Here is a 138,692-nt window from a genome sequence, read left to right as displayed (position 1 = left end):
TGGCAATGTCTAGACCTTGATTAAAGAGCGCGTCTAGAATCTCACTTTGCCACATGCCGAAGTGACCGGTACCATCAAATGTCTCCACATTTAATTTTGTATTCGTCATAACATTTCTCGCCATAATAGATAATGACGAGCTTGTTGATGCTTAGGGCTTCCGCAACAATTGGTATCAGAGCTCGAGGTTTCTTAGTAGCTCCTAAATGTAGAGTAACAATAGCCCAAGAAATTGTTGCGGAAGCCCTACCAAAGTTAAGGTATAACGAGTAAATTATTGTACCTAAAATTGCAAAATGGTAATTCCCAGGAAATATTTGGTGAGGCACACTGGCCTGCTTAAGTACCAATTTCCTAGACAGAATCACCTATATATGCACTTAATTGCACAATAACTCACTACAAATATACCTACAAATATAGCTACTAAATAGACAATAAAATAGAACACCAGAATTTAACGAGGTTCGGCTAATTTGCCTACGTCCTCGGACACTACCGACAATTTAATATTTCACTAGAAGAAATATTACAAAGAGAGAGAAGAAAGCAAGTTATTGGCTCTTGCTTGGTGTACTTGAATTGGTTTGTTTGAGAGCTATTTATAGTTCTCAAACAACCTCTCAAATGTAAAATTTAATATTTCACTAGAAGAAATATTACAAAGAGAGAGAAGAAAGCAAGTTATTGGCTCTTGCTTGGTGTACTTGAATTGGTTTGTTTGAGAGCTATTTATAGTTCTCAAACAACCTCTCAAATGTTAAACTTAACCGATGTGGGATTTAGAAACTTAGGCCAAAGAATTCAAAGTCCTCAATTTTGGCTTGAAAAAGTCATCAATTGAGGCTTGGCTTTGAATTCAACACTAATGTCATTCGATTATTAGGGATTCTGTTGTACCACATGTGGTACCATTATTATAAGCTATGGTGCGTTTTTTAATCTGAAATTATTTTGTACTTTATAGCTTCTTTTGGAACCCAAAACCAGTATGGAATGATTCATCCAATAAAACAGGCAATCTTCTTTTGACATTATTAATAGGCCACATTCTAGACGTCTTGATATCAAGTTAGCAAAGTTATTTCCTTTTTACATAGCCCAAAAAAGTCAAGAAAATAGTAGTACAACAATGGCTCAACTTCGTAAGCTTGAGCTCCAAACAGAAATAAAATCATCTCCTGAGAGGGCATTTTGATGTTTGCCAGAACAAAACCAGCCGCATGCCCAAGATTGGACGAGGGGCCTGGACGGTTGTCAGAGAGACAACCGTCCAAGGCAGTTCACGGCCTGGATGAGGTCTCAAAAATTTGTGCGGCTCAAATCACGTCTTGTAACTCGATTTTCACGCCGTGTGGAACCCACAAAAATATTGTTCTATTGTTACTCGCTGTTGTTCTATTGTTACATCTTGTACAGATGATGTTACACCATGTACAAATAGTGTTACACTTTTCGGAGCGGTTGTTCTGACAACCGCTCCAGCCCCGCGTCCCCCAAGATTAGTCCTGACAAACTGCAAAGCATTCAAGTGCTCGAAGGACCGAAGGTGATGGAAACAGTGTTGGCTCTGTCAGATTTTGGAGTTGTGTCATGGGTAAGTACTATTATTATTAACTAAATCACCTTGCCTTGCCATAGTATTGCCTTTTTTTTTAATTTTATTTTTCACTCAGTTGATCTAAACTGGTTGTATGAAATATGTGTTTATTGCGATATTCAAATATTTTTTTTTTAGGATAATCACTCTTTCTAAATATCTTTTTTTTTTTTTAATTCGAGTGGCCACTCTAATTTTGTAAGAAGAAGGAAACTTTCTGGGGGTAAAAAAAACCTTCCTCCAATTACAATTGTTGCATTTCATAAATTTAGAAACAAAAACTGAGAACATTAACAAAGAGGCTAAAAATGACATAAAGCGAGGAATCTTAGTGAATTTTTCGGCAAACAAATATATGATTGATCAGTTCCTCATATTCTCCAAGTGCTTGGATTTTTTGATATACAAATTTCTGGATACAATTTCTCCAAGTGTGCTTTAATATACCACAGTTTTTGATAGATGCAATACAACAACCACCGCAATTAAGAACAATTTAATGCCTTGTATGTTTAGACAAGCGTTAGGATTTCAACCATACAATTGTTAGTTCAGCTATTGAAGGTGGTCTGTACATTGGCAGAAGTTAAAACATCATGTGTATTCATATGGCCAGAAAATGACTACTGGTATTATACAACAACTGTGGTATTTCTTCCAATACTGGCAACTGGCAAGCAGACACTTCTAATGTCTTTGGTGAAGAAAGTAATTACTGAGTAACTAATCTTTAGGGAAAAAATTGAAAAAAAAAAAAAAGGATACATATGGTAGCATTTGGGAATACTGTGTTCAAATTTGAGAAAAGTTTTGGGAGCAACTATTTGTACCTGAAATTAATGTCCTGGACTTTTACTTATTAAGTAACTCACTAAATTCTTAGACAATGAAAATTCCAAGTCATTTCAGAAGAGACAATGAAAAACATTATCTCTTCTCGTGAAATGACTCAAGCCCTTGACTTCCAAAAAAAAAATGGGGGTCTTTTCATCTATTTTCGTCGTAAGAGAAGATGCCCCTAAAAATTTGATGATAACAGTTCACTGAAAAATATGAGGATGAATAATTGACTGTAGGATGAACACAGTTTTATTATCTTGTAATAATTTCCCTTAACAAATTAAACTCTTTATTCACTTATTTTTATTTTGTGGATTGATTCAAGCTTATGTATCTTTGTTTTAATTCCACCATTTTGATATCTACATTTTTTTCCAATTAAAATTAGACCTATCTTTTGCTAAAACAGGCACTCCTGTGATTGCAAAAGATAAGATTGATGCTATTGACATGGAAAACAAAACGATCATAATTGAGCTCATAGAGGTGAAGTCACAATCAATTCAAGAGTTTCAAAGCAACACGTGACCCAAGTCTCCAAGATGATAGAAACATTGTGAAATGGACTCTAGAGTACGAGAAAGCAGATGATGATGTCCCAACCCCCGCATTCTCATCTTGATTTTTTGATAAGTTTCTCTAGAGACGTGGATGCATACCTTCTCAGATCACACAAAAAGGACTAAGTTCAACAGCATTGATTTTAAGGATTAACTTTTATGTTCTACTAGTGTAGTTATTTTTTATACTAACAGTTTCGAATGAATATCACATGTGTATAATTTGAATTTTAAATCTGAATTCATGTTTTGTGGCAGTAATCTAAATTTGTTACTGTAAAAAAAAATTATACGCTGATTGTATATTAAAAAAGTTATCCATGATTTTAATTGTGTGTTATTTTAGCAAGGTTCTTTTTTTTTTTTGAGGAAAGAAAACTTTCATTGATGCATATCACTTTTAGTAGCTTTTGCAATGGGGGAGTGGAAAATTATCACACCATACAACTCTAATTTTTTTTTTTAAATTTTAGAGAAATAGAAGATTGCAAGAGTAGTCTGTTGTTGATAAACATAACCTGCGATCGACGTTTATATATACTAGAAAAAGTTAAATTTTACTATCAAGAAGATTAGATAATAATTGGAGTTAATCTTATATACATTAATAGTGTATACACTATCATGATTTGATGCATGACACATATGCAAATTTGAATTTGAAAATTCAAACTTAAATTATATGTCATGCATCTAATAGTGAAAGTTTATATATTGTCAGTATATAGAAGATATATTCTTAATCTTACATATATAACAAAAAGGACTTTGATTTCTCCTTTGGGAAGTTTTTCGTCCATTTCCTAAAGGGTCTTTTTAGTACTTTGGCATGCCATGTAAATCATTCATGGAGCTTGGGATACAACACCTAAATTGGGGTTTGTTAGTTTAGGTTACTGATTTATCCTTTTCCAACTCATTGCACATGGACTTTGGTTTTGGACTATTTCCGATCAAATTTGTGTGGGTGTTTGGTTGCACTTCCTACTCTTTTTTTTTTTTTTTTCTCATAACATAAAAAGGTCCGAGAAATTCGTACTTACCTAGATCGTCGGCTAACAACTACTGAGAAATAGTAGTACATAGTACCAACCCTGCAGAACAAAATTTGTTTTCTGAATCATGAAAAATTTATTCCCATTCTTTAATCATGGAAACGATATTATTATTGTTTCCATTCAAAACAATTTATAGAACCGAATTGATAAAAAGATCTAAGTATGTAAACCAGTTAATTAACCTTTATAAATGCCGACTTAAGTTAAGAAATTTAAACACTTGTTGTTAACCTTTACAGTTGCTTTTTGGCGCAGGAGGTACCTAAGAAATTTTGCTAAACCTTTTAATTAGCAATATTGCGAAGAACTGGACAAATAGATATTCCTAGACTTGGGAGCTCATTATCAGCAGATTAAGGCCTCATTCAGATGGTGGATGGATTGGCATTGATGAAGAAGGAGGTCCGATGAGGTAAACAGCTCGATTGATGTTACTCCAGCTTTTTCTTGACCAAAGCTTTATGATGGATGAGGTGAAGTGGCCAGCGGAACTGTGATTGATGAACTTTGGAGCAAAGGGTCATGAGGTTGTGTGGCATAATTAGTATGCAGTGAGAAAATTGTACCAAGGTTTGATTTTATCTCATGGTTGGTCTTTAAAAGGAGACTTGTGAGCTGTGACTAAAGATTGATTAATGGAATGGGGCCTATTTGCTGAAAAAAAAAAGGTGTGATCAAATAATGAAGCCAATAGATCACATTTTCTTCTTTTTTTTGTTTTTGTTTTTTGAGTGCTTTCATTTTGCAAATATGTGAAGACAGGTCTAAAGATAGAATTTGGTCTGTAAAGAAGTGTACGGTACAACGAGTTTTCTTCAATTACTAAATGACACTTTATCTTCCCCTTAACTTGAATCTGCGATAAGTTACCTCCTATTATTATTATATCAAAGATAATTAACCTAATCTTATTAAAAGTTGTTGCCGATGACATAAAATTTTCTCTTGACCATCAAAAAGAAGAATATAGCAAGACAAATTTAAGAGCGGTAAGCGCATTCAAATTTAAGCATCTAAAATTGAAAATATGGGGTATGATGGTATTACTACATAAATCTAAAACATAATTGACAGGGATTGAAGGTATTAATTAGCCCAGCTATCACAAATGTATGGGAACTGATCCTATATAAATGTTGGTCCAATGGTTAAGGTCCATATACATTAGCATTTGCATTCTACTAGATCAAGGTGAGGTACTCGGTGGTTTTGAGACTACCTAGGGCTGGAAACAACTATGGCTGACACAGCAGAAAAGTTGGAGGCTGAGATAAATATCAAGTCTGATCCTGATGAATTCTTCCATAGCTTTGGTGGTAAAGCACACCAGCTTCCAAATCTTTGCTCTGAGAAATTGCATGCTATTGATCTTCATGAAGGTGATTGGAAGACTGAGGGCTCTGTCAAGCATTGGACTTATGTAACTGGTAAGCAACAAAGGCCAACCCTGTACTCGATCTTGAAGTTTCAATTGTTATGATTTTGTAACACACACACACACACACATATATGTATGTATGTATATGTGTATATAATATTATTGCTCAAATTTTAGGGTGTCATCCTTGCGAAGGGACATTTTTTTTTTTAATTTGTATAAATCATTTTCTAGGAAAATCATTAATACATATGCATCGTTCGGCGTATTGCTTTGTTTGTCTTTAGTGATTGACAAATAATTTTAGTACTGGAGAAGATCCAAAAAGTGCTTTTGACTTTGCTGGATTATTTGTTTAATTTCTACTTTGGTGAAAATTCACACAGATGGGAAAGTTGAAACTGTGAAAGAGAGATTTAAAGTGGACGAGGAGAACAGGATAGTAACTCTGGAAGCAATTGAAGGAGACATTAAGGAACAGTACAAGAGCTACAAGGCTGAGTTGCAGGTTATTTCAAAAGGTGTCTCAAACTTTGCCCACTGGAGCATTGAGTATGAGACCATCAAGGAGAATGATCCTGCTCCAACTAAGTACCTTCACTGGCTAATTCATGCTGCAAAAGATGTGGATGCTTCACTTCTCAAAGCACGAAAATAAATATATCTATATATACCATATGATACTTCTATGGGTAATATATACCATATGATTGCCATCCTGTCAAGGCTTGGTTGTACTTCATATGAGTGTTAACCGTTGTACGTTTGCTGATAAAAAAAAATAAAACGAAGGTTTCGTGTGGCTTTTTATCTGTCTTAGTTTTTTTTTTTTTTGGGCTCACTGTTTGACCCCTAATGAACCTTCAAATTTCAAGGATCTCTCTAAGTTCTCTCTCTTTAAACACCTCTTTTTTTATTGTTTCTTAGGATCTCTAAATTGTATAAGCAATCTTTTGATACCAAACACGTTAATTGGTTACGTACACAAAGGAACATGAGCAATTGCTCTATTTGGCTCACAATTTCATCGTGTAATTTAATAAAATTTTGCTTTATCTCCTGCGATTTATTGTAGAAATTTGGGCAAATTATGATTTTATCCCTACTCAGTTATCATAACTTCTCGGTTATGATATCTTGACTTCCTGCTAAATGTCCCCAGATAGGGGAACTAGACGATCAGAAAGACAATACTGGGGTGAAGTATCTCCACACCGTTAGTTATAACTGTACTCTATAATGCATATATGGGAACAATAAATGTACAAATGTACGTAATGAGTGTACAAAATTTAACGAGTAAGTCTTAGATACACTAACAGTGTATACACTATCACCGTTAGATTCATGACATGTATGTAAAAGTTAAATTTTAAATTTAAATTTTGCATAGTTGCTATTCATCCGACGCTGACAATGTATAAATAACAAGTGTATTAATCCAAATTTAAATAACAAGTGTAAAGCTACAATGATTTCTTAACTAATTTTTCGAGTTGCATATCAAAAGTTAATTTCACTTCTTCTTAATGATACTCAATTTGTATATCTGCCCATTATATATTTTGACCACAGCATAGATTTACCAGAAGATTACAGAAAAAAAGAGTGTATTCGTGATAAAATATATATGTAAAATTCAATGTATAAAGTTTTAAAGTGCAAACTGAAAATCTATCAAAACATTACCTATGCAAAGTCAAAATTGTCCTCTAGGTTACGCTAGTGTTCTGCGTCCGTATTTCTTTGGATCGTTGAGGATTTCATTTCGAGGCAAAATGATCATTTCAATTTTTATTACACTATATTTTAATTTAGTTACATCATATCTAAATTTTTGTTGTACCATCTTTCAACTCAATTAAACTAAGGTAAACTTGTCTGAAATGGAATTTGTGAGGCACTCTATCTGTTGATAGTTGGCATGTGGCCCTAAATATATAACTTCACAAAATAAAGAAAACTTGTCTGACTAATTATCATGGATATAAACCTTGTTGGACTTCAATTTATTGCACAGCAATTTTGATTTCTGCTTTCTTTGGATAATATTAGATCATAACGAAGTAAATCCCGCATCATTATATCACATTGCAATTCTCTTTTGGAGATGGGAGTGCATCATTTGCCGATCTAACTAATAATCAAGTGTGAAAATATTGGCTAAACCCTGCAGCATATCATTTGCCTGAAAAGATATTGCAACATGTGGATTTATGTCATTGATGGCACGTATATTTTTCAGCCAAGACAATGGAGAACCACACATTTCTAAATTGTGGGCGCCATTACGAATTCATGAAGCATCTACAAATCAGGTGGTAAAGAAATTGAATTGCATAATACATTGGATTATTGGTCAAGGTTCTTGCTGATCAGTAGCATAATTTGTGAGCATTAGATCTAGAAACAACTATGGCTAACACAGCAGAAAAGTTGGAAGCTGAGATAAAGATCAAGTCGGATCCTGATGAGTTCTTTCATAGCTTTGGTGGTAAAGCACACCGGCTTCCAAATTTGTGCTCTGAGAAAGTGCACGGCATTGATGTTCATGAAGGTGATTGGAAGACTGATGGCTCTGTCAAGCTATGAACTTATGCAGTAGGTAAATAACAAATTAAGGCAACTCTTTACTTGATGTTTTGAAGGTTCAATTACTATGGTTTTGCAATATATACTTTTTTAAGTCCATATTATTATTTTTCAATTTTGTCGTATCATCCATGAGAATTAAGGGACATTTTTTCTTTTATTTTGTATTGATTACTTCCTAGGACATCATGAATACATAAGCATCATTGGACATACTTTTTGTCTTTATTGATTGAAGATTAATTTTAGCATTGGAGAAGAACAAGTGCCTCTAATTGAGCTGGATTGCTTTGTTTAATTTCTATTCTGATGGAAATTCAAATAGATGGGAAAGTTGAAACTATTAAAGAGAGGCTTACAAGATCATCACTTCTCAAGCGATTGAAGGACACATTAAGGAACAATACAAGAACTACAAGGCTAAGTTACAGGTTATTCGAAAAGGTGACTCGAGCATTGCCAAATGGAGTATTGAGTATGAGAACATTAACGAGAATGACCCTGCTCCAACTTAGTATCTCTAATGGCCAATTCATGTTGGAAAAGATGTGGATGGTTCACTTCTCAAAGCACGAAAATAAGTTTATATATGAAAATTCTTTTTACATATGAAATATTTATCTCTATAGCTATCTTGACTTGGATACCATATACGTTTTAAAAAAACAATGAATGCAATAGAATAGAAGTGAGCTTAGTGAAGCTTTTAAGAATAAGCTCTCGAGTTAATGCTTGGTTGTAATTTTTATGTGTGTTAGTAATTCTACACAAAATGATCAAAAACAACTATTAATAACAATAAACAACTATTTACTCGAAAGCGGATCACTAAATTTGAAAAGCAAACTATTAATAACAAACACGCAGATTGATTATGTAACAAAAGTACACGAAAAACACTTAATTTAGATCACAATTTCACAAGAAAAAACTTAGTTTAGATCAAAATTTCGCCATGTAGTTTAGTAAAATGTTGCTTTTTCGTCCTGAGATGTATGATAGAGATATGGTGTGGTGGACTTTAATATGGAACATGGCAAATTAAGATGATATCCCTAGACTCTCCCTAATCAGTTATCATATCTTGACTTCCTGCCAATTGTCCCCAAAGAGGTGAACAAAACAAGCAGAAATCTCCACAACTATTGTTAGTCAAAATGTACTCTAAAACTTGCGCGTTGGAATAACAAATGTGTACAGGTACGTAAAAAGTAGATGAATATAAATAACTGGTGTAAAGCAATATTGGCTTCTTAGCTACATTATTTGGAGTTGCATACCAAAAGTTAATTTCCTCTCTTTTCAACGATACTCAATTTGTATATTTTCCCATTTTATATCTGGATTAAACCATAGAGTTACCAAAAGATTACAAAAATATTTGTGGTAAAACGTAATGTAGTTTAACGACGGTAATTTTACTTTTTAAGAGAAAAATATATGTAATTTCCAATATGATAAAGTATTTAAATTAAAATTTTCAAGTGCAAACTGAAAATCTATTAAAACATTGTGGACGCAAAGTGGAAATTATCCTCTCTATGGTTGAATTTAATTGGCATGATGCCCTAGACGCACAGCTTAGCAAAATAAAGAAAACTTGCCCGAGGAATTGTCAATTGGAATGTACAGCAACTTTGATTTCTGCTTTCAATGGATAAGGGATTAGACAGCAAAGTAAATCCCATATGATCAATAGTATTTCACAGTGCAATTCGCTGTTGGAGATAGGATTGCATCACTTGCCGATATAACTAATAGTTTTGTGTGACAATATTGGCTAAACCTGGCAATATATCATTTGCCTGAAAAGACATTGCAACATGCATCTATGTTCATTGATGGCACGTGTGTTTTGCAGAAAAGAAAGAGAGAACCACACATTTCTAACTTGTGGGAGCCAACCAATTCATGAAGCATCTATAAATCAGGTGTGACTGAATTGCATAATACATAGTATTATCAAGGTTATTAGTAGTTTTTTTTTTTTAATCAATTCTTGAAACTTTCTCCTATGGCTAATAATTTAGTAGGTAAGTTGGAGGCTGAATTCGAGCTGAAGTCTGATGCTGATGAGTTCTTCCATAGCTTTGGCGCTAAAGCACACCAACTCCCAGATCTTGCGAATGAGAAAGTTAACAGGATTGAAGTGCACGAAGGTGACTGGAAAACTGAGGGCTCTATCAAGCTGTGGACTTATGTCATAGGTAAAGCCACCATTCCACTTGTGTCTTGATGTCCATTTACCCCTTTCATTTTTATGAGTTTTTTTGTGCCCTTGCTTGTGAAGTAGTTGGCATACTTGGTCAATTGTTTAATTTTTACATAAGAAAATTAGAAAGACATCAATTATAAGGAGTGTATATTGTAATTTAATTTGGTGTTATGAAGCATGAAACGTTCCTAATTCATATTTTTTTTTCCATTAGAATTTTCATTTTGCATTGATTTTTTCCCAAAATGTGGCAAATAGAGCCTGATAGCTACTGATGAATCTACTTGTGATGAAAATATAGATGGCAAAGTTGAGGTCTTCAAAGACAGGCTCAAAATTGATGAGGAGAACAAGACCATTACTTCTGAGGCAATAGATGGAGATTGCATGAAGCACTACAAGAACTATATAATAACGTTACAAGTTATCTCCAGAGGTGACTCCAGCTTTGCCAAATACACCATTGACTATGAAAAACTGAACGAGAATGAGCCTAGTCCAACTAATTATCTGGACTGGCTACTTCATATGGGGAAGGATGTGGACGCTTCACTTATCAAGGCCTAATATATATGCTTGTAATGGAGCATATAGATTTCTGCAGCAGTAAAAGGAATTAGTACAATAAAATTGCAATTCTCGGAAAAGCAAAACAAAAAATAAAGAATGTAATCGAATTAGATGCATATCTTTGTGCTACATGGATCAATTCATTAGTAAGATCTTTATCCCTGTGTATGCCAATTGGTCCTAGGTCTTCAATATATGTTGCATATGTATGATGCCAATTATTAGCAGCTGCCATTTTGAAGTTGTTTCTTTGTACTAGAGGTGGCAATTTGTCCCAAGTCCCAATGGGTTACCCATGCCCATTGAGACTTTGGGCGGGATGGATATTGGAATTTGATATTGGGTTTAAAATGGGACAAATCCCAATTGTACCCATTAATTGATGGGAAATTTTGGAAAATGCTTGGGTACCCATTGGACTCAAATAGTAAGGGCTCCGTTTGGATTAACTATTTTTGAGGGGTGTTTTTGAAATATTTTATTGTATTAGTGTAAATGAAAAATTTTTACTATAAATTTTTTTTGAAATATTTGATATACTAATATGGATGGGATGTTTTTTTGAGTTATTGTATATTACTGTAACATTGTATTTGAAAAACTTATTTTTTGAAAAAATAACCAATCCAAACGGAGTCTTAGATTCAAAAATTATCTTTAACAATTTTTATAGTCATGATTGTATATCTATCTTTTCCTTTATTTGTTTATCCAATTTTTGGTGATAATCTTGAGTATAAAGCCACTTGCATGTTTATTTAATAAAACTAAAAGAAATTTAATAAATAAAAAATATTAAAATTATATAAAAAATAAATTAAAGGAAAAAAATATGTAGAAAATAGATTTGGGTATTGGACGGGATCAATCTAAACCCATCCCAAAGTGATCCCGCCCAACTTAGTCCCAAAACATATATGGGTAAGGTTGGGCCCAAACCCATATGATTCGGTTCCATTTTAAACCCAAGCAAATCCCGCCCATCCCGCCCATTTTGCCACCTCTACTTTGTACTATAGCATAGGCCTGTCAACGGGTCGGGTCTAGACCCAGATTCGGACCGGATCCGTGAAATTATTGCGGGTATGGGTAGGGATTTAATTCCGTTTTTCGGATCCGGATCCGTTTTGTCAAACAAAAAACGGGTCGGATACGGAATATAGTATTCCGGCCCGTATTAGACCCGGATTCGGATATAAATGAATTAATAATTTAAAAAATATATATTTATCAATATAATTTGATTAGGATGATGTATTTGAATAAAGTCAATTTGATTTCTTTTTTTATTTGGTTTTTTCTTTGCATCAGTTAGAAATTAGTTTACGAATATATTTTTTTCTCATTTTTATTAGAAATTATAAATTTTGCTAAATTTGTTCGGGTAGACCCGACCCGGATCCGGGACCCGCCGGATCCGGATCCGGAACATAGAATAAAAGACCCGTCGGGTAAACGGGTCGGATCCGGGTCCGGTATAGTAATTCGGATAATCACTTTAATGCTATAGCTAGTTCTCACTTGTATTTTGAACTTTCATGATAGTCACTTTATGCCACCTTAAAGTTGTCAAGCATCGACTTTGCAACAATTGAGGTTTCCATTCTGAAATTTTCAACATGGAAATGGCCGAAGAGTTGCTTTCATGGTGTTGTTCAGCAAATCCATCGTGTTGTTGAGCATCCAACAAAGAAAGGAAAAGAAGTAAAAAGTAAAAAAAATAGACGACTTTCTATTGCGCTTCACCATTCATGAAGTGGATGAATGTACAGTTTCTTGGTTTGAAGGGCCAAATTTTTTTTTTATTTCCATTCTTGCAACAATACGAGTGACTACCTTAAAAAAAAAAGTTGTCAACATACTCTGAATTCCTTTTCCAATCATCCAAAAAACATTGTAGAACTTGGGAAAAAAAAATTGTCTACTACCAAGTGAACCGATGCTACGACATTTTTTACCCCTCTAATAAAATTATCAAGCTAATTACGCAAGTAGTAAATACTATCATCTGAAAGTTTTCTCCAATTGAGATCTTAAGCACAAAATGTGGACTTCATCTACGTAATAATCTTAAAGCTACTGCAACATGAAAATTGATTCTATAAACGTTGGTTCAGCCAGTTGAGTTGATACAACATTTACTAGGAAAAAATGCATAGTTGTTTTTCAGTATTACTTCAACCAATTATGGCTAGTCCAAATCTGGCTGGAAAATTTAGAAGCTGAGATAAAGGTCAAGCCTGATCCTGATGAATTCTTCCATAGCTTTGGTGGTAAAGCACACCAACCTCCAAATCTTTGCTCCGACAAAGAACATGGTGTTAATCTTCACGAAGGCGATTGAAAAACTGAGGGCTCCGTCAAGCATTGGACTTATGCAATAGGTAACAAAAACTAACTCAATACTAAAATTGTAAGATTGATTAATTGCTATTTTGATTACATAAATTCTCCTTTTTATTTACTCCAGACCAGTGTTGCATATTAAGGTACGTAAGATGACATATGCATCACAACTTATTCTTTCTGTCACCAATTTTGTAAAATACCATATACTAATGCAGTAATTGAAGTGTAATTTTTCTTTTTGTACCAAAAAAGAAGTATAATTTTCTTTGTTTCATGTGCCTAGGATTTGGAGTAACATTTGCTGAACTAAACAGCAACGACAAAGATAAAACAGATTATGATCCTGACAAATTGAGTAACTACGAATATTGACTTATACACTAGTACGTCCGCAAATATGTTACTTCAAGTTTGTTTAGAAACATTGATCAAATAAAATATCAAATGCACAAATATGTTCCATCAAGTTACGTATACCAAACATGTTGCATCACGTTTCAACAAATAATCAAATGTAGCTAAAACTGTGAGTTTGTATAGAATGTGAATGTAAGGAAATCTCATTTAGTTAAAATTGAATTTTTTTTTTATGAAAGTGACTTTCAGAGAATCAAATTCAGTTAAAATTAAGAGTTTGTAGTGAATGTCACATTTATAAAATCACATTTAGTTAAAATTAACATCTTGTACTAAATATGATTTACAAGAAATCAAATTTAGTTCAATTTGAGATTTTGTATTAATTGTGGCTTTGAAAAATCAAATTTAGTTAAACATAAAAGTTTGTATTGAATGTCAATTTTAAAATATCAAATTCAATTACAATTAGGAGTACACACTAAGGTCCTATTTGATAAAATTGAATCTGAATTCTGAAACTGAATATTGAAACAATTAATTTGCTAAATTTTAAGTGCTGAAAAGAAATATATGAATGTCTGAATCTTAATACTGAATCTATCTATAATGTTTGATAAATATCTAAAACTGAATGTTTAATAAGCTAAACTATACAATTTTGTCTTACTATCTTTTTTTAAAAAAAAACTGTGATTTAATTAACTTGAAATTGTTAGGTATGAAAAAGACAATAATTATTTTTGAATGAAATTGGTAGGTATAACAAAGAAAATGATTATTTTTAATTAGCTTAATTTGTTCCCAACATTCCTTTTTTTTTTTTTTTAAACTACTTCCACTATAATTATTAGGACATGCTTTAATAAGTATAATTCTATGAATTGCCTGAATATTTTTGGATATTTCTAATTAACCCTACTAGAATTCTCTGGTTTCATACCTACATTGCACATAGATGCCTACTTAAAAATATTTTTCTTTGTCTTGAGAAATTTAGCCAAGCTGTAGTTGTAAGTTGGCAAACATCTGTCTGTAATTACTGCAATTTGGAAGTTTAAGAGATTAATTCATCGTGTTACTTAATATTAGAAAAAGGAGATCAATGTAGAAACTGCAGTAAAAGAAAAATTGTGTATATTGATTGTCTATACGAGTTGAAGGGTAAAACTATTTCCCATTTTCATCAAGCTGCAATAGGAAAAAGATTATAGTACATAACACATTCATGTAGGCTATTTATTTGATGGTATTCGGGCAGATTTGGGGGACAGTTTCACTTTCTTTTCGGTCGCATTAAATGGTAGAATGAGCTGATAAGATCAAAGTATAAAAAAGACATGAAGCATGAAGCATGTGTAGAAAAAAGACTGTTATCGTGTCAAATAATTAGTGCCTGGGGTGTCGGTGGTTGCGATATATAGCAAAGTTGCTTTCCAGAAGTAATTGATACTGCATTAAAAGAGGTCAGGCAAGAAATAAATTTACAAATATTTCTGGTGTCAGAACAGTCAGGTTAGATAGCAAAGCAAAAAAAACAAAAGAAGAAGAAGATTAGATGGCAAAGCAAAGCACGATGTGCACGTTTTGCTAAGATAACATTATACTTCTATATATCTTCCATCCAGATGGATCGTTGTATCCCAATATAAGATAACTGAGTTGGCGAGCAGGGCCATAAGGTCCCATCTCTTCTGGTTCCCCCCACCCACCCTGAGTTCTTTGTTGTCCAAATTAGATCGTCGTTCTTCCTGCAGGGATGAAGTTCAAATTGGGTAATAGGTCAATGCCGATAAAAGAGCCATTATTGGTGGCACGTAAAAGACTTGATATGGGTTGAAAAAATTAGTGGCTAACAAATACTATATGATTGATTTGCTGGCAAATGAATCAAGACTACAAGTTTTTGTCTAATAATTTAGTAGTTTTATTTAGAATCAGGTCTTTAGTAGTTATGTACGTAATTTAGGAATTTATACTTTATTTAGTAATTTTTTGCGTAAGTGATTTCTTACACAATAAGTCTAGTAGGTTATATATAAAACATTAGTTAATAAATCTTGTTAAGAGTATCTATAAGAGTCAAGAGAGTTTAAGAGAATTTATAAGATCTTAATTGCAGGTGTTGCCACTATTAGAAATCTTTAAAAATTTGAGTTCTACATATATATATATATATATATATATATATATATATATATATATATATATATATATATATATATGGTAATATAGCCCTTTACATTAGACAATGTTCATTATGCTGCGCAAAAGTTACAAGTGCATGGTTGTTGGCCACATCTTGTTGATAAAAATGAATTGGGTCATTGTATGAAATATCATAGCGTGTCATACCATTGCAGTAAAGTGTAAGATAAAAAAAAAAAAGTGTAATAAGTGAAGAGCCTTTAAGGGAAAATGCATAAATGGGCTGTCTATTAAACATTGTTAATTGATATATAACTTTGTATTTAGGAGGAGAAATGGTATGGTTTTCTTGAATTGGAAGGCATAGAGAATATATTAGAAATTTGGCAGTTTATAATTCAGTGAATATAAGAAATAAAATAATATATAATTTTATTAAATTTGTGCATTGGATATTAACAATGAAAGAAGAGACAAATGAATGTAAATTTGTATTTGTCACTGAATATTGATAGAACACAAATACACTTAAAAAAATGTGATTCCACGACGAATAATATTATTTTCATTTACGCAGATAATAGTGAATTGGAAAAAGAAAACTAATTAGTGAGGACATTTTATTGGACAATAGAGAAAACGGATTACATACTTGATACAATTTTTAAAATCAATGCCTAACTCTAGCAATGGTGACCATGAGTAATTGGGTAAAACCATGCAAAGGACTAAAATATGAAGTGGAGTAATTGCTAACTACGATGGTTTTGTTTTACACATTATTACATGTAAAATATGATTACGATGATAAATGTTAGTAGATGTGAAAGAGGAAAAAGCAAATAAACAAGTTGTTTAAACACAATACAATTACTTTAGTAATGCTGAATTTTTTTTGGGATAATTTCAGAAACCTCCCCTGAGGTTTCAAACAATTTCAGAGAGGTCTCCTTAAATTTTAAAAATTACACCCACCACCCTTGCTTTCACTATTTATGCTTCAAAATAGACCCAATGGCCTACATTTTCCTTCATATAGTCTTCTTCCAAGCAAGACTATCAAAAGCCAAGAAATCCTCTCTACCAAAAATTTTTAAAAAATAAAATAAAAAGAATTTTGATGATTGCTTTTTCTTGGCAACACCATCGGAAAAGCCAAGCAAACATCCCAAGCTGAATCAAAAGCAATTCCAACAATTGTAGGCACGCAAAATATCGCAATCCAATGTACTTTCGGCAGCCTAGGCTAATTCTTACTCTCTATCCAGCCCCAACACTTTCTCTACAAGGTAAATACACCCGCCTCTTATTATTAAACTGATAAAATTAAATCGATACTCCATCAAATTTTACCAGAAATAAAAAGCCTCAAATTTTATCTAAAACCAACACTCCATCAACAACCAATCCCACATGTCAAATCCCTTTACTCTTCCTCCCTTTGCAGCCTTTTGTTTTCTTTCAACAACCCATTTTAGGAAACCAAAGATCCATTTCTCAAACTCTTGGGCTCCATTTGGATTAGCTGCCGTTGGGAGTGTTTTTAAAAAATTTGACTGTAGCAAAGTTTTTAGAGTATATTTTGAAACATTTTTAGAATATATTTTGGAATATTTAAGAGTAGTAGAGTTTTTAGAATATATTTTGGGATATTTTTTAAACATTAAAAAAAATTTAAGACTACTTTTTAGAGTACCTTTTAGAGTACTTTTTAAAATTTTTTATAGTATTGGAAAAACTAATTTTTGAAAAACTCAAATGATTGATCTTTGGCATCACCAAGTTTTATCCCCCATAATCAACTAAAATTGGATAAAGAACATAGATACAAAAAAAAAATCAAACCCACTACACCCTGAATAGGAAAAAAAAAAAGGAGGAAGGGATGAGTCTAATCAAATCAAGTTTGCAAAGAGAAGGGAATTGATGTAGAAAAAGTAAATAAAAAAAAAGGAGAAGTCAAGTAGGAAAAAGAAGGGGGACAAGCACGGGCAAGAGTTGATGGGCAATACTTAGTGTCCTAAAGTAGAACAGGAAAGTTGGGTAGACGAGAATTGGAGAGGGCCGATGGGAAGTTGGGCAAAGGAGGATGTGGGAAAAAAAGCAAGGTAAGGGGCATCCAAGAGAGAGAATCAATTGTTGCTGTGTTTGTTTTTGGTTTGGATATTCAAATTTTTTCCAACAAAAAATGTCTTTAAGTATTCTATGAGGGGTAGTAGAGTACTTTTGCACTGATAGGGGAGGTATGTGTAATTTTAAATTATTGATGGGGGCTTCATGAAATTGTCAAAAATCTCAAGGGAGGTTTCTGAAATTATCCCTTTTTTATATATAGAAAAGATCATTTCATTCAAATAAATCTGCACTAATAGCAGAAAATATATCAAACAAACATGACACAGATATATATATATTTATATATCTGAAATCAATAGATATAACAGATCTAAGAAAATAATACAAATAAAGATAACATTAAACTTCCATATATCTTCCATCCAGATGGATCGCTGTATCCCAATATATTAGTGCACGTTGGCTGACAATCAGATTTGATTAAAATTGATTCAAGTTCAAAGAGAAATTTGGATCTGAAAATAATGGAGAAATTACAGATCTGAGAAACTAGATTCTAGATCTACAAAATTTCAAATTTAGTAAAGATAAAAACCTGAAAAACTCTCACAAGGAAAAACCCAGAAGAGAATAAAACTCCCACTAAAATAATTTAGGAGAGAAGAAACTCTTACTAGGAAATCTTAAGAGAGAAGAATCTCTCATTATGAAATCTTAGGAGATAATTTATTCAAATGAGAGAAACTAGAAATTATAAAGAGTACTTCCTCCCATGAAAAGGATCAGATTTGATTTCTTTCTGATGGGAGAGATGAAGGAGATTTTGATTAAAAGAGTTTTTAGTCAGAAGGGAGAGAAAAAAGTTTAAAAGAGAAGTGTTTCAAACTCACCAAGTATAAACCTGCGGAATCGGTTTTACATTTTTCTAGTGATGCTGAAATTAAGAATTACTAGTCTCAGACAATAGATAAAAGCATGGTTTAAATCTAATAATTGTGATTGGTAGTTTGTATTCGTTGTGGGTAGTTTGTACCCGACTCTAGACATCATTTGGAAGGTCATTTTTTCAAAAAAAAAAATCACATTTTTTCCGTAAATAAATTTTCTAATCATTTTTCTGCATACATCCAATCACTATAATAATACATTTTTGGGTTAATCACATTTTATCCCCTTAAAGAATACCCCATTTCTCAGTTTACCCCCTAACCTTTAATTTTGCTCACTTAACCCCCTTTAGGACTAAATTGCCCTTGCATTATTTTGACTTTTCATTTACCTTGTTTTCCTTTCTTTTATTTCTTTTTCTCTTTCTTTTTTATTTAGGGTTAATCACATTTTATCCCCTTAAAGAATATCCCATTTCTCAGTTTACCCCCTAACCTTTAATTTTGCTCACTTAACCCCCTTTAGGACAAAATTGCCCTTGCATTATTTTGACTTTTCATTTACCTTGTTTTCCTTTCTTTTATTTCTTTTTCTCTTTCTTCTTTATTTAATTCTTCCTCTTTCCCACAAAAATCTTCACCTTAATGATTGAAATTAAAAAAGAGGAATTACAGAGATCTATCTTCTTCTTAAATGATCAAAAAAATATTCAAACCACTTTCCTAAAATACAATTTTTTTTAGCCTTTCAATTCTTTTAATTTTGGATTTTCCTCTTTCCTTTCTAGTTTCTCATTTTATTCTCAAGAAAATATCATAAGATGAAATTGTTTTCCTTTCTTTTATTTCTTTTTCTCTTTCTTCTCTCTATCATCCTTCCCAATAGAAAATTCGATTTTCACGAATGTTTTTGTTTTGAGTTTGTAATTGCATATTTCTGGGCGAAAGTTTAAAAGACATAAAAAACTAATTTTGATTTTTTGTATGATGCCACGTGTCACAAATTTCAATTGATAATTATTAATCAGGTCACAATTTCATCTTAAGATATTTTATTGGGAATAAAATGAGAAACTAGAAAGGAAAGAGGAAAACCCAAAATTAAAAGAATTGAAAGGCTAAAAAAAATTGTATTTTAGAAAAGTGATTTGAATTTTTTTTTAATCATTGAAGGAAAAGATAGATCTCTGCAATTCCTCTTTTTTAATTTCAATCATTAAGGTGAAGATTTTTGTGGAAAAGAGAAAGAATTAAATAAAAATGAAAGAGAAAAAGAAATAAAAGAAAAGAAAACAAGGTAAATGAAAAGTCAAAATAATGCAAGGGCAATTTTGTCCTAAAAGGGGTTAAGTGAGCAAAATTAAAGGTTAGGAGGTAAACTGAAAAATAGGGTATTGTTTAAGGGGATAAAATGTGATTAACCCTACATTTTTATGCAGAAACTCCAAAACCAGCAATCCACCACGACCTAAACGAGAGGTTAGACAGCATGTTACGTTTACCTTTTACTCTTCTGACACGTACAAACAGCCCACGGTAGTATGGTCAAAAGGTTGCTGTCCTATCATAGGCGAAGATGAGTCTATGGTGTGAATAGTTGACACAGTCCTCTATTGGCGCTGTCTTGAGTGTCACAAACAAAACAAATGGACACGAGGGTCGCTGTCCCATCTCGTTTAATTAGTGGTGGGGTTGGGAGGGCCCAGGACCAGGCCCATGGATACACATACAACACGTTCTAGTGTAGTGTAGAGAGATAAGGCCGCAACGGAAGGCCAATTTTTATGCTCCTGTCCTGTCCTTGTAATTTGTGGTGGGGAAGGTGAAGGCCCATGGATGTACTGCACAACGCGCTCTAGTGTAAAGTGGTTGGGTCCAGAGTCCAAACCGAATTTTGATGCTCCTGAGTCATCTTTTGGTTCCTATTGGTCCTACCTACCTTAGAAATATCAGTGCGAACCTCCCTTAGGTATGTGACACCACGACGGACGGTTCCTATTGTCATGGGCCAAGAAAGTTATTAGTCAGTAATTAATCTGTAGGAGAAAAAGCAGACATATATATATATATATATATGACAGCTTTTAACAAGACTGAGAAAAATTTTGGAGCCATACATTTTTACTGCAAAGTAAACTTTGATGGCTTAAAGTCATCATTGTCTATCCTGAAATCACTCAAGTGGTTGCCTTTACACGCCAAAAAAAAAAAACAATCAGTCATTTCATTAGTTTTCTTGGCAAGGACAAGATACCCATAAAACTAAGTAATGATATAGTTTACCGAGAAGGTAAAAACTTGAATAGGCTTGGTTTTGTGGTACAAATTTTTACACCATCAATTCTTCAAATGGTGAGATTGTATGACAAAATTTGAATCACAGAATCTACATAGATCTCTAGTCTATCCAAATATAAGAAATTATACTGGCCTGTCATGTACTCCAAATGATTAATGATCAGACTCTATCTGGGATGAACATATAGTTTTATGGCCTTGAAAATTACTATGTGAGTTTAACAAATTAATCTCTTTATTCTTTTTTTTTTAAAAATTTTGTTGATGGATTCCAGCTTATACATGCTTGTTTTAATTCCACCATTTTGATATTTACTTTTATTTTTCAATTAAATTTAGACCTGTGTTTTCGTAAAAGCCACTCTCCAGGCAACTGCCCAAGGTGATGTGAACATGGTGAAATGGACGCTATACTAGAAAGCAAATGTAGATGTCCCAACTAGGGCTGCAAACGAATCGAGCCGCTCGCGCGCCGCTCGCGAGCGGCTCGATTCAAGCTCGAGTCGAGCTCGCTATTAATCGAGCTCGAGCTCAGAATATTAAGCTCGTTAGCTCGCGAGCCGGCTCGCAAGCTTGGGTATATATATATATTTTTATTTTTATTTAATAATAAAATTACGTATATTATATATATATATTTTTTTATTTTTTATTTTCATAGTAAAATTACGTATATATCCTTAATATTTTATTATTTATTAAGAAAAAAATATTATTTTATTTATTTTTTTAAAAATAAAATAATTATTTTTTATTTTTTTTCGAGCTCGAGCTCGAGCTCGAAATTTGCCGGCTCGTCGAGCTCGAGCTCGAGCTTGATAAAATTTAGTCGAGACTCGGCTCGATTAGTTCAAAGCTCGACTCGGCTCGACTCGTTTGCAGCCCTAGTCCCAACCCCACATTCTCATCTTGATTTTCAATATACTGTACTTATTTTGTTAAGTAATAATTGAGTGAAAGTAATTTATTGTCAGCTAACTTCATATTTCAATTTAGAGATAAGTTCAGATGACTCCACAGAAGGTTTAGAGATAAGTTTTGCTAAAGTAGTAGTGTTTTTGTTCTGGTTGGTTACGTGACGGAGTAGCATAGGGTCAGTTGATTTGACTTTGACAAGAAGGGTTAGAGTAGGGATACCTTTATGGTGGGAACCTGCCTATGGTAGGAATGGTGGCAGGGAGCGACACGTGTTGGGGGCAAAACGGTCCAAACGGAGACGTTAAAGTGATGGTGAGCGCGTGGAGAGGAAATGAAGCAGACAGCGTGCGGAATGAAGCAAACAAAGCACACAGAGTTCCGTACTATCGTCCTGGGTTGGGACAGGATGTCTTATTGCAGGTTAGAAGGAGAGGCATTTATTGTATTTGCAAATGTACCCATTACCGCAGCAAAAATGCTGCAAATGCCTTGGACAAAAAATGTGCGTAAAGAAGGTTCAGAAATTTGAAGAAAGAAAGAATGATTAGCGCACAGCAGTTATGAAAAAAAACTTATGCGAAGCAGTTTTTTTTTGTTATTTGAAATAACAGAAAAGTGTTGTATTCATGATTAAAATTGAGTACGTTACTTAGTGTGGAGTTTTAATATACTTGGATAAATACTCGATCGTATGTGAATAAATTAGTTTTTTTACACAAAAAATTTATGCATATATAAATTTTTTGTGTAAAAGTTTTATAGGAAAGTAACCGAAGAATTTTGTCCGCGCCGCAGAAAAAATGGACAAGTCAAAAAACTTGGTCTGAAAGGGAAAGATACAGGTTAATAGCATTATTGTTTAAAGTTCTGAACAAAGAGATATATTTATGGTGATTAAATGGCGGTACTTTGACATTTAGTAAAGGAAAATCATAGAAAGCAGTCCATTTACGGAAAAAAGGTGTCGGTAATAAAAATACCAGCTCTCAACGGCTTTGTTATCAGACCTCCAAAGAATCAGCAAAGTCCCAATAGTTGAGATACTAATTTTTTGCAATTTATGCGGAATTAAATTGTTTGTTGCAATGTAAACATATTAATGAAAATTAGTGATTGGAAAGCACTTAAGTCAAAAGGATTTGTGTAAAAGGGAAAGGAAATGCCGAAATGTACAGGGCTTGTATTTCACGATCGAAGGACTAGAGTGCTGTTTTTGAAAAGTACCCAGAAAAGTATGTAAGCCAAGCGGAACCGAATGTTTGTTAATTAAAATACCAAACCTTTGATTGTGTTTGAAATGTTATCCATTGGCATGGTAAAGTACCAAGTTTGCATGAAACACCTCATCTCTAAAACCGCTTTTGGACGTTTAAAAAATGTAAATGGTGGATTAAGCAAAATAAATCGGTTTTACAATAAAACACTTGCTCTTTATGGCTTTCCCACATTATAGGAACAAAGTACCCAATTTTTGCATAAAAAAAAGTAGGTTTTGGATAAAATGAAAAAAAAAAAACCCGTTTGCAATAACACAGCAGCTATTGACGGCTTTTTTCCGTAATACGAACAAAGTACCCGTATTTGCATAAACCGCTTTATTTAGGAAATTAAATGAAATAATTCCATTTTGTCGTAAAACACCATCTCTTTATGGCTTTGCACTAGTATAAGAACAGAGTACGCTTTGTTTGCATAACGGCTGGTTATTTATCCGGAAAAAAAAACCAGCCTGTTTTTCAATAAAACAGTAGCTGTTGATGGCTTTCGTCCGTTAATGGAACACAGTGTCCGTGTTTCGACATACCATATTGTTTTTGGGATAAAAATATAATAAATCCATTTTGTCGTAAAACACTAGCTTTTTATGGCTTATCCAGCATTATAAGAATAGAGTAGCCTTTTAATTTTTTTTGCATAACACAATTTATTTATCGGATAAAAACAAAATTAACACCGGTGTTCAGTCGAACACTAGCTTTTTACGACTTTGCTCCATTATAAGAACAGAGAACCCCGTTTTCCATTTGAAAATGTATGTGGCAGAGAAAGTAAAATAAACCGATTTCGAATAAAACAGTAACTGTTTATAGCTTATAAGAACTGAGTACCCGTTGTAGGGGTGGAAAATTTTGTTTACGGGAACAAAATTTTAATCAGGTTTGCAATAAAACACCCTGTATTTACGGCATTCGTGCAATAAATTTTGTGAATTGTAGTAAGTATATTTAAATTTCTAAATTTGAATTATGTATTTTAATATGTATATTTGAATTATATTTTAATATATTTCAATTTGTATACTTCAATGATGTATTTGAATAGGTATATTTCAATTATGTATATTATATATATTATATCAATGTGAATATATTTAGTTCAATTATGTATAATATTATATATATTATATGAATTGAAATAAATAATATATATTTATAGAAATACATTTATTTATATATAAATTAATAAATATATTTACTAAAATTTGTTTCATAATATATATTAATATGTATATTATGCATAAATTAAATTCAATATTAATGTGTATTATATATTTTATACATTTGTAATATTATATATTTATACATACAGATTACAAATTTTTTATTTTATTTGTAGTATATTTTTATATATTTATAATATATTTGCATAAATATTAGATAATATAATATATAATATATTACACATTTATATAAATGTACATTTATACATAATGTATAAATATTTATGTATATTTATAATAGACATTTATATTATGTATAATATCTAATATAATACATTTATACATTTACATTAATATACAAAATATTAATTTTACCTTTATACATAATATTAATGCATGTATACATTTATATTAATTATATTAATACATTTGTACATAATATTAATATATATTTATAATATATTAATTTATACATTTTTATAATATTGATTTATAATTTATATGTTTTTAATAATATACACTTATACATGTAAATGTACATTTATATTATGTATTATATACATTTATACATTTATATTAATATACATAATATTAATATACATTTATACATAATATTAACACGTATATACATTTATATACTCTGTTCTTGTAATAGATAAAAGCCATAAAAAGCTGCTGTTTTATGGGAAAATGGGTACTCTGTTCTTGTAATACATAAAAGTCATAAAGAGCTGGTGTTTTATTGGATGACAGATTTTTTTATTCCGATACATTATTTTGTTTGTGGCAAAAGAGTTGTTCAAGAACTGCTATTTCACCAAAAATATTATTTTACGAAACCATTGGATAACAGTTCAAATACTTTCCCAAATTTGGTATTTTAAATAATGAATACTGTGATTTGAAATACCAAGTCTGTGAATGTGTTTCAACTGTTATTCATTGATATCGTAAAGTATCATTTTTTCATCAAATTTCATCTCTTTAAAACCCATTATTCCGAATACAACTTCTTTAACCCGATTAAATTTTAATGTACTTGTTTTCGAATACAACCCCACCTCTTTATGGCTTTATCTATTACAACAACATACTATCCATTTTCCTATAAACAAATTTATTAATTGGATGAAATAGAAATAAAACCGTTTTCCAATAATACACTGGGTATTTCAAAGAAATACCCATTTATTGGAAAATGGGTATAGTTTTATTTTATGTCATCAATAAATTTGTTTATGGAAAAAATAGGTGTTAAGGTGCTGGTATTTCGTGGGATAACGATGCTTTAGCATATCAATGGATATCAGTTAAAACACATTCACATATTGGGTATTTTAAATAATCAAAATTGGTTCCATTTTAATTACATGTTTTTTACGGTGTTTTTCACAAACATCACTGCAGTATTTTGAACGTCAAATACAGGTACATTACATATCTGCTATTCTTTCCCCTAACACACCAATCAAATTGACTTTTGTGCTTTGTCTTACACATTTTTCATTTTTTTTTTGTCGAAACTCAAAAAGAATTTTAAAACTTATATAAACCGAATAAATTACCACATTAATTATTGCCACTTTCCTCATACATCGGACGCCTGATAACAAAGCGGTGAAGAGTTGGCATTTTTATTAATGAAAACTTTGCCTTCAAATTTATGACTTTGCTTCATTATATGATTAAAGTATCCTGCTTTTTGGTATTGCCCACCAATTCATGTTTTGTGACGGTGAATTCAAAATTTTTTAACATCGTTTTTCATTAATCAGTCTTTTTTCCGTACTGTCTTCAAATTTAATGAAAAATTTAGTTCCACGGTGTTTGGGAGCAAATTCTAAACTACATGTGCATAATCATAAATATTTTTGTAATTGCTTAGTATATTTATGTCATGGGTATTTGTTGTTGGTATGTTATTATTAATTTTATTACAAAACTATAGTTTCACAATTTTTAAAAATGTATTAAAGCAGTGGGGAAACACTGCACATTAAACGCAGCAATTGGAGGGGAAAAAGGCCTGCATCCGCATACGTCTTGTTTTGTTTATCTGCACGGGTGTTACCACTGCAAGATAACAGAGCGTCAACTCCTCATTTTACAAATACACCTGTTACGGGTCTGCCTACGTTACGATTGCTCAAAGGTTTCCTACCATAAAGGTAGTGTTTGGAGCCGTTGTCTCGAAACTACACCCTCCGTCCCACATTTACTGTTCAAATTTGTTTTTCGCACGGTCTAAGAAAAAGCAGTTAATTTTGTTCGAACAATCAATTTAAGTAACTTTTTTCCTAAAATACCATCACATTAATTACATTACAACTTTATGGAAACTTCAATTAATGGTAAAAAAAGAATCAACTCTCATTATATAAAGTGGGTATATAGTAACAACAACTTATATTTAATAAGGCTATTTTACGAAAATTTAAATACAACTAAATTTTTCAATTCAATTGAAAAATGTACTAGAATTTGGGACAGACGCAAGAGCAAAATTGGACTATCAAAGTACGATGGAGGGAGTAGTACGGATACCTCTCCTCTGCTTTTCCTTCTTCCAAGTTATTATCCCGCTCGCATGCGCGGTTTACATTTATTATTTGTTCAAACTTCGGTTCGTTCTTTACGCATAATTTTTTGCCCAGGGCCTTGGCAGCATTTTCCCCTTGCTAACGGGTAGATTTGCAAATGTATAAATGAGCAGTGGTTCTGAGTTGCAATTACACTGCCCCGGCCCACCAAACTGCGTTGGAAAACGCAAACGGCTGTACGAACCTCTGCTGTTAACTTGCAGCAGCGGACAACATGTTAACGTTGCATCTCCACGCGCGATTCCACGGCTAAACGTCTCCGTCTGCAATCCATCCACCTGCAACACGTGTCGGCCTCTGGAGGCCTTCCTACCATAGGCACGGTCAACCCGTTCTCACCATAAAGGTATCCGTTAGAGTAGTAGTCGGTTTGTGATAAAAAATGTATGTAGGATCCATTGAATTTGAAAACATGAATTGGTAGAACAAGTCAAGGTGGATTGAATTGGTTTGTTTTTGACGTGGTGGTGGACCAAGGAATGGGGAAAACTAGATTCCTCAAAAGCAACATGTCTAGCTATATACGTTCGGTTATCTTGAATATCAACATAGTACTAACTAAAAAGGACTGTAGCCCAAAAACATAAGGGGTAGAACGAAGGTTCATTTTATTTTTAGGGAAAAATGCACTTTTCATCCTCATTGTTTGAGGTGTTGGGCAATTTTGTCCCTAAAATTTCAGTCAAAACACATTTTATCATTATAATTTTATAATTTTGACCAATTTCATTCTTAACGTTTCATGTAAACACATTCCATCCTCATAAGTTCATAAATTTGACTAATTAAGGATAATTGATGAATTGACAAGCAATTTGAATGGAATATCATCACTTGACCATAGCATGCATGTTAGTAAAATTCAGAAAATATTGGATCAACAAAAAATCTCAAAAATTATTTTTTAATTCACTTTCTTATTTAAAAAAAACTAAGAAATTTTCAACCACCATTATTCTCTTTTTAATCACAAATTGAACAAAAAGATTGGGAAAAAATCCACTTTTCGTCCTTGAACTTTAAGATAGGAACACATTTCATCCTCAAAATTTTAGACATACCACATTTAGTATATGAATTAATTATTTTGGACCACATTTCGTCCAAAAACTGTAAAATATTCAATTTGGATGGAGAAGGCTGACGTGACTATTAATTTTGACTGAGAAATTGATTTTACTTAACGGTCACGTGCCAAACACATGACTTTTTTCCTCCAAATTAAGTAATTTACTGTTTTTGGACTAAAAGTGGCAAAAAATAATTAATTCATATACTAAATGCAGTGTGTCTAAAAGTTTGGAGACGAAATGTATCTCTAACTCAAAGTGGAAGGACGAAAAGTGGATTTTTCTCAAAAGATTGAGAGGAAACGAAGTCATGGAGAAGAAATAACACCATTATAGCCAATTGGATAAATCTTTCAAACAATCCCACTGCAATCAATTGAAGAAAAATATTAACGTGAAAGAAAGAACTGTTTCGATAGCCATTTGTTTCTAAAATTTTGTTTCGTAGCATTATATACATGTTTTTCAAATTGTCTATCTATCATTTAATTTTTTTTTTATTTCACATATATTATATCACAAATTTAAAAGTAATAATCTTTTATCCGAACACACTCATTGTTATTTATATAATTTAATCAATAACCGAATTAAGTATTAATACAATTATCAATGGGAAATGCTAGTTATGTAATGATACTTGGTCCAAATTGGTTAACAATTATTCAATTGTCCTCAATTGGTTAATTTTATGAAACTATGAGGATAAAATGTGTTTACATGAAACTTTAGGGATGAAATTGATCAAAATTATAGAACTATAAGGATGAAACGTGTTTTGATTAAAACTTTAGGGACAGGCTTCGTCTTTATTGTGACTGACTTGACTTCAGCTTGTGGGAGCGTATCCACTAATAGTGTATCTTCTATTGATAGTCATCAAAGGCTGCCAGCCCAACTAATTAATTTTTATCTAATAGCCAGCATATATATGATTATCTCTTTGTGTGTGTGTGTGATAATTGAGTGAAAGTAATTCATTGTAGCCAACTTCAAATTTCAACTATGTATTGCTTAATGAGTGATGCATTGAAATTTCAACTTCAAATTGAAATCACGAGTGACGCATTGCTTAATTAATTGAGATCATTTTACACTTTTTAGTAACAAAATTGTTGCATAAACTTTTCAGTGAATGCAGAATTTTAGATCCTTCTTATATTAGAGAGAACATATTTTGGTTCACTCCAAGGGTTTGGAATGATAAAGTTGTTTTAGGATAAAAATTAAGAGCTTTTCTTTATATTTCAATAAATTTTTATTTTACAACTTTTCTACGATGAATAACTCCTTAGAGTTCCCCGCAAGCGTACTTTATGATACTTCAATTGTTTGTATAGGCAAAATACGCGATATAGCTTGCGCATTTGGTTCAAATAAACATATGTTTTTTTTTTAAATTTTAGAGAAATAGAAGAATAAAAGAGTAGTATGTTGATAAACACAACCTGCATTCGATGTTTATATATACTAGAAAAAGTAAAGTTTTTACTATCAAGAAGATTAGCTAACAATTATATCCTTAATAATAACAGACAAAGCACTTCCTACTGTTTTTTTTTTCTTTTTCATTTTAACATGAAAAGGGCCGAGAAATCTGTACTTAGAATATTGGGTGAACAACTACTGAGATAGAAATAAACCAACAGACATTTGGGCTATTGGTCACTACCATATTCTTTAAGATTTGGTGGGGTAGGAGGTCAAGAGTTCAAATTTTACCTTTTACTACTTGCTACTGTATGTGATTTGCCACTTTAAATTGCTTAAATTCATACGGATGTGTAGTGCATCCATTTGGTCTGACAGTGGTTCAATCCCTGTCAGTCAATTGGGCCCTCCAACTTGAGAAAAGAAATTTAAAACCTTGTTGTCTATTTGTCGGAAAAAGAGATACTTCATAGATAGAAAAAAAAAAAGAAAAAGAACTAAATTTGGGGGTTATAGATGCTTTTTGGTGCTGGAGGACAACATTGTAGCTAAGCAATTTTGCTAAACTATAATTAGCAATATTGCGAAGAAATGGTCAAATATTAATTTCTAGAGTGGGGAGCGCATTATGAGCAAAGTAATGTAATGTCTCATTCAGATGGTGGATGGATTGGCATTTATGAAGAAGGAGGTCCGATGAGGTAAACAGCTCGATTGATGTTACTCCAGCTTTTTTCTTGACTAAAGTTTTACATGAAGGATGAGGCGAAATGGCCAATGGGTACCTACTGCTTTCATTGTTGTCGAAATTGTGTTTGATGAACTTCGAGCGATTGGTCATGAGATTGTACCAAGTCTTGCTTTTTGTCTCATGGTTGATCTGTAAAATAAGACCTGTGACTAAAGTTTGATTGATGAATTGGGGCCTATTTGCCGAAAAGAATAGGTGTGATCATAAAATTAAGCCACTAGATCACTTTTTTTTTTTTTTGAGGGCTTTCATTTCGCAAATATGTGGTGAAAGGACAGAATTTTGTCTATAATGAAGTATACGGTACAATGAGTTTTCGCCAATTACTATACGTCTACACTTATCTTCCTCTGAGCTTGAATCTGTGACATGTTACCTCCTATTCTTATATCAGAGATAATATATCTAATCCTATTAAAAGTTGTTCCAGATGATACAAAATTTTCTCGACTATCAAAAAGAGAAATGGCAAGACAAATTTAAGCGCATTCAAATTTGAGATGTCTAATTTTGAAAATATGGGGTATGATGGTATAACTGCATAAATTTAAAAGATAATTGACAGAGATTGAAGATAATAGTCCAACTACCACAGATGTACGGAAAATTGGAACTGGCCCTATATAAATGTTGGTCCGATGGTTAAGGTCCATACACGATAGCATTTGCATTCTACTAGATCAAGGTGAGCTGATCAGTGGTTTTGTGACTAGTAGAGCTAGAAGGAACTATGGCTAATACTGCAGAAACATTGGAGGCTGAGATAAGGATCAAGTTTGATCCTGATGAGTACTTCCACACCTTTGCTGGCAAAGCACACCAGCTTCCAAGTCTTTGCTCTGATAAAGTGCATGGCATTGATGTTCATGAAGGTGATTGGAAGACTACAGGCTCTGTCAAGCTATTGACTTATGCTATAGGTGAGTAACAAAGGCCAACCCTGCACTTGACGTATCTTTCGTCTTCATCGATTAAGAAACAATTTTAGTACTGGAAAAGATCCAAAAACTGCTTTTAACTTTGCTGGATTACTTTGTTTAATATCTACCTTGGTGAAAATTTATACAGATGGGAAAGTTGAAACTGTAAAAGAGAGGATTGGAGTGGATGAGGAGAACAGGACAATCACTTACGAAGTAATTGAAGGGCACATTTTGGAACAATACAAGACCTATAACGCTAAGTTCCAGGTTATCTCAAAAGGTGACTCAAACTTTGCCAAATGGGGTATTGAATATGAGAACATCAGTGAGAATGGGCGTCCTCCAATTCATTACCTCCAATGGCTAATTCATGCTGCAAAAGATGTGGATGCTTCACTTCTCAAAGCAGAAAATAAATAATACATCTATAAGTTAATATAAGAGAATCTTTAATGAACCCCATTGTCTGGGCTTAGTGAAGCCTCCAAAAATTTGCTCTCCTGTTAGTGCTTGATTGTAATTTGTATAAGTGTTAGCAATTCTACTCCTGCTAGTGATTGGTTGTAATTTGTATAAGTGTTAGCAATTCTACTCCTGCTAGTGATTGGTTGTAATTTGTATAAGTGTTAGCAATTCTACTCCTGCTAGTGATTGGTTGTAATTTGTATAAGTGTTTGTATAAGTGTTAGCAATTCTACTCCTGCTAGTGATTGGTTGTAATTTGTATAAGTGTTAGCAATTCTACTCCTGTTAGTGCTTGGTTGTAATTTGTATAAGTGTTAGCAATTCTACTCCTGCTAGTGATTGGTTGTAATTTGTACAAGTGTTTGTATAAGTGTTAGCAATTCTACTCCTGCTAGTGATTGGTTGTAATTTGTATAAGTGTTAGCAATTCTACTGCTGTTAGTGCTTGGTTGTAATTTGTATGTGTTAACGATTCTACGTGTAATGATGAAAAACAAAATGAATGTTTCGTGTGGCTTTATATCTATCTTAACTTTCTTTTTTTTTTTTTGGCTTGATGAAGATATAAATGCTTAGTGCACTGGTTCACGATAATGAACCTTCAAATTTTGTAAGGATCTCGTATGTTTTCTCTCTCTTTTTGTGTGTGTATATATATATGTGTATCTGTTTTCCTGCCGGGGAGACCTGAATAAAAGAGAAAGAGAAAGCCAGGAAGAATTGGAGAAAAATCACCATATTCCATGTTAAAGATCCTGAACTTTCATCTTTAAATCAATTCATGGTGAATACAGCAGCCCAACAACATCTTTATTAACTAGTTTAGTAAGCCTTTACTAAGTGATGTTTGATTACTTCATTTAACGACTTGCTTCCCATTGCAATTCCCAAATCGTTTTGCCTTTGAATAAACTTTTTTATGGAGCTCAACCTCCAAGTTTAGGATTAGTCAAAGAAGTGGTTGGAATGGTGACTTGGAAATTGAATTTTGTGTGGGCATACTGTTGACTTTATTAGTCTTTTCATCAAGGGTTAAATGCAAAAAACTCCCCATAAACTATATACCCAGTTGCAGTTTACCCCATAAATTATAATAATAGTCATTTTTCCCCCTTAAATGATATGTTTGGACAATATTACCCCTACTATCTTAAATCCTTTCTTTCTTTTTTTCTCTATTAGCTTTTTTCATTTTTTCATTTTTTTTTGTTTCTCCTTCTTTCGTGAAACTAGCCAATGCCTCTCTCCGATGTGAAAAGACTTACATAAAAAATTTTAATATTTTTTAAACTGCTTTTTTAATTTGTTTATTTGTTAAATTCATTCTTAATAATTTGTCATAAACTCTTTGTTATTACAAAATATATGTAGCTTATATTGTAAAGTGTATTAATCTAGTAATTCAACAATTTAAGTGCCAATAAACTAATTAAGAGTTCACAGTTACTCAACTACTTATAATAAAAGTAACATATTATATATCACATAAAAAAGAAAAGTTAGCAATTGTTATTTGTAGTGAAATAAAAAATAAGAATAAACAACAATAGTAGTTCATTTTTTTGGTTATTGATACTACTAATAATTGATTAATCAATTTCTCTATTTTGTTATTATATATTTGAAAAGTTCAATTTCATAAATGACATTGACTTCAACATTTGGAAAAAAAATCTTGTATTCCATAGATTTTTTTTTTATAAAATATTGACATATGAAATTAAGAAATAAACAAATTTTGACTAATCTAGTCTACTTATTTAAACAATGTTTAAAGAAAAAAAAGGAAGAATTTAAAAAGAAAATGATAGGGAAAAAAGAAAAATAACAATGCTTAAAATAAAAGGGGTAGATTTGTCCAAACATATCATTCAAGGAGGCAAAATGTCTATTATTATAGTTTAGGGGGTAAACTGCAACTAGGTATATAGTTTGTGGGGGGTATTTTGCATTTAACCCTTTCATCAATGCTAGTCTTTTTCAAACGCATGTTGTTTGCTTAATGTTGTCCATCTTTCTCCAGATAGGTTAATTCCATATTCCTAACTAAATTCATTGCAGCTCCTTTAAACGCAATTTTATTATTATTTTTTGAGTTAAATTCAGTTTGTCGTCTTCTCCTCAAGTGAAGACGTCAAGAAATTTGCTCCATTAATACCCAACTACATCTAATCCTGCGCATTTTGGCTATGGGAGCACTGATTATATGATTATGTCTGACATGTTTTCTCTGTTGTCTTTTTCGCCAAATAATGGTCTCTTGGTACAATTGGGATAAACGAGGGAATACAATTTTGTTTGGATGACTTGACTACAAAGATGTGACCAAGAAATTCTTAATTAACTCGAAGAACTAGTTCATAACTCTAGGTTTAGTGTTACTATCATCGCTATGATTATTAGGGTTTCTGTTTTTCCTCATGGGGTATCATTATCGCAGCATGCTTCCTATATATAACAGTGGTTCATTGCATAACATTTATCACTGCTGATTTAACTATCTTACTGGCATCGATCTCATGGAGCTGAAACTATTCTTTACAGTAGTCAATGCACCTTTTGAAAAACCGAGGTGCATTTCTAAAACTGAAAATGTTCTGTACTTTGTAGCTTCTGTTTTGAAATCTAAAAGCAGCAAGGAATGATCCGTGCAGTCCAAAAATTTGTTGCCAAAAAAAAAAAAAAAGCTTTAACACAAAGCACAGGAATCTATAATGTAACCATTTGTTTTGCATATTCGCATTAATAACTTATTAACGAAGCCTGTATTATCACATATCAAGCAAACAAATCTTTCTAACCCACTCGTCTTAGGTGATGGCATGAAATCTAGTTCTGGTTGCAGTTGGGTTTTCTTGGATTAATATGACATTTTATCTGCCCCTTAATTTTAATCTGGGACATGTTGCCTCACATCAAAGGACATAGATAATTAACCTAATCTTGGTAATAGTCTAACAACAGAAATTTTGTCTTGACTATGATGAAGAAGAATAGCAAGGCAAATTTCCTGACCTAATCCAAAAATAATGTAGCCAGGTTTTCTTTTTTTTTTTTTTTTTCTTTTTAAATTAAATTTCAAAACTTTGCTACTTAAGCCCAATTAGTATATTGAAATTTAAGCATAGGTATGAGCGGTATAACTACATAAACCTAAAACACAATTGATAAAAAGCAAAGATATTAGTACAAACCATCACAAATGTACGGAAAAATGGAACTGATCCTATATAAGCGGTGGTCCGATGGTTAAGGTACATATACGTTAGCATTTGCATTCTACTAGGTGAAGGTGAGCTGAAAATCAGTAGCTTTTTTACTAGTAGAGCTAGAAAAAACTATGGCTAATACAGCAGAAAAGTTGGAGGCTGAGATAAAGATCCAAGTCTGATCCTGATGAGTTCTTCAATAGCTTTGGTTGTAAAGCACACCAACTTCCAAATCTGGGTTCCGAGAAAGTCCATGGCATTGATGTTCATCAAGGTGATTGGAAGAATGCCGGCTCTGTCAGGCTATGTACTTAAGCATTAGGTGAATAACAAAGGCCAATCCTATACTCGATGTTGAAGGTTCAATTACTATGATTTTGCGATAGGAATGTATGCGAATCAAGCAACTCGGGTGCACATATGGAGCTGCTTGATCAATGGATCGTCTTGTTTTGACTTTGATCATGTTTGAATCAATTTCAAACATGTTCGATTGTTTTAATGAGTCGAGTGCAAGTAGGAATATAGTGTGCTATCGAGCGCTGGTGTAAATATTAAATAATTAAATTTATATGACTTAAAACACATAAGTGTTCAGAACTTATTGAGAAATTTCTACCCTTAACTTTTGTAGTACAGCTAGTTTCTTGGGCATTGCAGTCAATTTGATCCCGTTAAAAATTTTAAAAATAAAATTCCTAAAAGAACTAAACCCTAAGTCCACACTCTCAGACTCTCAAACTTCAGTCTCTATCATTCTCTGTCGAAAACCACTACTACCGACCCTTCTCCAAAAACCAAAATTTGAGTCTGCGACCAGAGTACTAGACCACCGCTTCTTCTCCCTTTCTTTTTTCGCTATTCTCTGTGATCATTATATGATTGAGTTATGCTTTTGAGACTATTCAGTTTGATTAGTGCTTACCGATTGAATATTTTGAAAAGAAAGGGAGCATAGTTTATCTATTCTTTTTTTTTTCTTTTTTTCTTGTCTCAATATACTTTTACTTAGATAATTTAGGATGTGAAACAATTTGGGCATATGGTCCTTTTCATAATAGGCACCCTTGAAGTTAGGCTGATTAGGTCATTTGAGGGCCATGACATCGTTTACCCAGAATGGTATGTGTTTAGCTGAATTTTTAGTGGTCTTATGGTATCTTTGAAATAGTAGTAGTTGATTAGAAGTCATTAACAAAGGATTTAGTGGCCAGCCATGAACATGGTTTAATTTTCCCGTCTTCCTTCCACAAGTGGAATTTGTATGATCTACAATAGCTTGAGTAAAGATACATCATGAATGGAACATTGTTGAAAGAATTATTAACCATCATTGTCAGTTATTTATTCTGGGAAACAAAGTGTACCTATAAATTCAATTGATTAGAGGCTTTCCTCTACATTTTTAGCCTCGAAAATTGAGTTGAACGACAAATTTTCTTCTGTGAGTTGAAGAGGAAGGATTGAAGTGCCTAAAGTCGGTTGGTTGATTCAGCCTATGAGAAAGGTTTTTAGGTGCTTATATAACTCCTTAGATTTTTTCATAACCCCATGAATGCCCTGCTCCATCAAGGATTATCAGCTCAGCATTCTCTCTCAAATGTCTGCACAAATAATGTCCATACACTTTCGCCATTGCAAATTTCAGGCACTCTTTCACTCCTTTATACTAATGTTTTCCTAAACGCACTGGAAGTTAATCAAATTGCAACATGCAAGAGGGAAAAGGGATCACACCCTTTTAATCTGTGAGCCAGTTCTATTGGAAAAGCCTGATTTTATCCCCGTCCCCCCCCCCCCCCCCCCCCCCCCCATTAGGATCAAAGTTGGCTGCAATAAAATTCCGAACCACCTCAAGGTTTAGAACTCCACAAAACGAGCGACATTCACTGATACCATGCCATAACTTTTCTAACCCATGCACTCTTTGATTTACGTATCATCATAGATGAACTAGCAAAATTCTTTTAATACAAGTAACTTGAATTTCGAATTGCATGTGTAATTACAATTATATGCTGTGTAGAAAAGATCAATCTAATTAGTGAATTTCGACGAATTTTGAAGGCAAAGATCAATAAATGTTTGGTGTGGCTTTATATCTATCTCAGTGTTTTGGCTTGAAGAAGACATAAATGCTAAGTGCATCGGTTCACCATAATGAACCTTCAAACTTCAAGGATCTCTCTAGTTTCCTCTCTTTAAATATCTCTTTTGGTTTCTTAATCAAAAGAGGATCTCTAAATTGCATAAGTAATCTTGTGATAACAAACACGTTAATTGATTTTCTAACGAAGGAACATGAGCAAAACTTCAGTTAGATCACAATTTCGTCATGTAATTTAATAAAATTTTGCTGTATCACACACACTTATTTATCATATCTTGACTTCTTGCTAAATGTCCCCAAAGAGGTGAACTAAACCAGCAGAAAGTACAACATTGGCGTGTAGTATCTCCACAATGTTAGTTACAATTGAACTCTACAATGTATGCATAGGAACAATAAATGTACGCACCTGCACAACAAATATATAAATTTAAATAACAATTTCACTTCTTAATTTTACTTCTTTTGCAAAAGTGAATTGCGCTTCTTCTTAGGAATACTCAAAGCCCATTATATATTTTGATTACAGATAGATTACAGAAAAAAAAGTGTATTCATAAAACTAAAAGACTTTAAAATAGAAGTTTAAAGTGCAAGCTGAAAATCTATCAAAACATTACCTATGCAAAATCGAAATTGTCCTTTAAGCTACGTACGCTAGTGTTTTGTGAGTCTACTTTTGGTCGATTCTTGGCATGTTGTCCTAAACATATAACTGTACAAAACAAATCAAACTTGTCCAAAAAATTATCATGGACTTCAATTGAAATGTAGAGCAATTTTGATTTCTGCTTTCTATGGATAAGGATTAGATAAAAATGTATAACCCGGCGCCCCTAAAAAAAGAAGTATACCCCACATCATTATTTCCCATTGAATTCCCCGTTGGAGACAGAAGTGGAGCATTTACCAATTTAACTAATAATCAAGTGTGACAGTATTGGCTAAACGCAGCAGTATATCATTTGCATGAGAAGATATTGCAACATGCGTTCATCTTCACGATTACACGCATATTTTGCAGCTAAAAGAAAAGAGAACCACACATTTGTAACTTGTGGGAGCCAACCAATTAATGAAGCATCTATAGATCAGGTAGTCAAGTGGCTGAGTTGCATAAAACATAGTATTGTTCAAGGTTATTAGTAGGGCTTTTCTTCTTCTTTTTTTTTTTTTCGGTTTGATCAATTAGTAGGAACTCTCTACTATGACTAGTAAATTAGTAGGTAAGTTGGAGGCTGAATTCAGGCTGATGTCTGATGCTGATGAGTTCTTCCTAGCTTTGGCGCTGAAGCACACCAACTCCCAGATCTTGTGAATGAGAAAGTTAACAGGATTGAAGTGCACGAAGGTGACTGGAAAACGAGTTTCTTTTTTTTTATTTTTTCCCTATCGCATTGGGCGCAGCAATCATCACGGCTTATGGTGGATTACGAGTTATTAATTAGGCTTAAGATTGTCGCAAAAGTTATTGTGCATTAAGATTTAATAATCCACACAATTTTCTGCCGGTTGAACTTTTTGCTTTTCAATTGCTTGCAGAATTTACCTGTAGAAACCAAAATAATTTTTGTAAGTTTGTAGTGATAAACATTAAGGCGCCTCTTCGATTTGGCCACTCTTCGGCAAGATAGAGAGTACAACCTTATTGCCATTAACTGGTCATGATGACCAAGATGTACACTGGGCTCTTATTTAATTAATGAGATCCAACAGCCTTGCAGGTTTGTCCTTTAGATTAATTAATGTATCCAACAATTAAATGGTAGTTGTTAGGAATACCTTTGTGGCTAGTACACAAAGCAATGAGTTGGCTGAAAATCCTTGATGAACGTACGTATGTACATACATACATACATACATATATATACATAAACACACACACACATATATATATATATATATATGCATGTGTGTGGTGTGGTGTGTGGTGTGGTGTATATATGTATACATATATATACATACACACATATATATACATATATATGTATGTATATATGTATGTATGTACATACATACACATATGCACATATATGTACATACATACATTTACACATGCGTGCACGCGCACACAAACACACACATATATCCCAATGACAATTTGTTGATACATACCTGCAAAAGTTGCAAAAATATGAGAAACCAAAAGGACAGATACTTTTTTTTTTTTTTTTCTTGGTAGGAGACAAAAATCAAGAAACATTAAAAAATGAATTTCAGGAAAAAAGCTCTTTTCCTAATTCATGACTGACAGGGTGTCGAAACCTGTGCAATAATAAAACCTGCTCAAACTAAAAGTAATTTCTGTAGATAGCGGTGAGTAGGGTCGAATCCACAGGGACTGGGAGTAATTGTTTCTTTTCAAATTCACAGTGACAAAGGGGAATGTTTTTGTGCAGAAGGTGACACTCAAAGAAATTCAAATAAAATCTAAGAAACTACTAAAAATTAAATAACAAATTACTAAAATCAAATGAGTGATAATTAAGGATCTAGCCAAGAAATAACTTCAGCAATGGTTCACCTAATTGATCATTGAAACAAAGGCAATTCCAATTATTTACTAATAAATAGGTTATAACTGCCAAACAAGCGATGACAGTTAACCCCTCCTTACTGTATCGGTGATTAAGGTACGTCCGTTAATCACTACTCTAATTAAAAAATAATCTTAGGTACGCCCGTAAGATTTAATTCCTCAATTGCCTTACGAATTAGAGGAGCCCTATTCTAACCAAATAACGCACTACCAGGGTTATTTCAGATTGGCCCGCACATCCCCCTAACACAAACCCAATCATGCCAGTTATCACTATTTTGAGACAATTAAACAATTACGGATTTAACGTCCCAATTGACAATAGATTATCAAATTAACTAATTATCCGGATCCAAGACAATCAATTAATTAAACAATCTTAAGTACTATAATCAGGAAATATGCGAATACCAATAAATAAAGAAAAGGATAAAATTAAAGCGATCTCACAATTTTAGTCGAATCAGAGCATCCGTTGTCCCTTGACTAGAATGAGAAAATTAGTTTATATTTGATGAACAAAACCCATACAAAATTGAAACAAGAGCTGCGGCCATCATGTGGCAGGAGGAATCCACTACAGGTCACAAGGAAAAATCAAACGAAAAAGCTACAAGGAAATGATTCAATGCTTCAATTGTTCCTGACATCCGAGAGAAGACAAAAACTACTAAGAAGCAAAGGAAGGAAAAGTCAACGCTAAAGCTCCAGAGTAGTGCTCCCCTCCTGCCATTTCCAATTCTAGTTCCTCTCTATTGCTCCTGCCTTGTGCGGCGGCTCCCCCTTGCGGAGAGGACGAAGCCTCTGGACGCTTCCCCAGGTTTGCTTTCTTTTCCCTTTTTTAGTTGCTGTCTTGGCTCAAAATTACCAAAAAGGTCTTGCATCTCCTTGTTCCAAGAATGCCTTTAATTGCCTGCTATTTGAATTCTTTCCCGATGACTGTCAAATTGGCCTTGATTGTGATATTTTTGTTCTACTCTCTGAAATAAATGTAAATTACGAAAAGTGAGTAGAATCTAATAATTAATTCACATCAAGTCAGGTAATAGGGAAAATTAATAATAAAATAAATGATAAAATTGCAACCTATCAATGACAACTAAAATAAAATGTCTTATTTATTTGTGCGCCTTGTCAAGAAAAAATAATACAGTACTAGGTAGGAAAGGGGCAATATTAGAACAATTTCTTAAGAATGAATATATATGAATTCCATTTCAATTATTCAAAAAATAAATAAATGGTAGAGTAAATCGAAATGAGACCTCATAGTGTAATAATATCTGTCAGGCCCTGATTCTTAGCTTGGCCTTCCATATATTTGTTAAATTTTCGTCAACTAAGCCCTCAAAACCTCTCTAAATTTTACTCTGCAAAATTATTAAACCACATTCTTATAAGTAAGTACTGCAAACAGTGGACTGACTTTTGAATCAAAGGTAACTGATAAAGCAAGCTATATATGAATCGATCAAATAAATCAACATATAACTAATTTGTTGAATTAGAGGAAACTAAGTTTTCCGAGCCATCACAATCGATGTCCACAAATAATTCAGGAGACAATCTTTCAGCAGAAATTTATGAATCGATCATACCAAAATTTGTACTCAACTTATTTCGTGCCCATGGACCGCAATTTTATTTGATATATTCACAATCTTTTATTTTTTATATTCCTTTCACGGGCTTTGGGCTTCCCTCGGTATCTTTTTGTATAATTTCTTGACAACAACTCTTATCATATGTTTCATGGCATTTTTATTGAGCTTAACATATTATCGTAATTAGCCTCCTCAATTGACTTTATCTCCTTATCCTTTCACTGGTTGCAAAGAAATTGACTCTATATTATTGCTTCTTATGTGAAGACGGTAGAATAATAAGATTTTTCTATTGAGTTTTATAAAGGCAACAGATAAGCACAAAGAAAAGAAGAAGAAGAAGAAGAGGACCTTCTACTAAACTTTTAAAATTACTATCATTTTTTTAGTGTAAGTGCGAGGTTTCGAATTCGGAATCTCTCACTTACACTCTTTCTTTCAATACTACCACTCATCTCTTGAATTGTAACACTTTCATTATAAAAGTTTTTACCCTTTTGCACAAAAAATAATGCCACGCCTACTTCTTATTTGTTGTACTTAGGTAAAACCATCACTTTACTGTATCTTAATGTTCATTTACTCCTTTAAGTTTTATGAATTTTTATTTTTTTTATGCGATCTAGCTTGTGAAGTAGTTAGCATACTCAGTCAATTATCTAATTTTCCTAACGAAATGAGAAAGACATCAAGGATAAGGAGTCTATATTGTAGTTTAGTTTGGCGTAACGAAGCATCAATAGTTTTTAATAATTGATACTTTTCTCCATTACATTTTCTTGTTAAATTCGTTTTTCCCAAAATGTGGCAAATTGAGCCTAATAGCTAGATAATATAGGAAACAACAAATTAAGAGTAAAACATTATTCAATGTTAAGAAAAGCCACTAATGAATTTCTTTGTGATGCAAATATAGATGGGAAAGTTGAGGTATACAAAGAGAGGCTCAAAATTGACGAGGAGAACAAGACCAATGCTGCTGAGGCAATAGATGGAGATTGTATGAAGCACTACAAGAACTATAAAGCAACGTTACAAGTTATCTCCAGAGGTGACTCCAGCTTTGCCAAATGTACCATTGACTATGAAAAACTGAACCAGAATGAGCCTAGTCCAACAAAAAAACCTGGACTGGCTAGTTCAAGGGTTAATATATATGCTTGTAGTGGAGCATATAGATTTCTGCTGCAGTAAAAAGATTTACAGCAATAAAATTCCAATTCTCTGAAAAGCAAAAGAAAAAGAAAAAGAATGTAATCGAATCAGATGGATCAACTGATTAGTAAGATCTTTATCCCTGTATATGGCAATTGGTCCTAGGTTTTCAATAAATATTGCATATATATGATGACAATTATTAGCAACCACCACTTTGAAGTTGTTACTCTGTATTATGGCATTAGTTCTCACTTTTTAAATTGAACATTCAATTTAGTCACTTTATGCCACCTTGAAGTTGTCTTTTTTTTGGCTTGTAAGTGGGAGGTCTTTAACCCTAAACCTCTTACTTACAATCTCTCTTAACTTATCATCTAATTCAACCCTCTCTCCAATGCCACAATGTAGTTGTCAACGTAACTATCTCAATTTGTACCAATTAGGTTCCCTTTTTAAACCGTGTAATTGGTTTTATTCATTGGCAGGTAATTACCTATATCAATTATCAAATACAGATAATGTATGAGATGATCATACTAGTCAATTGCCCAAAATTAGCAAACAATTAGATTGGTGCAGCTAAAAAGAAAATATTCAAATCCTTTTCTCTTGTCTTAGAAGTAGCCTTATTGATACATGAATGCAATGCCCTTCACTACTGTTTTGCAGTATTTTCAACATGATGATGGCTGAAGAGCTGCTTTCATCAAGATTTTGGCGTTTGCGACTTTTGCTGAGCGTATCCATCGTGTTGTTGAGTATCGAACAAAGAAAGAAAAATGAATAAACAAAAAAACATGACTTTCTGATGTGCTTCACCATTCATGAAGCGGACAAATGTACAATTTCTTGATTTGAAGGGCCAAAATAAATTTTTTTCATTTCCATTCTTGTAACAATACGCGTGAGTACCTATAAAAAAAGGAAAAAAAAAAAAACAATTTGTCAACATACTCTGATTTCCCTTTCCAATCATCCCAAAAACATTATAAAGTTTGGAAAAAAAATCTTTTTTTTGTCTACTTACCACGTGAATAAATGCTATGACATTTTTTACCTCTCTAATAAAACTATCAAGTTTGTTACTGCAAATAGAACATACTTTGTCATAAAAAAGTTTTGCATTCACTCAATTAACCATCTATGCTAAACAGTTTTGCACAAAATGTTGACTTAATCTACGTAATAATCTAAAAGCTACTGTGAAATGAAAATTTGATTCTATAAATCATGGTGCAGCCAGTTTAGTTGGTAGAACATTTACTAGGAAAAGGTGCATAGCGATTTTTCAGCATTACTACAACCAATTATGGCTAGTCCAATTCTAGCTGGAAAGTTAGAAGCTGAGATAAAGATTAAGTCTGATCCTGATGAGTTCTTCCACAGCTTTGGTGGTAAAGCGCACAAACTTCCAAATCTTTGCTCCGACAAAGTTCATGGTGTTAAAGTTCATCAAGGTGACTGGAAAACTAAGGGCTCTGTCAAGCTCTGGACTTATGCAATAGGTAGCAAAAACCAACTCTCTACTTTGTAAGATTGATAGTTACTAATTTGAGTTGCATGAATTATTTTTTTTTTAAAAGTTAGTGTAGAACAGTTTGATATTATGGTGATTTTCCTGGGAATTTCAAGATGATATGCATCATAACTTAATGTTTTTCTGCCACCAATTTGGTAGAATATCCCTATAATAATGGCATAATTTGATAAATATTTTACTGCCCAGATGGAAAAGTTGAGACTCTGAAAGAAAGGCTTACGGTGGATGAAGAGAACAAGACTGTCACTGCAGAAGCAGTTGGAGGACATATTTTGGAACAATTAAAGAGCTACAAGGCTACCTTACAAGTTATTCCAAAAAGTCAGTCCAACTATGCCAAATGGACAATTGAGTATGAGAATATCAATGAGAATGAGCCTGCTCCAACTAAGTACCTCCACTGGCTGATTCATGCTGGAAAAGACGTGGATGCTTCACTTGTCAAGGCATGAACATGCATAGTTATTTCGCTAGTTGAATAATAATAAGAGATAGAATGGTGTGAGTATGAAATAAAAGCTTGTTAAGGTTATGTATGTCATGTTATAAGCTTGGTGAGAGAGCTTTATTAAATTTGTTGTGGCTGTGATTGTGTGTTTGATATACTAATTACAATGAATATTTATAAATAAAATGATGGCTTGATGCCTAAAATGTTTTTGTGCTGTAATATTTGTGTATAATTTTCTTTCTTTCTTTCTTCAATGTGCCTTGGCTTTCGAGTAAGATTAGCTGAACTAAACAGAATCAGCAAACACAAAAAAAAAAAAAAAAAAAAAAAAAAAAGATTAAGATCCTGAAAATGGATTGACTAGCTAGGAATATTGACTTATAAATCAGTACGTCTCCAAATATATATGTTACTCAAGTCTGCTTTGAAACATTGATCAAATACCAAATGCACAAATATGTTACATATATCAAATGCGTTACTTCAAGTTTCGACAAATTAACAATCAAATTCAGCTAAGATTATGAGTTTGTACAGCATGTGACTACAAGGAAATCTCATTTACTTAAAATTAATAGTTTGTTTTGAAAGTGACTTTCGAAAAATCAAATTCAAATAAAATTAAGAGCTTATACCGAATGTCACTTTGAGTTAAAATTAGGATTTTATACTAAATATGATTTACGAGAAATTGAATTCAGTTAAATTTGAAATTTTGTATTAATTGCATGTTAAAAAATTCAAATTCAATATAAGACAAAAGTTTGTATTGAATGTCAATTTCAAAATATCACATTCAGTTATAATTAAGTGTTTGTACAAAATGTGATTTTTTTTTTTTTTTGCATTTGAAATATCAGATTCAATGATAATAATGCATTCATGTAGGACATTTGTTTGATGGTATTCACTCATATTAATAGAGTATAGTTACAATTTCTTTGGCCGTGGCATTCAATTGGAGGGTGGGCTGATAAAATTAAATTAGGGAGACCAATTTTTATGAACATTTGATTTCAAGCTCAATAATATAACTATGCCATGTAGTATATGAACCAAAAAAAAATGTAAATATGTCAGATTAATAGTGCATAGAGTCTGGGTGACCGCATTATACTACGAGCTGGCTTTCCAGAAATAATTGGTAGTGCATTAAAAGATGTCGTTTTTATTCTTTTCAGTTTATTCAAATCCGCACAAAATAAATTTACAAATAGCTCTACGTAACTCAAACTGCGTAATAGCTCAATGCCGATAAAAGATCTATTAATAGCGCTACGTAAAATAATGTTTCAATTTTGTGCTAACATTTGCTCAGCCAACACGATTTTGAATCTCTGACAATGTTCATTACGCTAACTAGCAAGATGTACAGATACATTAGAGGTCGGCTACATCTTGCAGCTAAAATTGTGTGTGATTGTACATCTTCTTGAATATGTCCCTTGTCTTCCTGATAATACCAATCATCATCAATGGTTTATCTTTAAATTAAGGTTTTAGATATTATAGTTTCCATGTTTTGAAAAGTCTTCAATCCTGGACCTCCTAAAATCGAGAGGGATGCATCACCAACCTTGATAAAGTTAAAATTCTTTTTGCGTGCAAATTTCGAAATTGTGACCTTTTAAAAGTGCCCAACTTGTATTTCTGCACAATCACGTTTCTTTCTTTGGTTTTTTTTTTTAATGGTATCCCTGACAATTGACTCTATATATCCCTGTAGTCTTTTCAATGATAGTATTTGCTTTGATCTGCCTTTCTTGGTTAATTAACAGAACTAAGAAGAGATGAGTTTAACTGGTAAGCTGGTTTCTCAAACCGAGATAAAGTTGAATGGAGATGTGTTTCATGAGATCTTAATTTAGAGACAAACCACATCATATATCCGATATGAGCCCTTCACTTGTTCAAGGTGTTGAATTGCATGATGGTGATTGGGGAAGTGTAGGAGCCATGCAAGTGTGGAAGTATACCCACGGTAAAAATTTGGATTTAATTTCGTCATTATTTCCATTGGTATTTTCTTCCAAAATTTACTGTATTTTATCTTTTTTTTAGTATCAGAAGTGAGGAAATGACTAGGCATGTTGTTATCTCCTTTAAAAGATATGGTCAATTTTTGGCGGAGCTAGGACCTATAGCCAGTGGGGGTAATATTATACACCTAAGATAATGTCATTATTATGTAAAGAGAAATTTAATTAAAGATAATATTTTTATTGTGACTTTTTTGTGTTGTGAAATTATTCAATTTATTTCTTATTCAAGTCCTTAACAATTTTGTGTTTTAATAGCTTTAAAACATCTGTATTATAGGAAGTATGTCTTAAAAATTGGTTGTTTAAGGAAGATAATGTGAGGAGAATGAAAATTTCTCATAATATAGGGAGACAATGTAGAGGAAAACGTGTACCTTTCACAATTGAGGAGGTGCTATTATGATAAAAATATAAATATTTTTAATAGTTTCAAAACTATTTTTTAAATTTTGTAAAGTTGAGGGGGAAAATTATCCCCCCTCAGCATAGTGTGGCTTCGCGACTGTAGCTAAGGCAAGGATTAGTACAGTTAGAAATATGTAGTTATTCTACCCATCCAAGAGACAAATTATGTTGTCAGATGCTTGTTTTTATCCCAATATTTATGGATTTGAACCTGACAGCAGTGAAAACTCTAAGAGCTCTTCTTCATTAATCTCTGAGCTGACTCTAGTGGTTATATTATGGTTACTTGTAATCATATGTTAAAAAAAAACACACACACAAACACGCAAACACGCAACCCGGGGTCTTGCTCTCTATGCTAATTGATTTATATGTGACTCTATACTCTTTCGATTCATTTACCGAATTGTTGTTTGTTTTACAGATGGAAAACAGAGATATGCAAAGGAGAGATAATTGTGGAGCTAGATGAGGAAAAGTAGTTGGCATAGTTTTAAGGTAATTGAAGGAGATGTGATGGAGTTATATAGTAAGACCTTCATCGCAACTGTTCATGTTGATACCTATGGTTATATAAGAAGTTAGTGACTTGGACTTTCGAGTACGAGAAATTAATTGAGAACATCCCAGATCCAAATACATTGATGGACAATTGCATAAATTTGACCAAAGATATTGAGATTTACCATCTCAAATAAAGGGATCATCTAGTCATCATATCGATCTGGCGTGAAATTAACAATGATTGGAAGGTCAATCTACAAAACCTATGCTGTGATGAGCCGAATCATACGACGATTGTATTATGTGTGTGGAGAACTGAAATGAATTTGATGCTTGCACGTATGAGTTTTTTAGTCTCTACTGGTTCTTCCTTCTATTACTTGTCTGGTTTCTGGTGGTGGTGCGACCTGGAGCTCGAGTTTGCATGGCTCTTTTAGTTAATGAACTCAAATTGCCCTAGAACCTATCAAACATATGTGAATTTTTTAACCATGATTGTTCATTCTGTATAAGCATCGAGCTTCAAAGTCCAGCGTTCCATTAATCGATAATTGTTTTAATGAGTAAAATCCTATAAAACTTTATTTCTTTCTCAAATTAGAGCTGAAAGATTAAATTTTTCTTTTTTCTTCTTTTTTGCAAATGATAACTGAAATGTATTGCCATTGCAAAAAGTAGTTACATAATTGGAGCAACAGCTCCTATGTCATCTTTGGCTAATCCAACTAATCAAAGGGCGGAAGGACGCCTTCCACAAAGTTTCACTAAGCACGTTGAAGCTAAATTTTGCCAACTTGTGAATTACACAATTACCTTCCCTTTTAATAAAGGGAAAGTTAATATTTACATAAACGCTTCCTAAGGGCGTGTTTAATAAAACTAAAATTTGAAAACTAATATCTGAATCCATTAAATTACTGAAATGCTAAATACTAAATCTGATATATTTAAGTGTATATCATATTAAGTGATAACTCAATAACTTATTACTTATTTTTTCAGAGCAAGTTTTACCCAAAAAATTTAGTGTCATTTAATTAATTCAAAAGTTCTATTTTTTGTTATTAAATGCATTTGAATATATTAAAATCTGAATTTATTAATTTTAAGTGCTGATTTGAGTTGTCAAATAGGGCCTAAGTTTTCTAATATCGTCAAGTATTATTCCAAGCGTTGCATCATCCACAATTACCTACTCAATATTCAAATCAAATTTGGCACTGTAAAAACTCATTTGAATTTAAGTAACCAACTAATCAATCCAAATATAAATAATTTTTTTCCTCAGAGAAGTTTCGACTTCAATTGGAATCTAACTCAATTAGTATAAAACTTAAAATTTACATGTGAAAATTCAAGATACTCAATCTCAGTATGATAAAAGCTTATTTGAGTTCGGTATGGCAAATAAACTAATCAATCAAATTTGAACATTAACATGTTGAGTTTAAGTAGACTCATGTAAACCCCTATTTCAAACCTAAAATGATATGTTCTTTCGAATTTCTTTTGTTAACGGCCATACCTCTATGGTCTTAAGATGCTTCATTTGTACTTTACTGCTTTTTCAGTATCCACGCAAGGAAGTTAAAAAATTTAAAAACAATCCCAGGTAAAGCCCATGAGAGTGAAGGATTTGGACTTTTTGGGAAGGTACATAATTTCAGGTACATACTGTAACGGCCAATCGAAAAACCAAAAGCCCATAGTGAAGTTTTTTTTTTTGGGTACTAATCCATTAGCTGAAGAGAAACTCGGTAAGCGAAACCTTTTTTTTTTTTTTTTTTTTTTTTTTTTTCAACTCTCAATTCCTCCATTACAATCGTGCATCTAAGTCAGACAATGTTAAAACAACATAAAATAAGTTAAAGGTGAAATCGATTCAATATTAAAAGATTGTAACCAAACATATTAGTAACTCATTTTGAATTTAACTTTATTTCATGTCTACGTTGGGAATGGTTTTTCTTATCTCGTGAAGAAAAAATAGAATTAGACCAAGATAATGAGAAGCAGAAGCACATCATAAATTAGGTTGTGGTGCATAATGCACTGGCGTAATGGAAACTTCGCCATATAGAACAATTAGTTCTTCCTCACAAAGCTCGTTACAAAAAGAAGTCAGGTTTTCGTGAAAAATATTTTCCTCTTATGTTTCATTTTTTGTAAGAATAAAGTTTAAATAATTTCGACTCCAATCATCATCAAAGATTAGGATATACTCTTGAAGCTATAGATCACTTACACTTACACTTACAGAGGCACTTAGATATTACTCACCAATTTGGCCCTTACATCAGACGTAGGGTCCAAATACCTTACGTACTATTATATGTTGTTCACGACTAGCTAACTGACCCTGCATTAACATACAATTCAAATGCACCATAGTAAAAAACAAAAATCCGACAGCTAAAAGTAGAAAACTTCAAATTCTTGTACTACATATTTCACGAGTAGTCTTGACTCCTAGATTGGAGTTTTTCTTTTACTGTATACTGTGTAGAAAATTTTTATCATGTTACGAAAATGACGGAAAAATTTACTATCAATCGACGGTCCTAGTAATCAATTGATAGGACTGTACTATCAATTCTTGAAATGTTGCTATCTATTGATGTTTCGGTAGCTGTAGCAATTACCAGTCATATCTAATCTTGCCTACGAGGACCAAATCTATACTTTTGTTTTTGTTTGATTTATCCTACCTGAATTAATAGTTCCAACCTTCTTTTTGTTTTTTGGGATAGTTCCTACAACGAATTGTATGCTTCAACAACAATGGGTTCGAAAGTCAGTCCAAAGTTACTGTTTGGAGATTTGACGAAGGCATTATTTGAAATAATTGTTATAGTACATTTTATGATATAATCATGACACAATTCGACAGTTCAATTAGGGATGTAATCGAGTGCCATACTCGACCTCGACTCGACATACAAGAAAGGTGCTCGAGCTCGAGCGAGTAGTATTATTGGAGCTCGAGCTCGACTCGCATGGGTTCGAGTCAATTCGAGTCTTATCGTGCTACAAAATTTCATTTTCTTGATAATTTTTTAGTGAAAAGACATTATTGCTCTTTTAAAATTTTTATTCGACTTGAAACATTTCGTAAATTCAATAACTCTTTTGGATATAAGAGTAATTTTATAATAATAATATATTAAAGAATTAAAATTAAAAAGCTCAATAAGGCTCGACTAGCTCTCGAGCGTTGCTTCTGAATACTCGAACTCGACTCGTTTGCTTTATAGAGGCGCTCGAATTAGACTCGAACTCGGTCAACCCGAGTTCAAGTCAAATTTTTGACCGAGCTGCTCGCGAGTCGATTCGATTACACCCCTAGGTTCAACTAGACAACTTGGTGAACTAGCTACCTAATCGGGCTAGGTAAGTAGTTAGATCAATTAAGAGAGGAGCACATTAACTAGTCAATGGTTTATCAATTCAATTCGTAAAATCTCAAAAAATTGGCGGTTCAACAACTTGTTAAATGATTATATTATTTTTAATAATCCAAATACATTATTTTATTATATAATACAACCATCGAGTCAATCAGTGAATCCTGGGTTGAACCAATATCCCATTGAACTAGTTACTGAATTGGGTTGATATTTGGGCTGAATTTAATAACAATGTATGTAAAGTTTGTGAGATAAAAGAAAAAATTCGAAAGATAAAAATAAAATGAAAAAATGTGCTTCTGATACAAGTATAAATTTTTTTTCAAGTAATAGCATATCCAAACATGAGTGAGTTGTTTTTTCTATTATGACTAGTGACAATAAAGGAAACCACCAATTGTGCCAAAAAAATACGCACCACAGGCTGTAACTAACCTCACAATTGCAAATTGTTTGATATCATAATAACATGGAGATAGATACATAGATAGCTAGAAAATACGTTCATTTAGCATTTATTTTTGTGGGTTCGTCTATTTAGTGCCTTAAGTGCAACAGATAAGAAGTTGGTGTGGCATTATTCTTTGTCCAAAAGGATAAAAACTTTTATTGTGAAAGTGTTACAATTCAAGAGATGAATGATAATTTCAAAGTTTAGTAGTAGACCAACTTCTCCTTTTTTTTTTTGTGCTTATCTAAATCTTATTATTTTACCGTCTTCAAGCACGAAGTAATAATATAGAGTCAATTTCTCTGCCGTCGCATCCAATGAAAGGATATGATGAATATTTATTTGATGTCAAGCTCAATAAAAATGCCATGATACGTGTGATAAGAGTTGTTGTCAAGAAAATATATATAAAAAAGGAAGCCCAAAGCCAGTAAAAGAGGGGAAAAAATGACATTGTGAATATATCAAATAAAATTGCGGGCCATGGATTTTTTTTTTTTTTTTTTTGTCTATAGGATTGTAAGTTATTTGAGATATATTGACTGTAGCACTTTTTGTGATGTGATGTATGTGAGATGAAAAGGTAATTGGGAAGGTAAAAAGGTGTATTGGAAATTGTAATGATGATGTAAGAAAATATATTTGGGGAAATAAAGGCCAATCCAAACAAACCAGAATTCGATTGTGATGGCTTGGAAAACTTTGTTTCCTCTAATTCAATAAATTAGTTATATGTTGATTTATTTGATCGATTCATAGCATTCTTTATCAGTTGCCTTTTGATTCAAAGGTCAGTCCACTGTTTGGAGTACTTACTCATAAGAATGTGGTTTAATAAGTTTGCAGAGTAAATTGAAGAGATAGATATTGAGAATCAGGGCCTGACCGATATTATTACACTATGAGGTCTCATTTCGATTTAGTCTAGCATTTTTTTTTGAATAATTGAATTGGAATTCATATATTCATTCTTAAGATCCTTGCCCTGCTGTGCCCATTAGCAGAAGTATTGATATATCATGAAATTTTTCCTTGTCTTGCCCCTCTCTTACCTAGTTTTATTTTTTCCTTGGACAAGCGGCACAAATACATAAGTCATTTTCTATCAGGTGTCATGCATTAGGAAAAGAGTTTTGTTCCTTGAAAGTCATTTTTTTAAATTTATTTATGTGTCTTGATTTTGGTCTCCTACACAAAATTTTTTTTTTTTTTTCCTTTTGGTTTCTCGCATTTTTTCAACTTGTGCAGGCATGTATCGACAAATTGTAATTGGGATATATATATATATATATATATATATATATATATATATTCATCACAGATTTTCAGCCAACCCATTGCCATCTATACTAGCCACAAATGTATGCCTGGCAACTACCGTTTAATTGTTTGGGTACATTAATTAATTTGAAGGACCGGCATATAATCGGTCTCATTGCCATGTTACTTTAGTTAGGTGGGGTTGTCCTAGTTTTCGTAGGGGTATACACGGATGGTAACTTTGTCTGATCGGTCTCATAGGCTGGAGGTAAGGTGTGGTCTCTCGTTATGTATTTTTTATCTTTCATAATAAAAGTTGGACTGGCATTCCACCCCGTGCACGGGGTTTGCCACAAAAAAAAAAAAAAAATACTGACATATAAAGCTGGTGGATCGTGTCATCAATTAAATAAGAGCCCATGTATTGTACATCTTGGTGATCATGACTAGTCAATGGCAATAAGGCTGTACTCTCTTATCTTGAAGATCATCTTTCCAAAGAGTGGCCAAATCATCGAGGCACCTTAATGTTTATCGCTACAAACTTATACAAATTATTTGTGGTTTGTGTATGTAAATTCTATAAGTAATTGGAAAGCAGAAAATTCAATTGACAGTAAATTGAGTGGATAATTATATCCTAATGCACAATAACTTCTACGAGAATATTATTATACTCATAAACAGTTTAAGACTAATTAATAACTCGTAATCCATCATATTCGAGGGGCGATTATGTTGTGGCCCAGAAAGATCTGAGGATGGTGGACACATTGTTACTTTATTTGTTTAACTATGAGTTTACTGATAATACATACGTATTAATGTACACACGTATTAATGGAATTCTGCATTTACAAGTTATGTAATTGTCAATCATGCATCTCTGAATATTTTGCACCCTTTGCTGAATATTACAAGGTTTAATATTCATTTTTGGCAAATCTTCTAACTTGTCTTTCTTCCTGTTGTCTCTAGATAAAGACTCATGACTGTTATAGATAAACAATAAGGTGTTGGGGAGAGTAAAGAAGTAATGCATCTCTGATTCACAAGCTCAACTCTATCATGGGAAGAATGAGCTCCAAACAAATTACTTCCACGGAATGATATTTTATATTTAAAATTTTTTTTTATCTAAGGAGGGGTGAGAATTAAGACGTGAGGGAGAGATGAGAGATCTTAATTCAAGATTTCTAATTTCTAGAGTTTCAATCTTAATCGTTAGACAAAAAGCCTTCTTGGCTTCTAAGTATTTTACGTATTTAACTTTTACTTAATTTATTGGACAAAATACACTTTACCCCCTTGTGGTTTAGTAAATTTTCACATAACCTCTTTATAGTTTCAAAAGTTATATATAACTCCCTTATAGTTTGGATTAAAGTATCAATGTAACGAAAATGATCATTTGTAACGGAACCCATAAAACTAAAATGGTTGAAGTGACTAAAATATGTAAACATAATATGCATGGCACTCTAACATTGTATGGTTTTATGTTTTACCATATGACTCCCTTATAATTTTCAAAATATATACATAATCCCCTCATAGTTAATAAATAATTTTTAACCTTACATAGGAATACTTTTGACATTTTAGTTGGCTCCATTGTGGTATGCAAATTCCGTCATCTTGATATTTTAATCCAAATTATGAGGGAGTTATGTATAGCTTTTGAAACCATATGGAGGTTATATAAAAAATCGATAAACCATAAGGGGGTAAAGTGTATTTTGCCCTAACTTATTTTTTTTGTAAGTGCTTTATTTGTTTCGATCACTTGTATTTTATTGTTCATAATTTCTTGAAGCCTGTATTATACATTAAAAAGTCCCTATGCTAGATTAACAATTTAAGTATGACCAAAGAATTATAGTAAGATTGCAGATCTATTTCTTCGAAACAAAAGTTACCTTGTTTGATCATAAAAATCGTTTACAAATTGAATGAGCGTCACCAAAGTTGAAAATAATTCATGAAAGTATACAAATGGCAATTTTAGTACCCATAGGCCATACCATATACACATTACCTAAATGAAGTACTTATGAAAGATATATTTGCTACAATTAAACATATGAACAGTATATCCTGTCCAAATTTAATAGGCTAGGATTTACTGCTCGCCTATGCAAAGCCTCTATACTTTATGGAAAATTCTTGAATGATCCACGATTTATGAGCTTATTTACAAACCATGTTGCCATGTAAGTAGTCACAATTGGTGATATGGATCTTTGATGGCTGCACTGCTAATCTAAGTATTTTCCATGCTCCATAGGCAGCTCTAAGACTTCCGAACTGGGGATGGCAAAAGGGCTTTTGCTCTCTTTTTTTTTCCCTCTTTAGAACTTTTTGTTCTCCCAAGCAAGAAGAAGCATCCTTTGTATGTTTTACTTGGATTAAAGGGAAAAATATACATCACCAACAGTACGGATTGCAAAACTTCTTGTATGGAATCAAATAACGCCCAGACTAATTCTATAACAATATCCTTATAAATTTTATATTCTAAAATAGTCAGAATATTTAATAAATGATAGTACATTGCACTACTGCATGATCTATGAAGTAAGATAGTGCGAAAGCGATATGCAAACAAAAGAAAAGAAAACAGCATTTTTCTCATTGATATAAATTCATGTTCAATTATTCATGCCTAAACCATTTTTAACCCCTTGCTTTCATCAGTCTTCGTTTCTTGGTTAATAGATCTCTGAAGAAATGAGTCTAACTGGTAAACAGGTTTTCCAAATCGAAATTAAGTCCAGTGGAGATGTGTTTCATGAGCTCTTCAAAAACAAACCACATGAAATGTCCTCCATAAGCCCTGATATCGTTCATGGTTGTGAGCTGCATCATGGTGATTGGGGAACAGTAGGATCTATCATCTTCTGGACATATACTCACGGTAAGTTTCTGATTCTTTCCATCGTTTTACTTATTACAATTTTAATACTTTTTTTTTTTGCTCTATAAGTTGCTTATGTATTCTTAAATACTCAACAAGTCTACGTTGCTTAAAGTTGCGCTGGCGAGACTTTGGCCGTTTAAAATTATGCCTTTCGGCTTCGAAATCCAATACATAACGTATCGGTTAATTAATTCCACTATTCACGTCTTTTCAGATGGACAAAAGAAGGTGGCGAAGGAGATAATTGAGTCTATAGATAAGGAAAAGAAGTCAGTCACATTTAAGGTGATTAAAGGAGACCTGTTGAAGTTGTACAAGAGCTTCACCTTTATTGTTCAGGTTGAAAATCATGGCCAAAACAACTTGGTTACATGGACCCTCCAGTACGAGAAATTGAATCAGAGCGTCCCTGATCCAACAACTATAGTAGACCTTGCCACCAAACTCACAAAGGATATTGAGACTCACCATCTCAAATGAAGGGCCTTTGATTTCCGAATCATGATCATATGAAGCATAAATTTGATTACAAGTTGCTATATTTGTAAGCATATGTTGTGAAGGATGTGAACTTGATGAAAAAGGTTGTGGTATATGTCCAATGTGGAAGACTTAAGTAATTGTGTGTTTGCTTGTTGTACTGTTTTGATATGTTAGTAATTCTGTAACCAATCTATCAGCTGTTATAAGAATCTTTGTGCAACATAAATAAAACGAGGGCTTTATAATTTATGCCTAAGTGTTGTTATGGTATTTTTACATGCATAAAACCGATTTCATTACTTACATAAAGTCCTCATCCTGGAGGTTTTAGCTATATATTGACATTTAACTCTTAATTTCCAACACCATGCTTTCTTCTTATTCATGGACAAAATTCACGAAAATGCAGGGATAGTAAAAGATGGAGTGCCTAGTGCTGTTGGCACGACTCGTGAAAATAATGGAGAATGCCGATCATGTGTTAAGATTGCACTGTACTATAAACATTAATGTGATTATTTTGTTATTCAGACAGTTACGGTTACATTGGTTCCAAATTATACACATGGAGTTAATTAAGTAAAATTACTTAATATACAAAATTAACCTACTTTGGAACTTATCTGGGTAAGACTAGTAGCTCAAATGTCAAATCATCTATTGTAGAAAAAAAATTATTAATATTAACCCAATACATCTATGAAAAGTCCAATAAGCCTTCTATTTTGTTATTCCTTTTCTTATTGTTCTTATATTATTATTTGTTTACTTTTTTCATAATGCAAGGTTTGTCTTTCCCTCTATTTTCCTTTGTTGGTTTTTTATATGTATCTTTTCATATCTCTGATTTCATTGCCCTAGATCTAAGTTGAATAAAAATAAGAAATGGAATAATACAGGGAGATTTTCACTTGTGTGCTTCAGTAGCATTCTAAATAGAAAAAAGAAAACTAAGGATTTATTTAACCTGTCTAATTTTGTTGCCTCTCTCTCAAATATAAATTTACTTGCTTTCGTGGGGAAGAGGGAAAAAAAAAAGAAAAAGAGAACAAAAAGCTTTTTTTTTAGCGCTGATGATATTTTACTCCAACTAGAATAAAGTACAACTTTTAAGGATAATTTATATCCCAAAAACAAAACAAAAAAAATAAAAGTGCAATTGCAATGCATGCCAAGAAAATAAGAGTACTTTAGTTGTAGTGCTCGTAATATTGGTTGATGGATTGGTAAATCATGCACCACCAAATGATAACCAATTTTGTTAAACTCGGACCCGATAGCGACTCAGCTAAACTATTTGGTCAGGGGTCAACTGGTTAGATCAATTGAACCGTTCTCAAAGATCTGCTGATATCAGCATGATGTTATAATTATTATATATTTTTATAAGTTTCAAAAATATTGAAATTAAGTTCTTGGTTATATTTGGCCAATCATGAAAAATGTTCCAAAAATATTACACATGCAATCAAATATACACCTAATAATTATATATAAAAATGTAAATTCATGGTTAAAATATGCCCATTCTCCAAAACTACTTGAAAAATCAAATTAAAACAAATTAATACAAGTTGGAATCACGATGCTAAATTAATGAGATCATAGGAATGAAAATATCTTGATTTAAAAATTATTTAAGAAAGTGAGTGATTTTGATATTTACACTAAATGGGTAACTTTTTTTATTCCTATTAATAAATGAAAATATTACAATTTAAGTAACTCAAATTATGTTTAGGGAAAAGAAAAAAGAAAAGTTTAAGAACTGGATCAACCAGTCGAATTGGGTCATTGGTTTAGTTGATTTTTTGCGATTTCAATAGGTTTTTTATCAAATCAGTTTTATACTACAAACCAATTTGAAAAAAAGACCAATTCACAGTCGGACCAATCGAACCGACAGATCCGGTCCGGATCTAACAACATTGATGATACCAAAAAAAAAAAATGTATTTCCACTTTATGGGTCCCAACGGGATCCTAATCATTGCCCAAGTATTACCATTATTTGTTGAGTATTTTTGGAGTTAACTCATTAATGGGGTTAACTCCAAAAATACCCCCATTGAATGGTAACTCATTAATTCGCGAGTAGGCTCGAGCTCGATTATATGTATTTTTTATTTTAATAGTAAAATTACATATAAATATCCCTAATATTTTATTATTTATTAAAATTTATTATTTTATTCATTTTTTAAAAATAAAATTATTTTTTATTTTTTAAGTTCGAGCTCGAGTTCGAACTCGAGTTTGAGTTTCGTAAAATTATGTTGAGCCTTGGCTCGATTAGGCCGAAACTTGATTCGGTTCGACTCGTTTGCACTCCTAATGATGTCTATGCAATATGTTATGAGAAGTAGATAAATGTAATGCACGAAAAACATTTTGTCAGTTACATTTTTCATTATTGAAATTTTTGCAACAAAACATTTACCGTGAATACCCTAGTTGAGGCTTTTTGGTCTTTACATAAGGCGCACAACCCAATCCATTAAAAAATTAGGGGATTTTTGGTAATTGGGTTTCAACACGAGTTTCAAATTCAATTATACCCATATATGATGTTTGTTTGAGGCTAATGGGAATGATAGGCCTCTTCTTTGGGTTTTGTGATTAATCGCCTTCACTAGGAAATCATCTTCATTACCCATCTTATTCTCCTTAAATATAAAAATTGGAAAACAAAATGCCATTTTAATTATTTATCTTTTTCTCTTTAAATGTAAAAATAAGAAAAAAATGCCATCGTTTCTACTGGTTCCAACAAATGGATAAAAAAAAAAGAAATAATATAAATTATAAATTATAAAATCCATTTTATAAATATACTATGGGTTTTCATCAAAATCTATTATCATTGATCACCCTATGATACAGATAATGACAGTAACTGTGAAATTCAAACCAAATGGCTCCTTAAGCCAATTCAAGCTTTAACTCAAACGAGACAAACACAGCTGGCCCTTAGTACACTATGACGTTTTGGCGTTTAAATAATGCAGACAACTCGACTATAAAAAGCCCTTCAGTCTTTAGCTTTCCCTCACCCCTCTTCCTTCAGTAGTCATATTTTCTTGGCTAAAAAAAGCTAGAAGAAATGAGTCTTACTGGTAAGCTCGTTAACCAAATCGAGATAAAATCCGATGGAGATGTGTTTCATGAAATTTTTAGGCACAGACCACACCATGTATCTACCATGAGCCCTACTCATATTCAAGGTTGTGAGCTGCATGATGGTAATTGGGGAACCGTCGGATCTGTCATCTTCTGGAATTATACTCACGGTATCTGAATTTCCTCCTGATTTCCCTTCTTTTCGTTGTCCCTTTCAAATATTTCCATCTTTTCTTGTTTATGATTCTGCATGCATGTATAATGCTTAGATCTATTTGAGCAAAGTTTTCAACTCACAAATGATCTTGGTGCCTGGTTCAAGTCCTTCTTCCCTCGTCATTTCTTAAATTTCATCATCACCTGCTAGAAAAAATTGAAAGATAAAATTGAAAGGCTCAAGTAAAGGTCAACTGTTAACAATCTTTGGTTGTGAGGCCGGCCACTAGGAAAATTTATTTTTCTTGGCCTTAATAATTACTGAATTTTGTTTTTTTATCTTTAGAGCTTCACACTCTTCTCATTCAATTCTTCAATTTTTTTAGATGGAAAAAAGAAAGTGGCCAAAGAGGTTATCCAGGCCATAGATGAGGCAAAGAGGTCAATCACATTCAAGGTGATTGAAGGAGATCTGCTGGAGTTATACAAGACCTTCATCATAACAGTTCATGTTGATACCCATGGCAAAAGCAACTTGGTTACATGGACCTTGGAGTATGAGAAAAAGAATCCCAATATCCCAGATCCAAATACTCTGATGGACTTTTGCCTTCATGTCACTAAGGATATTGAGACTCACCATCTCAAATGAAGGGGTGCTAAATTGTCATCATAGATGGCACGAACATGTGTGTTTGGAAGTTCCAAGATCTCCAGTTAGTGTATTGAATAAATGTAAGCTCGACGAAGGTTGTACCATGTGCAAACCTGAAATATATTGTGTGCTTGCTCCTATGAGTTATGATAATATCATATGTTAATGGTGTGGTCCAATAATCGATCGATGTAAATATTATCAGTTGTTTAATGAATTTCTACGTATTGAAAACTTTATGTCTCGATTCCTCTCTCAGAGGCCAGTTTAATACTGCAATCTTTTTTTGGTTGAACTCTTTTTCCTAGTGTAAAGATTTGGATTAGGACAACATTGAAGTGACCAGAAAGTCCAACTCGGGAGTTGGCGCATATTGGCTTGAGTTCCTCGATCTAATCAAGACGAAGCTGAATCAAATTACTTTGAACATCTTTATTGGGAGTGCACCAAAATCATTGAATCATAAATGTCTTATAGGAAGCTAAAGTTTGCACAAAAGTCCTGTAACTGATACAACACATGCTATCATGAATTGATGACACATGGCAAATGATTTCTATATTGAAGTTATGATGAGGCTATGTAGATGAATAAACGTGGTTCTTTTTTTTTTTTTTTACCTTAAACAGGGAAATTTTCATAGAACTTCTAGGAAACTAATATTTTTGATACCTCCATTTTACCTTCAAGATCAACTTATTTTAATTACTAGTTGGCTTAGTTTCTGTCAAATATTTGGCATTAGGGGAATCATAGAACTTAGCATATGCATCCTTAAGATTTATCATTTTTTTCTTTTCACACAAAAGAAGATATTATTATCCTTCATTCAGAACATGTAGATAGCTACAAGATAGTCATTCACAATTTGTCCTTTTATCCTGTACCAAAAAAGAAAAGAAAAGGCAATTAATACGATGAATAGCACATCATGTCTATTATCGCACTAACTAATTTTATGGTATTATTTTAGGCATACTCGTGAAATTGACCCACAAATGGTAGTTTTATTACATTTTACGAAGTTGTAAGGAAATTTTTATTGCTGTGTTTGAGGAGTTATATTTACTAGAAAGCAATGTAAAAGGATCACACACTGTCTCTGCTGTTAATTTCGTTGTAATTCTGCAGTGTGACAAAGAGACCAATATTTCTTCACGAGCTTGCCAAATAGTGAACCTTCCCTTTTTCATCAACTCCGTTGGTTCATCAAACTCCACAAGTTTCCCTATTATATTGTCAAGAAATTTTTAGCATAATGATTGTGCTCAAGAGACTAGTCCAGCATAAAGCACATGATAGAGAAATAGCAAGTTCTTTTCTAATCTAATTTATGTTATAAGCACCATGATTAAAATTTGGGATTAATTTTTATACACAATTAGTGTAAAAATTTTTTTTTTTTTTTTACACAAGCAGGTTTAGAAGAATGCCACATCATCACTATTCAAATTTTAAATTCACTTTTTGTCTATGTTTCACATATCTATACCTATTAATGTAAAAAAACTTTACACTGACGGTGTATAAAACACTAATTCTTAAAATTATACAATAACATAGTAAAAGTGCAATGATGTGACTGAGCTGCGGAATCTCTTTATCTCTGTGGTTTTAGATGGTACATTCTGCAGTATTTTCCTTTTTTATTGTTAGCTCAGTTTGTATGATTATCTATAGTGGATAAATTAAATTTAATTTCTATTAGAATTGTAGAAGAAAAGCAAAATTTGTCTCCTAGCGAAAACTTGAATTAAAAGTTTAACCAGTTGATGTTGCCAGTCTGAGAATATTAAATGCTTTGGTTACAACTAGCACAACTTTAGTGATGTGTTACATTACTAATTTGTCAATTTGATTTATCACTAAGAACCCTAGGGATTAAGACGCTACTAAATTGATTTGACAAAAAAAAAAAAAGAAAAGGAAACTGACGGTCTAATTGGATCCATATCCTCATAGACTAATCCAAATGCACGTCACGGATGAATTTGTATATGCAAGTAATTTTTAAACAAAAATTTGCAATAGCATCGTGATATGGTATATACACATAAAAAAAATCAAGATATGATATATACACATAAAAAAAAATCAAGTGATACATTATTTGTCTCCTGTCATATCAAATTGATTTGAATGGATATCTGTAAACTCAAATTAATTAAGCCATGAATCATGTGTAGAGTGGGTGTCAAAACTACCCCTCCAAGCAATGGAAATTAACATAACATGGTATGGACTATTTTCTTTCCATTTATTTGGTAGGGACCTCAATTAGCCTGCAGATTTATGTAAAATCCATTGAAAACCAACCAAAGAATGCATCCTTTTATTTTTTTTAAAAAAAATCTTTTGTAATTAATAATTTTTTTTATAATACAAAATTTAGATGAGTTTGACTTTGATTGCAACCACGGATCATGAATTACGATTAGGGATGACAATGGGGGCGGGTGACCGCGGGGGGTTAATAGGGAGGGGTTGGGGCGGGGGCGCCCGCTTAGAAACGGGGCGGGGGGCGGGGGAGTGTACCCCCGCTCCATCCCCCGTCCCGCCACCTGCTTTAAAAAAATAAATATATATAATTATATATATAATATATAATTTAATTAGTTACAAACTTATGATAATGATATTATTAGTTATATGTCTTATATAATGTCTATTAGTATATATAACATAATTGATATTATTAATTATACTAATAATTATATATGTGTACTAATACAAATTATTAATTGGTTATACTAAATCCCTAATTACACTTAATACAATAATATTTTTTTTTTAAAAAAGCACAAGCACAATAATGAATTAGTGATTGTATTTGTGCCAAAAGTGAAAATTTGACTACTTTAGTTATATTTATTTCATCATGTTGGATTGTATTCAAATATTTTTTGTTTGATTGTTTTTATAAGTTTCAATTGTAAAATTATAATGAATAATAATTTGATGATGTGTTAATATTTTAGTACTTGATTATTTGCTAAAACTTAACCATAATAAAATTATATAACAAATTTTTATTAGCCCTGCGGGTGGAAGCGGGGCGGGGCGGGGGGGAGTGGGGGGCGAGGGATGGGGCGGGGGTGGGGGGAGTTTATAGGTAGTGGGGCGGGGGATGGGGGAGGGGTCTCCCGCCCCAACCCCGCCCCGTTGCCATCCCTAATTACAACATGCCGTGAATAGTGATCAGAGCCAAGCCCACCTAATCTTTTGGACTTGAATTAAAAGTTTAACCAGTTGATGTTGCCAGTCTGAGAATATTAAATGCTTTGGTTACAACTAGCACAACTTTAGTGATGTGTTACATTACTAATTTGTCAATTTGATTTATCACTAAGAACCCTAGGGATTAAGACGCTACTAAATTGATTTGACAAAAAAAAAAAAAGAAAAGGAAACTGACGGTCTAATTGGATCCATATCCTCATAGACTAATCCAAATGCACGTCACGGATGAATTTGTATATGCAAGTAATTTTTAAACAAAAATTTGCAATAGCATCGTGATATGGTATATACACATAAAAAAAATCAAGATATGATATATACACATAAAAAAAAATCAAGTGATACATTATTTGTCTCCTGTCATATCAAATTGATTTGAATGGATATCTGTAAACTCAAATTAATTAAGCCATGAATCATGTGTAGAGTGGGTGTCAAAACTACCCCTCCAAGCCATGGAAATTAACATAACATGGTACGGACTATTTTCTTTCCATTTATTTGGTAGGGACCTCAATTAGCCTGCAGATTTACGTAAATCCATTGAAAACCAACCAAAGATTGCATCCTTTTATTTTTTTTAAAAAAATCTTTTTGTAATTAATGATTTTTTTGTAACAAAAAATTTAGATGAGTTTGGCTTCGATACAACCATGGATCACGGCATGCTGTGAGTAGTGAATAGAGCCAAGCACACCTAATCTTTTCGACGTAATGTTATCAAACTATCAACATCGATTTATGCGAACCGACAAAATCTCATACTGTGACCCAAGTAGGACTTGGAGGACATATCTCTAGGTTTAGATAGGGACAAGTATATTAGCAGAATGATAGGAAAATACACTGGTTTTGAAAATTGATACTCGCGCTTGTTATTTAACCTCTTGCACTCCAATTTACTCACTAAAAATATATTTAACCTCTTGAGCTCAACTTGATGATACATTTATTTTTAATAAAAAAACAGCATCATTTTATTAAATCTGCGTTAGTGACAGAAATTATATCAATTATACAGATCTAGAAAATCAATAACGTATAACATTGAAATTCTAAAAAAATTAAAAGATAAAATATTTTTAATCTTAAGATCATTCGTGTATGCTTCCAACTATACCGCATGCTTCCTTCTAAATCTGATAATGAATTGATTTAAATTCATATATTAAAGTGAGATTTGACATGGTAGATCTAAGAAATCTTAGATCTGACAACCAAATTTCAAAAAATTTATATCTAATATAAGAGGTAGACTAACCACAAAATCTCTCACTAAAAATTTTTAGAAGAGAAGAAACTCTAATCTTTAAGAGAGAAGAAACTGCCCCTAAATAACCTCTCCATAGGAGGGAATTTGATGTTACATGTTTGATTTCAAGACATTGAAGTCAATATTGATTTCAAGATATTGATCTTTCACCCACCGGTCCCTCGGATCCACATAAAACTAGATTTTTTCAAATAACACGAACTCCTATTAATTTTGTCCTGCTATAAATTTTTTTTTTTTGTTTTTGGTAAAGAAAAGTTCAGAAAGATGGTATGGTTACCTGGTTCCAAAATCACAGAAAACATTAAAGTCTTAAGAATGCTAAAACTTGGCGACCAATTAATTTTTGCCCAGGACACTCAGTTAGCTTGCAGATTTATGAAAAAATGCATTGAAAACCAACCAAAGTTGCATCTTTTTAATTGAAAAGAATATCTTCTGGGCTTAATGGTATCAATATTTGATTTCTTCTGGCCAAGAAAATCTCAGACGGTGACCCAACTAGGACCACCCCCAAAAAAAAAAAATCTTGACAACCTTTATTGCTTGACAAATCTCCAAACAGGGACACGTCTATTAGCAGCAAAAGTGGGATATACTCCAATATTTAACATAACACAAATTTTAAATGCCTATTCTATATTTATGTTCCATTTTCTGATGTAGCGCAATTGTATTGTAAAGCCAGTCAATACTTTATCGAAGCTTTTTTTAGTACCAAACTTTATCCTAACTCTTAGGGGACTTGTTTCTTTGCATCCATGAGTCAAGAATCAAAGGGGCCTCTATGAATTTATTAAATACATTAAATAATGTCCAGTGCACCTACTTTCATTAATTCCCCTATTTCAAGTAAGATATTGCTGTGATAAAGATTACGAATTACGATGTCCCAATTTAATACAGTCCACTACTCTGGCTATATCTTGTTTTTTCACAATAAAAATCACTTCTGAGAATATAATCCCCCAGACATGAATGACACATAGCTTGTTTGGCCCCCCGACTGAGTTGGACTTTTTTTTTTGGGTTAAAAGATTTGGGTATCTAATTCTACGGTTTGACTGACGAGTGTCTATTGGGCACTCGTTAAAAGAGGTACTAGATATTAGTTTTCTTTTAAAAAAAAAAGTATAACTAATTCTAAAAAAATGTTACAATTTAGGAGGTGTAATAAATGTTAATCTATATTTTCACATGATAATTTCAGTGTAATTTAGATGTTTTAATGAGTACCCAATTGAAACTCGTAAAAAAAATAAATACTTATTCCCAAATTATTTTCGTTCCATTAAAAAAAGAAAGCTGATAGACATAAAACAGGGTGATGTGAGGTGCAGTTGGTGGGTATTTGGTTATAATATATACACATAAAATGGTTAAGTGCTGGTGCGGTTGAACCAAAACAATCATCCAATTTACAATGATTGGACCGGATGAGCTCAATTTGATGTTCAATAGTTGATTTCAAAATTTTGAAGTCAAATGTCCCATATTGAGCGGAGCTAATTCGGATCGTGAATGGCACCACGCCGTCGGTCTTATGCCACTCACCAGTGGCCCGCATCCACATTAGACGATTTTTTAATTAGATTTTTTTTTTGGCAGCGAAAAGTTCGGGAAGAGGCGAAGGTTACCTAATTCTAAAACCAGAGAAAACATCGATGTCTTAAATAGGTAAGAGCCCATTTGGACAATTATTTTGAAAAGTTTTTGTAAAAAAAAAAATGCTACAACAATTTGATATATATGAAATTAAAATATGATTTATAATGTGTTCATGCAAGTTAACCAGATGGTCAGTAGCACAATTCAGTAGCCCAGAGGAAAGCAAAGACATAAAAAGAAGCTTGCTGAACTAGCTGGCTATCAAAACCAATTCTTGTGACTTGGGAGCATCTAATCTATCCTAGTCTGTTCTTGATGACCAATATTATGGTACCCAATTTTATGCTCATTCAGGAAAATAAACATGGAAAGAAATAACAAGCTCTACATTTTCAGTTTGTAATACCTGTGTGTGTCGAGAGATTAAATTATACAAATATTATCGTTACCGAAAAAAAAAAAAAAGACCTGTGTTTGTGTGTCGAGAGATAAGACAGTCAGTCCCGGTGGCTTATGCCATTGCTTCTCTTTTGCAAACGCTGTAGCATCTGCTGTGTTTCCCATGTATCACTCTCCAAATTAAGCAATTGTCGGCTCGAGATTTCTGTAGAAATCTTCGTTGCTTTCTGAAGCACCTGATTATATGAATATGCACTTTGGAAGCATTATACAAGGGATTTCGAAGGTGAATATGCACCTGATCATTTGTATGTTCCTTCTATAATTTTGTTTTGGATTCAGTCACTAACTAGAATTGGTAAAATAAGAGCTCCAGCATTTGACGGTCAGTCAAAGTATCCCACAAAATTCAAGCGCTTAGAAACAAAAGTTGCACAGTGCATCCTTACGAAGATCAATTTCTCTTGCATGAATTGTGTACTAGCTAAAGATAAAAAAAGAGGGAACAAAAAACAGAGAAAAAAGGTCATACTTTCACAGTTTCGCATACTTTTAAGCTCATGATACTCTATTTGGATAACAATTCAATTCAAGAAAAACTTTTGGATTTTTATATTCCTACATGGACAAGAATGCCCTCAATTCCGCCACTCATAAACAGTTGGAATTCACAAAAGGCTAACAATTTGCACTTTTGATACATCGAGAGCCAATTTTTTTTTTTTTATAATTGTTGAACGGCTAACACTTTATGAGGCTAAAATTTTGAGAGCCACTTGAACTTTTTTATCAAAAAATAATAATAATAAAGACAGAGATAGAGATAAACTTGAACTATATTTCACACAAAAATCGATACAAATGCTATTTACAGTAACTAATTCAAACTACTTGGATTTAGTAATAGCTCTTGCCAAATTGTTGAATCCCTTAGCAGGCCAACAGCCACTTAGGCTGTTGGTCATCACTAGTACTTTAAAGTCTTGGACCTCTCACTTTATCACTTAATTGTGGTTGTCACTTTCAAGTGACTTCCTCTGACTGAATTCTCCGTCGGTTAAACTCTCTCTTTCTTTAAAATAAGTTAAAATAAGTTATACAAATGCTATAGTTACAACAAAAAAGAAAATAACTCCCTTAGCAGGGCAGGTCGAACTGTTCTAGGACTCCTAAATATTCAGCCTTTTTCAACTTTTTTCAAGAAAAATGAGAAGAAATCAAAGACAAGACTTTTGGCACTTGGGGCGACTTGGCTGCTTCTGCTTCGTTAACCACAAGTTATCATCGCCGGCTTTCTTCTAGCAATCGTGATTCCGATCATCAAAGGCCTTTTCTCCTCTGCTGTTGGTAAGCTGTAGCTTCTTTCTCGCATGGATAGTTGTCAGTCCCCAGCTTTTTTGCTTTGTCCTGGATATTAGTATGTTCTTTTTCTTTTTTCCTTTTATATTTACTTATTGCAGTCCGGTTAAAGCCTTAAAGGTTTAAATCTAAACATCAAGGTGATTTCTTTGTTAATTTACCATTGATTACATCGGGTAGGATTGACAGAGGGAAAGATGGTTAATGATGAAGTTGTTTGTCTGCTGGAGGAGGTGGACGAGTTAACTACTATCCTACTCAAAATACTGTATATCAAGATATTGCAAGCCAAGTTATTTACTGAAAAAGTTGGTGAGGTCATCAGAGTATTGGAAATGGAAGGACCCCCAACTTTGCCGGACCAACTAGTAGAAGATATTGCACCTCTTGCACTGCCTGTAGGAGATAGGAGATTTTTCTCGGAGAACTAAGCTACTAATTACTTCACCGTTATATGATGAGTATAGGAAGAATATTCGTCACGGCTGGGAACGAATGCTATCAAGAGAAGCGCCAGAATTAGTAGAACAGATTGGTTTAAATGAGAATAAGCTGGAGAAATTTCTTGATGAATCTGACTTCTACAACTCCTGGGAAGATTTACGCCACAATTCAGCCTTACTACCTTGTCGTGAGGCGGTGAGGGATCTGCTTCAGTCTTGTCGAGAACTCAAAGACGCCATGAACTTTTTCCGTGAAGTGGGTACTGAGTCAGCTTTTCTCAGCCAACATCTAAAGTTCTTGCTGAGCTTTGCAGAGCTGTGCGGGCGTTCCAATGATTGGCGTTGTTGCCAATTTGTGAGAGGCATCATGGATGTTGCTGACAAAGCTCTTGAGGAGCTGGAATGTGCAGATAAATATGGTCTTAGATTAGAGATGCGGGAATTTAAATCAAATGTATATGCTTCAGCTAAGCTTGTAACGGAAAATTGTATCGAGAAGAAGGCCAAGAAATTTTTTGATGGGAAAAATGGGAAGCGATTGGTTTTGTTGGAGACTTTAGGAATGCTTCATTCCTTCACGGAAGAGATCGATACGACTCTTGGCAGGGAAGATCCTCAATCGCATAACGCTTCCTTTGGAAGAACTGGTTTTCCTTCACTGTCTATGATTCGCGACAAATTTGCTAGGGGAGATCTTCCTTCACTGCCTCTCACATATTATCTACGTGCTTTTCCTTTAGTTGAAGTAAGAAAAAGAAGAAGAGTTAAATAGTTTTCTAAAGAATGCAACTACGCAGATAGCAATGCATTGCAAAACATGATCAGCACAGCTTTGTACTGTCCAAGAGATTAATCTTCCCTGATTTTCAATTGTTGAAGCCTTGCTGGGCATTTAATTTACCAGCACATACCTATGTAGAGACTCATACACGTTAAAAGGAATGCATATTTTTATTATGCATTTTCCAGGAAAAAGAAAGCGGTGTGCGTTTAGAATGGGTACAAAAGTTAATTTACTGTCCTGATTTTAGTACTGATTTTAGGTACAAAAGTTAATTTACTGTCCTAATTTACAAAAGGAAAAACATACTGACCTTAAAGTACTTTCCAGATTCCTCATTTCAGTTTCACGGTTTTTTTTATTATTTTTTTCTTTTGGTAAAATAGTTTCAAGATACTTGCTGTAAAATGTCCTTGTGGTATATACTAATGCAAATGAAACACCTTGTTAAAATTTGTTTCTAAAGGAAAACAGAAATGCTTTTATGATGAACACTTAAGAATGCATATATTTATCTTAAAGAACTGCGCAATAAAGAATTTTCTCTTTGAAATAGAGGTCATGTTAGATTGAAATCCTCAAACTAGGCAACTAGTCCTGTGTATCTCTTTCATGCAGGTTTTGGTTCCCTAGGGTTGCACCAGATTTGCTAATAATATATGAGGATGTTAAAAATTTCGTGGTAATATGAACATGTAGTTAGGCAAGAATATGTGTTTTTCTTCAAGCCTTAGTGCCTTAGAAGCATTAGAAATTTCCAAACAGTTTTTTTTTTTTTTTTTTGGGGGGTTTAAAACTTCCATACAGGATTAGTCATATGACAAGAAATTCTGAGCTTATACTATAGTTCTTGGCCAAGTTTAGTCTCCGGATGCAAGCCCTGAAAGCGTGTCCATCTTGCAGGATCTTGATCTTCCAGGCCAAACCAAGTGCTTCCCATCTTGGAAGTGTGCAAGTCATTTTGATTAGCTAAAATTAAGAGTGGAGTACTTGAAGGTTAAAAATAGGAATGCCAGAATCATGGTCTTCTCTTTTTTTTTCCTTTTCTAATTTGAATTCTTTTGGACAAAACATGTAGTTTCTACTTCCCTTAGACAGCCCAGATAATATCTGCATCTGAATTGTGTGAACACGAAGGAAAATGAAATCAATTGGAGTACTTCCTCCACAAACTTTATCGTGATAAACGACCACTTCAAAGTGAAGCGTACAATTCTGGAGCAATCCCTTTCTAAAATTTTGGGGGAAAAAAATAGGACATATTGGTTTTTGATAAATAGCTTATCATATCTATTATCGCACTAACTTTCTGGTAGTATTTTAGGCATACTCGTGAAATTGACCCACAAATGGTAGTTTTATTGTATTTTACGAAGTTGTAAGGAAATTTTTGTTGCTGTGTTTGAGGAGTAGTATTGACTAGAAAGCCATGTGAAAGGATCACACACTGTCTCTGCTGTCAATTTCGTTGTAATTCTGCAGAGTGATAAAGAGACCAATATTCCTTCACGAGCTTGCCAAATAGTGAACCTGCTCTTTTTCATCAACTCGTTGGTTCATCATAAAACACAAGTTTCCTATTATGTTGTCAGGAAATTTTTAGCATAATGGTTATGCTCAAAAGAGTAGTTCAGCATAAAGCATGTGATAGAGAACTATGCAAGTGCTTTTCTAATCTAATTTATGTTACAAGCACTATGATTAAACTTAGGGATTAATTTTTAGGGACAACATCAGAAACTTCCCCTAAGGTTTTTCTTAATATCACCTAGCACTCCTAAGGTTTTAAAAATATCACTTACCTCCCTTACTTTTGTTATTTGTGTAACAAAATTTTTAAAAACCATAATCTACCCTTTCATTTGCTAAATAAAAATATTTTTAAATCACTTTGTTCACTTCAAGAAAACTATCACCTCAAAAACAATCTCTTGTAGTTCTACCACATCACAATGCTATACTCTATAAAAATATAAATTTAAAAATAAAAAATATATGGCTCTGTTGGGATTCTACTGTCTTAGAAATATTCGTTTTTATATTTGAAATCCACAATGACTTCAAAAACAACCTCAAAAATATATTTAAAAATGCACTAAAGTAAAATAAATTCTCACCCTCTTTCTCCTTTTTCACACACTATCATCACCGCTGGCCACCACCTTCGCCGGCAGTCACCATCCTCTTATTGAGAATGGGGGACCCTATGTCCATGTGATGAAAAAAAGGGCAGTGAGAGTGATTTAGCCGTGAAATTAAGGCGATTTGTTTTGTTTTTGAAAAGAAATACACTTGCATCAATTTATTATATATGCTTAAAACTGATTTCTTTTAATTTTCTATTTTTTCCCAACATCTTCTCAACCCTTATCCAAACCTTTAAACTGTACCAATCATTATAAAAATTAATTTAAAATAAGTAAATAAATCATACCCCACTTTATCACAATCACAGAAAGTAAAAGATAAACAAATTTTAGTTTATTATAATTTACAAATAAAATATTGCATAGTCATCCAAAAAATATGAGTAAGAGAGAATGATAGAGAAAATGAAAAAAGAAGAAAATGACTTTCGTTTGTTGTTTTTTCAATTTTTAAGCTCTATTTATTTGATATGTTGTGAATTATGTGCCCATGAGGGTTAATATAGTCTTTTTATAATTATTAGGGGAGGTAAATAATATTTTCAAAACCTCAAGGGTGTCAAGTGATATTAAGAGAAACCTTAAGGGAGGTTTCTGATATTATCCCTAATTTTTATACACAATTAGTGTAAAGTTTTTCTTTCTTTTTACACAAGTAGGTTTAGATGAATGCTACGGCATCACTATTCAAACTTTAAATTCACGTTTTGTCTATGTATCATATATCTATACCTATTAATGTAAAAAAACTTTACACTAATGGTGTATAAAACACTAATTCTTAAAATTATACAATAACATAGTAAAAGTGCAATGTTGTGACTGAGCTGCGGAATCTCTTTATCTCTTTGGTTTTAGATGGTACTTCCTGCAGTATTTTCCTTTTTTATTGTTAGCTCAGTTTGTATGATTATCTGTAGTGGATAAATTAAATTTAATTTCTATTTGAACTGTAGAAGAAAAGCAAAATATGTCTCCTAGCGAAAACTTGAATTAAAAGTTTAACCAGTTGATGTTGCCAGTCTGAGAATATTAAATGGTTCGGTTGCAACTTGCACAACTTTAGTGATGTGTTAGATTACTAATTTGTCAATTTGATTTATCACTAAGAACCCTAGGGATTAAGACGCTACTACATTGATTTGACAAAAAAAAAAAAAAAAGATTTGCACGCCACGGGTGAATTTGTATATGCAAGTAATTTTTAAACAAAAATTTGCAATAGCATCGTGATATGATATATACACATAAAAAAAATCAAGATATGATATATACACATAAAAAAAATCAAGTGATACATTATTTGTCTCCTGTCATATCAGATTGATTTGAGTGGATATTGTAAACTCAAATTAATTAAGCCATGAATCATGTGTAGAGTGGGTGTCAAACACCCCCCCCCCCAATGAAAATTAACATAACATGGTACGGACTATTTTCTTTCCATTTATTTGGTAGGGACCTCAATTAGCTTGCAGATTTACGTAAAATCCATTGAAAACCAACCAAAGATTGCATCCTTTTATTTTTAAAAAAAACTTTTATAATTAATGATTTTTTTGTTATAAAAAGTTTAGATGAGTTTGGCTTTGATCACAACCACGTATCACGGCATACCGTGAGTAGTGATCAGAGCCAAGCCCACCTAATTTTTTGGACTTAATGGTATCAAACTATCAACATCGATTTCTGCTAACCTGACCCAAGTAGGACTTGGTGGACATATCTCTAGGTTTAGACAGGGACAAGTCTATTAGTGGAAAGATAGGAAAATACTCTGATATTGGAAATTGATATTTGCACTTCTCATTTAACCTCTCAAATTATCAATGTCTATTTCTACTAGCCAAGAAAATCTCTGTCACCCAAGTAGGACTTGGTGGACATATCTCTAGGTTTAGATAGGGACAAGTTTATTAGTAGAATGATAGGAAAATACTCTGGTATTGGAAATTGATACTCGCACTTGTCATTTAACCTCTTACACTTCAATTTATTCACTAAAAATATATAGTCTCTAAACAATATTAGAAACTAATTTAAGAGTGCAGATATCACTTCTCCTAATATTTAACGTAACATAAGTTTTTAATGCCTCATCTATGTTCATGTTCCATTTTCTGACGTAGCGCGAGTGTAAAATACTAAAATATAGCCCATGAGTACATGCACTACCTCAAAAATAAAAGGCAAGGAACTGAAGGATACATGGCAATCAAGTTGGACATGGCTAAAGCCTATGATAGAGTGGAGTGGCATTTTTTGCAGGCAATGATGCAGAAGATGGGATTCTGTCCACAATGGATCAATTGGATTACTAGTTGTATGAAGTCTGTCACTTACTCTTTCAACTGCAATGGAGAAATCAAAGGCTTTGTTACACCAGGGAGAGGAATAAGGCAGGGAGATCCCTTGTCTCCCTACCTTTTCTTAATCCGTTCAGAAGGTTTCTCAAGCCTGTTGAGAAAAGCAGAAGGAAGAAATGAGATAAAAGGGCTGAGAATTAGTAGGCAAGGGCCTATCATTACTCATCTCTTCTTTGCAGATGACTCACTCATTTTCTGTAAAGCCAGTATTCATCAGGCCAATGAAATTATGAAGCTCCTCAAAACGTATGAAGAGGCATCAGGTCAGCTGATCAATTTAGATAAATCAGCTATATTTTTTAGCAAAAACATGAATCTGGAACAAAGGAAGGAAATATGCAGTGCTCTGGGTGGAATGGTAGAAATGACACAAGAGAAATATTTAGGTCTCCCAATGGTGATAACAAGAACAAAGGATCAGGTGTTTGGGTTCATCAGAGACAACATAAGAAGAAAGCTTCAGGATTGGAAAAATAAGTTACTAAGTACTGCAAGTAAGGAGGTAATGCTGAAGGTAGTCTCTATGGCAATGCCTACATATGCCATGTTCTGCTTTAACTGTCAAGGAAGCTGTGCAAAGACATTACTGCATCTATGGCTAACTACTGGTGGGGAGAGACATATGGGAAAAGCAAGATGCATTGGCTGTCATGGAAAAAAGTGGCACTGAAAAAATCTGAAGGTGGCTTAGGATTCAAGGATATAGAAGCATTTAATAAGGCTTTGTTGGGGAAGCAGATCTGGAGGGTTTTTGTAACAGCCCCACTTTCCCCTAAGGCGAACCAAAGGGGTTAGCGGACTGCCTGCCCAGCTCTCGCCAGGACTACGGGCAGTTACACGCGATCTAGAACGTTTCGGGAAAGTAAAAGCGCGTTCGGACAAGCCACAAGTATCAAATAATCAAAATAAAAAAAAACGAAAACGATGAATAGTGGCCTGGACAGCAAAATCCGGCCGGAACCTGGCCGGATTAGCGGCCGGATTCTTGGCCGGATACTGTCCAGTGAGCAAGTTCACGGATTCAAAATTTTCCAACGCAATCCGGCCGACAATCCGGCCAGTTTCTGGCCGGATTCCTGGCCGGATTCAATCCAGTGCCTTTCCGTCAAAAATTTTCCTTTTGCCGTTTGCAAGCCGAATCAATCCGAAAGTCAACCAAACATAAATACAATGAAATTCAACATTTACAACCACATTGGCATGTCAAAAGCTATTCCTCATGGATACACATGTTCGGTTTGTCAATCAAAAGGGTGAACCCAATACACATTAGGGTTTCATGCAAAGGGCTATTCAAAATAGACATATACATGGCTCAATTTGGCAACCAACAAGTATGATCCTTTCTTTCTCAAAATAGTCATTTTTCCTGTAAGGAAAACAAATGGAACGGAGTGAGCTAAAGCTCAGTGAGCAACTATCACATAATCAACAAAGATCACTTAACCTTAAACTTTCATTTCAAGTACGCAATTAAGAAATAAGACAAGTCGGTAAAAGGATACGGACGGCTCTCAAGAGCCCATTTCCACGCTTATATTCTTGATCCAATCTCATTGACTCTCCGTCAACGTTCATGAGTACCAACCGTAGAACCCACTTCACTCCCATTCCTTCCACCAAACATACCCCAACCGGGCCCGCACTCCAATCAGTAGCTTTTGGTAATACTCGAGTATACCGGAACCAAGAGTCTCATTACTACAAGATTCCTCAGTACAGTCCCCGTGGCATGTCAATTTTCACGACCAAACCCTCGCCGGCTCGATTCAATTGACTACCAACGGGGTTGAGCTCAGTAGTACAGTAAGGCCGTTGGATACTCCTCCAAACGACACCCAATCAGTTTTTCATGAAGTGAATTCAATATCTCATATAGCAAGTGCAGTATATCAGTAAAACGGTAATCAGTCATTAACGGTATCACAAGGGGTGAGGGCGGTCAAGTACACCCTCACCTCAATCCATTCCAATAGCCAAATAAGCCTTCAAGGCACCAAAATCACATATAACAAAGCCACATTGTAACATTCAAGTGAGTAGTATACTCACACTCAAGTAGGTGATGTGTCAAGCACCGTCGCTAAACGAACGTCGTGCACCACCGTCACTTCCTAGAACATGCAAACAAGTGCAATGAGACTCGATAACGAGTCATAAAGCAATGCCAATCACAATCCCAATAAGGTTTTCTATGCATATATAGGCATTATAGCAAACCAGAAAATTCAGCAATGCACTAACTTGTCCTTAACAAAAAAACAGTTTTCGTCCTCCTTATGCGGTAATGGCACAAAATGCGCTACGCTTATCGGATGAGGGTGCAAGACCCACCATCGAGAAGCTAAGAGACAGGGCTACAACAATGTAGAAGGCCACTCAGTCCAAATCCTAGTACAACTAGGTCAAAAATGCAGAAAACCAACCCAGAATCGTAATTGCAGGTTCCCAAATCACACAAAACTGTAATCAGTCTATCTCAGCCTACACAGGTCCAAATGCATTGATTCCAAAGGTATATGAAAGCTAAGACATCAAGCTACATTTCATCAGAAGACACCAACAACAAAATCCAAACCAATTCCAGTCAAAACAGGCAATTACTATCGCAGTTCGGACATTCTGTTCACCAAAAACAGCAACAGTAAAAATGGCATAACTCACTCTATACGACTCCAAATGCCCTGAAATTTTGCAGACACTTCATACTCATCAATACCTACAACTTTCATGTTTTGAGCAAAGTCCAATTCGGCCTCTATCTATGATCTAAAACCGGACAGAATTAGGGGTTTTGAAACCCTAACATTTCTCAATTCAATCCAAATCCAAAATTGATTGCATTTATCAACAATTCACACCTACTAGAGTCAAAGCCCCTTATTACCAACCATCAAAAACAACCACACCATCAAGAACATATGAAACCAGAAAATTCCTCAAAAAACAAAAAACTCAACCAATTCATTCCAAACCATGAAATAATCCACAATTTCTAACACAATAGCCACCATTAGGCATAAATTCAACATCATTAGATATAGGAGGGTGTTCATATACCACTTACCAAGTAATCAAGAGAGAGGAAGATGTTGGACACCTTAAGTCTTCAAACAAACTTCACTAAACTACTTACTAGCACCCAAGGGAGGAATTTTATGGAGTGAAATCTAGTTTAGGTATTTGTTTTTGGAAGATTGGACCAAATGGAAGCTTGAAAATTGATGAAGTTTCTTCCTTCTTTGAGCTTGAGAGGGCCGGCCAACAAGAGGTGAAAAATGGTGAATTTTAGTGATTTTTGAAGATATTAACCACTTAGTCAAAATAGTCAAAAAAAAGAATAGTAACTCTGAAGTCCTAACCAATATCATGGTGACATGTGGCACTCCAATAAATGCATTCCTATCCTTTCTTTTCTCTCTCACATCAATCATATCACACACTCTACTTATCTCTTATCACCCGATAAATTTTTCACAGTATCCGAAACTTAACCTTATTGGCCGAATTTTTCCGAACTTTTCGCACTAGCGGGGCCCACATCCATAATCTATCCGTAATTTTGCAAAAACTACCCAATGCTAGGAAAATCATCTAAAAACTATAATTACTCATAAAATCCACCAAGAAAATTTTCCTAAGCCAGAAAATGCAGAAAACAAGCAATTAAAGGGGAAAAACCCTAGGAAAATTCTTAGGGCAAAACGGGTTCTCACAGTTTTAACCAATCCAAATCTACTCATCAGTAGAGTACTGAGAGCTAAGTACTTCCCTAAGGACTCCATATTCAAGTGCAAACCTCAAAAAAATGTCTCTTGGATTTGGCAAAGTCTATTAGGAGCCAGAAGCTTAGTTGAAAAAGGTGTGATCAAGAGGATTGGCAATGGGAAAAGCACAAACATTTGGGAGTATAAATGGATTCCAGGATCATCTTCTGGTAAGCCTTCTACCCCAAGACCTCTTAACAGCTCACTAAAGATAGTACACGAGCTTATCATTCAGAAAAGATGGGACAGGAACACCATTTTTAGAGTTTTTAACCAAAGTGATGGAGAGAGGATTTTAAGCATCCCTATCAGTTCAATAGGTAGGGAGGATAGCTATTTTTGGCAACACAATGCAGGAGGTTGTTATTCTGTAAGTTCTGGATACAAACTTTTGATGGAAGAAAATAACAGTACTGAGAAGGCAAAATTAGGAAAAGCTGGTCCAAGCATAATGGAAGAAAGCCAACAACTGAAACAAATATGGAATACTCTTTGGAAGCTTAACATAAAACATAAGATTAAGCTGTTTATATGGAAGTGCATCAAAGGGGCATTGCCAGTCAGAGAAGCAATCTTCAGAAGGACAGGAATGGGAGATTCAATATGTAGAGCTTGTGGGGAGAGCCAGGAAATAGTGGAACATCTACTATTAAACTGCCCAAATACCTTGGATATATGGAAAGTGACCCCAATACAATGGGATGGAGCTAGAGATCAACAAGGAGACTTCAAACGATGGTGGAGCAAAATATCAGAGGCAAAGACAAGACTAGAAGGGGCACAGCATATTGGACTGACTGCAAATATTCTGCAAGTGTGGAAAGAAAGAAATAAGAAGGATTTTGAAAATCAAAACAGATGTCCACCGGTGAAGACAATGAACAAGGCTCAGAAGGAGTGGATGAAACAAGAGAAACAAGGAAAAACTAAGGACAGCATGAGCACAGGAGAAATAGCTGTCAACCAAACAGTACATCAGCAGGAGCATGAAGATGAGGGGATCATAATACTGGAAGTGAATACAACAAGCCAGCAAAGACAGCCTTCATTTGGAGTTGGAGCCATAGCTAGGACATACCAGCACACAAGGATTGTAGAATGGGCACTAAAGGAGAGAACACTCGGAACGAAGATCCTTGATGATGCGGTAGCAGTTAAACTGGTCTTAAGTAAAGCTATGGAGCAACATTGGGACAGGATCAAAATCCTTTTCCACAACAAAGAATTACTGAGACAGTTAAGGCATCAGAGCTCCTCAGAAAGCCGTTTAGCAACATTGGTTGATGATATTACTGAATTGCAGAAGATGTTTTGCATGTGCTCTTTTGAGCTGGTTAGTGAAGAAAATATGACAAATTGTAAAAGACTTAGTTTTTATGCCTTAGGCATTCTTGTGAATGAGGAATGGTACTTTCCTCAGTGCACTTGAGCACTAGTTGTAAAGCTTTTCGAGCCTTTGCTCACACATGTAAATTCCTTTTAGTGAATGAAAAAATCTTATCGTTTCATTAAAAAAAAAAAGAATGCTTTATCGAAGTTTTTTGCTTTTTTTTTTGGGTACCAAATTTAATCATAACTCTTGTGCCCTTATAAAGTTTACGAATTACAACATCTCAATTAAATGCAGTCCACTACTCTGCCCATCTTTTGATCTTCTGACAATTAAAATCATTTCTGCAAATATGAGTTATGAATTACAGATGGCTTCTTTGGCCCCTCGGACTAAATCGGATTCTTTTTTTCTTTCTTTTTTTCGTCGGTTAAAGGATATGGTTATTGAATCCTAACTTATCTTCATTCCATAAAAGAAAGTTGATGTGCGGAAAACGGGGTGCGGTGAGGTGCATTGGTGGGTGTTTGGTATTTATTGCTAAATTGTCTTTATTCTATAAATATTAAAAAAATAAAAATAGTGGAGGTGTTGGGCAGTTGACCAACAGCATCATCCTTTACATTATTTGGATTGTAAATTATTTGAAAAAATTTTGTGAAAAAGTACTGTAGCACTTTTTTGATATGATATATGTAAGATAAAAAGGTGATTAAAAAATATGCTGATGATGCAAGCAAATAAGTGTGTATAAATAAGGTGTAAATAAAGTGAAATAATTGACAATCCAAACACTCAAATCAATATTTACAATGATTGGACTGCATGAGCTCAACTTGATGACACATTTATGTTTAATAAAAAAACAGCATCATTTCATTAAATCTGCGTTAGTGACAGAAATTATATCAATTATACAAATCTAGAAAATCAATAACGTATAACATTGAAATTCTAAAAAAAATTAAAAGATAAAATATTTTTAATCTTAAGATCATTCGCGTATGCTTCCAACTATACCGCATGCTTCCTTCTAAATCTGATAATGAATTGATTTAAATTCATATATTAAAGTGAGAATTGACATGGTGACAACCAAATTTCAAAAAATCTATATCTAATATAAGAGGTAGACTAACCACAAAATCTCTCACTAAAAATTTTTAGAAGAGAAGAAACTCTCACTAAAAATCTTTAAGAGAGAAGAAACTCCCCCTAAACAACCTCTCCACAGGAGGAAATTTGATGTTACATGTTTGATTTCAAGACATTGAAGTCAATATTGATTTCAAGATATTGATCTTTCACCCGCCGGTCCATCGGATCCACATAAAACTAGATTTTTTCAAATAACATGAACTCCTATTAATTTTGTCCTGCTATAATTTTTTTTTTTTTTTTGGTAAAGAAAAGTTCAGAAAGATTGTATGGTTACCTAGTTCCAAAATCACAGAAAACATTAAAGTCTTATGAATGCTAAAACTTCGCGACCAATTAATTTTTGCCCGGGACACTCAGTTAGCTTGCAGATTTATGAAAAATGCATTGAAAACCAACCAAAGTTGCATCTTTTTAATTGAAAAGAATATCTTCTAGGCTTAATGGTATCAATATTTGATTTCTTCTGGCCAAGAAAATCTCAGACGGTGACCCAACTAGGACCACCCCCAAGAAAAGGACCCAACTAGGACCACCCCCAAGAACCCAACTAGGATGAAATGAAAAGGACCCAACTAGGATGAAAAGGACCACCCCCAAGAAAAGAACCCAACTAGGGCCAAGAAAATCTCTCAATATTTGATTTCTTCTTGCAAATGAAAATCTCAGACGGTGACCCAACTAGGACCCTAATTTTTAATATAAAATGAAATGGAAATGAAATGGATAAACAATTTTTATGATAGAGTTTCACAAATTTTTCTTCATTTTGTTCATTTGGTTTAGGTTTCATCAAGAATATTCACTTTTTTCAAACAAGATAAGGAGAGGCGGATCATATGGGATTAGAATATGAGGTTGTGAGTCACTTTACTTACACTTAGGATTAAAAATTATAAAATTATAAAATGACCCCTAATTTTTTAATATTTACATAATATACCTTGCGGGTCGGGTACCCATGGGTTTTTATTTTCTTGATCCATATTCGTATCCCTTTTTAGGGTACCCGACCCGCATCTGCCCCGCTAAAAAAAGTTGGATCAGATATCCTATTTTTCGGATCGAATTAGTCAGGTTTTCGGATCGACGGATTTTTTGACCCACCCCTAGTTATAGATTCTGTGAACCCCTTTTGGATAATATTCCAAAATTCCAATATCTTTGAAAAATCCTTCATCATTGACCTCCAAGTCTCAAAATTATTTTTACCATCAAAGATAAAAGCAGGACAATATTGTAAATAATGGGGATCCATACTTTAGTTTCACGAACAAGCTCCAAGCCCCAATTTTGCGGACAAACCCCAGGATCAAAGTCTAGAGCTCTGATATCACTTGTTAGCACACCAAAAATCCTCGCGCACAGCAGAAACAATTTTGACACATATAAAAATATGTGGGAAGAGGAGGAGAACAAATACTCAATAATTTATTTATTTCAAAACCCAGCAATAATAAATATCAAGTCATAACTTTTCGCTCACAAATCTTAACTATGAGATTTTCTCTCAAACCTACTCTTAAAACTCAAGTCAACTCTTCAAATAATAACTTACTAAGCTGTTAGTATTTATAGACTCCAAAATTTTTTAAAACAAATACAGTTATAACCCAAAACTTACTTGAAAACTGATTGAGATTTCTTAATTTAATATGGAAACTAGACAAATAAGACACCAAAAAGAATTAGGAGACTAATACTAAAATAGCTTGGTTTAATTTCCTACAAAAATTTTTTTAGTACCAAACTTTATTCTAACTCTTATGGGGACCTGTTTCTTTGCATCCATGAGTCAAGAATCAAAGGGGCCTCTATTAATTTATTAAATACATTAAATAATGTCCAGTGCACTTAACTTTCATTAATTCCCGTATTTCAAGTAAGGTTGCTGTGATAAAGATTACGAATTACGATGTCCCAATTTAATACAGTCCACTTCTTTGCCTATATGGCTATATCTTGTTTTTTCACAATAAAAATCACTTCTGAGAATTTAACCCCCCCAAACATGAATGACATATAGCTTGTTTGGCCCCCCCGACTGAATTGGACCTTTTTTTGGGTTAAAAGATTTGGGTATCTAATTCTACGGTTTGACTAACGAGTGTGTATTGGCCACTCGTTAAAAAAGTACTAGATATTAGTTTTTTTTTTTTTGAAAAAGTATAACTAATTTGAAAAAAAATGTTGCAATTTAGGAGGTATAATAAATGTTAATATGTATTTTCACATGATAATTTTACTGTACTTTAGATGTCTTAATGAGTATCCAATTGAAACTCGTAAGAAAACAAATACATATTCCGGAATTATTTTCATTCCATTAAAAAAAGAAAGCTGATATACATAAAACGGGGTGATGCGAGGTGCAGTTGGTGGGTATTTGGTATTTACTGCAAACTTATTCCCGAATTATTTTCATTCCATTAAAAAAGAAAGTTGATATACATAAAACGGGGTGATGTGAGGTGTAGTTGGTGGGTATTTGGTATTTACTGCAAACTTGTCTTCATCCTATTAAAAGAAAGTTGATATACACATGAAGAGGCTGTTCCTAAATGGTCAAGCCGAGCTGACCTGATGCCTCCTCTTCCTGATCGAGGTGATTTGGTGGTGTTCTTTTCTTAATACACATACTAGACAGGGCATTTTCCCTCGAAATACCTCCGATGATTAAGTTAGTTTTCTTGGAAAGTTAATAATGAAACAGAAATAGAAGAGTCCTTACTCTCTTTTTTCTCCTCCCCCTTTCTGAAGGAGAGGGAGTAGTATTTATAGGGGACAAGTGGGAGGAAGGAATAGTGGGTTTCAACTTCCTAGGACCTAACAGGAACTAACATGTCCAGTCTGATTTGACAGCACGAAGCAGTTGACAGGTCCCATCAGATGTCTTGTCCGCCATGCATGTGTCAAGTTCTCTGATAAGACTTCGGATATCGTGTCAAGCACAGCACCAATCCAAGGTATCAATGGATGTGGGAGTCACCTCGATTATCCGCATGCGATGTCTAGCATAGGTAACCAAGACTTGTGGCAACCCATCCCAAATAACAAAGGGTTGAGCTCGATATGGCCGAGCCAGGATGGCTATCCTCAGTACACATAATATATACACATAAAATGGGTTAAGTGTTGGTGCGGTTGAACCAAAACAATCATCCAATTTATGGTGATTGGACCGGATGAGCTTAATTTGATGATCGATAGTTGATTTCCAAATTTTGAAGTCAATGTCCCATATTACACATTTACACCACGGCGTTGGCCTTGCTTCACTCACCAGTGCCCCGCATCCACATAAGACGAGTTTTTAATTAGATTTTTTTTTGGCAGCGAAAAGTTCAGGAAGAGGCAAAGGTTACGTAATTCTAAAACCAGAGAAAACATCGAAGTCCTAAATAGGTAAGAACCCATTTGGACTACTATTTTTAAAAGTTTTTGTAAAAAAAATATGTTGCAACAATTTGATATATGTGAAATAAAAATATGATTCATAAATGTGTTCACGCAAAACGTAAAAAAATTTCTTAAGAAAACTGTAATCCAAATAAGGCCTTAACTTGTCTCCCAATTAATCTTTGATAAGGATCCCAAATTTACCCATGAAATATGGCCCCACTGCCGGAAACAATTAAGAAATTTTATGTGTTGTGTGAATCATGTGAAGTGGTATGGCATCAGTTTATTTCCCATTTGGTAATAGTATGCCTCAGTTGTCACCTACCAAAAACCATGTAAGAAGAGGATATCATTATTTATTTATTTATTTGTTTTGCTTTAAGCATCCGATATCTCCACTCTTAGTAAAACTAATCCGGATTCCGTCCAAGGAGAATCCGTAAAGTTTGACTTTTATTCGGGGGTGAGCATCCTACCGGAGTTTTTCAAGACGTCACATGTAGAGTCGAACTTGCGATCTACTATTGACATTAGCAACTTGCTTGCTAGCTGTCCCAAACTCATTCATATCATTTATTGTGTTAACTAACTTCTAGGAGTCATTATTGGAGAGTCATTTTTGCCGGGGACAAGAGAAGTAGATCTCTCCAAAATAATTTGTCAAGGATGGCCTTCATTCTATCCAATGTTGGTGACGTATTCTTGTCGTAAAGCAAAAATCAGACTAAGAGATATCGATTAAAATAAAATTTAAGTTGCCCACAAGAAAACCTTAGTTATAGGCACTAAAAAATGAATGGTTTCACTCGAAGTGGAAAATGTGTGCAAGATGTTATTGATATGTGTAAAATGTGTGTAAGATGGAAAATAATTTGAAAACTTAAAAGAAGGTTGATGGGAACAGGTGAGGTATCGGTGTGGTTGGCTTGCCAAGCGCACTATTAAATTCTCGACATGGATCGGACCACATGAACTTGGTTCGATCCATTGGATCATTGATTTCAAAATTTTCGGCTGACGTGAAATAAACAGTCGAGATCGAGCTGAGCTCATGCTGGTAAAATAAACAAAGTAAGAAAGCACCGCAGCAGGACCCAAACACGAACTTTTCTTAGACTGTGTATATGAACCTTACCAGTTTAGCGGAATCCTAGCTTTAGATGATTTCCCCATTTAACATCACAGGTTAAAAAGTTTTATAAATTGAATTTGATAGGAATTAACACCTCGAAAAAGCCCACCAAAGAGTTGAATATATAAATCAGAAACCTAACTCTAATTCAAAAACTTAAATCATTAGGTTTTAGACCCTTATTTACATATTAATCGTTTTCTCTCTATCTTTCAGATCAATGTGGAACATAATATTTTATTCATGAACCTAACAGAATGCCCTTTTTTTTTAAATTTATTTGGAGTTTGTAGGATTTATTTTAAAAAATAATATTGTAGCACTTTTTTGGCAAATGTGACACATGTGAGGTAAGAGTTGTGAAATGTGTTGATAGAATATTCTTCAAAATTTTTGAAAAAAATTGCAATCCAAAGCCCAAACAAGGCCTTGCCACCGATTAATTACTGCCCTAAGAAACCATTATATATATACAGATTGCATTGGAGAGATAAACCGTGATGAAATATGGTCCCATTGATTGGGAAATGGCAAGCAATTATGAAGATTTAAATGAGGTGTCATCTGTGAATCATGTGATACAGTTTTATCTTTTTTGGTAATAATACAGCCTCAGTCATCACCTACCCAAAACCATTTAAGGGAACATATGATTTATTGCTTTTCACTAACATCTGAAATTCATCGATGCCGTCATTTTGGGCATGGAGAAGAGAAGTAGATCTATCCAAAAATATTTGTTAAGGATGGACCTCATTCTATCCAATTTGGTTAAGGTGACAAAGGAGGATTGATCAAAATAAAATTTAAGTTGCCCACAAGAAAACCTTAGTTGTAGGCATTAAAAAAATGAATGGTGTCGAGTCTGTTGACCCTAAGTGCAAAACTATAGATGTAATATGATTATAGATTAATAGAAAATGAGGATAATCACATTTTAATGGATGCTGAGTATCATTTATTAGGGCTGATGTACCAATACAACATCTCATGAATTAAAAAAAAAAAATGATAGTTGCTGGCGAAGATAATTGGTTCCTCTTACGTGGTTTATAGAGCCTGAAAAAGAAAGGGTGGGGGTGGAGGTGGGGGGTGAAGTCACCCATCAGTTCTATACTATATAAGGAGCAGAGGGATAGTCTAGCAGACCACAACTGAGACTTCCTTCAATATTTCTTTGCCTTTTTTTGCTGCAGCAGTATTTGGTCATTTCCTTCTCAGTTTCTCAGAAAAAAAAAAAAAAAAAAATGGGGCTCAAAGGTAAAATGATTGGTCAAACTAACATCCATGGCCCTGCTGGAGATGTGTTCCATGATGCCTTCAGCAAAAGACCACACCATCTTGCCACCATGACTCCTGAGAAAGTTCAAGGGTTTACTTTGCTTGGTGGTGATCTTGGAACTGTTGGATCCAAAATCTGCTGGCACTATACCCATGGTATGGAATCAATATTCAAGTTCCTTATTTTAGCACTTTCTTCCCCGCAGTTTTTCTTGTTTTTCCTTTATTCATTTAGCTTTTGTTGCGTGTCGGTCAGCTTCTGGACTAAGTTGATTTAAACTCTCTCCATCTGTTTTTCCCTGCTTTGAACTGGCACACAACTAGTTATCTAACTTATTTGCCAGAAAAAAGAAAGGATAAAAGCTTAATATCTGCCTCGGGAAAAAGTTTTAATGAAAAACGGACTAGATCTATTACTATTAATAATATTATTATTAGTATTTCTACAAAGACAATAATCTGATTGTGGAAACTACAGAGGTTAATTAAGGAAGTCCATCTTCGTAAAGAATTCAATCAATTAATACTACAGAATTTTTTTTCTTTTGCTTTTTCTCAAATTTTTTATGCGAAATACCAGGTATTTCACAACGAGAATACTTCCCTGGTTGTGTAAATAGTATTGTCTATCCTAAAAACAGAAAAGAAAGAATTCCGCAAACCTTGTTTTTGGATTACCAGCATGTTGACTAGGAATTGGAGAGTCTGTAATTGATTTACTTTTCATTTTTACAGACGGGAAAGATAGGGTGGCAAAGCAGATTATTCAAGACATAAATGAAGAAAAGAAATCAATCGTATTTAAGATGATTGAAGGAGATCTGATGGAGCTGTACAAGACCTTCACTATCATATACCATGTTGATGTTCTTGGTGACAAAGAAAGTTTGATTACATGGACTCTCGACTATGAGAAGCTGAAGGAAGATACCCCACATCCAGGAACCTTGCTCAACTTTTTCCTTCACATGGTTGAAGACATTGAATCTCATCATATCAAAAATCCTTGAACCATCTATATATATAGACATATCTCTTCTAAGTATTTAGCGTGTTTGAAGTTGCTATGGTGTCTTCTAAAATGGATGCACGAATAAATGTGTGCTATTAAGTGCTATGTCATTATAAAGCTAATGCTTGTTAGTTTCACAAGTAATGTTTGTAAAAGTTGAACAACATAAATAAATATTATTTGTGAGTAATGAATATTTGTGATTTTATTGTGACATACATGTGGTTGCTTCGTACTGGCAAGGACCTATTTTTCTTCGGCAAATTTGCTGATTTCAAAATATAACCCCAAATGATTTCTTTTATTTGGCCAACTAGTCTAATATATTCCATTAAAGTAAAGAATCATAATTCCAAAATATCGCACCACTTATATTTCTTTTTAACTCAGATAATAAATATTTGGACATGACTTTGGTGCAAATACATTTACCAGCATGAACTTATTACAATTAAAGTAGCAGAAGCAGTATGATGGCTGATGAGAAGTATAACCTTGAGAGCTAGATTGTATTCTTTAGCAAACTGACCCTTTTTTTTTTTTTTTTGGGAGCTGTTTAACTGTAAAGAGTTTAAAGTTTATACTTTTGTTACTTCATTACTTGAGTTGATTTACCAAACTAACCTTTCAAAAAGAAAAGACTTACCAAATTTAAAAAATTAATAAAACGGTGGTATATCTCCCTTTTCAATTTTTCTTTTTTAATTTATCCCCATCTCAAACGGGTTTGTCTACCTGCGTAAGAATTCCTTTGAATTGTGCCACTTTGTGGAGGATGCCCCTTAGCAAAATACATAAGCTCCTTTTTATTCAGTAATCCATACTATAGATGTGTTTAATTTGGACAGGTCCAGGTGCTTCTAGTTATATTTCGTGATCAAAATTTCACACAAAAGAAAACTAAAATAAAATAATAGGGGCAAAAAAAATAATGTCCAGTGGTCTACATAACTGAGGAAAATGAATCTAGGGCCAAAACAAGTAAAGCTTTAAAATAATTGAACTTTTAGAATACATTAATTTTTTAAAGTTAGTATGAATGAACACGTAGAATTGTTGTTAATTTTCGTATTTAAATTATTCATATTTGTATAAATTCGCAATAAATAAAAATAGACCATAGTAAGGCACGGGCAAAATTCTAGTTTTACTATTAAAATAAAAAATATAAATATAAATATATAAAATCGAGTTAACTCGCAAGCTAACAAGTTAAGCATCTTTGAACTCGAATTTGACCTGAAGTTCGACTTAGTTAGTTTGAACTCGATGTTGATCTAACTCAAGTCAACTTTTGACTCGAATTGCTAGCGAGCAATTCGATTTGTTTGGAACCCTACTATGCCCATATTCTTCTTCTAGTAGTTCGTCCTCTTCTTGTTTTATAGCTCATAGCCCTCGCTTAAGGTCGTTTAAGTTATCTGTCTCCTAAGTACATTTGATACCAACTCTAGTAATAAAGAGAAACCATACCAAAAAAATATCTCTTTCTCCTTGTGAGATCTCGAGTTTGAGCGCTAATTGAAGCCAACTATATCCAAAAAAACAAATAATTAATACTTAATATTTAGTTCTTCACATTCATGAAGTCGGTAAAATGCACATTATCCTAGTGTATTGTACCATTTAAACCCAATATTACCGTTGTTGCTGATTGGGTAGTTTTTGTCTATAGTAATGCACTTTATAAGCCATAAGTATATGCTATGGCCTAAAATCTCGAAGTATTTTACTGAGAGTAACTATCCAACAAGCAACACTAACAATCATGGTCTAAGCACTCGACAAAAATCAGTGACAAAGCGTGCACATTATATAGACAAAGTTCATGTTTTGATGCAATTGACAGTCGATAGGAATGGTATAAACTTTTAGTCGCATCATCTTGTATTTTCTTTTAGGCACCGTTTGGATTGAAAGAAAGGGAAGACAACGAAAGGAGAAGGCTCTAGTGGAAAAGAAAAGAAAGGGGAGTAGAAGAAATCTGAGTCCATCTATTTTGTTTGGATTATGGGAGGAAAGGAAAGGACACTATCGATCGTCAATTACATTTTTATCCATAGTTTAAAGTTTAATTTATAAACACGTGAATTTTCACTAATTTTGATGTCATTTTTCTCTAATTTTGTCCACTTTTGGATGTGAAGCAGACTGAAAAAAAAAAACTATTCTTATCCCTCCCTTTCCCTTCAAATCCTTTTCTTTCTCTCCTCAAAAACTAATCCAAAATTTAAAAACTTTATCCCTCCATTTCCGTTTGCTTTCCTTTCCCTCCCATTCTCTCAAAACAACAATGCCTTAGGATTTTTGTAAAGGTTCCCATCCAGGTAGATACTTGTTAACGTACCTAAATTACATCTAACTTACCATATAAATTCACACAATCACAATTATTATATCCCCTGAATTTATAAACTTTTTCAAAGTAATTACATTTTTTCAAAATTAATGCTTAATGTCCCACTTAGCGAGGGCCATTTGAACACCGGTTAGCCAAGCTGATATTTCAACGAGGGCAAATTGCACACCCGTTAGCCAAAATTCATATTTCAATTCCACTGGATGCTCTTACCTCCCTAAAATAAATATTCCAAATTTTTAAGGAAAAATGTTACCATTTGAAATTCTGGGACAGATGAATTTCAAAGTGTTAGGTTCTGCTGATGCCATATTTCATCAATAATGTCGACCATGTTAGAATAAATAATTCCCAAAATTAGTCTAATTACATACACTTTGAATTTATATGTTTTAATAGCGTGAGTGGAAAGCTCAAAACCAAAATCTCTCACTTACATTCCCTTTCCCGAATCACCCAACCCATCCCTTTCCCTATGTACTTTTTGATAAAAATTTATGAAAAGGAGTAAATCTTTTAACATTAATTTCTTTGTATTTTTCTTTTTAAAAAAAAATTCATTTCGAGTAAGTAACGTAAATCCCATTTTACCGTTTCTTTGTCTTGGCATGGCATGAGCTCACGAGAATACTACGATTGATTTAGCAAACAAACGCTAAAACTAAAATTTATATTGTAACGTACTTCTGTAAAAGGATTTGAGTTTACTTTCGACCTGGTATGTATACGAGGACTTATCCAAAATTCATCAAGTGCATAGTGTATACTGGAAAATTGTGGCACTAAAAATAATGTGTAGCCTTGGCGGTAAGCTAGAATTTGTCCAGGAAATCAAATCTCCTGGAAATGTTTTCTTCGAAATTTTGGGCAGCAAGATACATAAATTACTGAAACTCTGCCCGGATAGGATTCGTCTCATTGAATTACTTGCAGGATATTGGGGAAATGTGGGCTGCATTCTTCTTGTCCATTTCTCCATTGGTAAGAATATTCTTCTTGTCAAAATTTTTTTTTTGTGACGTTGCTCTTTTAACCGGTAATTCTATTATGTTTTTATGGTAATCAAAAGAAATACTAGATGCCATTTAACACTGCTAGGCCCTAAAAGAAACACTAGAAGCAAAAATCTAGAAATTAGTTTCAATGGTTTTTGTTATTGCAACAATTACTTAACACTTGCCAAAAACCATATGAACTTTGTGCTAATTCTCCAAATTTTCTTGTGTAAACAGAATTCTACAAAAGTGTGCCCATATATCCTTGAGTCAGAGGGCTTGACGTTTATACCACTTAATGAATGAACCATTTTTCATGTGATATATATATATATATATATAATTTTTTTTTTTTTTTTTGCAGGAGGGAAAGTTTTGACTTCAATGCAAACTGTGGAAGCTGTAGACAAGAAGAACCAGTGGATCACTTACGATTTATCCGAGGAGAATCTTATGAAAATGTACATCACCTTGAAAATCACCCTCCAAGTTACTTCAAATGATGAAAAGAGTTTCTTGAAGTGGACGTGCTTATATGAGACGAGGGATACTGATGTTCCTGCTCCTGATGCATTGAAAGGCTTTGCTAGTGAAATTACCAGCTTAATTGATGCACATTGTCTAGAACTGAATTCAAAAAAAAAAAAAAAACCATGGGGTTCGAGTTTGATAACTTAATTACTCAATTAATTATCTAATGATAATGCGAGCTTGTGGCTCTTAGAAATTAAAAGTTTAGATGGATTCAACTCTGATTACCATCATAAATCAGGGTATAGCCATACCGTAGATTTCAATGTATGTTTGTTTGATCAAAGTGTAAGGAAGGTAGGCTTCAAGGACCAAATTATAATTTGGCCATCTATTGGATATGTTAGCTAGTTCCCTTTTGTTTTTTCGGGTAAAATTGATCTATTTAACTGTAAAAAACAAAAGTATAAAGATTTTATACTTTATTTACTTCATTACTCAAGCTATATGCCTTTCTATTCAACAAACTAAAAGAATAAAAACGAAAAATACTAAATTCGTAAATCTTCATTTTCAATATTCCTTTTCTTTTATCCATATCTTTGAGACCAGACGGGGCCTATCTTCTCGGGCAAGAATGTAGAAGAGGCCCATTAAGAAATGCATATTCCCAGTTTGTCCAGTAATCCAGACTGTATAAATGTCTAATTTGGCCGGGTTCAAAGGTGGTCCAGTTATATTTCATACTCCAAACAATTCAGAGAGAAACTAAGCCCATAATTAAATTTAGCTTGGGTCATTGGGTGGCCCATATCATAAACAGAATCGAACTTTTATTTTATCATTTTTTTAATAGGAGAATTGTAATGATTTAAGAAAAGTGAAGGGAGCAGTTTGATTGGAACCTAAATGCTATATTTGAGGGTGACCTGATGAAGATGCACAAAACCTTGAAAATCACTTTCCAAATTATTCCAAAACATGGAAAGAATTTCTTGAAGTGGACATACATATATGAGAAGATGAATGCTGATGTTCCACCTCCTGATGCATTGAAGGGCTTTGCTAGCGAAATTACCAGCATAGTTGATGCACGTTATCTGGAGATGAATAACAAAAGCCATGGGGTTCAAGCTTGAGAACTTAATTACTCACTTGATTATCTAAGCATAATGCTAATTTTGTGTTTTTAGTAATTATGATCTGGTCGACAAAGCCATATTATAGCTTTCAGCTTATGTTGTTTGATCAAATTGTAAAGAAGGCAGGCTTAATAGACCAAATTAGCCGTTTGTTGGATAGCTTAATGATTAAAATAATAGAGTATGATACGACTAAATTGTCTACATGTTCCAGATTTTCACTTTTATTATAAAATATATTATCAGTATTTCCAAGTCTTGCAAATTGGACTCATGAACTTGGGACAGCCGGTCAACATGTTACTAATGCCAATGGGAGATCATAGGTTTGACTCTTGTATGTAGCACTTTGAAAAATTTTGGACCATACCTTCACCTTCAAATAAGAATCGAATTTTATGGACGCTTTTTGAATCAAATTCGATTTAATTTTACTAAAGGTGAAAATATCGGGTGCTCAAAGAAAAAAAAAGTCTTGCAAACTCGACTCATGGTTGTGGCATATATATATATATATATATATATATATATATTCCACTTTTACCAGCTTAAACTTAAGCTGTTGGGAATTTCAGGGAGTTAGATTAGATTGGATGACAAGGTGGAGATTTAAAAAAAATAATAATAATAATAAAATAAGTGATCAAGCAAAAGCAAATCTTTCTGAAGAATATTTTGCTAGATCATGCCCAAAGACTTGTTAATATTTTATTGAACTAGCAGTGAGGAATTCTATCCTTTGACCATTATATTATACTTCTTTACCAGTTGAGATGGCTATAGTTTTCTCCAACATGATATGGTTAAAAATTAATGAAGCGTAAGTGACTTTAGATGGATTAGGAAGATCCAATCGAATGAATTAAAAACCTTCTCCAACAACTTATAATTGCAAAATGGTAGTATTAGTTGTATATGACAAACTAAGGAATCAAATTCTGCTTCATTGGGTTGATTCTTTTCCCTTTGGTCATCCTCTCATTGAGCCTTGTCGCACCAAGAAAGCTGCCCTGCCTAAAATAGTAAAATTTGCCTAGGTAAATTAAGTTCCACCATTAAGGAAATTGTGGAGATGTGGGCTACAAACTGTTTTTGTGCATTATTTAATAGGCAAGGACCAAGGAAGGTGAAATAAATCATGTACTGCCAAAGTGCTCCATCAAATATATACTTCTCTTGAATACAAAAAAACAGAGGAAATTTTTTTTTTTTTTTTTTAAAAATCCAGTGGTTTCACAAAATTGTATTTTGCATGCTTAGAATTGGGGCAATTTTCGTACAGGTCCCTAAGATTTTAAAAAGTGGCTAGCTAGTAGCCACCAATGGTTTTAGTAAATGGCAAAGGGACGCCTACCAGCTAAATCTCCATTGTCACCTCTAGCCCATTGTTGAAAACTGATCAAACATGTTACTTGCTTTTTAAGTTTGTGTCCATTGCATTATCAGGTTTACTTTGTAGAATTTTTCGTTTGGAGATGAAGATATATGCAATAATTTTTCTCTTTTGGTGGATAACACAAATTAAATCTGGATATTAATTAGCTGACAAAAACCATATTCAATTTGATGTTAATTTGTAACACAAAAACTTCATAGTCATGGAACTAACATCTGTGATACATTGATTGTAATCATCCCCTCTGCTGACAATTTCTATAGCAAAAGCATCTGTGATGCCCTTTGCTTTGCTGTTCTAAAGAAAGTTGTGTAACGAAATCTTGTCATGATAAATCAGCTTATTTTGTTGGCGCAGGTCCTTTTCTTGGAAAAAGATAAACAGAGTGGAGAGTAAAATATACCAATTAGGAGTTGTGATGTCCTATTCTTGAAAAAGGAAATCAGAGTGGGAGACTAGAAAAAACACCAATTAGGAGGTTAGGTGATCAAACGTATTTTTGTTTTTTTGTTTTTAATCAAGGGATCAACCATTCAGATCATGACTGCCTCGTGGAAAAGCAACCAATCATAGATCTCAATCCCAAAATATGATTTTAAACTTTCTGCTCAGAAACAAAACAACTACATTTTACAAGTATATAAAGATCAAAGGGAACTTTATACTTCAAATTGTCCAGAGAAGAATGAGTCTTAGTGGCAAGCTAGTGTTCGAGCAGGAGATCTCATCTCCTGGAATACTTTTCTTCGAAATTTATGGCAGCAAGAAACAATAATATCTGCCAAGCATCTGCCCTGACAACTTCCTAGCATCGAATTACTTGAAGGAAATTGGGGAGAAGTAGGATGCAAACTTTTGGTAAATTACTTGATTGGTAAGGCCTGCATGGACTTCTTATATTAAAGAGTGTAGACCTTGTATAAATATGCAATGTTTTTTTTTTTTTGTTGATTTTTCATTCCTAATTTGGTTCATGTTGTAATCATGTGTATTAATTGCAGATGGCAAACTAATTCCTGTAAAGGAGACTATTGAAACTGTTGATGAAGATAACAGGTCAACGACTTACAGAATTCTTGAGGGTGATCTTCTGAAGGATTATAAGAGCTTGCTAATAACTTTCCAAGCAACTTCAAAAGGTGAGAAGAATTTTCTTAATTGGACATACGAGTATGAGAAGCAGAATTTAGATGTCCCTGCTCCTGATCACATGTTTGACTTTGCAAGTGAAGTTAGTAACATAATTGATGCTTACTTCCTCAAGAACCAAGATCATTTCCAAGCTTGATAAGCTTCTTGATCAGGAATTTCAATGTAAAACCAGTCAAGAATACATGCCATGTGTGTCTCAAATAAATTTCATTTTAGCATTTTTATGATCTATCATGTAAAAATTCGTTTGTCTCTTTTATGCACAAATCGTTGTGACACCAAGAAGGATGGATCAACATTTACCAATGGCTTATGATAAGAAGCATAACCTTAGCTACCACAACCGTCAAAAGCCACAAAAAGAGAAGGAAAATATGCATGAATTACCCTTGGCATGGCCAAGTTGAGTTTTCCATCTCAAATTGTCAATGTTTACAATAATTGGTATGGTTACTGAATGAGTGATCAAAAGTATATGAATGTTACAATAAAAGGGTTCGTACTGTACAAGTAGGTACAATTCACGGGTCTAATATTCTATATGTATACTATATACTATACATCTATGCTTCTATATGTATACTATCTACTATACATCTATGCTTGATTTTTCCACAAGGCTTTGCATATCATCAAACACTTCCGCTTCTGGCATACTTGTCAATCTGACTGATATCGAGAATTCTATCCATCCCACTTGCCAAAAGAAACCTGAAATTCCGAATCAAAGCATAGATAAATTGGCTGAATGAATCAAAATTTCAAGAGTACTAATATGAAGCCAAGAAATCAATAGTGTTAATGAAGTAATGGAAATTACTTGTCCCTGAGGTCTCTTGACATCAATTGGCAACCTCCTGGTACGTTGGATTGCAAATTCACAGCTATATTTGGATTGTGAATGCTCTGTCTAAGATGTACCCATCCAAGTTCTGCATTGTCCTTGTCAGAAACTTTGGCCCTGGAGTTTGAGCAAATTTGTATTTAGCAATAATGGGACTACAATTATGTAGAGTTTGTCAAGGTGTTAACATTTTATGATAAATAGATTAGGAGCAGCTTGAGCCATTCTCGCCAAAAGCAATGGTGGATCCATAACCTAAGGTTTAAAAGACAATGATGCAACCTAAAGATCTACCTGACCATTGAAAAAGTTTTATGTTTTTCAAATTAGGTGATCAATTCTTTTACATCATACGGATTTAAGGGAAGGGGGTGTAATTTTTATGCGGAAATTTGTTATAGAGGAAAAGGAGAGATTGATTAAGGAGCCCCAAAAACATAGGAGGCGGAGCATTAGTTTGAAAACTTTTGGCACCTGTACATGTGGGCATCAACAGCTGCTGGAGTGTCGTTGGTGTCCACAAGGCAGCCATCACTTACCCAACACTCTCCACAAGAGTCTAAATCCCAGCCTGGCAACTGACCTTCCTGCAAATAATTTACCATTCTTTTAGCATAAAGTATACTAAAGATTTGATCAGATATGGTTCTTGCTATTTTCCTTGTTCTTTTTTAGCACAAAGTAATAGATATGTACCTCAACGTAGTTTCTGAATGTTTCAATGGCCTCAATGGCTTTGGCTTTTGCAAACCTTGGCTCAGAAATGACATTCATCCTAAGCTCTGCTGATTCCAGGGGCCCTTCAAGATCTTTAATAAGACTACCTATTCCATCACCTGAGCCCTCAAGCTTCATTCTTACCATCTCAATGATGATCTTCACAACCATATAAGCACCTGCAAAGTTCAACCACATCGCTTGATTTAGTCAATGTAAAGTGCATATCAAGAATCCATGCCAAAATTTAAGATTCATGTTTATATATAGAACAAGGACAATAGTTGCATTACAGACATTGTGATTTTCAAAATAAAAAAGACAATGTAAACCCCAGTAATTTTAAGAAATCGGGAGAATGTTTATTTTAAATTTAGGGATAAAGTTAGAATCAGATTGACAGACTGAGTTACATGAGATATGTTAGAAAACTATTAATATATGTCTTTTAAGTTTGTAAGTTACAGTGTCTGCAATCTTGATATTTTCCGTAGAAGAAATAGACTAACCATCATCAAGGAAATGGTTTTCTTTGAGAGCACCATGGCCAGTAATTTCCATCATCAGATGAGTCTCCATCCCATCCTTATTAAGCTGAACTCCTTTATCAATCACATTTCTATATCCAACTCGATACAGGCAATGCTGACCTCCTCTGTCAGTGATGAATCTAGTCAGGGCCATGCTTGTACGTGCATCAGTCACAATTGTAGTTCCAGGATGCTCTTTCAGGACAATGGCAGACATCAGTGCTATGAGTTTGTCACCATTTATGGGGTTGCCAGAGCTGTCAACGACGCCGCTTCGATCAACATCGGTGTCGAAAACTATGCCAAGATCAGCTTTGTTTTCAAGAACTGCAGCCCTTGTTAAGGCCATGGCAGTTTTGTCCTCAGGGTTAGGAATGTGGTTAGGGAACATTCCATCTGGATTGAGGTGTAGAGAACCGAATGTGTCTGCTCCTAGCCTGTCTAAGACATCGTATGTAAAGAACCCTCCTGATCCATTTCCAGCATTCACAATTATCTGCATTAATTTCATCAGATTTCCTCCATATGCATCCCAAATAAGAAGAAAAATAAATAAAAAAGACTCTGTAATTTACCCAAAAAAACACCGTATAGAATAAGTAAATTGAAGGTACCCATATATCTTTCCTTCTTTCATTTTCTTTTTAAGAACAAATTTTCATTTTGTTTTAGAATGGGCCTTCCGTTTCATTGCTATTTCTGGCCAGCCTGTGTTGCAAGCGTATTGACTGTTGGGGTCCGGAAGAGCGTGGGCCGACACTTTGGTTGAAGTTATTTTATTTGGACAAAAGTATTAGGCTGAGCCCAAAGTTTAGTTATTATATCGTAGCAAGTTCTTTAATGAAAATATTGGTAGGCAGTAGTTCATTTTACTAAATCAGACAAACGCAAAATTACTTTTAAAAAAATTAATCAGATAAAATTCGTATATTTCAATCACATATTTTAGGTTAATATTCATCCTAACCACTGGGGTCGATCTAGTAGACAAGAAAGAGTTCTTGGAGTCTTCTTTACTGTCAGATTCAGGATTCAAATCTTATGTCTGACAGTTGAAAATAGGAAGGGTGTAGAAAGGGGTGAAAAGATAAATAAATAAATCAAACAAAGGTTAATATTCACCCTAACAACACAGACAATCATGCAATTTTTATGGCCAATGTTCACTTGCTAGTATAACAATTGATTCCAACATAGATGAGGTAGGTGGAACCACCATTGCACATGAATGAACAGAACAAGGGAAAAACAACTCGTGCAGGAGAATTTTTCAGTCACAAACTAAATAAAGATCGTGCTAAAATTTCCAACCTGAAATCCTTGGAGAGGAGTGTCATAATGCAAGGGATGATTAACTCTTTCCTTGATGATATCTCTGAGGTGTTTTGCATAAGTGCTCATGAAATCCACTCTTTTTGGTGGATTCCGTAGAGCAGTTGACACTTTTGCAAGTCTATTAGCATATTTCCGGGCGGCTCTGTAGCATATTTCCTCCACATCCAGCGATGTCAGGCCTCCTTTCTTGGTGAAAAGTTTCAGACCATTCCGGGTGTATGGCAAATGAGAAGCTGTCATCTGCATCATGTTATATTTCTCAATTCTTCCACGTATTAGCATACTAATACAGACTAAAAGAAACATCCAAAGCCTAGTAGTAGTATTTTCCCATTTTCTCTCATTTGCTTAAAGCCTTGAACTATTTTTAAAGACTATAGTTTCCCAGCGGGCTTTTAATTTTGCTTTTAACTTATTTCAGATGAAAGAAAAGTATTTGTGAAAATCAAGTGTCTTTTGAAGTTCGAATTTACAAAAGTTGAAGAGCAAGATTACCATCTGGTTTCTTGAAATCATGTTTCAGGAAATAATAGCCATAGCATCACTTAGAAAGCAAAAGGAAACAATATTTAGCTTTAAAAAGTTTTGTCTTCACAAACTTCTCCTACACGGTCTCAAAAGGCATTTTCTACAAATTTTATTATTTTCCTTAAAAGCTTCAAGACTTGATATCTATGTTTAACAATAGTTTTAGTGCAAAATCATTGAAGAAATCAGTCTATACCATTTTTATATGTATGCATAACAAGCTCAAAAACATGGAGCTGTTTTTCAATACCATTATGGAAGCATCATACATAAATGGAGGCAACAATGTACTCATGAAGCAAGCCGGTGTAGTTGCAAGCCCCATATCAAAAGCCAGACAACCAGCACGAGCAAGACCAGCAAAAACAGCAGCACTTAAGGATGCACCTGAAATTCTAGGGTCACGTCCAAGTGACACCCTAACATTTTCCACACTTCCATTTGTTTTCTCCTTCTCCAATCTCTCCACAACCCATTCACCAAAACTCTCTGCGATCGCCTCCACGGCGGGAGGCGTTAGGTCGACCGTCCTCCCCTTTTCGCCTTCTAGAGCCACCCCACGAACATCCGAGCCATTTTGCAGTCTTCTAATTTTATCCATTTCTTCATCCACCACAACTTCATTGTACTTTACAGTGCTGGAAGATTCGACGCGTGGTAAAGATTTTCTAGAGGGAAATGGGAATGAAATCTTGAAATTTGTATTGTGCAATATTGGTTTATTTATTGGAAGTGATGGAAAGTTTGTTTTGGAAATTAGACCTTGTAGGGATTGTGATTGTGTTGAAGCCATTGTTATTATTTGCTTCAAACTTGGCGCCCTTAGTTTATTTTCAAAGTGTGTAATGGTGATGATATTCGGACAAGGGTTGAAAGTTAGGAAGATAAGGTTTATTGGTGAATAAACCATAACCTTACAGTTTGCATATGTATCTCCTGCAAAGGATGAAATATCTGAGAACAAACTTCCAAATGCCCTGAGATTTTTTTTCTTGTTTTATCTATGCATATCTTCTTCAGCGATTGATACTTCTATCGAACAGAAAAATGGTATATTCCACGACACCTAATAATCCAATTGGGGTTCCAAAAACTGCAAAAGGCAAAAAAAAAAAAAAAAAAAGTGTTCTATCTTTGCATCTGAAGAATTAATATTACGTAAAACAACCAAAATATAGTGATCTGCATTAATTTTTTTTTTTGGGAGAAGGGGGGGGGGGGTTCCTTTTCTGTGGGGATTAACCGGAATGCCGAGTCAAATTAGAAATTCGGATCGAGGACTGGATTCCTGAGCATCATTTCCTGGGATTTGAAAATGAGATCTATATATAACTAGAATCAGTGAACATATCTGTTGGTCCCAAGAATTTCAAGTATCTAAATGAAAATTAGATTATTCAGGTCTTCGAGATATTTTATTTATCAGAGAAAAAAAGTCTCTGAGATATTCTAAATCAAGAACAGTTTTTGTGTAGCTTTTCTGAAGTAATTTATCCAAATGAAGTTTAGAGATACAAGATCTTATAACTGATTGACTAAAAAAAGGTCGTGAAGGTTGTTCAAGAATATGCCAAGTTCCTTATGCTTGACGAGGAGAACATGGGAATAACACCAGATTAATTTTTTTTCCCCTTCAATTTGATCAAGCTCAGAATAAGATTAAAAAAAAAAAACAATTCTCGTCAATGTCAAGCAAATAATATCACAACTAAAGAGAAAGGAAATCAGGGGTAAATGATGAAAGAGAAAAATGGCATCTAATCAATTTCTGCTGTTAATTGTCGAAAGAGAAAATAACATCAGCCAGGGCGAATTCAGTTCTTGATTGTAAACTTTTTCAAAAAAAAAAATTCTCAAATTTCTTGCTGAGAAATACGTTATATTCAGTTAGAATAGTTAAGGGCCTTATTCATCTCGATCGTCTTAAAGCAAGGATTCAATATTCTCTTATTCGCGTTATCCTTTTCTGCTTTCTTCAATCCCCCTCCCAGGTAAAGAAACAGAAAAGGTTATATTTGTTATAGCTACACCAGCAAAGCAGTAACCTGAACAATAGCCATACAAGAGGCCGAGATAGTTTCCTGTGAGGGTCATACCTTAGCTCTCAAACATTACATGAGGAACAGCCATAAATATACAGCAAGAACTTAGATTGTATGCCTTCATCATCAGCCCTCGAATCACAAGTACACAACAGCGAGGGAATCAGTCTTGCTTTTAGCCTCTAAATCCAGGATAATCAAGCCATTCAAGATGTGTTTCTACTTCACCACATTCCACGTTTCTCAACCTAAGTATCATCTTTTGGAACATTTTACCCTGGTTCCAAACAATGCAGCTCTCATCTGCAAGGCAATTGTCGTGGCTTGGTTGAACTCTGTCAACTTTAGTCCCATCTGGGAGGTCTTGCAAACCCATTTTCAAGCACTCGAGAAATGGTTTCACGTTGAATTCTGCATCTCCCATTGGATCATCTCCCGTAAACGTGTCTTTATCAAATACTCTCTGAAAGATACAAAATCCATTGTTAATCAGTGGAAGTCATACATGATGATCACCATATTTTGGTCCTCCAGAAGGCAAGACAGATATACAAAGGAACACACACTTTTGATTAAGCAAAATGCATAGAGAACATAAACTTGAACTCATTGCTTTATACTATCAGTTTGGCAAGACTGCCGACCTAGATCCATTCAAGTCACGGATGTTCATTGCAGACACTCAATAAGAAAGGAAAAGAAAATGTGACTTACCAGAACAAATGGGACATTAGGATCCTTCAAACTAAGAGTCAGACTTTCATTCCAAACAGGGGAGCAGTTTTTATTCACCACACTTGTCTTCACAGTCTGCAGTAAACCTTACATCATGAGAAGCAGTACACGATCCTACGATCTACATGATTGAAGAAAATTCAGTAATCACTACTAAACTTGTCTTGCAGCCATCAGGGGGATAACAGATCAAATTCCTCAATCAACAAATTATTCAGCAGAATAAGCACATTGTAACCACGTTCATTAAGACTATCCAACATCTACAAATTCCTAAAATGGCTGGTCATTATTTTGTTGGTGGTGAACGGTGAAGGAAAATTGAAACGCCATCTCTATGCAGCGAGTTCACTTGCCAAGTCAATTCGGTACTAGCAGTGCTAAAACTAAGTGAACACAGCATGCATCTCTCCATTTGTAATCAACCAATTACGTTTTTAGCTGTCCAGAAATGGGAAGCTTATCAAATAACAAAGCAAAGCATTTGCAATGCCATATTTGAGAATGTTATGAACAACCAAAAGTTTGCTCTATTAAATAAGAAAGAAACAAATTAAGCAGAAAGTATAATGCAAGAACGAAAAGAAACATTGAAATTGAACTTTCAGTTTCAGTATCTTGAAATTCAATCAGCATTTTTGAGCATTTAGCTGACAAAACCATGATAGCCTAACTACAAATAGGCCAAACAGCACTTCCACCATGAAATGGTATACTTAACTTTCTGGCATAAACGCCACTAGCTCAGTTCACAATCCCCCTTATTCAGCCATGCTTCTCATTCTTGCCTGATCCTTTTCCTCAGTTGCAGGTATCCTCTCCAGCATCAATCTTATATTCAGTTTCAAAAAATTTAAAAAAAATCTTGAAATTTCTATGTATCTTCGTATTCAGACCTAATTTCTTTATGTTTTTCCTATTCTTCTTCAACTAATATTTTAATTAGAAAATCAATCTGGTTGGTTAATTCTAATTAACATGGCCTTCTAATTCTACAACTTCAGCTTGCAACAGATGCCGATTTCGACGAGATTAACACCAAAATTGCAATCTTTGGAAACAAAAAAGAAAACCCAATATGATTTGAATAATCACAGAAAAAACCCACAAATTAAAAGACCATATGAATCATATAAGATACAAGCAATACATGATATGATTACAGAGCCAAAAAAAAAAAGAATTGCCAGTAGAAAAAGTAATGAGAAGACGACAGGCCTGGCCAGCATGGCTGACGACGACATAAGGGTCACTGCTATGGCTAACAGTGTCACGAACAGCGAGGTTGATGCCTCTGCAAACCTTAATTCTCAGTAGACCACAAGAATTCATGTTCTTCAGTACTTTGAGGAAAGAGCAGAAAAAAGAGGTAAAGAAAGGTTTCTAACTTGAATAGTCAACTCTTTTGTAAATATAGGAAAAGTTAAAAGAATATCCTCCTCACAAACTTAGAAAATCGAGGACAACCATTCCACTCAGAGTCACAACTCACAAATTCCAAGTAAAACTGAATTTACAAAACAAAAAAAAAAGGTGGAAAATGGAGTTCCATCTTATGTTTATGTTTTGTGTGACACACTGATACTTAACATTTTTTCAATAAATAAAACAAGTAAATATACAAGAATATTATTCCATTAGTTTGTTATTCTCTTTTTTTTTTTTTAAATCATCAACTCTTTCACTATTATTACTCCAGCCTACTTAGGAGAGAACTCAACTATGTCGGGAGCTAGAGGGAATAGTTCCCTCACTTAAATTAAAAGAATGCAATAGTGCACGCTTTTTAAATTTTACATCTTATGTTTTGCCTCATTTGTTATTCACACTAGTAAACGTGTATCAACTTTCGGTGAATTATGAGAGCTACCGAAGATTCATTTTTGGATTCAAATTCCCTTTTTCTCTCCCTATTTCTTCAATTTCACCTCTTTCTTGTTAGGGAAAAAAAAAAGTAATAAGACCAATGTTTAATTATGCAGGTTGTCTAAATGTCTAATCTAAGGACTATTCCATGAGCATTGCTTAAGGGCGAAGTTGATGTGTTAATGTTGGAATTTTTAGCATTTGTGATCGATGGTTTGAGGAACATATAGCCAATGCAGTGGAATATGCTAAAAAGCAATTAAAACTTGCGTTAGTCCTATTCATTTTTTGCTCATGTAAGAAGAAGAGTATTTAAGATATTCTCCTATAATTGAGAGTCCAATACCTAATTAATATCCACTGCCAATTAAAACGAGTCATTTATGTTACAAACAGTATTTCACGATACAATTTGAATGGAACAAAATTAATGAGGAAGCAATGGGCGGCATAATCAATCCACTGATATACAAGCCCAAGCCGTGTCAGGTGAACCATAAATCTTATTCATCCAGTCCAGTACACGAGCATCTCATAGCCCATTGACCATCCTGGCCTTTTAGGTCTGGGTTTGGCCTCTTTACACTGCATAAACTTTGTTAAGGAGAGAGGGAGGGGGAGAGAGAGAGAGAGAGAAAAAAAAAAAAGAAGTTTACCAACTTCAGATTCCAGATATACAAATTATCAGTCAAGTGATTAGGGAGAGTTTTTAGAATTTTTTTTTTACTGTCAAGTTCAAGATTCGAATCTTATTCCACACACAATTGAATATGAAAAGGGGTGGGGGGAGGGGAAGGGAAGCGATTTACTATCAATTTTACAAAAATTTTTGAACAAAAGTCCTAATTAGAGTTCTCGAATTAGGAGTATTTCTAACTAGGTCCACAAGGAAAATCAAAAGCAAATTATACACATTCATTACACGTTGTTTACTTTGCCTCTCTCCCTCTTCCACCGTACTCACTTCCAAAAAAATTATTGGGACAAGACAGTCGAAGGATGGAAGAAAATGGCAAAGAAGAAAAAGCCGAAAATTCAATTAGAAACTCTAGAAAGGAATGAATGACACTAAAACATGCATATAAAACACAACCAACTACTACAAAAGAATTCAACATTCAAACATGAAACATGTCCACTGCCCACCTTCGATGATGGCCACATTCTTATCATGTTCTTTCCTCCTACCTTAAAAAAAAAAAAAAAAAAAAAAAAAAAGGGCTTCATCAACATTTTGGTATGCTAACATGACAAATTAATATTTAATCTACAATAGGACAATCATATTGGAGAGCTTTTTTTGTTTCTTTATTTCTGCTACAGTAGATTCAAACATATTCATATTTAAGATTAGAATAAATAAAGAACATAAGCTACCACAATGTCTAATATATCACCCTGGTTTAGGTTTAACAAACTTGACTTCACCTACCATAAGGTATCATATACGAAGGTTCGCCTATCTACATCTCCTATTGCCTTTTTTTTTCCCCACTTGTCTTTGTTCTTTTGTTAATCAAGGAACAAACATGCATATGCTTAGAATATGCTCAATGGCCCCATTCACGAATTCTTAATCAGAGAACCCCATTCTTGAAGTCAAATACAGGTTCTGTTAAGAGAAGAAGGTGAACCAATCATCTCTTTTCAAAATATAGCTAACAAAGAAGCAGATAAAACCTATTTGTGCTAATTTTCAGCAACTGTTGGGCAATGCTGCAAGGATGAAACACAAACCAATATATATATATATATATATATATGTTATTTGATAAGGTAATCACGCAAATACTAATAAAAGGATATCTGATCGTGAAAATAACTTGTTCTGTAGATTTTTAAATATTAGCCATCTAATTGTAGAAGAACTTCACACTAGCTATAAGTTCGATTTAACACCAAATTAAGATGAAAGAAATTTTTACTGATGCAACACCAATTAATGAGATGAAAAAAATTTGGGGGGGGGGGTGGGTGGGTGGGTGGGGTAATGCCAAGAATAGCTAAAATGGGTGGGCACTAGTACAATATACAATCCATTTGGATTGGTCTATTTTTTAAATATAATACTACAGAAATACACAAACAAAAACAACTCAAAAAACATCAAATCCATATAATATATCAAAAATAACTCACAAATATACATAAAAAATTTTAAAAAAAATAAATTCTACAATATTTTTCATCTCTTACACCATCCATCACTACCGTCACCAACCCCTCCCTTCTCCTTTCTCCTCCCCCTCCCTCTTTCTCCTCCCCTTCCCTTCTCCGCCACCCCCGTCCCTCCCCTCTCCTCTCGATCTAGTCGAGGCATCTAGTCGCCACCAAAAGGTCTCAACTTTCTAGTTACAATTTGGCCATGACCAGATTGCGGCCTTTGATAGCGACCAAAGGCCTCAATCTGGTCTCAACCGGATCCAGGGGGTACGGGAAGGGGAGAGAAGGAGGAGGAGGAGGAGGGAGGGGTGGTGGCGGTGGTGGTTGTGGTTGTGGGTGGTAGTAATAAATTTAAAAAAGTACCATAAAAATATTTTAATTTTAAAAAATACCCCAAAATATCTATTAAAAACCCCTCCAAAAATATCACAAAAAGTATTTATAGTAAAAGTTTTTCATATACATTACTACTGTAAAATATTTCAAAAATACCTTAAAAAAACAACTAATCCAAACGGAGCATAGATGGCTGAAAAACAGAAATGGAGAATATTTTGTGAAACCAAACGCGGCACAGTTGATCTTTTTGCCTGCTCAAAAGAGCCAAATACCTGACAAACTCCAAAACTAGACGCATGTGCACCCATGCTTTTCAAGAGGGAAAAGGACATTTGCAGCCATCAAAATCGAGCTTTCCAGCAATCTAAACAATGTATATTTCATACACATCTGCATGGAAACGACTAAATATATGTAGAATCTTGTATACGACCCATGACTGATCTATACCCTGTTTATCTTTGCAACCGCCCCCCTCCTCCTCACCGACGGGAACTTTCAGGCCATATTAAACCTTCAAAGTACTAATCATCCCCACAAATCCAATTGCCAAGAGACGTAATATCAAGTTCATCAATTATATGCCCAAGCAAAGGTGTATAGACAGGACCATGTTATTGAAAACTTGGCTGCTCCAATCTGTAACCAAATTTAGGGAAAGAATATTCATCACTCAATCTGTTGTCCAAGTTACCACTAAGATTACAAGAAACTTCAAATCCATAATGTTGAAATTAAGCACGCTTAAAAGTCTTTATGGTTTTTCATGATTTGTGTTATATTAAGTCAAGGATCATATTAAATTCTTCTAGCAAAATTAGATCGTGCTTAGTTAGTTTGCTCTTATGAACTCGTTGAGAACTATTCAGATCTGGCTCACAACGTATTAAAAGTAGGAGGAACAAACCTACTTATCAAATGACGAGATAAGTAAATGAATAATTTTTTTTCTGACCAAATATGGATAAAAACTCATGAAGAAGCCTTTGACATGTGAGCAACTATATATTCTTTGGTTAGATGGTCGAATTATATACATTTACACTGCAACTGCGACTGCGACTGAGTGCAATGTCTAATAGCCCAATATTCAGAAAAAACAACCAAAGGCTCCTCTACTTTGACTATTCACTCTATTGGAGAGTCAACAAAATTCATAAATGCTTCCAATTTGTCTACAATCCTGCAATCCATTCGCTTATCTCAAAAATGGGTCCTATGAATTGAATGCAGCACAACATGGAGGCCAAACCAATGAAAGAAAGTCGACTGTAGTATCAAGAATATCACTCAAAGATACTTGAAAAATTGAAATTTCATAGACACTTGCTTTGAAAGAGGTCTGGATAAGCTCCGTTTACTTGTGGTTATCTATCCTTTCTTCCTTTTCAAAAATAGACACTTGGTTTGAAGATAAGCAAGAATGCAATTGTACTGTCATATCCTCGAAAGAGGTCAACATTTCATACTTAATAATACGCCTTGTCAAATTCCAGGGGCTAATTTTTATTGTAACCATCAAATTAAGATTCAATAACATTGAAAAACTGGGAGCATACGATAGACTTAATAGATAGGTCAACTCTTTAGCATCTATGATTTCATCTAGTCTAGTATTTATTCATAATATTTTCTAGTAAACATTATAGAGGGCTGGAAAACTAGAAATTTGATACCTGTGGCTAGAAATATCACCATTTCTAAGCAAAAAAAAAAACGAAAGATGGATATTGCTTTTCAGTCCGCAAATCGGACCCATGTAGGTCGGTAGGGTACAAGGTACAAGTACATGGTACGAATCCATGGTCCATTTGTTGCAAGGTGTTAATGGCTTCAATGGCCATAATAATAAGGGATAATTTGACAAACCTCCCCTCAGGTTTCTCACAATTATAAAGAGCTCCCCTTAGGTTTTAAAAATGTAGGTCCAAGAACTTATATTTTCTTTCAAAAATCCTAAATTGTCCTTTTGTACAAAACTAAGAAAGAAAAATATAGTATAGTCAACCATTTTTTTTCCATACTTTGCATAAATCAACAAGCTAAACCCCTAACAACCATTCAAGCATAAGTTCTAAAAGCAAGTAACCATCCAAAAGATCCCAAATTGCATATATAATATCAATACTTTCCACGATAAAAAAACATACAAAACCCTATTGACAACCAATTTTATACCTCCATATTAAATATCAATGCTTAAATATCTTTTCCATATAAGCTAATTTGACCTAGAACCACCATTACAATTCTCCTATGGCTTTAAAAATATTAATATCTGAAAAGTTGAGAATAAATTCTACCTCCACAATAAAATCATAATAAAAAATTTCTAACCCAATGAAAGAAATCATTATATAATTATTGACATTTTATAAAAATTTTCCTTAATAATAAACAAAATATGACAAATTCCACATCATTAGTTCTTTTTCCTATTTCAATTATCAATTTCATTATTTATTTCTCTATCACTACGAGTCTCTTCATTTCCTTCTAGTTTGACACATAATCTATCCCTTTGTATATTTTGTAATTCAATTTGCTAATATCCACAAAACTGAAGATAATAAAAAGAAGTTATATTAACTAGAAAATAGACGCCCTCCGGGGCTTGGTCTGGTGGCTAGGGTTGCTGAAGATGGGGCTTAGGTCCCTGGTTCGAACCTTGCTACCAGCAAGTTGCGGAGGGTTGGGGAATAATCTACGGGGGTCCACTCCCTGTGGGACACCCCTAAAAAAAAAACTAGAATATAGACAAGAGACGGAAAAATAGATTTTTTTTTTTAGGTTTTGTAAATTTGTTGCCTTAAATTTAAAATTGTCTACTAAGTAGAGAGCATTATATGTATTTTACTATATCAAGAGAGGTAAGTGTAATTTCTTAAACCCAAGGGGAGCTGAGAGCAATTGTCAGAAACCTCAAAGGAGGTTTCTAAAATTATCCCTAATAATAATAGGCTTTAAAAAGCTTTAATTATAGTTAAATCAATTGAAGGCATTGACCCCTCCAAACCTTGATTAGTCGTTATCTAATATCCATCATCCCACCCTAATCTGACCTAGCCGTCTTTCACAACCTTAAAGCTTTCATTTGAGAATTTTTTAAGCTTTAATTTAAAATATTTACGTTTGACCTTGTAGCTGGGAAGATTAGTCAATTAATCCTGCTTTGTAATAGCAATTATTTAAATATGGCTTGTTAGTTAATTACCAGCCAAGCATATATTCTTGAATACGAGCTCGAGTCGAGTTCGAACTAATCAAGTCGAACTCGAGCTCGAACTCGAACTCAAAATTACCAAGTTAGTTAGCTCGTGAGCGGCTCGCGAGTTCGATTATATATATATATTATTTTTTTAATAGTAAAATTACATATATATATCTAATATTTTATTATTTATTAAAAAATATTATTTTATTCATTTTTAAAAATAAAATAATTTTTTATTTTTAAAAATAAATTATTTTTTTATTTTTTTAAGTTCGAGCTTAACATTTTGAACTCATCGAACTTAACCCATTTTTATGAATTCTGTTTTTTGTAAACTCTTTTCCCCCCTCCCCCTTCTTTATCATTATTCCGCCGGATCCAATTTAAATGGACAAACAAATTGGTTAGTCCTTGGGTGAGATAGAGATTCCTAAGAGGATTGAGAACGCATCCATCGGGCTAAGCTCCTGTCGGGGATCGAACTCGAGTTCGAGTTCGAGTTTCGTAAAATTAATTTGAGACTCGATTCGATTAGGTTAAAATTCGACTCGACTCGACTCGTTTACACCCCTAGGTGGAGGGGGAGGGAAGCGATTTACTATCAATTTTCCAAAAATTTTTGAACAAAAGTCCTAATTAGAGTTCTCGGATTAGGAGTACTTCTAGCTAGGTCCACAAGGAGAATCAAAAGCAAATTGTACTCATTCATTACACGTTGTTTACTTTGCCTCTCTCCCTCTTCCACTGTACTCACTTCTGAAAAATTATTGGGACAAGACGGTCAAAGGATGGAAGAAAATGGCAAAGAAGAAAAAGCCAAAAATTCAATTAGAAACTCTAGAAAGGAATGAATGACACTAAAACATGCATATAAAACACAACCAACCACTACAAAAGAATTCAACATTCAAACATGAAACATGTCCACTGCCCACCTTCGATGATGGCCACATTCTTATCATGTTCTTTCCTCCTACCTTAAAAAAAAAAAAAAAAAAAAAAAGGGCTGCATCATCATTTTGGTATGCTAACATAACAAATTAATATTTAATCTACAATAGGACAATCATATTGGAGAGCTTTTTTTTGTTTCTTTATTTCTGCAACAATAGAGACAAACATATTCATATTTAAGATTAGAATAAATAAAGAACATAAGCTACCACAATGTCTAATTAACAAAGTTGACTTCAACTACCATAAGGTATCATATACGAAGCTTCGCCTATCTACATCTCCTATTTACTTTTTTTTCCCACTTGTCTTTGTTCTTTTGTTAATCAAGGAACAAACATGCATATGCTTAGAATATGCTAAATGGCCCCATTCACGAATTCTTAATCAGAGAACCCCATTCTTGAAGTCAAGTACAGGTACGTCTGTTAAGAGAAGAAGGTGCACCAATCATCTCTTTTCAAAATATAGCTAATAAAGAAGCAGATAAAACCTCTTTGTGCTAATTTTCAGCAACTGTTGGGCAATGCTGCAAGGATGAAACACAAACCAATATATATATATGTTATTTGATAAGGTAATCACGCAAATACTGATAAAATGATATCTGATCGTGAAAATAACTTGTTCTGTAGATTTTTAAATATTAGCCATCTAATTGTAGAAGAACGTCACACTAGCTATAAGTTCGATTTAAAACCAAATTAAGATGAAAGAAGTTTTTAGTGATGCAACACCAATTAATGAGATGAAAATTTTTTTTTTGGGTGTTTGGGGGGGGGGGGGGGGGGGGGAGGGGTAGGCGGGCACTAGTACAATATACAATCTATTTGGATTGGTCTATTTTTTAAATATAATGTTATAGAAATACACAAATAAAAATAACTCAAGAAACATCTCATCCATATAATATATCAAAAACAACTCACAAATATACACAAAAAATTAAAAAAAATAAATTCTATAATATTTTTCACCTCTTACACCACCAATCACTATCGCCACCAACCCTTCCCTCCTCCTCTCTCCTCCCCCTCCCTCTTCCTCCTCCTCTCTTCCCATTCCCTCTTCATCCTCCCCTTCCCTTCTCCGCCACCTCCGTCCCTCCCCTCCCCTCTCGATCTGGTCGAGACATCTGGTCACTACCAAAAGGTCTCAACTTTCTAGTTACAATCTGGCCACGACCAGATTGCGGCCTCGATCTGGTCTCGACCAGATCCAGGGGATACGGGAAAGGAAGAGGAGGAGGAGGAGGAGGAGGGAGGGGGAGGAGAAAGGAGAAAGAAGGGGTGTGGCGGTGGTGGTTGTGATTGTGGGTGGTAGTAATAATTTTTGAAAAATATCATTAAAATATTTTGATTTTAAAAAATACCCCAAAATATCTTCTAAAAACCTCTCCAAAAATATCACAAAAAGTATTTATAGTAAAAGTTTTTCATATATATTACTACAGTAAAATATTTTAAAAATACTTCCAAAAACAGCTAATCCAAACAAAGCATAGATGGCTGGAAAACGAAAATGGAGAATATTTTGTGAAACCAAACGCGGCACGGTTGATCTTTTTGCCTGCTCAAAAGAGCCAAATACCCGACAAACTCGAAACTAGACGCATGTGCACCCATGCTTTTCAAGAGGGAAAAGGACATTGCATCCATCAAAATCGACCTTTCCGGCAATCTAAACAAATGTATATTTCATACATCTGCATGGAAACGACTAAATATATGTAGAATCTTGTATACGACCCATGACTTATCTATACTCTGTTTATCTTTGCAACCCACCCCCCCCTCCTCCTCCTCCTCCTCCTCCTCCTCCTCACCGACGGGAACTTTCAGGCCATACTAAACCTTCAAAGGTACTAATCATCCCCACAGATCCAATTGCCAAGAGACGTAATACCAAGTTCATCAATTAAATGATCGGTTTCATCCCTCACATTTTACAAAATTATTCTTTTCGTCCCTCACTTTTAAAACGAAACAATTTTATCCTTGACATTTAAAAACTAAAGTTATTACATCCCTGAACCCAATTTTCAATAGGAATCAAACTATCTATCAACCTAATTACAAATTTTGGGGGTATAATTGGTAGATCACTTGACTAACTCAACTTGATATTCACGTGAAATTTAATGAAACCAAAAATAAAAAAATAAAAAATTATAACATAAAAAAGAAGAATTAATCTTTCCCACACTGTCATTGTATACACTGATGGATTTATGTACCTGCCATATCATTTCAATTTAAATTTAAACACCAAATTTTGTATTTATGATATACATGTAGACTCACAAGCGTATATACTAACGGTACATGAAAAGATTTATCCAAAAAAGAAATCCTATTATTCCAAAACAAAGAATGACCTTTTATGTTATACCTTTTATTTTTTTTTTGGTTCAATAAATGTCATGTGAATATGATCTATCAATTCTCTCTCCGAAATTTATTACTGGGTTATTGGATGGTTTGATTCAAATTGACAATTAGGTTCAGAGATGTAATAGGTTTAATTTTTAAATGTCAGGGACCAAATTGCTTCGTTTTAAAAGCGAGGGACGAAAAGAATATTTTTGTGAAATGCAAGGGATGAAACAGGTCATTTTCCCTGTTGAAAACTTGGCTGCTCCAATCTGTAACCAAATTTGGGGAAAGAATATTCATCACTCAATCTGTTGTCTAAGTTACCACTAAGATTACAAGAAACATCAAATCCATAATGTTGAAATTAAGCATGCTTAGAGTCTTTATGGTTTTTCATGATTTTTGTTACATTGAGTCAAGGATCATATTAAATTCTTCTAGCAAAATTAGATCGTGCTTAGTTAGTTTGTTCTTATGAACTCGTTGAGAACGATTCAGATCTAGCTCATAGCCTATTAGAAGTAGAAGGCACAAACCAACTTATCAAATGACAAGATAAGTAAATGAATAATTTTTTTTTTGACCAAATATGAATAAAAACTCATGAAGAAGCCTTTGACATGTGAGCAACTATATTCTTTGGTTAGATGGTCGAATTATATACATTTACACTGCGACTGCGACTGAATGCAACGTCTAATAGCCCAAAATTCAGAAAAAACAACAAAAGGCTCCTCTATTTTGACTCTTCACTCTATTGGAGAGTCAACAAAATTCATAAATGCTTCTAATTTGTCTACAATCCTGCAATCCATTCGCTTATCTCAAAAATGGGTCCTATGAATTGAATGCAGCACAACATGGAAGCCAAACCATTGAAAGAAAGTCGACTGTAGTATCAAGAATATCACTCAAAGATACTTGAAATTTTGAAATCTCATAGACACTTGTTTTGAAAGAGGTCTGGATAAGCTCCGTTTACTTGTGGTTATCTATCCCTTCATCCCTTTCAAAAATAGACACTTGGTTTGAAGATAAGCAAGAATGCAATTGTACTGTCATATCCTCGAGAGAGGTCTACATTTCATACTTAATAATACGCCTTGTCAAATTCCAGGGGCTAATTTTTATTGTAACCATCAAATTAAGATTCAATAACATTGAAAAACTGGGAGCATATGATAGACTTAATAGATAGGTCAACTCTTTAGCATCTATGATTTCATCTAGTCTAGTATTTATTCATAATATTTTCTAATAAACAATATAGAGGGCTGGAAAACTAGAAATTTGATGCCTGTGACTAGAAATATCAGCCCCGAGGCATTGGTCTGCTAGTAGTAATAGCCTAGTTAGGTGAGTACCACTGCTAAAGATCGAATATCCGGTGAAACAACCCACACGGCTTGGACAGGTTGGTGTGGGACACATGTGAACTAGTCTGGTGATTCAGGATATCACACGTTGTCAATTGACAAAAAAAAAAAAAAGAAGACTAGAAATATCACCATTTCTAAGAAAAAAAAAAAGAAAACGAAATATGGATATTGCTTTTCAGTCCACAAGTCGGACCCAGATAGGTCGGTAGGGTACAAGATACAAGTACTTAGTACGAATCCATGGTCCATTTATTGCAAGGTGTTAATGGCTTCAATGGCCATAATAATAAGAGATAATCTCACAAACCTCCCCTCAGGTTTCTCACAATTATAAAGAGCTCCCCTTAGGTTTTAAAAATGTAGGTCCAAGAACTTATATTTTCTTTCAAAAATCCTAAATTGTCCTTTTTTACAAAACTAAGAAAGAAAAATATAGTATACTCAATCATTTTCTTCCATGCTTTGCATAAATCAACAAGCTAAATCCCTAACAACTATTCAAGCATAAGTTCTAAAAGCAAGTAACTATCCAAAAGATCCCAAATTGCATATATAATATCAATACTTTTCACGATAAAAAAACATACAAAACCCTATTGACAACCAATTTTATAGCTCCATATTAAATATCAATGCTTAAATATCTTTTCCATATAAGCTAATTTGACCTAGAACCACCATTACAATTCTCCTATGACTTTAAAAATATTAATGTCTGAAAAGTTGAGAATAAATTCTACCTCCACAATAAAATCATAATAAAAAATTTCTAACCCAATGAAAGAAATCATTATATAATTATTGACATTTTATAAAAATTTTCCTTAATAATAAACAAAATATGAAAAATTCCACATCATTAGTTCTTTTTCCTATTTCAATTATCAATTTCATTATTTATTTCTCTATCACTACGAGTCTCTTCATTTCCTTCTAGTTTGACACATAATCTATCCCTTTGTATATTTTGTAATTCAATTTGCTAATATCCACAAAACTGAAGATAATAAAAAGAAGTTATATTAACTAGAAAATAGACGCCCTCCGGGGCTTGGTCTGGTGGCTAGGGTTGCTGAAGATGGGGCTTAGGTCCGTGGTTCGAACCTTGCTACCAGCAAATTGCGGAAGGTTGGGGAATAATCTACAGGGGTCCACTCCCTGTGGGACACCCCTAAAAAAAAAACTAGAAAATAGACAAGAGACAGAAAAATAGATTTTTTTTTTTAGGTTTTGTAAATTTGTTGCCTTAAATTTAAAATTGTCTACTAAGTAGAGGGTGTTATAGGTATTTTACTATGTCAAGGGAGGTAAGTGTAATTTCTTAAACCCGAGGGGAGCTGAGTGTAGTTGTCAGAAAGCTCAAGGGAGGTTTCTGAAATTATCCCTAATAATAATAGGCTTTAAAAAGCTTTAATTATAGTTAAATCAATTGAAGGCATTGACCCTCCAAACCTTGATTAGTCGTTATTTAATGTCCATCATCCCACCCTAACCTGACCTAGCCGTCTTTCACAACCTTAAAGCTTTCATTTGAAAATTTTTTAAGCTTTAATTTAAAATATTTACGTTTGACCTTGTAGCTTGCAGATTAGTCAATTAATCCTGCTTTGTAATAGCAATTATTTAAATATGGTTTGTTAGTTAATTACCAGCCAAGCATATATTCTTGAAAGGATCTCTACTTATTTCAATAGAAGACAATCCCACATGACACGCGCCATCACATTCAAAGTAAAAGCAGTGGTTCGTTATATTCCTACTTCGCCGACTGTATTGCTCGGTCACAAAGCGAATTTAGTCAACATTAATGCTACAATTGAGCATCTTTTTATCGTTCACACCCAAAAGGACACCAGAAGCGAGAATTCTAATAGAAGTTCTATAGGAATCCAATTCCTTTTTAACTTGGAAGGCACGATTCAAACTTCTAGCTACAACTGGAAAAAGAATATACCCACAAAGATCCTGGTTTGATCAAAACCAACGTTGAAGCTGCACAAGGATTAGAAGGGTTGATTGGTTGAAACATTAGCACCATTGCACCTGAATTGGCATGCTCAGGCCTGCATCTTTGCTTCTTAGGAACTCTGAACAGCAAGTTCAGATCCTGTGCCATGAAGAGCTAAACTCTAAAACATTCAAGGCTCCAACAAGCATAACCATCTCACAGCACAGAACATTATACGCACCAGTTTATCACTGTCAATTCTACAAATCATCAGAAAGAAGCCAGCAAATTTCCCAGAATAACACTATAGCACTTGTAGGGATTTGATGTATGTGAAATTAGTTAGAATGATAAAATAGGCGACCATAAAGCGTGTATGATGCTGCAGAAAAAAATTTGGAAAAGTTGATCAATCCAAACAAACAATATTCAAAGGATCCCAAAGAAATGATGGAATTGATGGAAATGTCAACAACAGATTGATAAACAAAACATCTTACATTAGTAGGTAAAACCAACAATTCTTCAACTTTATTCTTCGACAAGGACATAGACCAACTGAAATCACAAAGATACCGAAACAAAAGGCTACTGTGCCAACACGGCGACAAAAGTAGAAAACTCCGAACTTGCCAACAACTTTCAAGCCACAAGCCAGCTCTTACATCTTCAATTCAATGAGAAGAAACTTTGAGATTGAGTGATTTATTAAACCATGCCTTCCAATTTCCAGAACTCTTCCTAGACATAGAGGGAGAAGTCTGATTGCCATCACCACTCATCTTCTGTGTCTCTGGCTTCTTGCACAGCATGAAGTTGCGAAATCCAAGAGAACCAATTGTCTCCCATGGACTCAAAGCTGCAATCACACGGAGACGATGATTATCAGAGAACATGAATTATTAAAGCTGCAATGAAACCAAGCAAATACAATTGTCACTCAGTACAACAGAAACAACAATCCAACAACCATTTCAGCAGACTCACTACGAACCTAATGAAACAAAGCATCTCTCAAAGTGACAACGCAGAACCCAAAACCACCAATTTCAAATTTTACTGACATAGCTCTGTCCAATACAGAATTCAGTAGTACAAATTTACATTTTGGCAATCAGAAACCAGACTAGACTCACCACAAACATTGCTCAATTCCATTCCCAAACTAGATTAGTTCATCTAAACAACAATTCCAGAAATAACCCACAAATCAAATAGGAAAATGCACCTAAAATCAAAAGCCAGAAGCCAATATCTATTACCTTTTAGTACCTACTACAGAATACTAGACCTAAAAGGATCCATCTTCTATGAAAATTCCAGCTGAAAAAAATCAACCAACAACCTAATAATCTGTGCTAGAATTTCATTTGGATCAGATAGAATTAAAAGATTACCTTCAGTGGTGGCACAGGGGCAATAAAGCATGAAATTATTGAGATCAGTGCCGAGAACAGGGAGGCGACCCTCACGTGCATAAGATTTCAGAGCAGTATCAATTACAGCCGCCACAAGCTCCTCCTCATTCACCACAAATCGGATCGGACCAGCAGACCCCATTACAGTAATGCTTATCAGAAGCCTATTCCCCTTCGCCGCCCCCTGAGTTTTCTTCTTCTGCAGCAACATTTTTCTAGCTTTTTTAAAGCTTTTTTCTCGAAAATAAAAAGAACCAGAAAAGTTTTATGAAATCCCTTGAGGAAAATTGAAGAATTGAGGAATATAATCGGAAGAATTTAGAGGGATGTGGATGAAAAATAAAAAAAAAAATCAGCTTTTCCCTGTTTTCAAGGGTCGACGCCGAGGCAGCGGTAATACCAGCCTTCTTTGCAAGATCCAAAGCCAAAGCAGAAGGATGTCAATAAAGAAGAAGAGACCCCCCTTCTTTGACGGCAAAGGGAGATCATTAACAAATTATCAAAGATTTCCACCATTCACAATAGCCCAAAACTGAAAACCAACGAAAAAGATTGGATTTTTCGATTGAATTGCCAAATGGGAGATTTTCTCAAAACCAGAAGAAGGGTTTTGTTTACCTCTTAAGGAAGAGGGGACTGCTACGAAAGGATTGTGAAAAGAATGAGGTTTTTATAGCAGGAAAGAGATAAGAGGTGGATTGGCGTTTTGCTTCTAGGGTTAGGGTTTGTTTGTTTGCGTTTTGTTTTGTAGTTTCTTGATTTTGATAGAAATCCGTGAATTGTATTGCCAGTTAGTTGAGAAAACTGTGGTAATATCCAGGCCCAGCCGACCCTGTGCGGTTCATGAACCGACTTGACTACTATTAGGAAAAGTCAGAGCAATTACCCGTCGGTTGGGTACAGCCGTACAGGACACTTTGCTGGGATTAGTTACTGATTGAAAGAGGGCATATTTTTCTCATGTTTTAATTTCTTTATTATCATGTGTTTTAGCGTTTAATGAGGTTTTGAGGGGTTGGTGATTTCTATGTATCAAACATATCTCCAACTCTTGAATGTTTGTATTGAGGTTTTATGGTGTCAATTGTCATAAGGAGATTAGTTAGTTATTGCTGGCTGGACTAGTATCACATTTTATTTAACGGTTTGTGAATATCCGTTAAAATATATTTCAGGTATTATATTTTTAAAAATATAAGATTAATTAAAAAAAAGTAAATAAATAGAAGCGAAGGTAAGTAAGATTAAATAAAAAAAAGTATATAAATGCAAGAGAAAATAATAATTGTTAATATGTGTGTGTGTATATATATATATATATACATATGTTTAATGACTACCATAAAGGCACTTGTTAGAAAAATTCATTATTTAGTTACAACTATTTTATTATTTTTATTTATAATAATTGTTAATATGTATGTATGTGTGTGTGTATATATATAGAGTAGGTTAGGTGAATGCTAGATGTGTTAATAACTGTCATAAAGGCACCCATTAGAAAAAATCCATTATTTAGTTACAACTATTTTATGATTTTTATTTTAGAAGTATGAAAAGTTCTTGGCTAAAATATGCAAATTTTACAAAGATAAAGTGTAAGGTCACCAAATTTTTCATAATTTCAACTAACTCACTATAATTTCAATTAGTGCACCAAAATCCTCAAGTGCTTCATTTTGACAACTCCGTCTAATAATTCGATTAAGAAACAGTTTACAGCACATATCGTGCACATGATATTTATGGTACATTTTTGGCATCTTACCCATTCAAGTGATGAACCGTAGCTCGAGGTCATTACTGTCCATCGATTATCTTTCTTTTTTATTATTTTATTTTTTTTAACCATGTAAAAATTCATTTATAATTAGATTAAAATCATCGTATCAACACAATTAGATGCATGACATATAATTTGAATTTGAATTTAAAATTCAAATTTTGCATATGTATCGTATATCCAACAGTGATAATATATACACTGTCAGTGTGTATAAGATTTATTTTAAACAAAGAATTAATCTTCTATACATCGACAGTGTATACACTTTCACCGTTAGATGCATGACATATAATTTGAATTTGAATTTGAATTTAAAATTCAAATTTTACATATGTATCATATATCCAACCGTGATAGTGTATGCACTGTCACTATATATAAGACGTACTCAAAAACAAATCTTTGAAATAAATCAAACTTAATTCATCAAAGAATCAAAATGTTTTCTAGGTTGAATAAAACCTAGCTAGGACCATAGGACTTTTTATGCCTAGCTTTGGTGACCGTGTGCCGGTAAGGGTGCCGACGGCAAAAGCAACAAGAGACGGTAGTGTTTTGCTTCCAGATTTTAAGAAAACCCATCCACCTTTTCGTCACAGGTATGATGAAAAATGGGTTTCAAAAATTGTATTCAAGTCCCTAAATTTTTCTCTTCTTTTGTATCTGTAACCAGTTTTCCATAGTTTTGCAATTTAACCCCATTTAGTGTAACTTTAATGTAGCAAAAAGTCGATAATGCCTCAGCACATGTACAGTGCACCTCATGTGAGCATAGTCCCTTTCATCTAAATGATTTATTAGACAAAATGATCAAAATGGAGCATTTCAAGTGTTTAGTGGGCTATTAGGTGTGACAAAAAAAATGGTATAGTGAATTAGATAAGATTTTGAAAACATTCGGTAACTTATAACACTTAACCCTATTGGATATATATGCATCTTATAACACTTTACCCTATTGGATATATCTTATGTTATATTTTATATGCACGGATTGCACCCAAAGTTATCATTTGTAGCCTTATTGAAAGGAAAAACTTGGGAGAAGTGTGATCATACGCTCATAAAAATGAGAATATAAACACACTCTTTACCCCAAAAAAATTTCTAAATTACAACTTTTGGAGAGCTATGACCTCAATGTATACATTTTTCTGCTGAACTCAAATAATCATTGAAGTTAGCCTTAGAATGATTGTATTACATTGGATATTATTGAAATAGGTTGCGGATTGAATCAATTGGATAGTCAATGTTGCAAAGTCAGAATTATGTATTTTTAGGGGGTATTTTGTAATTGAAACTATTTACAATTTGACCAATTAAAATATGTATGAGAACCCAGATTCGCATTATGATTATGTTTTATATTGGTAAACTATTTCAAAGGCTAGAACGCTTCCACATGAATTAGAGCAACTACAAATGCGGTTTGTTTTTTTTTTTTTTTTCCCAACGATAACATTGTATTAAGTATCAAAGATATCAAGTCAGAGCAGCTGCTCCTGTACATCTGCTCGAGCTAACTCCAGCAGCCATGCTGGGAAGCTTTGCTTCCATTCAGCTGAATCAAACAAATTTATAGCAAATTTTGCTAAATTGTGACTTACAGAGTTGTTACCCCTTTTAGTGTGGGAGAAACAACATTTGTCAAAATCTTGTATCAAACTCCAGATATCCGTCTGGATGGTGGCTATACTTACTCCCTCCTCCCTAGCTTTGATTTTGTCCACTACCAGCTTGCAATCCGATTCTAACTCTACCTTCCTCCATCCCAGCTTGTCAAATGCGGTTTGTTTGGATTGTGTTTTATTTGGAATATTTTTACTGTAGTACTTTTTGTGATGTGATGTGTGTGAGATAAAAAGGTAATTGAAAAAGTAAAAAGGTGTATTGAAAATTGTAATAATAATGTAAGCAGATAAAATTGGGGAAATAAAACACAATCCAAACAAACACGATTTAAGACGCCAAATTGGAGATATGAGAATTCTACGAGAGAGAAATCTCTATTATACACTGAATCTGATTGCACAATCAAGAATGTGATACCATGTGAAACTTCCTGTCTCGGGGATTCTTGTCGTCAATGTAAATCTATTTTTATTCCAATAAAATCAATCATATGTACGAGGATTGACCAAATGTAAAACACAAGGAATTGTGTTCACACCAGCAAGAAGTTCCATGATTTCCTATCTCTTTTTTTAATCAATTGTCACCTTCTACTCTACTCCTACAGTTCTATTCTAACTTATTCTAGAGGGGTGATTCAACTGAGTTAAAGAGAATCAACGAAAACTAAATCACTATCGGATCATACGAGTGCATTACGTACTCATATAAATTTTAAAAAACCATATTTACAATAAAGTAATAGGTGGTATGATTTGAACTCTTGACTTTCCACTCTGCAAAGGCTCTAAGTCTTTTATGGTCATAGTTATTCATACACCGAATCAATAATAGTTGAGAAATTACAGCAGACAAAACCATGTGGTGCTTTAAACCCATTAGCTACCTCTGTTTTGCTAGGTTGATAATGCAAGAGCCAATCCTATTGGTGCAATGTGAACTGTGTCAGGTTTAGTACAAAAGGACAAGTCAGGGGAAATAAAATTTTTAGATGTGATCTGAATGTGCAATGCTTCGTCTCTTGGCCGTGAAGTAATGTGCCAATGCCATGAGATCAAGGAAAAAAAACTTCCTAATTGGACTTGCGAAATTAAAACCATAGTATTAGAACCATTAGATAAGAAAGTCAAAACTGACTTGAACAAAATAGTTCAGCAAAACAAAGAATTTGAACCGATACTTATGACAATCTTGAAGAGACTACGGCCTTGTTTGATTTAGTACTCAATAGATTTAGATTTTAATATATCAGAAACATATGATAACTAAAATTGAATATTTGAATTAATTAAATGGTATTGAATTTTCTAGACAAAATTTCTTCCTAAAAATAAGTGATAAGCTATTCATTTGTCACTTAATATGAAATACATCAAATTTAGTACTTAACAATTCAATAACTTAATTGATTCAGATTTCAGATTTCAGTTTTATTAAATGCACCCTAAGTTACAAGGTTCCGATTTTGTTGGTGTTTTAGGTCTCATCCTATTGAACAATTTCACTATACTTCTATATATTTCTAGTGCTTTCACTATATTCCAATTATCAGTCTTCTGATAATCATGCCTAAAGGAGTTAAAATCAAATATTCTTATTTTTTTTGTCTCTGCAACGTGGATGATGATATGGTTCGGTTTCTTTTCTTCTTGATGTGGTGATCGCGATAGCAAACATGTTAATAGCTTAAAAAGCTGAACATCCCAAAGATTATACAACTAGGAAGTGTCATACCATGATTGTCCGTATATATAGGTGCCACTTTAAGACTATGTTGTGCCAGACGGGATCCTCTGTCCAATTTTCTGTGTCCAATTTCCTGTCCAACACAAAACTACGTAGTTCCACTTATTCTTGTGGCTGACGTGGCACATAAAAATAAATGCCTGTTTGGCTCCATTATACTTTTGGATCTCTCTTCTTTTTTGGATTATTCTTTCCGTTAGGCCCAGCTGCAAATTTTGCTTTGTACTTCCAAGGATTTGATTGTCTCTCTGTATGTCTCAAATTTTGCTATGTCTTTCCGTTAGGCTAGTGGTTTGCTTTGGAGGAATTCACGGTGAATGGTTACAATTTGACAGGGCTGTTGCTTGGTGCTTGAGCCAAACAGACATTTATTTTTATGTGCCACGTCAGCCACAAGAATAAGTGGAACTACGTAGTTTTGTGTTGGACAGGAAATTGGACACAGAAAATTGGACAGAGGATCCCGTCTGATGTTGTGCATCCTTGCAGATTCTGTGCATGTATCCATGTTATTATTGATTTGAGTTAGTTCCATGGACGATTTGTAGAACAACCAGGCTGAATGCAGTTATTCATGTACAGAGCATGTTAATTTGGTAAAGCTCATATTGCTTTCAAAAGAAGCTAGCATTTGTCAGTCTGTGAATCTAATCTAAACTCTGAAGTCGACATATTGTTGTCCAATAGGCTTGGCTTTGGTACTTGACTCATCTGCACCTTTTCTGCTCTGTGTTTTGTTATTCATGCTAATGTTGTCTGTAAACTCAATCTAGAAAAATTTGATCACAACAAACAAATGGAAGTGGCACTCCAATTGGCAAAGCTTGTGGATGGTTGCACCATAACCACATGTAAATTGGAATCTCTAATTCTAGAATGGTTCTGATATCTGATTATTGTTCACACCTCATAAACTAAAGGCTTTGGATTGTGATATTTTGGAGAAAGTAGTGCTACAAGAAGTCTTCAAAAAATGCAGTTCACACGGGTTAAGAGAATGTTCTTTGCTATTTTAGGATCCGATTTTGGAGAAAGTGCCACAGTAATTTTTCTCCAAGAAGTTTTCAAAAAATGCAGTTCACACGGGTTAAGGGAATGTTCTTTGCTGTTTTAGGATCCGATTTTTTATATTCTGTAAGTTTATACCACCAATGTTATTACTTTGAATTCTCATGGATTCCACCATGATTTGAACTTCTGCCCTTCCCAATTTCCCATTGAGCACTTTCTGTTGTTCCCTTCTAGTTCTGTCATCACAGCTTGCATGGATTCCTACTGGCCACCACTGATTATTCCCCATTTTGTCTTCCACCACTGATTTCTATTGTAAAAGCAAAGTTAACAATAATATCCGTAACTTTAATGTTGATATGCCAGTAGACCGCCATACCAATTTCCCATTTCCTCAATAATAAAACAATCATCATATTGGAATCTTTTCTTTTTTACTACTTTTTCCATATAAGCCAACCTATTTTTTTTTCAGTTCCACACAAGAAAATGATACGTGGGGAGTGGAGTCTACCGACTTTCTTGAGCTGGAAAACTGTCAAGGAGCTTCCAGCAGAACCTAATACTTTGATGGTTCATGGGGGACCTAGTAAGGCTGGTTCCCTCCACCTCAACAGCTCAACTTGGTGAGTTACCTCATTAGTGATGATGAGTCACTCATCTGTTTCTTCCTTTGTGGTACTGTCGGTTCAATTTCCATGCCAGTGTCTTCATCCCTCCCCTGAATTTTCCTCTCGCCTGTTACAGCCACTGATTAATTATCCAAGCCACACTTGCAACACATGGTAAGGATGAGAATTCATTATGCCGAAGCAATTACCCAGGAAATTTATTAGATTCCCTTTTATCTTAATTTTTTGTTTATAAACTGATGTGTAACGAATGCAAAAGGCAAAGAAAGGAGTACTATTTTTTTTGCACCTTCATCGCAAAGTACAACCCTGTGGAAAAGAAGAAATCAAGAGAGAGTCGAAAAGTCCTCTGTAAAGGCTAACTACAGGGAGGCAGTGACCAAGATGCAGTAACACACAAACAGAGAAAAGCAATGAATTGAGAAAATGAGAAAAGAAAACAGAGGCTAAGCGAAGCAACACACTAGATAGAAACGGAAAGGAAGTAAGACACCAACAAGGAATAAACCATTTCCTGCTACAAACTGGAATTTCTATCACAGCAGATTTCCTGTTTTTCCGTTTTCTTTTCTCAGGGACTAGAACGAAGAACCAAAAAAAAAAAAGAAGCTAGATTGATGTTCGGAAAAGGAGATTGGCTAAGGGATTCTCATATGATAGATACTTTATCACCATCCATCCGGATAACATTTGTTGAGAACTAGCTCATCGCTGTATTGTGTAAGAGTAACCATTTTCATATCATTTAGTTTTAATATTTATCTTATAGTTAGTATTTTAAATTTTGTTGAATTTGTTGTTTTAGTTCTTTTGTATCCATATTCATCTAGAACCAAAATTTCAAAAAAAAAAAAAAAAAGGTGCAAATTCACGGACAAATAACTCATAGGCAAATAGAATGTGAAAATGGTGTTTATTACGTGTCTTTGAGTCGTACAATCCAAATACAAGACTCGATGGCGATTCTAATAAAATTACTACTATTATGCGCAAGATGTTACTTGGACCATTAGAATATGTGATTATTGTTCATAATCTCATAAACTAAGAGGTTGTTTGATAATCCAATTCACTACTTAAATTTAATAGGTTCAAATTTTGACATGTACAGATGTATTTTATAACAAAAAATAAAATATTTTAATTAATTAAGTGCTTCTGAATTACCCAGGTAAAACTTATTTCATAAAATAAGTGATAAATTATTGACTTATGATTTAATGCAAAATACGCTCAAATATTAAGATTTAATACTTAATAATTTCAAATTTCAAAGTTGAGATTTCGATTTTATCAAATGCAAGGAATATTTTGCCCTTTTAGGTTCCAACTTTTATACTCTCCAAGTTTTGACCATTTATGGTTTTTTCTTTTTCTTTTTTTTTTTTAAATTCCCACTGAGTGCAGGGTGACTTGAACTTCTGTATTATTAGCGCCTAATGTTGGACTATATATTTTTGGTCTGAAGAAAACAAATGAAAATAATGCATAGTTCCTAGTTGCCAACTAGGTGCAAATTATTATCTTTATAACCCTAAAAAATAAAAATTAAAAAATGAAATAAAATGAGTGACGCAGATGGACCTCATGTAATTTGGACCCATCCGGCCAGTCCATAGTCCAGCCCAGTGTAAACCCTGGGGAAAACTCAACTCAAAAGTTTTCTGAAGCGTAGAGTCCTTTCTCTTTGCTCTAAATCGTTTAATGATGGAAGAAGAAGAAGAATCATCACAATTTCTGAGCGAATTGGAAAAGCTTCGTTACGAACCTTATTACTACCAAGAGGACAACATCTTGAAATCTCCCTATTTTCAGCCGATTCACTTCCTCAATCCAAGTTCTCTATTCAAGGAGTTCAAGAAAAAAGCGGAAGAATTTCGTGAAATGTATATGTCCTTATAAATCAGGGTTATGTCTTTGAATTGTGGATCTTATTCTTGAGTCTTGCAATACATCGAAGGCCCTTGACATGTTTATTTGATTTTACTTGCATGTTTTTCTTGATACTGGCTGGGATTAATTGCAGATCATTGTTTTCGTTTTCATTACGTTCAAAATTGCAGGTTGACGATCTTCTGTTTCGTTGCAAACCCCACTGTGCATTAATGCGCTTTTATTCGCCTTTTAATTGAAAAAAGAAAGAGAAAAACATTTTCTATTGTAATCCATGGCTGTAAAGATTTGAAAGTGCATAAAAAAATATGCTTTTTTCTTTGCTAGTGTTTAGAGCTTTTCTTTGGCACTCCAATTGCCATCGCTTTGCTGCAGCCACCAGGAACTGGCCACAGCAAGTGGTGATAAAATGTCTTATGACTTAGAGGTTATTGAGGCTCTTTTGAGGTGCCATAGGTTTCATTGCCAGCCGTATTTCATTTATGTAATTCACACATGTACACCTTGTTGTTGGAAGTTTCCATCTCATTCACTATTTTCAGGATCTGCTTTACCATCTTCTATTTACTTTTGCTTGCTTTTCTGTATTGCTTTTGTGTCTAATCTACTCATAAATGCATTGCTTAGAAACAAAATTGATGGCAAGGACTTGGATACTGTAAAATATTGTGACTTCTCTATGTTGAACGAGATTACTGATGGGTTCAAGAAAGAGAACTTTGTTCAAAAAGCTTTGTGTGGTAGCTTGTACAGAGGTAATATTCGGCTAGGTTCAAGAACCCAACAAGTGCTGGTGAAGACGTGGGATTTTTACGAAATCCCTGGTAGGACAGTTGACTATCCTGTGTATCCTTCTATATTCTCTGTATGTACACATTTTTTAGTTTTGCTTGAGTTAAATTATCAGATTTTAATGGTAGCTAGTAATCAAGGCTTTGTATGATAGGCTGAACTCAATCGACTTATCCAAAAGGAATTGAAAGGACATGACAATTTGGTGAACCTGATTGGATATTGCTTTGACAAGAAGCTTGCAGTGGTATATGAAGCTAAAGCTGATAGAGTCTTGTCTCAGGAGCTCAACTCCGGTACTTTGCTCACCTACACATTGTTTGCTTTGTCATGTAAATAGATTTTGCGGTAGTATTTTATACTTATGTTATCAGTGATCAAATTTAGATAACTTTGATTGGGATGAGCGAATGAAAGTGGCGCTTCAGTTAGCGAAGTTTTTAGAGTGGTTGCATGATAACCACATTCTACTTGGTGCTCTTGATGCTAGTTTGATTCTGCTAGATGAGGTTGGATATACTATTGTATTTCTCATTATTTCTTATAAATCACTCTCTTATTAGGGGTCAGCTAGTATTCTTTCATTTGCAGGAATATAATGTAGCATTATTTGAGTTGGGTCTTCATCGGTGCGTATTGGACCCTAGCAATGGAGCATCTACAGGTGTTCTCAAGTGGATTTATTCTATTTTTGCTCCAGACCCAGTTGTTAAAGATGACTCAGGCATGTATCCTCATCTTATATGCTCAACTATGAACGTTGTTGTGTGCATCATAAGCTCCATTCTGTAAGGAGTTGTATGTATTTTGGTTTCTTAGAAAATGAATTAGTGGTCTTTGTGGGTAATTATTTTTGGTCTAAGTTGCTAAGAGATCTTGAAGCAAACTATGAAGGTTCTCTTTCTAGGATTTCGGGCTTAAAAACCCAGGTAATCATATAGTGTAATGGTTGTCTTGTTACATTCTCTGCCCCAACCATCTCGAAGAATTTTTGTGGGTGTACTTTGCCTCCTCAAAAAATCCCTATGGTGTCGTTTTTTGGTTTTCTTATTGGAAGCTATAATGTTGTCAAAAGTGAACATTTATCTTTATAGCACTGTTATATTGATGAAGTGTGATTGGTTCTGCCAGTATGTGTGATTGGTTGTGTTATGCTCAACAAACCAGGTTTTGAAAAACAATTTACTTCAAATTTCATTCAAGGTTTTCCATAATTTCTTCTTAATTAGTCGCCTCAACCATCTTATTCTCCTTCTAATTTGAAAAGGTCAGAGAGTGCCATGCCCAATTTTGATTTTTCCAACTCCTCCTATGAGGACACAAATCAAGGTGAAACCTTTATCCTAGCTGGGAGAGGATCTGCTGCATCCATTTTAGAATTGTTTCAGAAAGTTCTTTTTTTTAAAAAAAAAAAAATCTTTGAAGCGAAGTGCAACAAAATTTTACTTTCATTTGTGATAGTTTTTTAAATTGAGTTGGCAACTGAATGACTTAAAGATTTAAAGAGCTTTTCTTGCATGAAGATAGTGAATCTTTATGATCTGTCATTTAAAGAATTGGTTCAAACATGAACTTGCAAAATTAATGATATCTAAATTAGAGGAAGGAGATAGCTTATGTGATACTTCTTATCTTGAGTTTCTTCTATTTTTGAGCTTGTTGCAATATAATATGCAGGCGATATCCTGAATTTAATTGTGTCTCTGTTTTTCATGTTCACCAGTCATGCAAAAAGGGGATGAGGTGTATACAGGGTTCTTTGAACTTTGCTGATCTCATAATCCCTTTGTAGAATTTAATTAGATTTATATTTTTATCCTTTGTGTTTGTGTTTATTTAAAAGTCAAAATACAGTTTGCTTGACCTTTTAGCTTCATGTTGCAGTTGCAAAATAATGAGAATTTCCACATGCACTACATGCATGAAGGGCTTTAGTAGTATAACCTGACATGAGATACACCCCATAACCAATGCTTTAACCTTTTTTGGTGATATTTTTTGGCAAAATGATACCTTTTCTTTTCGTCATCTGTATTACACCAAACTGTTATTTTTGTATTATGCACATGAAATGCCGTATTCAGCCATTTGTTTTCGTGTTTAATGAGATGCTTTTTAGTTGAATATTTTTGATAGAATGGCTTCGGACGTTCTTTCAAGTGTATAGACTTATAAATGCCTTGTTTGAACTAAGTTGCTTTTCATTTGGTGGCACGAATCTTTAAATAATTAGGATAGATTTATAAAACAGCTATCTGATTCTGATATTGTTTCAAACGTTGTAGATCTATGGACTTCTAAATCAGAGGTTTTTGCCTACGGTTGTGTACTCTGTCAGCTGATAATGAAAAAGTATTATCAGTCCAACTGTAGTCTGAGTACAATTGCACGGTCAAGTTTTCGCGAAAATCAAGCATCTCTTGTCAATGAAGATTTTCATGTGGATGCAGCTGCTGGATATAAAATCACAGAATTGGCAAGGAAATGTTTGCAACATGATCCAGTTGACCGAGTAGATATGCGACATGTCGTTAATTTCTTAGAGCAATTGACTCTTGATCAAAAAGCCAAGAAACAGCGAACCAACTGAAAACTTTGCTGAGTTTTTTCTGAAGTTAGTGGTGACTGTCTGGTGATAAATCCCTTTTTTTTTATTTCAACATTGCAACTTTGTTGTCTGGTTTATGTTTTGGAACCTTTGGAAGGGAAAAAGTATAATATTGCCAGGCAGACTTTTTGAATCCTTCCAAACCCATCAAACATGTCTCACTATTAGTACTCTTATTTGTTGAAAGTCAATATTTCAAATATTCTGGTCAATGTGTTTGCCTTATTCCATTTACTAGAATCCCATAATTCTTGTGACTGCATAAATATATTTCTAGTTATTAATGATGAAGAGCTCAATTCTGTAACAGTTATTCATAGTATTGTTGGGGTATAATTCTGTAGTGCATTATAATTCAAGGTAAAACGACTTTGAAAGCCTTCTAAATTCCTCTGTATTAGTCGCAGCCGTTTCAGATTAATCATTCTTTTTTCGTAATAAAGTCAGTGTTTTGAAAACAGGCCCCGACCGGATCGGCCAACCGCGAACCGGCCATGGCATCGGTCTGGTTCTATGTTAGAGTTGGCTTTGTCAGAAAATCGGTCAAAACCGGTCAACTCGTGAAAAATCGCTGAATCAGATTGAACCGGTGGTTTTCGATTTTCAAGTTTCCCTCTTTTTTTTTTTTTTAAGTTTTACAAAATGCAATTATCAAACTTCGAACTCAAGACCTTTGTAATTGAAAACCATTGTAGTAACAATTACATCATCATATCTTATTAGTTTTTTTTATAACTTATTTATATAAAACAAACACCCATATTTCTTTTTTTCATTTTTTTTTACAAAATTTCATCCTTTTATGGCTCTCTCTCTCTCTCTCTCTCTCTTCTTTTTTCTTTTGTCACTCTCTTTTTAATCAAACCTCTTTAGTTTTAATTTATTGATATTTTCTTCCATCTTTTAATTTTATTTTTGCCCATTAAATTGAAAAAAGTTAAAAAATAATTATTTTTCTTTAACCCAAATTATTTAATGCCACAACCACTCACTTTTACCTCATTTTTTGTTTTTTATCAAGTTTGCATTTTTATTTTCGATTCTCTTGACTCTCTTCAAATTCCAAACTTTCTTTTTTAAATTGCAATCTCTAAATTAAAATTTAAGTTCACAATGTCTAAATTCTCATATACGTGAATTTTGTATAATTTCAAAATATTGTGATATTTTTGGGTTAGATTTAAGTTTTTTTGGTAGATATAATTGAAATTGAGATGAAATTTATTTGTTTTAACTTATAATTTAAAAAATTTATATTTGAAAATTCAAGTTATTCAAAAATAGTAAACTTTTCATCATATAAAGTTTTAAATTAGTCCATTGCATGTCTTATTCTGTGCATATATATATTTATATAAATTATTTTTTAAAAAATTCATTGAATCGAGGTCGAACCGGTCTGACCGGTTGAATCTCGACCCTTTCACTTCACCGGTTCAATTGACGGTTCAGGTTTTCAAACATTGACTAAAGTCTCATTCTATATTTTTGTTCTCAGGTTTGGGTGAGTAACAGATTATGGATGACACATGAAACTGGCTTGTAAATCGGATGTGTTTTTACCTTTACTTCTGAATTTTCGCGTGGGATTTTCTTCATAGAGATGAACTAAATCTTTTTTTCTAGCCAAGAAACTACGGAGGTTTTGATTCGTCTAAAAATTGTGAGATCGAATTAATTTTATTTATTCCTCTTATTTATTGGTATTTGCATATTCTTTGATTGTAGTGCTTATGGTTGTTTAATTAATTGATTATCTTGGATCCGGATAATGAATTGATTTAGTAACCTATTGTCAATTGGAGCATTAAATTCGTAATTGTTTAATTGCTCTAAAATAGTGACAACTGGCATGATTAGATTTGTGTTAGGGGAATGCGCAGGCTAATCTAAAATGACCCTGGTAGTCCATTATTTGATTAGAATAGGGCTCCTGTAATACGTAAGGTAATTGGGGAATTAAATCTTACGGGCGTACCTAGAATTATTTCTCAATTAGAGTAGTAATTAACAGGTGTATCTTAATCACCGACACAGTAAGAAGTGGTTGACTGTCATCGCTTGTTTGACAGTTATAACCTATTTATTAGTAAATAATTGGAATTACATTTGCATCAATGATCAATTAAGTGAACAGTTGCTGAAGTTATTTCTTGGCTAAATCTCTAATTATTATTAATCTGATTTTAGTAAATTGTCATTTAATTTTTAACTAGGTATTTGTTTCTATTTGAACTATTTTAATTGTCACCGTTTATACAAAAACACTCCCTTGTTACTTTGAATTTCAAAAGAGACAAATATCCCAAATTCCTGAGGAGACGACCTTACTTGCTCTTTATACAAATCAATAATTTCTTGTTAATAAGCAATCCTATTCTGGTATATCGGATTAAACAAACTCTTCGAAAACATGGTGAATCAAATAATCTATTGTACATCTAGAGTCTCTACTCCAGTATTTAGAATTGGGTTACAACTACTTTAATTGGTAATTAGGTTCATTTTTATTATTGCACAAGTATCGACAATCTGTCAATTTTTGGCGCAGTTACCGGGGAGTGGCATTAGTTTATTTGTTTCTTTTTAAGTTCATTCTTGTTCTAATTTTCTGGTACTTTTCTAGTATATGTCTCGTTTTTCTCGTACAAGTGAATTGATTTTTAACACTGAGGTAGAGAAGACTGCACGGAGAACACGAAAAGAGACCAGACAGCTTAGAGAGGAGCAATCTAGTGCTGCATCTCAAAGATTTGATCCGAAAGTTGTAGCAAGAAGTTCATTTGGTTATATTTCGAGTGATTCGGATCGAGAAGAAGTTGCTATGGCTAATGCACGAATACTAAGGGAGTTGGTTGCCCCTAATTTAAATCAGCAGCCATTATACATTAATTTTCCAAGTTTGAATGATAACAACCCATTTGAGTTAAAATCTGGTGTAATTCATCTCTTGTCATCTTTCCATGATTTATCAAGTAAGAAGCCTCATAAGCACTTGCAAGAGTTCGATGTCATTTGTAACAGTTTGAAACTCCCGAAAATTACAGAAGAATAGATAAAAATGAGGGCATTCCCCTTCTTTCTCAAGGATTCGGCAAAAGACTGGCTGTACTACCTTTCTCTAGGTAGTATCACCACTTGAGAGCAGCTGAAGAAAAAATTCTTAGAAAAATATTTTCTTGCATCTCGAGCAGTAAGTCTAAGGAAGGAGATATGTGGTATCAAGTAACATCTAGGAGAGACGCTCTATGATTACTGGGAGCGATTCAAGAAATTATGCATTAAGTGTCTCCAGCACCAAATAAGTGAGCAATTGCTCATCCAGTATTTTATGATGGGCTACTTTTCAAATACAGGAATATTATTGATGCTGCATGTGGAGGGGCGTTGGTGAACAAGACTTCTCGAGAAGCGTGGGAGTTGATTGAAGGGATAGCTGAGAACTCGTAGTAATTCGGTACAAAAGAGGATGTCCCGATACACAGAGTGAATGAGATAGAAACATCCTCTATCCAACAGTAATTGACGAAATTAACGTCCTTTGTTAGGTAATTGGCTGTAGGAAATGCACCACAGGCCAAGGTGTGTAAAATTTGTACTACCATGGGTCATTCTACAGAAATGTGCTTGATGATTCAAGAAGGGAATACAGAGCAAGTAAACATGACTGGTCACGCGTCCGCGTCAAAAAAGCCATATGACCCGTGCTCGAACACGTACAATCCGGGTTGGAGTGATCACCCGAACCTCAGCTATGGAGGGAATAGGTAATCAAATTTTACACCGAACAGACAGCAATGGTATCATCAGCAATACCAACCTCGGCCAGTACCATCCCCACCTTCAAACTTAGGCCCGTCTTTGGAAGAAATGATGAAGCAGCTAATTACTAGCCAACAAAAGATGGAATCTAACTTGCAAAGTCAAATGGGTCAGATACAAGCAATGCAAAGTCAGATGGCAATAGCAATCAATCGCCTGGAATCTCAAGTTCACGAAAAATTGCCATCTCAACCTAAACAGAACCCGAAGAATTTAAGTCTAATGACCTTAAGGAGCGAGAAAGAAATTCAGGAACCCGAATTCGTGACTTCAAAGGATAAGGATGAAGAGAAGATTGAGAAAGAACTTGAGGCAGAAAACATAAGTATCAAAAATCCAGTGGTACTCTCTGACCCGATCATTGAAGTTAAAACCAATCCGCCTCCCTTTCCTAGCAGGTTGGAGAAACCGAAGAAACAGGATAAAGAAAAAGAGATCTTGGAGGTATTCCGCAACGTAGAGATCAATATTTCCCTATTAGACGCAATCAAACAACTGTCAAAGTACGCAAAATTTTTGAAAAATTTGTAAGTCAACCTAAAAAGACTGAGGGAAGACGAAAGAGTTATTGTGGGGAAGAACGTATCAGCGGTTCTCCAGAGAAAACTTCCACCGAAATGCAATAATCCAGGTATATTTATTATTCCCTGTAGGATAGGCAATATTTTGATTAAAAATGCCATGTTGGATTTAGGAGTGTCAATCAATATAATGCCTAAATCTATCTATACTTCTCTGAACAAAGGTCCGTTAAAAGAAATTGAGTTAATAATTCAACTAACTGACCGAACAAATGCATACCCTGATGGGTTGGTCGAAGATGTGTTATTAAAATGAATTGGTATTCCCAACTAATTTTTATGTACTTGACATGGATGATGATCACTCTCCCGACCTCTCGCATTTGCTATTACGTAGACCCTTTTTAAACATAATCTAGACTAAAATCGATGATAATAAGGGTACCTTATCCATGAAATTTGATGAAAAAATTGTTTACTTCAATATCTTTGAGACTATGAAATATTTCTCAAACTCTAATTTTAGGTCTATTTTTTCTATGAGTACTATTGATCATGCGGTGTAGGAAGTGTTTGAAATTGTTGACAGGGATGAGCTAGAGATTGCTTTGACCAAACACCTCGAGTTGGAAACAACTCATGAGGTAGAATTGAGTAAAGAGTTGAAGTGTACGATTGGAGCCTTGCATTCGCTGCCGATCACGACGACAAGGTATTACCAAAGAGTATTATCATCTGTGGTGCAGGCATCTGACCTAGAATTAAAATCTCTGTCAAAACATTTAAAATATGCTTATTTGAACGAGAAGAAAATGCTCCCGATGATTATCTCGGCGGCACTGTCAGATACCCAAGAAGAGAAGCTAATCCGAGTTCTCAGGGAGCATAAACAGGCTATAGGGTGGACCATCGCCAACATTAAGCGAATCAACCCTTCTGTGTGTGTGTGTGCCGAATAAAACTAGAACAAAATGCCAAACCTGTCCGACAAACTCAAAGGAGGCTCAATCCCCTCATGATGGAAGTGGTGAAGAAAGAAATATTAAAACTACTAGATGTGGGGATTATTTACGCAATATCAGACAGTCCATGGGTGAGCTTAATACAGGTAGTCCAGAAGAAAACAGGAGTGACAGTAGAGGTTAACCAGACGGATGATCTCGTGCCAGTACGCAAACCCACCGAATGGCGGCAATGTATCGATTATCGAAAATTAAACACCGTCACAAAAAAGGACCATTTTTCTCTTCCTTTTATTGACCAAATGATTGAGCGATTAGCTTGTTGAACTTATTATTATTTTCAGGATAAATTTTCAGGATATTTTCAAATTGCAATTGCACCGAAAGATTAAGAAAAGACGACATTTACGTGTCAATTTAAAACTTTTGTATATAGACGGATGCCTTTCGGATTGTGCAATGCTCCTGTAACATTCCAGAAATCTATGATAAGCATCTTTTCATGAACAACTTTATTGTATATGGTGATAGTTTCGATAATTGTTTAAATAATCTGAAATTGATCTTGTTGAGATATATAGAAACTAACTTAGTATTTAATTGAAAAAAATATCATTTTATGGTTGAGTATGGGATAATTCTAGGTCATGTAGTATCCTCTAAGGGTATTGAGATTGATTGGATTAAGATAGACATTATATCTGTTTTATCTTACCCCGCGAGTGTGCGGGAAGTACGTTCTTTTCTTGGGCATGCAGGTTTTCACCAAAGGTTTATCAAGGATTTCTCAAAAATTGGAGCTCATTTGTTCCAACTCTTACAAAAAGATGTGGCTTTCGAATTCAATGACAAGTGTGAGAGAGCTTTCGACAAGTTAAAGGAGCTATTGACATCGCTACCGATCATCCAACCCCCTGACTGGAGTCTACCTTTTGAGATTATGTGCGACACCAGTAACCATGCAGTGGGGGCAGAGTTGGGACAGAGAGCAGGAAAGGCAACTCATGTCATCTACTATGCGTTCCGAGCCTTGAATGGAGCCCAAATAAACTATTTCACTACCGAAAAGGAGGTTCTTGTGGTTATCTTTGCTTTAGAAAAGTTTAGGTCATATTTATTAGGTACTAAAGTTATTGTATTTTATGATCATACAGCGTTGATTTACCTAATGACTAAGAAAGATGCGAAATCAAGGCTAATAAGGTGAATATTGCTCCTGTAAGAGTTCGATCTGAAGATAAAGGATAAAAGAGATTTGGAGAATTTAGTAGCCGACCATTTAAGTCGCATATCAGTTGGAGAGGAGAACGAGCCATTGAAGGATACATTCCCTGATGTACACTTATTTTCTTTAAATTTTCAATTGCTTTAGTATGCTGATTTAGTTAACTACATATTAACTGGTAATTTTCCTGCAGGTTGGCCTAAATCGAAAAAGAACAAGTTGAAGAGCGATGCCAAATATTTCATATGGGATGACTTGTACTTATAGAAGAGGCTTGCTGACCAAATAATGAGAAAATGTGTAAGTGAAACTGAATTTCAGTCAATTTTAACTTTTTATCATACTTTTCCCTGTGGTGGTCATTTTGGACCAAAGCGAACAACACATAAGCTATTAGAGAATGGATTTTACTAGCTTTCGTTATTTAAAGATGCATATTTATTTTGTAAATCCTATGATCGTTGTCAACGAGTAGGTAATGTAGCCCGTAGATACCATATGCCCCAAATATAATTTTCGTAGAAATTTTTTATGTTTGGAGTATAGATTTTATGAGGCCTTTTCCTACGTCGTTTGGTTATATATATAATTTTGACAGTCGATTATGCTTTCAAATGGATGGAAGCTAAAATCACCCGAACTAATGATTCGAAAGTGGTTGCAAATTTTATTAAGTCTAATATTTTTATGCGTTTTGAAATGCCAAGAACCATTGTTAGTAACAGGGGAACGCACTTCTGCAATAAGACTATAGCGGCACGGTTTCGAAAGTATATTTTGTACTCCACAAGATCTTGACATCGTACCACCCTTAAATCAATGGTCAAGCGGAGGTCTCGAATATGGAGATTAAGTCGATACTAGAGAAAATGGTTCGACCCGATAGGAAGGATTGAAATCAAAGGTTGGAAGATGCACTCTGGGCCTATCGGATTGCGTATAAGACCCCTATAGGGATGTCACCCTACAGATTGATATTCGAAAAGCCGTGTCACCTCACAGTGGAATTCGAGCACAAGGTCTTTTGGACGATAAAACAGTGTAATATGAATTTGATGGAAACCGGTGCTCATCGAACTTTGGACCTGCAAGAATTGAAGGAGATCCGAAACGAAATGTATAAGAATGCATTAATTTATAAAGAGAGAAGTAGGGCGTTCCATTACCAACAAATCTCTAGTAAGACTTTTATAGTTGGTCAGAAGGTTATCCTATACCAATCCAGACTTAAACTATTTCCAGGTAATCTACGTTCCCGTTGGATTGACTCTTTTATAGTTACTCACGTCTTTCCCTATGGTGCTGTAGAAATTCAGAATACTAAGACAGACAATAAGTTTGTGGTGAATGAACACCATTTCAAACATTATTACGAGAGCTTTCCAAATGGAGAAGTGGAGATGATACGTTTGGATGCACCAAATTATTTCAATTAATGACACCTAATCATGTCTAGTCAGAGACGTTAAAGAAAGGCGCGCTTATTGGAAGGCAATCCAATTTCTTTTAGTTGTTTGTTCAGTTTTATTTGACAGTTTCAATACGTTTTCTTAGAGTTTTTCCGAATTTCTGGTTTAATTTTTCATTTTTGATGATTAGTAGTTGTTCCGCAGACATGACGCGCTCGCGTCACAAGGGCTGGTGATAATGTGCAACTCCCAAGTCATTCGTCAAAAGGGTTTCCACCCTCATGACGCGCCCGCATCGAGTTGCCTGGAGAGCTTTTCTTTTGATCTTGGAGCAGACTGACCGACATGACGTGCCCGCATCAACCGGGCGCCTGGTAATTTTTAATTCTCAAAGTTTTCATCAAAAGACTTTAAGCCGTCATGACGCTCCCGAGTCACCAGGGCGCGTGATAATGCACAATTCTCCAAGTCGTCATCAGAAGGGTTTTCACCCTCATGACGTGCCCGCGTCACTAGGGCGCGTCATAGCGTGCAATTCTCAAGTGTTTCATCAGAAGGTTTTTCATTCTCATGACACGCCCACGTCAATAAGGCGCCCGATAACTTTCAAATCTTGAACCATTTACCAGAAGGTTCTTGCCTTTTTAATGTGCCCGTGTCATATTCGCAGGAAAGGTATGTATTTAAATCTCGAAAAAAATAATTAATTAATTAATTAAAAAAGAAAAAAATTTTCCGTTTCATCTTCAAATTTAATTTCTTTTCCAATTTTAAACCTGATTTCAAAATTTAAATCTTAAAACAAGAAAAAAAAAAAGATCCGCTGCCTCTTTTTCTTCTTTTCTTTTTTTTCTTTTTTTTCTTTCCTCCATTTCCCTTTTCGTCCTTTTTTCTCCTGCTCTCCCCTGTTCTTCACTCCTACTCAATCTCGGCCGAGACCCACGCACCCGCTACCGCCTCTTTTCTTCTCCACCTCATGTGTCACCTATTCGTCGCCGCGTCCGAAACGACGCCGCGGTTGCTCATCAACGCACGTCAACCGCACGTCACTATGTCTTTCTCTCTCCTCGACGCCGCCAGCCCAAGTCGTCGCCAACCTCGCAGCGCCGCTGCCACTTCGCTACCAACGCGCGAACTCTCCACCGCCATGCAGTCCAAGAGCCGCGCGCCCCCTCACTTTCTCTCTCCCCTGCTGAACTCTCCACCGTCTGCCGCTCATTTCCCTCTTCACTTGCGCGCTGTCACTGCCACAGTTACTGCCACCGCCACAGTTACTGCCACCGCAGCGTCTCTCAGACCACCCACTACTCCCCTCGTCGCACATCACTTCATATACTCAGCGGTGTAGAGGTGCCCTTCAATTCTTCCCCTTACACTGATTGATTGGAGCATCGATTGTTGGGATTAATTTTTGAACTCCATTGTGGATGTTGTGACAACATTACTAGTTGGCTGAATTGAGTTGCACTGTCTGGGGATTTACTGATATTGTGGTTGCATTTAATGGTTCAATTGAGAGACAACAGTGCCTATTGGGTTGATTGCGGTATTGTTGGTTGATTTCATTGCAGTGAATGTTGCCAGTAATCTGTTTATTCATTGAGTATTAATTCATTAGGGGAATTTGTTGAGCATTTGAGTGGAAAAATTTTGCATTTGACTATTGAATTGGGGAACACAAGTACCTATTGATTTGCATTTGCTTATTCCTATATTTGTTGGAAATTTTATCTCTTGATGGTTGGATTAACTGCTAAGGACAATGGTGAGGCCTAAATCCTCTTTTAGGTCTAGAACCTCTCAACCTCAGCCTACTCCACCCCAACCCACCATTCCAATGAATGAACCTACCAATCAACCGTTCTCTTTAGGTGTCCAAACTCGCCTAGGTAGGGGTAGGGGTAGGGGTGTTCATGTGGCTACACCGCTCACTTTGGGGGGCATTTAAATTTCACTAGGGCTGCTGATCAACAAAGATATGTTAAGGTTTGTGAGCGGCGTATCATTCCCTGCAAATATTATGAGAGAATTGTCATGAATGCACTGGGTATTAGGGAAGAGGTTGAACGGATGTTTACTGCCATTGGGTGGCGCCCCTATATTGATATTTTCTGTCCCGTCTTTATCGAACTTGTTAGAGAGTTTTACTCCACTTTTGAGTTTGAGTTGCTTACGGGGTATACTGTAGATACCCCAAATATGATTCACTTCCGCCTTATGGGTCAAGAGTACAATTTCTCTATCACTCAATTTAATTTGGCCTTTGGATTCATTATTCGAAAGTATGTTGAGACTATGGAATACGCTGAGAGTGCATGTGACTATGTAGAACCATTTTTCTCTCACTACCCCGATATTTGGAGGGATATGTCTGTCGACAGAGACCGCTATGACCCTTCTAGATCTAGAAGTTCTTATCTTAAGGATCCCAGTACCCAGTATATTCAGTGATTCTTGGCCTACAGCTACTCGGGTCCCAAAAACAGTTCCGGTGTACTTTCTCGACCCGA

General features: G+C 34.1%; 13 protein-coding genes and 1 pseudogene across 14 annotated transcripts; 11 read left to right on the top strand and 3 right to left on the bottom strand.

The window, feature by feature from the left end:
• Positions 1-5,215: 5,215 nt before the first annotated feature.
• Positions 5,216-6,248, top strand: LOC113717726 (MLP-like protein 34). The gene is made up of 2 exons (XM_027242523.2): positions 5,216-5,485; positions 5,823-6,248. The coding sequence occupies exons 1-2, from the start codon at positions 5,296-5,298 to the stop codon at positions 6,092-6,094; spliced, it is 462 nt and encodes a 153-aa protein (XP_027098324.1). The 5' UTR covers positions 5,216-5,295; the 3' UTR covers positions 6,095-6,248.
• Positions 6,249-10,001: 3,753 nt separating this feature from the next.
• Positions 10,002-11,054, top strand: LOC113717660 (MLP-like protein 43). Its single transcript, XM_027242435.2, has 2 exons — positions 10,002-10,235; positions 10,545-11,054. The coding sequence occupies exons 1-2, from the start codon at positions 10,043-10,045 to the stop codon at positions 10,808-10,810; spliced, it is 459 nt and encodes a 152-aa protein (XP_027098236.1). The 5' UTR covers positions 10,002-10,042; the 3' UTR covers positions 10,811-11,054.
• A 19,732-nt stretch (positions 11,055-30,786) lies between these two features.
• LOC113719507 (MLP-like protein 34) lies at positions 30,787-32,046 on the top strand. The gene is made up of 2 exons (XM_027244725.2): positions 30,787-31,058; positions 31,207-32,046. Exons 1-2 carry the CDS (start codon positions 30,869-30,871, stop codon positions 31,479-31,481), a joined length of 465 nt encoding a protein of 154 aa, XP_027100526.1. The 5' UTR covers positions 30,787-30,868; the 3' UTR covers positions 31,482-32,046.
• An 11,331-nt stretch (positions 32,047-43,377) lies between these two features.
• LOC113718962 (MLP-like protein 43) lies at positions 43,378-44,356 on the top strand. Its single transcript, XM_027243902.2, has 2 exons — positions 43,378-43,651; positions 43,873-44,356. Exons 1-2 carry the CDS (start codon positions 43,456-43,458, stop codon positions 44,136-44,138), a joined length of 462 nt encoding a protein of 153 aa, XP_027099703.1. The 5' UTR covers positions 43,378-43,455; the 3' UTR covers positions 44,139-44,356.
• A 1,478-nt stretch (positions 44,357-45,834) lies between these two features.
• On the top strand, positions 45,835-47,685 carry LOC113718559 (kirola-like; annotated as a pseudogene).
• A 7,236-nt stretch (positions 47,686-54,921) lies between these two features.
• Positions 54,922-59,774, top strand: LOC113719306 (kirola). The gene is made up of 4 exons (XM_027244512.2): positions 54,922-55,123; positions 55,341-55,602; positions 58,724-58,899; positions 59,272-59,774. Exons 1-4 carry the CDS (start codon positions 54,937-54,939, stop codon positions 59,535-59,537), a joined length of 891 nt encoding a protein of 296 aa, XP_027100313.2. The 5' UTR covers positions 54,922-54,936; the 3' UTR covers positions 59,538-59,774.
• Positions 59,775-66,965: 7,191 nt separating this feature from the next.
• LOC113719652 (uncharacterized) lies at positions 66,966-68,800 on the top strand. The gene is made up of 2 exons (XM_027244907.2): positions 66,966-67,407; positions 67,600-68,800. Exon 2 carries the CDS (start codon positions 67,915-67,917, stop codon positions 68,632-68,634), a length of 720 nt encoding a protein of 239 aa, XP_027100708.1. The 5' UTR covers positions 66,966-67,407; positions 67,600-67,914; the 3' UTR covers positions 68,635-68,800.
• A 4,198-nt stretch (positions 68,801-72,998) lies between these two features.
• LOC113718557 (uncharacterized) lies at positions 72,999-78,352 on the top strand. The gene is made up of 2 exons (XM_027243453.1): positions 72,999-73,764; positions 76,995-78,352. The coding sequence occupies exons 1-2, from the start codon at positions 72,999-73,001 to the stop codon at positions 78,350-78,352; spliced, it is 2,124 nt and encodes a 707-aa protein (XP_027099254.1).
• Positions 78,353-85,083: 6,731 nt separating this feature from the next.
• LOC113719667 (kirola) lies at positions 85,084-86,428 on the top strand. The gene is made up of 2 exons (XM_027244929.2): positions 85,084-85,382; positions 85,962-86,428. The coding sequence occupies exons 1-2, from the start codon at positions 85,193-85,195 to the stop codon at positions 86,234-86,236; spliced, it is 465 nt and encodes a 154-aa protein (XP_027100730.1). The 5' UTR covers positions 85,084-85,192; the 3' UTR covers positions 86,237-86,428.
• Positions 86,429-89,976: 3,548 nt separating this feature from the next.
• Positions 89,977-91,202, top strand: LOC113718556 (MLP-like protein 34). Its single transcript, XM_072072162.1, has 3 exons — positions 89,977-90,211; positions 90,365-90,420; positions 91,002-91,202. The coding sequence occupies exons 1-3, from the start codon at positions 89,977-89,979 to the stop codon at positions 91,200-91,202; spliced, it is 492 nt and encodes a 163-aa protein (XP_071928263.1).
• Positions 91,203-94,128: 2,926 nt separating this feature from the next.
• On the bottom strand, positions 94,129-98,585 carry LOC113718834 (uncharacterized). The gene is made up of 7 exons (XM_027243754.2): positions 97,958-98,585; positions 97,156-97,419; positions 95,824-96,340; positions 95,294-95,493; positions 95,072-95,184; positions 94,574-94,714; positions 94,129-94,464 (listed from the first exon to the last, which is right to left on the bottom strand). The coding sequence occupies exons 1-7, from the start codon at positions 98,498-98,500 to the stop codon at positions 94,386-94,388; spliced, it is 1,857 nt and encodes a 618-aa protein (XP_027099555.1). The 5' UTR covers positions 98,501-98,585; the 3' UTR covers positions 94,129-94,385.
• A 1,045-nt stretch (positions 98,586-99,630) lies between these two features.
• LOC113717839 (protein C2-DOMAIN ABA-RELATED 7-like) lies at positions 99,631-101,978 on the bottom strand. The gene is made up of 3 exons (XM_072072846.1): positions 101,701-101,978; positions 100,464-100,557; positions 99,631-100,212 (listed from the first exon to the last, which is right to left on the bottom strand). The coding sequence occupies exons 1-3, from the start codon at positions 101,814-101,816 to the stop codon at positions 99,925-99,927; spliced, it is 498 nt and encodes a 165-aa protein (XP_071928947.1). The 5' UTR covers positions 101,817-101,978; the 3' UTR covers positions 99,631-99,924.
• A 13,172-nt stretch (positions 101,979-115,150) lies between these two features.
• LOC113719403 (uncharacterized protein At4g22758) lies at positions 115,151-116,926 on the bottom strand. The gene is made up of 2 exons (XM_027244613.2): positions 116,120-116,926; positions 115,151-115,581 (listed from the first exon to the last, which is right to left on the bottom strand). The coding sequence occupies exons 1-2, from the start codon at positions 116,349-116,351 to the stop codon at positions 115,397-115,399; spliced, it is 417 nt and encodes a 138-aa protein (XP_027100414.1). The 5' UTR covers positions 116,352-116,926; the 3' UTR covers positions 115,151-115,396.
• Positions 116,927-122,814: 5,888 nt separating this feature from the next.
• On the top strand, positions 122,815-128,509 carry LOC113718882 (putative serine/threonine-protein kinase). 2 transcript variants are annotated; one of them, XM_072071709.1, is made up of 7 exons: positions 122,815-122,944; positions 123,066-123,670; positions 125,471-125,708; positions 125,790-125,931; positions 126,023-126,144; positions 126,227-126,359; positions 127,921-128,509. In XM_072071709.1, the coding sequence occupies exons 3-7, from the start codon at positions 125,523-125,525 to the stop codon at positions 128,223-128,225; spliced, it is 888 nt and encodes a 295-aa protein (XP_071927810.1). In that variant the 5' UTR covers positions 122,815-122,944; positions 123,066-123,670; positions 125,471-125,522; the 3' UTR covers positions 128,226-128,509. The 2 variants fall into 2 exon arrangements, with proteins under 2 accessions (XP_071927810.1, XP_027099611.1); XM_027243810.2 differs by lacking the exons at positions 122,815-122,944; positions 123,066-123,670 and adding an exon at positions 124,511-124,836.
• Positions 128,510-138,692: the final 10,183 nt, after the last annotated feature.

This window comes from Coffea arabica, chromosome 11e, assembly GCF_036785885.1.
Source record: "Coffea arabica cultivar ET-39 chromosome 11e, Coffea Arabica ET-39 HiFi, whole genome shotgun sequence".
Taxonomy (NCBI): domain Eukaryota; kingdom Viridiplantae; phylum Streptophyta; class Magnoliopsida; order Gentianales; family Rubiaceae; genus Coffea; species Coffea arabica.
The sequence above is the reverse complement of the archived record's forward strand: the minus strand, read 5'-3'. Positions and strand labels throughout refer to the sequence as shown.

What these genes read in the sequence shown, in the direction of transcription:
- LOC113717726 (XM_027242523.2), top strand. Translation starts at nt 5,296, where the DNA reads ATGGCTGACACAGCAGAAAAGTTGGAGGCTGAGATAAATATCAAGTCT. An exon ending in GCATTGGACTTATGTAACTG is followed by an intron (nt 5,486 to 5,822) that starts GTAAGCAACAAA and finishes AAATTCACACAG; the next exon opens with ATGGGAAAGTTGAAACTGTG.
- LOC113717660 (XM_027242435.2), top strand. Translation starts at nt 10,043, where the DNA reads ATGGCTAATAATTTAGTAGGTAAGTTGGAGGCTGAATTCGAGCTGAAG. An exon ending in GCTGTGGACTTATGTCATAG is followed by an intron (nt 10,236 to 10,544) that starts GTAAAGCCACCA and finishes ATGAAAATATAG; the next exon opens with ATGGCAAAGTTGAGGTCTTC.
- LOC113719507 (XM_027244725.2), top strand. Translation starts at nt 30,869, where the DNA reads ATGGCTAATACTGCAGAAACATTGGAGGCTGAGATAAGGATCAAGTTT. An exon ending in GCTATTGACTTATGCTATAG is followed by an intron (nt 31,059 to 31,206) that starts GTGAGTAACAAA and finishes AAATTTATACAG; the next exon opens with ATGGGAAAGTTGAAACTGTA.
- LOC113718962 (XM_027243902.2), top strand. Translation starts at nt 43,456, where the DNA reads ATGGCTAGTCCAATTCTAGCTGGAAAGTTAGAAGCTGAGATAAAGATT. An exon ending in GCTCTGGACTTATGCAATAG is followed by an intron (nt 43,652 to 43,872) that starts GTAGCAAAAACC and finishes TTTACTGCCCAG; the next exon opens with ATGGAAAAGTTGAGACTCTG.
- LOC113719306 (XM_027244512.2), top strand. Translation starts at nt 54,937, where the DNA reads ATGAGTCTAACTGGTAAACAGGTTTTCCAAATCGAAATTAAGTCCAGT. An exon ending in CTTCTGGACATATACTCACG is followed by an intron (nt 55,124 to 55,340) that starts GTAAGTTTCTGA and finishes ACGTCTTTTCAG; the next exon opens with ATGGACAAAAGAAGGTGGCG. An exon ending in ATTGAGACTCACCATCTCAA is followed by an intron (nt 55,603 to 58,723) that starts ATGAAGGGCCTT and finishes AATGAGTCTTAC; the next exon opens with TGGTAAGCTCGTTAACCAAA.
- LOC113719652 (XM_027244907.2), top strand. Translation starts at nt 67,915, where the DNA reads ATGCTATCAAGAGAAGCGCCAGAATTAGTAGAACAGATTGGTTTAAAT.
- LOC113718557 (XM_027243453.1), top strand. Translation starts at nt 72,999, where the DNA reads ATGGCAATCAAGTTGGACATGGCTAAAGCCTATGATAGAGTGGAGTGG. An exon ending in GCATCTATGGCTAACTACTG is followed by an intron (nt 73,765 to 76,994) that starts GTGGGGAGAGAC and finishes AAAGTCTATTAG; the next exon opens with GAGCCAGAAGCTTAGTTGAA.
- LOC113719667 (XM_027244929.2), top strand. Translation starts at nt 85,193, where the DNA reads ATGGGGCTCAAAGGTAAAATGATTGGTCAAACTAACATCCATGGCCCT. An exon ending in CTGCTGGCACTATACCCATG is followed by an intron (nt 85,383 to 85,961) that starts GTATGGAATCAA and finishes TCATTTTTACAG; the next exon opens with ACGGGAAAGATAGGGTGGCA.
- LOC113718556 (XM_072072162.1), top strand. Translation starts at nt 89,977, where the DNA reads ATGCAAACTGTGGAAGCTGTAGACAAGAAGAACCAGTGGATCACTTAC. An exon ending in CAGCTTAATTGATGCACATT is followed by an intron (nt 90,212 to 90,364) that starts GTCTAGAACTGA and finishes ATCATAAATCAG; the next exon opens with GGTATAGCCATACCGTAGAT. An exon ending in TTGATCAAAGTGTAAGGAAG is followed by an intron (nt 90,421 to 91,001) that starts GTAGGCTTCAAG and finishes GACCTGATGAAG; the next exon opens with ATGCACAAAACCTTGAAAAT.
- LOC113718834 (XM_027243754.2), bottom strand. Translation starts at nt 98,500, where the DNA reads ATGGCTTCAACACAATCACAATCCCTACAAGGTCTAATTTCCAAAACA. An exon ending in TGTATGATGCTTCCATAATG is followed by an intron (nt 97,420 to 97,957) that starts GTATTGAAAAAC and finishes AACATGATGCAG; the next exon opens with ATGACAGCTTCTCATTTGCC. An exon ending in CTCCTCTCCAAGGATTTCAG is followed by an intron (nt 96,341 to 97,155) that starts GTTGGAAATTTT and finishes AAATTAATGCAG; the next exon opens with ATAATTGTGAATGCTGGAAA.
- LOC113717839 (XM_072072846.1), bottom strand. Translation starts at nt 101,816, where the DNA reads ATGAATTCTTGTGGTCTACTGAGAATTAAGGTTTGCAGAGGCATCAAC. An exon ending in GTCAGCCATGCTGGCCAGGC is followed by an intron (nt 100,558 to 101,700) that starts CTGTCGTCTTCT and finishes TTTACTGCAGAC; the next exon opens with TGTGAAGACAAGTGTGGTGA. An exon ending in CTAATGTCCCATTTGTTCTG is followed by an intron (nt 100,213 to 100,463) that starts GTAAGTCACATT and finishes TGTATCTTTCAG; the next exon opens with AGAGTATTTGATAAAGACAC.
- LOC113719403 (XM_027244613.2), bottom strand. Translation starts at nt 116,351, where the DNA reads ATGTTGCTGCAGAAGAAGAAAACTCAGGGGGCGGCGAAGGGGAATAGG. An exon ending in CCCCTGTGCCACCACTGAAG is followed by an intron (nt 115,582 to 116,119) that starts GTAATCTTTTAA and finishes GTGTGATTGCAG; the next exon opens with CTTTGAGTCCATGGGAGACA.
- LOC113718882 (XM_027243810.2), top strand. Translation starts at nt 124,655, where the DNA reads ATGATGGAAGAAGAAGAAGAATCATCACAATTTCTGAGCGAATTGGAA. An exon ending in TGTATCCTTCTATATTCTCT is followed by an intron (nt 125,709 to 125,789) that starts GTATGTACACAT and finishes TTTGTATGATAG; the next exon opens with GCTGAACTCAATCGACTTAT. An exon ending in GTTTGATTCTGCTAGATGAG is followed by an intron (nt 126,145 to 126,226) that starts GTTGGATATACT and finishes TTTCATTTGCAG; the next exon opens with GAATATAATGTAGCATTATT.